Here is a 144179-nt window from a genome sequence, read left to right as displayed (position 1 = left end):
TCTGTATTATATATATTTTTAGAAATGTTTGCTTTGGCAATATGGGGAATTGTGTGTAGATTGATGAGGAAAAAATAGTTGTGGGGTCTGGATACCTTCCGAAGGCACTGTGTATAAAAATGATAAAAGACACAAATTGTGGACTGCATGTCAGCTGTAGGGCACAGATCGTGTTCAGTCAGTGTGCAATACGTACATGGTGTAAGCAGTGAGGGTTTAAACGTAGATCCCAGCTGCTCCCCAATCAGGCCTCAGTGTGAAATAGAGCTTCAGGTCCTCATGACTATTCATTTACAGCTTTTGAATGGAGCTAATTCAAATGAGCCCAAATAGGAGAGAGAGTAGCAACTGTTGACATATACAGTAGGTGGTCAAATTAAAGAAGGTTGGAAATGTAAATATTGGATGGTGATAATAAGTTTGAGCTTGGGTCCGAGACTTACAAAACATATATTTTAAGTCACGTGTACTAATTCACTGTTTAATCATGCATAAAATATCCAGTATTATATAAGTATTAGGTTATTTAAGGTAAAATGTGCCATTAGAATACATTTTGTACATTCTGGTTTTGTTGCTCAGATGAGCAATATTCGAATGAGTCTACAATATGTCACAACTTCCGCCAACATCTCTCATGCGCTTAATGTGTTGATTTCCTCTTATTGTAAATGCACTGTTTTTCTTGGGGGGTTTGGAGGGCAGAAAGCACTGATTGGGAAGTCGCCAATCCGGTCAGGTCTGCAGACTCAACACAATGACATGATGCGATGTCACAGAGTGCCAGGGGGTAGCTGGGTAGTTGGCAGTCATACTCCGGTTTCTAATCTGCAGATTGGCATTTTGCTCCACACTGGACCGCTTTCTTGCTGCCTGGTAACCAGGCTCGACATGGTAACCAGGCCTCAGTAAATGAAAACGTTAGTGAAAATTCAGGCTCAAGCGCTATCAGATGGAAGTAAATGTGGTGTCACTTTATTTTGTTCCTTTTGTGATAAGCACCGCCACGCTACTGAGCGAAGTCCTTCGTGTATGTGCTATGTTTTGTGAATTGGTTGCGGCACTGCATGTCCTTCCCCAGTGGGTAAAAAAACATAATGTTATGATTATAACTACTGTTCCCTGAAGAGGGGAAACAAGGTACACCATACTATGGGGAGACGAACTCTCGCGAATTCGGTTGAAGGATTTACAATCACGCCTGACAAGGCCAATAAAATCCGTGCCTTGCTGGAAGCCCCACCTTCCACAGCTAATAAGCATGAGGCTCGGATTCATTCCTTCAATTTAACATTGCTCTCCACGGAGCCCAGGAATGGGCGTCGTGGTGCAAAACAGGTGTTGTACCTCATTTCCCTCCTTCAGGGAACAGTAGTTATAGTCTTAACTTTATGTTCCCTTTCAGTCAGACAACTTCAGTACAACATACTATGGGGAAATATAACATGCCCTATGTCGACCCCAACGGATACTAAATTAAACGGCCCTTGGCAGACCACCCAGATCTAACTCCCGCCAGATGCATCAGTCTGGGTATTGCGTACACGGCATGCTGCCTAGTTACTTTCCCCTGTCCCAGCTGTAAGCACACTTAAAAGGTAAGGACTTGAGAATGCCAGCCCCTGATTAGAAAGCGCCTGTAGGAACATAAGGATGTCCCTCACTCCTTTATCTTGGCACCAGAGCTATAACACTTGCCACTTATATGCATGCAGCCCTCTCGTGGAGGGTGCCCTTGCAGACTGAATGTGTAACGGCTGTCTATGGAAGAAGTGGACCAAAATGCGGCGGAGTTAGGGTTCGTCATATTTAATACACGAACACTATGCATTTCACAAAAACAACAAAAACTGACAGCCAACACAGTCCTGTCAGGTGCAACCACAATGACAAGAACAATTACCCACGAAACACAAAGGAAACGTAGGCAACTTATGTGTGACTCCCAATCAACCACAACCCTCTACAGCTGTGCCTGATTGGAAGTCACACGGCCAAAATCAATGAAACAATAAAACACACACTCCCTTCTGCCACGTCCTGACCCAACTACACCCTCTACTGGTCAGGACGTGACAGTACCCCCCCCCCCCCCCCCCTCAAGGTGCAGACCCCGGGATGCATCTAAAAAAGGAAAACACAAGAAAATCCCCAACAAAAAAGAACACCTAAACAATAAGGGAGGGAAGGGAGGGTGGCTGCCGTCACCGACGGCACTGTGCTACACCCTCCCTCCCCAACCCACCTATCCTGGAGGTGGCTCAGGTGCAGGCCGTTCCGGGCAGTCGCGCCACTCTGGCCGCTCGGGGCAGTCGGGCCACTCTGGCAGCTCGGGGCAGTCTGGCAGCTCTGGCCACTCCGGCAGCTCGGGGCAGTCTGGCCACTCCGGCAGTTCGGGGCAGTCTGGCCACTCCGGCAGTTCAGGGCAGTCTGGCCACTCCGGCAGTTCGGGGCAGTCTGGCCACTCCGGCAGTTCAGGGCAGTCTGGCCACTCCGGCAGTTCAGGGCAGTCTGGCCACTCCGGCAGTTCAGGGCAGTCTGGCCACTCCGGCAGTTCAGGGCAGTCTGGCCACTCCGGCAGTTCCGGCTCAGGATTCACCAGGCTGGGGAGACAAAACGGAGACCTGGCTCTGGGCGTAGGCCCTGGACTCACCAGTCTGGGAAGACCCGCTGGATGCCTGGTTTGAGGAGGTGGCACAGGAGAGACCAGGGTAGAGAGACCCACTGGAGGACTGGTCCGTGGAGGAGACACGGGCTTGACCAGGATAGGGAGACCCACTGGAGTACTGGTCCGTGGAGGAGGCACGGGCTTGACCAGGATAGGGAGACCCACTGGATGACTGGTCCGTGGAGGAGGCACGGGCTTGACCAGGATAGGGAGACCCACTGGAGGACTGGTCCGTGGAGGAGACACGGGCTTGACCAGGATAGGGAGACCCACTGGAGTACTGGTCCGTGGAGGAGGCACGGGCTTGACCAGGATGGGAAGACATGCAGGAGGCTTGGTTCTGGGCGTAGGCACAGGACGTGCAGGGCTGGGAAGACATGCAGGAGGCCTGTTTCTGGGCGCAGGCACAGTCTTTACCAGACAACCAGCACGCACCTCAGGACGAGTATGGAGAGCTGCCTCAGGTGACATCATTCCCACGACACGCTCATTAGGGCGAATGCCGTACTTTATGCACCACACTAGCAGCTCTCTCATCTCTCTCTCTCCTAATTTCCCCATTAACCCCGTCACAGTCTCTGCCTCATATCCCTCGCTCACCTCCAATGTCATCCCGACTGGCTCTGGTTCCGACCTCAGCTCCACCGACTGTCCCATGTGCCCCCCCCAAAAAAATTCTTGGGGCTGCCTCTCGCGCTCGTTGCGCTCTCTCTCCTCATAATAGTGCCTCTCCGCTCTCGCCACTTCAATCTCCCACTGCGGGAGGCGATAATCCCCAGCCTGAGTCCATGGTCCCTCTCCGTCCAGGATTTGTTCCCAAGTCCATTCGTCCATAACGCTGTACTCCTGCTGCTCCTTCCTCTTCCGCCGCTTGGTCCTGGTTTGGTGGGTAATTCTGTAACGGCTGTCTATGGAAGAAGTGGACCAAAATGCGGCGGAGTTAGGGTTCGTCATATTTAATACACGAACACTATGCATTTCACAAAAACAACAAAAACTGACAGCCAACACAGTCCTGTCAGGTGCAACCACAATGACAAGAACAATTACCCACGAAACACAAAGGAAACGTAGGCAACTTATGTGTGACTCCCAATCAACCACAACCCTCTACAGCTGTGCCTGGTTGGAAGTCACACGGCCAAAATCAATGAAACAATAAAACACACACTCCCTTCTGCCACGTCCTGACCCAACTACACCCTCTACTGGTCAGGACGTGACAGAATGGTACCAATAGCATTCTCTAGCCATCAGATTGGCCCTCACAGGGGCCAGGCCCATAGGAACCAAATCTCAGGCCTTGCTTGCCAAACCTGCCCATGTGCCTGGGACAAAAGGGCACTGCGCAACGGGAGTTGCCACAGGTCCCTGCATAAAATGTGAATGAACTCTGTGAACCAAGGCTACCAAAATAATAAATGGTAAGCCCTCCCGGGAGACCCGCTCCAACGTGGGCTAAATCAGAACCACTGGCGGAAGTGCTTAAAGGAGGGTTACGAGGCCACTGGTGCACCAGAGCATCCGTTCCCAATTTAAAATCTGGGCCACATCCTGACTGATGGCAGCCCATTCTTGCATAATCAATGCTTGAAGTTTGTCAGAATTTGTGGGTTTTTGTTTGTCCACCCGCCTCTTGAGGATTGACCAAAAGTTCTCAATGGGATTAAGGTCTGGGGAGTTTCCTGGCCATGGACCCAAAATATCAATGTTTTGTTCCCCGAGCCACTTAGTTATCACTTTTGCCTTATGGCAAGTTGCTCCATCATGCTGGAAAAGGCATTGTTCGTCACCAAACTGTTTCTGGATGGTTGGGAGAAGTTGCTCTCGGAGGATGTGTTGGTACCATTCTTTATTCATGGCTGTGTTCTTAGGCAAAATTGTGAGTGAGTCCACTCCCTTGGCTGAGAAGCAACCCCACACATGAATGGTCTCAGGATGCTTTACTGTTGGAATGACACAGGACTGATGGTAGCGCTCACCTTGTCTTCTCCGGACAAGCTTTTTTCCGGATCCCCCAAACAATCAACAGAGAAAATGACTTTACCCCAGTCCTCAGCTGTCCAATCCCTGTACCTTTTGCAGAATATCAGTCTGTTCCTGATGTTTTTACTGGAGAGAAGTGGCTTCTTTGCTGCCCTTCTTGACAACAGGCCATCCTACAAAAGTCTTTGCCTCACGCCTCACACCTGCCTGCTGCCATTCCTGAGCAAGCTCTGTACTGGTGGTGCCCCAATCCCGCAGCTGAATCAAGTTTAGGAGACGGTCCTGGCACTTGCTGGACTTTCTTGGGCGCCCTGAAGCATTCTTCACAACAACTGAAGCGCTCTCCTTGAAGTTCTTGATGATCCGATAAATGGTTGATTTTGGTGCAATCTTACTGGCAGCAATATCCTTGCCTGTGAAGCCCTTTTGTGCAAAGCAATGATGACGGCACGTGTTTCCTTGCAGGTAATCATGATTGACAGAGGATGAACAATGATTCCAAGCACCACCCTCTTGTTGAAGCTTCCAGTCCGTTATTCAAACTCAATCAGCATGACAGAGTGATCTCCAGCCTTGTCCTCGTCAACACTCACACCTGTGTTAACGAGAGAATCACTGACATGATGTCAGCTAGTCCTTTTGTGGCAGGGCTGAAATGCAGTGGAAATGTTTTTTGGGGGATTCAGTTCATTTGCATGGCAAAGAGGGGCTTTGCAATTAATTGCAATTCATCTGCTCACTCTTCATAACATTCTGGAGTATATGCAAATTGCCATCACACAAACTGAGGCAGCAGACTTTGTGAAAATTAATATTTGTCATTATCAAAACTTTTGGCCACGACTGTACAATGCTGTCTTTTTTTCTCAATGAGGGACCCGAGTGCCCCATTGGGAACCGGTGCTCTGGCGCACCAGAACCCTCCTTTAACATTTTTAGAGATTTTAGTCATTTAGCAGACGCTCTTATCCAGAGCGACTTACAGTAGTGAATGCATACATTTCATTATTTTTTTTTGTCTGTGCTGTTGTCTGTGCTGTGTCTGTTGAGGACAGACGTTCCGCTAGCGGAACCCCTAGCCAACAGCCAATGGCATCGCACGGCACGAAATACAAAACCAACTAAATTACCACAATTCAATTTTCTCAAACAATCAACTATTTTACACCATTTTAAAGATAAGACTCTCGTTAATCTAACCACATTGTCCGATTTCAAAAAGGCTTTACAGCGAAAGCAAAACTTTAGATTATGTTAGTAGAGTACATAGACAAAAATAATCACACAGCCATTTTCCAAGCAAGCATATATGTCACATAAACCCAAACCACAGCTAAATGCAGCACTAACCTTTGATGATCTTCATCAGATGACACTCCTAGGACATTATGTTATACAATACATGCATGTTTTGTTCAATCAAGTTCATATTTATATCAAAAACCAGCTTTTTACATTAGCATGTGATGTTCAGAACTAGCATACCCACCGAAAACTTCCGGTGAATTTACAAAATTACTCATGATAAACGTTCACTAAATACATAACAATTATTTTAAGAATTATAAATACAGAACTCCTTTATGCAATCCCGGTGTCAGATTTTAAAATAGTTTTTTGGCGAAAGCACATTTTGCAATATTCTGAGTACATAGCTCAGCCATCACGGCTAGCTATTTTGACACCCACCAAGTTTGGGGCTCACTAAACTCAGAATTACTATTATAAAAATTGGATTACCTTTGCTGTTCTTCGTCAGAATGCACTCCCAGGACTTCTACTTCAACAACAACTGTTGTTTTGGTTCCAAATAATCCATAGTTATATTCAAATAGCTCCGTTTTGTTTGTGCGTTCAGGTCACTATCCGAAGGGTGACGCGCGAGCGCATTTCGTGACCAAAAAAATATATATATTCCATTACCGTAATTAGAAGCATGTCAAACGCTGTTTAAAATAAATGTTTATGCTATTTTTCTCGTAAAATAGCGATAATATTCCAACCGGGCAACATTGTATTCATTCAATGGCTGAAAGAAAAAAATGGAGTAGTCTCGTGACCGCGCATCTCCAGTCTCACTGTCCCCAGGCTGACCACTTACAAACTCTCCTGCTGTTCTTCGCCCAGAGACAGCAGACACCCCATTCCACTTTCTAGCGGCTTTAGAGAGCCAATGGAAGCCTTAGAAAATGTCACCTTACAGCACAGATGCTGTATTTTCGATAGAGATGCAACAGAAGGACAACAAATTGTCAGACAGGGCACTTCCTGTATGGAATCTTCTCAGGTTTTGGCCTGCCATATGAGTTCTGTTATACTCACAGACACCATTCCAACAGTTTTAGAAACTTTAGAGTGTTTTCTATCCAAATCTACCAATTACATGCATATTCTCGTTTCTGGGCAGGAGTAGTAACCAGATTAATTCGGGTACGTTTTTTATCCGGCTGTGAAAATACTGCCACCTATCCCAAAGAAGTTAACCCTGCCGAAATGTTTCCATACCTGGTAAACCACCCATGGGTGTAGCCTCCACTCCTGAGAGAGAGGGTCCCACCTGGATAAAATATCTGCACTGGAGGCAACCGGGGACGTGTCACCCAAAGCAAGCGTCTCCCCAGCAATAGAAAGTGAGCCAAGGTTAGGAGGGAGAGGTACAGAGTCTCTCCCCAAATTTCTGATGCACGCCACCACTGACATACTGTCAGTTCAGACCAGCAAAAGCCTGCCCGACAAAAGCCAGTCGGCTGTAATGGGCGGCGGCTCTTGAGCACTTTGAAGGTCATTCTAGGCATGTAGGTCTAGAGTGGGATGCAAAGTACTGTTGCTTTTCTAAACCAGGAATTACTGGCTGTACCATCTGTCCTAGATCGTTGACAGAGGAACCACTCGGATTGCCTGCTTCTGGAGACGGGAGGATATTTCCTCCTTCAAAATGGGCGCTGAGGCCTTGGGAACAGTCAACGTAATGATACTGCAGGCGCATGGAGGACACACAACAATTTGTAGCCTGTACCCTCACGTCACCGTTTGCATGATCCATGATCCGACACTGTGCATGCACGCCATTGGTCGGAGCAGACAGCGGGACGACACTTTGTGGACTGGGAGAGATTGGTTCTTTTCCATTTCCACCACTCTTGACAACCGTGTGTCTGAACGTGGAGAAGGGACACTTTTCATCGAACTCACACGTGGGAAACACAACACTTTTGACACCCATGAACACTGTGGGGTTGATAAAACTGTGTTTATGTGCCAAGGTTTGCCTAAAGCCTGACCCACTCTGGCGATCAATGACGTACCCCGATTGGCAGTGCCACCTTGGGGTACTGTTGTCACAACGAGCTCAGCTCAGAAAAATTGACCCCTTCTGTAGTAAAAGACAGGATCGATTTGAAATCAAATCTAATTTCCAGGAATGAAAAGTGCAGAGCTGGAGAAAGACAGCTAATTTCAGGGTTCCTATGATCCCAGAGACTTTGTGGGGGATAATAGCATGGTCGTGTCCAACCCTGCTTGTTCCCTTGACTCATAGGGACTAGTGAGCTACAGGCAGGAATCAGCAATGAATCCCAGTAATGTGCCACCTATGCGGGAAGGGTGCCCTTTTGTGGACAGAGAGTGAATTACCAACTTATTACTCCCAGCTTGGAGAGATTAATATAGCCGTTGAATCCCGTGAACACCATGAAATGTGGGGTACCAGAGGGGCAGTAAACATGGACAAACTTCCAACAACCGTGCTTCCGTGAGATTATACAGCATACACGAAGCCCGGGCCTCTTATGGGTACAGAGGGCTGATGTATTACCCTGTTTGCCATACCAAACGTGGGGGACTGTTCATACAGTAATCTTGTTGTGGAGCCGTGCAGATCATTGGCTACTTCCTCATTGGAGGAGCACACAAGCCCTGCTTTCTCTACTCCCTCAAACTAGGAATTGAAAATAGGAATGGGGTTGCCAAAGCACCGGGGGAACACTAGTAAGCTTCATTCAACAGAAGTTATGCATGCTAGCCAAAGTTAGCCAGGAGGCTCTTTATTATAAGCTAGGCTAGTTAGTATCTTTGACCACAGCACGGTCCGTTTAGAATAACCAAGTGACCTAAAGCTACGTATACTAAACAAGAGAGCTACCCAAGCAACAACACCGTAGGGAAGCAGGAATAACTAGTAGTAGCTAGCTCACCTCTGTGAGTTAGCTAACTTGCTAGCACGCTATGCAGTGCTTGTTAGTTAGTCTGGTCTCAAGTCTACGTAGGACCGGATCACGAGGTGGGACCCGGAACCTTCTGGGAAGACAGGCAAGCGGTGCTTAACCAAGGCAGACTCAGGCAGCGGGGGGGATACTCACAGAACTTGGTCTCACTCTCTCTTCGAGTAGTCTCCCGTAACCGGCCTCAGAGCGCACCGGAGCTAGGATACATTCCACCCAACCAACGACCAAAACCATCTCCACATCTCACAACTCAGACTCAGCCGAGGTACTGGTACCCGGAAGGAAGTCACTATCGGAAACGCCAAGCCCCCTAAAGAATGCTACACGATTTTCAGGATAATCTGTGCCACAGACTAGCAGGGGAACAGTACCAGCCATCCCCTAGTCTTGCACACAAACTGATTAGAGCGAGGGCAGCCTGAGCATGTGCCGAGCCAAAACATACAAGACAACAAATGTGAGTATATTTTCATTCATTTGGGCATGGTCCCAAACCCAAACCTACCTTGTTAGCCTTCATCGTTTTGTTTGCATTAGTCATCTTACTTATTTCTCTATCCAAGCCAAGCAATTCAAAGAATAACTAATTGTTTGTGATTAGGAAACGCATGAGAACCATTTAAACATCATTACACAATGTCCAGGGGGTGAGCAGGCTTTACCACTAAGAGATAATTTAGTTGGCGCAACGTACGATGGTCTCGTATTCCAATTGTTTGTTGTAGTGTGACTCGTTTCTGTTCACACTGAGGTGAAAGGCAGAATAATTCATAATTAAGGAAATTAATCCAAGACTCAGGCTTATTACGTGTGGAAGACAGAGCTTCCAGCAAGGCGCGAATTTCATTGGTCTTCAACTGAAGTCATGAGAGTGCAACTCCCCATTGTATGTTGTACCGGAGTTGACTGACTGAAAGGGAACCCAGGAAGGGGAAAAAAACATGATGCGCCTTTTCGATGTTGTCTTTGATTTCAAATTAGTTTTCCACTGAAGCATTTTCTGAAAATATCTTGGTAGGTTTGGAGAATGTCTTGAACTCCATCATGTCTGACCAGCAGCAGCAGTCACATCATAACAGAACATGTCTTTGAAGATATAATTCCATGCTGTGGTGTCACTTTTAGAACTTGGGGACAGTAAGAGTGAAATTAGACAATTGCATTGCATTAATCTCGGGCACCCAAAACAAAAATCGAATAACGTATTTGCTTTAGATGCTTAAGTTCTGAGGGAGACATGTTAGAAAAGATATTAACATGATTAGCGAAGACTGTACTCCTTTAAACAGAAACTCTCAGCCAGTTTCAGGCAAGCCTGTGGGCAAAATGTCCACCGCCCTTCAGAAATTAGAAAAATCAGAGTACCGGAAACAAAGTTCTTCATTAGTCATCACATCCCACAGTCTGTCGACAGACGCTACTACCATTTATGTTGCGTGTATCTGTCCACGAGATTACCATTGCACTGATTTGATGCGTTATGGATAGTCAGTGGTTTATGCAGTGTTCTCTATCCAACCAACTTTTGTTGAACTTTCTGCCATAGCATGTGAGCCAATCCCATGAACCCTTTTAACTACCTGCCACTGTTTGACAGCCAATCGTAGGAAAGTACTGCCTGTGGGTTGCGGGAACTGAGGGCAGGGCAGAGGCCCTCCCTGCAGAAAGGGGAGTCTGCTCTGCGACTGAATCGAACCCATGGAATCGGGGTCAGGGTTTTGATTGGCAGGCTTCCAGCTTCATGAACTAAAGGGGGGGAACTGGGGAAGGGAATGGAATGAGGAGATAAAAGAGAACAGGAACACGGCAGTGTTTTTAACTCCAGCTGTGCGTCATAGATATGTATGGAGCCCTGCACTAGGACTGAAGGGGGGCCGGAGTGAGGCCTGTCCTGGGGTAGGAACCTCCCTGCTGTCCATCTCACCACCATCAAAATTACAGTGGGTTATGGGTCATAAAGTCTTTAATAACATGCATGGGGAGATGTAAATATTTGTTTCCCCTTCCTTTCTCTTTTCCTGACTTTCTACAGTACTGTGCATCCACACTTTTATTATTCCATTTTACTTCCTGTGACCCTCATTCCAGCATTTGTGCATTTGTGTGTGCTTGCATACATGCACATGTGTGTGTGGACCGCTCTCTGAGCCTACTGTTGATTCAGCTAGAGCCTCCCTGAATGCCTGACTGCCAACTGACAGAATATGTCACTGGGTGCCAGGCTTGTAATCATGACTTAATAAGGGAAATAAGGAGAGAAAGAGAAAACACACTTTTGGTCAGAGTGGAGGGAGTGTTGCAGAGCAGAGGTGCTCAAGGGCTGGGGAATGAAGAAGGGTAATATGGGTTCTGGGCTAAGGGTTTGGTTTCATCCAGCTCTCCGTCCAAGGCCCCTTCAGAGACAGAGTGTGAACATGATAAATAATTTGGCCTGTGTTAACTTTAACCAGAGGAAGCATGATCTGAAAATAGAGGGACAGGGATGATGGACTTACAAAGTCATGTGGGTGCCCTTGCTGCCCTATTCCTATTACAAAGAGAAGCTGTATTTTCCACTGACCTTACCTCCTACTGAACCCATCCTTTTGTTTCTCAGTCCTGGTCTAATATTTCCGTGTTCTCAAAGAACAGGGCTGTCTGAAGTAAGAGCTTCAATGAGGTTTAATTTCCCTGTACGTATCTCACACCATTCTCAAACCACACAGTCATCCATAGGCACTTCCTGTGCACATCTCTAGGGCACTTTCTGATCTCTTCAGTGGTAACAAACTTTAAAGGCTAACAAACTCTCTGAACCTTAACCCAACCCACCCCCTCGGTGAGAAACATGTTTATTTCAAACCTCATCCATTAAAAATGTTGTTTAATGAGGGCAAAGAAAGTGTGCAAAGCCTGGTAATTACAGCAAAAATACAGTCATTAAAAACGCTCTGTTGTATGGCTGAGACGCAACTTCAAGATTCACAATCCAAAAGCAGAGGGACTGAAATATATTCTGCCTTGTCAATTGTGTAACAATGTTAATAAATTCCCCATTTACTCATGTGTTATAGCTATAAAGCAATTTTCCATAAAAGTTGCATATAAAAATAAAGCAGTTGAGTAGGAACATTTACATATAGCATATTTCCAGTTGACCACTTCAGTAGAATATTTTCCCAAGGGACTAAAGTGAGAGTAATAACGAATGGAAAAACATAACGGGTCCTGGTGTGTTGGCCATCATACTGGTGGGTGGAAGTCCTGATATCAAGAGTTTCATTCCAAAACACTATATGTCAATTTTCAGAAATGTTGTTATATAAGCTTATGAAAAGATTGGTGTCGTTTTTTCACTATCTAATCATGGCATGGGGTTGTTCAACAACAGACATGTACAACAGTGCAATAATCAACATCTAAAACAGTATAACTAATACCAAAAATATATACCATATATATATATATATATATACTGCTCAAAAAAATAAAGGGAACACTTAAACAACACAATGTAACTCGAAGTCAATCACACTTCTGTGAAATCAAACTGTCAACTTAGGAAGCAACACTGATTGACAATACATTTCACATGCTGTTGTGCAAATGGAATAGACAACAGGTGGAAATTATAGGCAATTAGCAAGACACCCCCAATAAAGGAGTGGTTCTGCAGGTGGGGACCACAGACCACTTCTCAGTTCCTATGCTTCCTGGCTGATGTTTTGGTCACTTTTGAATGCTGGTGGTGCTTTCACTCTAGTGGTAGCATGAGACGGAGTCTACAACCCACACAAGTGGCTCAGGTAGTGCAGCTCATCCAGGATGGCACATCAATGCGAGCTGTGGCAAGAAGGTTTGCTGTGTCTGTCAGCGTAGTGTCCAGAGCATGGAGGCGCTACCAGGAGACAGGCCAGTACATCAGGAGGCGTGGAGGAAGCTGTAGGAGGGCAACAACCCAGCAGCAGGACCGCTACCTCCGCCATTGTGCAAGGAGGAGCAGGAGAAGCACTGCCAGAGCCCTGCAAAATGACCTCCAGCAGGCCACAAATGTGCATGTGTCTGCTCAAACGGTCAGAAACAGACTCCATGAGGGTGGTATGAGGGCCCGACGTCCACAGGTGGGGGTTGTGCTTACAGCCCAACAGCGTGCAGGACGTTTGGCATTTGCCAGAGAACACCAAGATTGGCAAATTCGCCACTGGCGCCCTGTGCTCTTCACAGATGCAAGCAGGTTCACACTGAGCACGTGACAGACGTGACAGAGTCTGGAGACGCCGTGGAGAACGTTCTGCTGCCTGCAACATCCTCCAGCATGACCGGTTTGGCAGTGGGTCAGTCATGGTGTGGGGTGGCATTTCTTTGGGGGGCCGCACAGCCCTCCATGTGCTCGCCAGAGGTAGCCTGACTGCCATTAGGTACCGAGATGAGATCCTCAGACCCCTTGTGAGACCATATGCTGGTGCGGTTGGCCCTGGGTTCCTCCTAATGCAAGACAATGCTAGACCTCATGTGGCTGGAGTGTGTCAGCAGTTGCTGCAAGAGGAAGGCATTGATGCTATGGACTGGCCCGTCCGTTCCCCAGACCTGAATCCAATTGAGCACATCTGGGACATCATGTCTCGCTCCATCCACCAACGCCACGTTGCACCACAGACTGTCCAGGAGTTGGCGGATGCTTTAGTCCAGGTCTGGGAGGAGATCCCTCAGGAGACCATCCGCCACCTCATCAGGAGCATGCTCAGGCATTGTTGGGAGGTCATACAGGCACGTGGAGGCCACACACACTACTGAGCCTCATTTTGACTTGTTTTAAGGACATTACATCAAAGTTGGATCAGCCTGTAGTGTGGTTTTCCACTTTAATTTTGAGTGTGACTCCAAATCCAGACCTCAATGGGTTGATAAATTGGATTTCCATTGATTATTTTTGTGTGATTTTGTTGTCAGCACATTCAACTATGTAAAGAAAAAAGTATTTCATAAGATTATTTATTTCATTCAGATCTAGGATGTGTTGTTTAAGTGTTCCCTTTATTTTTTTGAGCAGTATATATATAGTACCAGTCAAAAGGTTGGACACACCTACTCATTGAAGGGTTTTTCTTTATTTTGACTATTTTCTAAATTGTAGAATAATAGTGAAGACATCAAAACTATGAAATAACACATATGGAATCATAAAGTAACGAGAAAAGTGTTATACAAATCAAAATATATTTTATATTTTTCAAAGAAGCCACCCTTTGCCTTGATGACAGCTTTGCATACTTTTGGCATTCTCTCAACCAGCTTCATGAGGAATGCTTTTCCAACAGTCTTGAAGGAGTTCCTACATATGCTGAGCACTTGTTGGCTGCTTTTCCTTCACTCTGCAGTCCAACTCATCCCAAACCATCTCAATTTGGTTGAGGTCGAGTGATTGTGGAGGCCAGGTCATCTGATGCAACACTCCATCACTCTCCTTATTGGTCAAATAGACCTTACTCAGCCTGGAGGTGTGTTGGGTCATTGTCCTGTTGAAAAACAAATTATAGTCCCACTAAGCACAAACCAGATGGGATGGCGTATCACTGGAGAATTCTGCGGTAGCCATGTTGGTTAAGTGTGCCTTGAATTCTAAATAAATCACAGACAGTGTCACCAACAAAGCACCCCCACACCAAAGAAGAGACTTGCTTGGGCCAAGTGGAAATCTGTCCTTGGGTCTGATGAGTCCAAATTTTAGATTTTTGGTTCCAACCGCCATGTCTTTGTGAAATGCAGAGTAGGTGAACGGATTATCTCCGCAAGTGTGGTTCCCACCGTGAAGCATGGAGGAGGAGGTGTGGTGATGTGGGGGTGCTGTGCTGTCAATGATTTATTTAGAATTCAAGGCACACTTAACCAACATGAGGGGAAAAGTGCCTGAGATACAATTTATAACATCAGCTGCCATTATATACCAAGCAACTACATTGAATAAAAATATTAATGCAACATGCAACAATTTCAAAGATTTTACTGAGTTACAGTTCATATAAGGAAATCAGTCAATTTAAATCAATTCATTAGGCCCTAATCTATGGATTTCACATGACTGGGAATATAGATCAGAAAACCAGTCAGTATCTGGTGTGACAGCCATTTGCCACATGCAGCGCGACACATCTCTTTCGCATAGAGTTGATTAGGCTGTTGATTATGGCCTGTGGAATGTTGTTCCAGTTCTCTTCAATGGCTGTGCGAAGTTGCTGGATATTGGGGGAACTGGAACACGCTGTCGTACACGTCGATCTAGATTATCCCAAGCATACTCAATGGGTGACATATCTAGTGAGAATGCAGGCCATAGAAGAACTGGAACATTTTCCTTCCAGGAATTGTGTACAGATCCTTGCGACATGGGGCTGTGCGTTATCATTCTGAAACATGAGGTGATGGCGGTGGATGAATGGTACACTACGACAATGGGCCTCAGGATCTCGTCACAGTATCTCTGTGCATTTAAATTGCTATAGATAAAATGCAATTGTATTCGTTGTCCGTAGCTTATGCCTGTCCATACCATAACCCCACCACTACCATGGGGAACTCTGTTAGCAACGTTGACATCAGAAAACCGCTCACCCACACGATGCCATACATGCTGTTATCCATCTGGCCGGTACAGTTGAAACTGGGATTCATCCGTGAAGCGCACACTTCTCCAGCGTGCCAGAAGCCATCAAAGGTGAGCATTTCCCCACTGAAGTCTGTTACAATGCCGAACTGCTGTCAAGTGAAGACCCTGGTGAAGACGATGAGCACACAGATGAGCTTCCCTGAGACGGTTTCTGACAGTTTGTACAGAAATGATTCCGTTGTGCAAACCCAAAGTTTCATCAGCTGTCCGGGTGGCTGGTCTCAGACTATCCCGCAGGTGAAGAAGCCGGATGTCCTGGTCAGGTTACACACGGTCTGCAATTCTTTAAAATGATGTTGGTAGAGAAATTAACATTAAATTCTCTGGCAAAAGCTCTGATGGACATTTCTGCAGTCAGCATGCCAATTGCACGCTTCCTCTAAACTTGAGACATCTGTGGCATTGTGTTGTGTGACAAAACTGCACATTTTAGAGTGCCATTTTATTTTCCCTAGCACTTGGTGAACCTGTGTAATGATCATGCTGTTTAATTAGCTTTTTTATATGCCACACTTGTCAGGTGGATGGATTATCTTGGCAAAGGTGAAATGCTCACTAACAGGGATGTCTATTGCTAGTATCTTTAAAAAAAAAAATGTATCCGTGGTAGACTGTTGCATGGCAGACCAATCAGGACTCATCTCTCGGCATGACCAGCACCTTCATTATCTCAGCCAATTAAGGCTAACCAGGAATAATCCTTTGTTTCTCCATGAGAAATAAACTAGGCTTGTAATTAAAAAAATGTATTCATAATTACAGATACCCTACAAGTTTGTTATTAAAGGCACATGAAAGTTTAAAAGTAAAACCTTTTGATAAAAAAATAAACGTCTCTCCTGTGAATTAGGAACATCCTTCTTACACCTCACTTGAGAGCTCCAGACACAAATGTGAAACATTGGTGGATATAGCGTTTTGGAACAAAACTCTTCAATTACTCTGTACTGGTGGTCCTCCCACTCTATATTATGAAGCACTCTAACCTGCACTCACCTGCTTAGAGCAGGTGTTCCAAACTTTTTCACTCAGGCCCCCCTTTCAGCATTGGGGAACATCCCTGAAAAAGTTGCAGGTTTAAAGCTTACTTCATGCAATTCTACACATTATGTCATAGGGTGCAGAGAACATGTTGCAGTTCTAAAGCTCATTTTCTTGCAAGTCAATACATTTTGCCATGTCTAATGTTAATTCATGTGATATTTGAGTGACTCAAACATTACAACAACATCTATGGGGAAGAAAACTAGCTAAAAAAAACATTAGCTGACATGGGCTAGTTGATCTGGACATTTTTTAAAAGTTATAAATAGCTCTAAGGAATTCAATGACTGACATGACAAGAGGAAAACTGCTGATGCAATTTCGAATTTGGGTAGGTAGTGCACCTTGTGCATTCTACTATTACAACTTTCAAGAGTAAGTTGAAAGCCGCGCCCACCCTGCTGACCCCGGGTGCGCCCCACAATTGGGAAGCGCTGGCTTAGAGCACTGCCCCCGGGCAATGCAGTGGGGTGACCTAGACCAACTAGCGAGCATGCCTCTCTCAGCTGGAGGTGGCCCTGCTCTGTTATACCAGCTGGGGCCCCTGCTCTCCCCCTCACCACCACCGCACACACAGGGAGCCCCAACAACCACAGCCGCAGGCTAACTAGGGGTGAAGGTAGAGTCTATTTTTTTCCCATTTAGCCAGAGCATGTCTGAGGAGTGGTAGCATAACACCAAGGCCTACCGCTGTTCATAAACGTTAGTTCTGAAATTAGCATTTGAGTTTACAAGCACAGCTACTCAGATTCTCAAGGCTGTCTGCCTCTTAGATCTGGTATTTGTGACCCTCAGGTTTTGAGGTCATGGTTTCTGATGGCGTTGACCCCCTTTCCATGCCCACAGCCTGCTACCCGCTGCATCCTCCCAGGCTTTACTGTGGCAGCAGGGTGGAAGATTCTGTGGGAAATCTGGGGATGCCGCCACACGAGCCAAATCGGTGGTTTGGAACAATTAGAGAGCTCTGAGCTCAGAACCCTGGTTTGGATTGGACGGGAGATTATGGGCGTGTGGAAACATAAGCAGGATAACACAAGAGGGAGGTGGGGAACAGGGAACAGGCAACCGGCTCATCATTCCATTAGATGACAGAGAGCATGTCACCACCAGAGCCCAACACGGTTTTAGTCCTCTTGATCCATGCTAGACCAAGCCTTCTGTAGAGTTCTCTATAGAGATTCATGTGGTGAGCTGTAAGTCATACGATTTCTTGATTTCCTCACATGCATCCTTTATAAAGGTCAACTGACCCTTAGAACCAACTTCTCTGGTTTTAAATGGCCTATGTGGCATCGATATGAGTCCAAAGCATTAATTTTAGTGTCCAAATTTACAACATTGTAAAAAGGATCATTTTGGTTATAAAGTCTAAAACAGAGTTTTGTAAGTGAGTTATTCATGATTTACTGGAGGGTTGGGTATGGATTATCAGCCTGGTCTCAGAGAAAAATGTATTATATTTTACTAAAATCCTTGCCACTCCATTTAGTATGTATGATATGTTACTTTATGTTAGGTTACATTAAACTGGCCTATGTAAATCTGGGACACCCAAATTAGTATGATATGTTACTTTTGGTATGACACATGTTGGTCTGTGTAGATGAGTGGCCGCATGACGCTAATGTCTAGCAACCCAAAGATTGCGTGTTGGAAATCTTATCATGGACAACTTTAGCATTTTAGCTCCTTAGCAACTTTGCATGTACTTACTACTTTTTAGCTACTTACTTAGCATGTTAGCTAACCCTCCACCTAACATTAAGCCTTTAACCTAACTCCTAATGCTAACCTTAACCCCGGCCTGGATCCAAAAGGGGGCATAGCCCCCCTCAGTTCAAACTTTAGCCACTCTGTTTTTGTTCTGTCACTATATAAAAATAGCAAACAAGTTGAAATGATTGAGTGACAGGTTGGCACAAAAAAATATGTATCTCCACTGCACAATGGACAGGGTGCATTGCAGTGTGTAGGGGGGCAACCTGGTCTCATATACTAGACGTAACATAGGAAAAGTAAATCTGGGAAGCTCAGAATTAGTATGATATGTTAAGTTTGATATGGTTACATAAGACGGGTTACTTTAGGCAAAAACGAAAGAAGGGTGGATGGGTGGGCGTATAACATTGTACATTTTGCAAATTCTAACTTATTATAGGTTTTGCAAATTAGTAACTGACGGAGAAGTCCGTCACTGGCCGGGGGTACACAGCGGGTGCATTTGGTACACTAACACACCCACACATTCATCGCGCCTCCCTGCTCCATTATCAGCTACGTTAACAATGTGGGTCGACACACAAGTTAATGTCCCTGTCTTAGTACATACCTTTCACACTTACCTCCCGTCAGTAACAGGTTATGGTATAAGGAATATACAGACAAGTGTTCATGTTTAATTTAAGCAACGTTTATTATACCTATCAATGTTATGGATGAGCGCATTGTTTGTTTGGTTCGTTTCTTCACTCCATCTCTGTAGCTTCCGGGTATGCTGGGATAAGGACCCGAGCTAAGGCAATCGGGCTGACTTTGTAGTGCCTGTCCCGAATGGCTCGTTAATGTAAATGGGCATATTGAAAGACACCATGTCAGTAGTGATGTGATTTTGTAAATGTTATATTGGTATATTGTGTCATGAAAAACATGTTGCAATGTATATACTTTAGTATGTTAAGCTGAATGGAAAATGTAGGCTTTGAATAGGTAATTGCTTAATTAATTAGAACTGATTATGTTCTGATGGAAGGGGCTTCCCTTACAAAAGGAGCTTCTCTTTCAGTTCAAAGGGGAGACATTTTGGGATTGAGCTGTTGATGGGGCAGCATTGTTTTTAAGCTGTCCCCATAATGGATACTTTGGATGGCAAGACTGTTGTTTTTCTTCCGAATTCACTCTGTAAATCAACACCCTTGCACAGAAGTACTTTTGCGGCTCCACCATCTTTTTATTTGATAGAGGTTAGGTTTTTCAGTTTAGCCTTCTGGCCTACTCTATGTGACAGTAACATATCATACGAATTGTAATTCGTAACACATCATACATGTGAATTCGTATGATGTTACTGTGATGGACATCCACAAATTAATACATACCATACGAAACGTAACATATAATACTAAATGGAGTGTCTCGGATTTACGTAGAGAATAATATGAAATGCTCTGAGACCAGGTTGTGTCCTCAAGTCTCGAGTGTGGGTGATGAAGTCCCTTCCATCTATCTAATGTATTACAGGTTATGGACAGGTGGAGTCAGGTGGCAGGAGGGGTGGAGTGCATGACACTCCATCTGGATATGACAGTTTGCCTCAACCCATGGGTCCAGCAGGCAGAGTTCAATAACTACAGGCAGATGTGAGATTCAGGAGGATGGCACTCTTCTCATACCACTCTGTATACTACTGACCAATTCAAAGATTCCTCCAGGAGGAAGCTTTGCATCAGTCAGTAGCCTACAGAATAATATGATATTCTAAACAAAGTGTTTTGATAAGTTGTAAGTGTAACAATACACCATTCTTCACAAAATACTATAGAAGCAGCGTTCTGCTAACATAACAATGTGCAAATAGTATACCTTCCTGTATGGTGTCCCGTATAAGACAGGAGTTCCCTGACATGTTTGAAGAATACACAGCCCCATGTATCAGTCAGAGAACTCAATTTTAAAAGCTGATAGGCATGGCAGCATAGATCAGCTCCAGGCACCTCTCGTCACAGATACTGGTCATGAAGGAGCCCGACTTTGGCACCTATATCAGACCCAGCTCCTATATCACAGAGGGAGGTAGAGAGAGAAAGTCATGGAAGCCAACAGTAAATACATGGTTGAACATAGCGAATCAGAGATCTGGATTCATAGCTAATTCACAAAGGACATGCCAGCATGGCACTGACTGTTTGGCATTACTCACTCGGGCCCAGGTGTAGTCCATTGGCACAGTGGAATGTTGCACCTCCTTACAACATACAAGACAAACATATACACACAGCACTGATTACATTATCATTCGTGGTTAGGTTAACTCCAGGACAAATAGTATTCCCAGCAAGTACATTTGGTTCCTTGCAAGGTGTGGGAACATATAGTACCAGTCAAAAGTTTGGACACACCCATTCATTTGAGGTCTTTTCTTTATTTTTACAATTTTCTACATTGTAGAATAATAGTGAAGACATCAACACAATGAAATAACACATATGGAATCATGTAGTAACCAAAAAAGTGTTTAAACACATCAAAATATTTTATATTTGAGTTTCTTCAAAGTAGTCACCCTTTGCCTTGATGACAGCTTTGCACACAGTTGTGTCTAGTTCGCTAGATGTACTTTGGGTGGTGGACCATTCTTGATACACACGGGAAACTGTTGAGCATGAAATTCTGTAGCGTTGCAGTTCTTGACACAAACCGGTGTGTGCCTAGCACCTACCACCATACCCTGACAGGAGGCTGCTGAGGGGAGAGCGGCTCATAATAATGCCCGGAACGAAGCTAATGGATTGGCATCAAACACCTGGAAACCATGTGTTTGATTCCATTCCAGTAATTCCGCTCCAGTCATTAACACAAGCCCGTTCGCCCCAATGAAGGTGCCACCAACCTCCTGTGCCTACCCTGTTCAACAAAGGCACTTACATCTTTTGTCTTGCCCATTCACCCTCTGAATGGCACAGATACACAATCCATGTCTCAATTGTCTCACGGCTTAAAAATCCTTCCTTAACATGTTTCCTCTCCTTCATCTACACTGATTGAAGTGGAGTTTAACAAGTGACATCAATAAGGGATCATAGCTTTCACCTGGATTCACCTGGTCAGTCTATGTCATGGAAAGAGCTGTTTTGTATGCTCAGTTTATATAGTAATAGGAGGACTGTAACTACAGAATAGTTTCAGGCTGGTGACACTTACCCTGTTGCTATGCAGCCAGCTGTGTACGTTACTGAATGTTTGCAGATACGTTTTGCTATTTGCTGCCAATAGCCCTTGCATTATTTGTAGTAGACAAGTACCCTAAAAAATACACAAACTATTTTGAGAACACACGTTGTTTTGGCTTAGCAAACGAAGACCCCAAATGCTAGCTAGCTAATTATCATCAATTATCATTGATTCACATTCATTAATCATTCATTTGCGAAAAGGGTTAAGGTTTGGGTTAGGGGAAGGAATAGCTAACATGTAGTTGCAAAATAGCCAAAAAGTGGTAAGTAGTTGAACATTTGCTAATTAGGTAAAATGCTTAAGTTGTCCGTGATGAGATTTGAACCTACAACATTTGAGTTGCTAGACAGCTGAAGTTGTACTCTACACACAATGTATTTTTATTTGCTAGGTAAGTGTAGGCATACAGTCTTTGTAGTGGCGATTCCCTACAAAAGGCCACTGGCACAGGAGAGAGCTGTCCATAACACGTCCACAAAAATCAGCATTCCAAACGTTACTCTTTTTGGGTGAAATTCCCATTTATTGTGCATATAAGATATACATAGCTCCAAAACACATATTCCTATAGAAAAGGTACAGAGAGAGTCATTCTATAAGCTATATCTGTGATTCAGTAAGAACTGTATGTGCTCTCCTCTCACCTGTGCTAACCCTTCCTGGTCACCTGTGATACCTACAGCATGTACACAAGTGACTAGCGACCCATGACCCCTCTAGTGTACAAAACAAGTTAAAATAACCATTGACAGACAACATATACACAACACACTAAGCAGGCCAAAATGGCTCCAACAGTCTTTATATGCACATCACTATGATATTTACAGCATAAAATATTTGGTCTTTGTTAACGAACCACATCGATTTGTTGTTGTTCAATGTATTTACACTCAAGCTGGACATTGCACAAACATGTAGCCTACACCTGTTGTAGGGATATTAGTAGTTCTGGGATCGGTCCCGCGGGAATGATCTAACAGCAGACATAAGGAGAGACGAGATGAGACAAAACTAGCCAGTTATAGAATATTGTTTTAGGACAGCTGAGGTGACTCAAGACTGGGCATTCAACTTGCAGTTGATACCGTTTCCGCTGTAATATGTAACATGTATTCACATGACCTTATGAAACGTTGAAACTAATTTGCAAGCTACTTTTGTAGCAATGTGTTGTAAAACAAGTGTCTTATGAAACACAGTCCAGACACTGGCTCTTGCTATCTTGCCATAACTGATTTGACAGAGAAATATCAGCTAGATAGGATAGCCAGATGCAGCTATTACCAAGCAATGCGTACTAGCTGCTGTCATCGCAGACTTTAGCCTACACATAGAACTGAATTAGCTGACCATCCTGAGGTGGCGAGTCAGTCAGAAAGGGAGAAGTCCTCAACTTCAAAACTTTGTTCTTTCCATTGCAAAGCTAGCTTAGCTTACCTTGCTGTACTCACTACTGGCCTTTGTTGTGATTGAATGGCAAAGACACATCCAAGAAACACCCAAGTCAAACCACACCTCCAAGACAACACTCGTTTGTCTTCAGCCACTAGCATTTCTAATGAGCATTGATGAAAAACAAGGCCAAATCAGGAAGTGCAGTCACCCTCTAGTACAAATGATAAAATGTATATTGATGTTGCCACCCTTGAAAGCTAGGAGGAAGAGAAGCATGTAAAGGACTAGTGGAGCCCCGTTGAATTAAAGATTGAACAAAAATACTCTCTTTACAGGGCATGAGAGCAGAGCGGCAGTATGAACGGCCTGTTTGCACACATCCCCAGGAGGCTAGACTCAAGCTCCTCTCCTGTTATGAGGAAGACATCTCTTCTCTTCTAAAAGAGCTAAAGCGGGTTCTTTTAATAGAGAAAGTACATGTAAGGGTAGTGAGCTTTACCGACAGTCGGATAGCATGGCGGGAAATCTCTGCAGTGGAGAGTGGGTGAGCTCTAGGCGGACTTCATGATGACCCATCTCACTACAGAGAACAGGCACCAATTATTCGGCAGAGATGGGTGGAGAAGATACACTGTACAAAGCTGAAGCCTTCGCATGGCATCTGTGCAATTCTAGCTTTGTGGCCATCAGGGTCAAAGTTCACACAGCAAACAACCTCAGGGGATTTATTTTTTAATCACCTCGTTAGACAATATGTCTTTGTTTAAAATGGTTTTAAAATAGACCATTCAATAGTTAGCTTGTTTTAATATGTTACCCATCCATTAGCCTTTTTAGTACAGTATATAAACAGGGACTAGTAGTTTAAATGAATCACCATTACTGCCGACTGTGAATGAAGAATGTGTTTGAGTTGCCGTTGCGATTATGAATACTTTTGGCATTTCCCCCCCCCCCCCCCCCCCACAGTATTGTGGATTCATTCCCATCTTGCTGTCATAGGCCACACGGATGGTGACTGCTGTGCGTGTGAGTGTGTCTGACTTTCTGTCTGTCTGGGACTGGCGCCTCATGTTTGGAGGCATACTGTATATGTGTTGCCCTTTCCCAGCCCTATGGAGCCCTGCTTAGACTGGGAGACAGGGCGACTGGGGAAGACTGACCTCTGTGATAACTCAGACAGAGGACATGTAAAGGACAGCAGAGAAACACTCTCTATCCACCCCCCCTCCAAGGAAATGTTCCCTGTTCTCATGGGACTTCATCTCCTCATTGGGTCCCTGCTCACGCAAGCTGGATTACTGCGAGGGATCGGAATACTTATGAGGTTGACTGCTGCTCCACTCACAGCGCTGGGATATGGATTCCCTTTCTCCTGTGAGTCCTGTCACTGCTACACTATATCAAACAACACACAACAAAGACAACATCAGCCAAGAGGAATTTTGAGTAAAAATAGTTTTTTATTATAATCAGAATTATTGCTGATGTTGGAGTATCACAGAAAATGCTATTTACATTCAACTGAGTGCTAATGATGATAACTGCTAACAATGATCTTTGTAAACATTTATTATGACACTTTTTAGTCACCAGAGAGGAGTTGATATTGAAGACAAAATAATTTTATGAAGTTCAAAATGACAAGCAAATTCAGCATAAATAGAGTCAATGCAGTCAATTGAAGCTCTATCATGTCTTCAGGCTAATAAGTAGTAACTACTGTATATTAGTCAATAGATTGAAAGCCAGAAAAGCCTTCATTATAGGCCATGCTGTTCTATTGGTGCTATTGTATAGAGTACCACAGTCATAATACCAATAAAACCTAGCGGTCAAACAGGGAAATGGTCCCGATAGTTTTTCCACATAGGAGAATTTAAAAACACTTAAAATAATGGTTGGTGTTTCATGTAGGCTTACCCTGGTGTGACGTTTGGATAACCGTGTAAATCTCTCGAGGACAAGGTGACTTTTACCAATATATTTGCCTGTATTTACCCCCCAAAAATGAAAGCTAACTAGCTGCTAATGTGGCTATAATAAAGAACTACAAATGCCATGATGATCTGGATGAGGTAAGAATCTTTGGATTAACAATCTAATATTAGGTAAATGTAGTAATTAATACATTGGCAACATTTCTGTAAATGGACAATTCTGTGAACGGTCATGTGCAAGTTTTAAATTGACACAATACGTGTTAGCAAAGGTGTCAGCTAGAGATGATGTGCAGTAGCTTGCAGGGATTTGTAGTTTTGCATGATGTCTACTTTGACGCTAAGTAGCATTTTCGAATCTGAGAGTAAATAGAGCCGAATATAATGATAAAAGTCACCTTGTCCCAGAGAGATTTACATGGTTATCCAAACGTCACGCTAGGGTAAGCATACACAAAACAAATCCCTTATTTTAAGTGTTTCTAAAATCCCCTATGGGAAAATGAAGGGTGAAAGAACCATTGGAACCATTTCCCTGTTTGACTGCTACGTTTTATGGGTATTATGACACCTCCACTGTGGGGCTCTATAGTAGTATGGTGTGTGATTCTGTATCAAACACCTTTACAGATCATACAACATAGGACACCTAATGAACAAACTGATCGTTTCCTCATACAATTTGTGTGATGCGACGATCATTTAACCTTGTGAAATTGATTTGTCAAACAAATGCCTAGCTTACCCCTTTATTGAGCAAACAACTTCATAAAATGACCTAAAAATAAGTAATTTAGGTACCTTATGGTCTCTGTTTTTAACATTATGCCCGGGCCAAACCTTCCGTGAGGGTTAAGCAGTAATCAGGTGGCTGGTGGTCAGTGGTGGTTAGTGGATCGGCCGGTTCCGCCCTGCCACTGGAACACTGGGTATTTTTGGGATCACCATTCTGTAATATGCATGATTTGACCCTGGGTGAGGTTATAGATTAATGTCTTCTAGTTCTAAATATGCAGATTAGTAGCATACAATATGCAGATTAGACAGATTAATTGTGCTGAACATGTGAAAGATAGAAATCCTCACATCATCAGTTCTTCACTTCGTGTTACTCTCCATATAGCCTTATTATATCTGTGATCTTTTCTAATGTGTCTGTGACTTTGAGCCTTCAGTGCTTTACAGCTAAGGCCTGCCCACTCACATTTGTGTGCCAGTCACATTTGTGTTGCAAACATATTTGTCACAGGTGCCTTGTGCCCTTTCTTATTTGATCATTGCATTCCCTTAGATACTGTCCATGTGCATTGCCTACATGAGATGCCAGAAATCCTTCAAAATCTGTATACTGTACAGCACCCTAGTACAGTACGCTGGCAGGTTTAGGGTCATGAAATATTGTGTAAATGAGGTGCGGGTGGGTTGCGGGTAGGTTGAATAAAGAGAAAACAATGCATTAAAAATCCATAAATGTATAATTCTTGTGCAATTCATATCTATAGGCTACATTTAGTTTTTTCTTTAATTATTTGTATTTGGCATTAGCCTAACCTAAGCTCGCCGAATACACGCTAATTGCCAAACACTTTTGGGAACTTGGGCAGAATAAGTTTGTCAATCCACTGAGGCAAAAAGAACAATGTCAGAGTTTAATTCAATAAGAGAATAGCTGTGAAATATACTGTATTAGCCTTAACTGATGTACAGTGGCAAGAAAAATTATGTGAACCCTTTGGAAATACCTAGATTTCTGCATAAATTGGTCATAAAATTTTATCTGATCTTCATCTAGGTCACAACAATAGACAATCACAGTCTGCTTAAACTATCACACACAAACAATTATACGTTTTAATGTCTTTATTGAACACACCATGTAAACATTCACAGTGCAGGGTGGAAAAAGTATGTGAACCCTTGGATTTAATAATTGGTTGACCCTCCTTTGGCAGCAATAACCTCAACCAAACATTTTCTGTAGTGTGGATCAGGCCTGCACAACGGTCAAGATGAATTTTGGACCATTCCTCTTTACAAAACTGTTTCAGTTCAGCAATATTCTTGGGATGTTTGGTGTAAACTGCTCTCTTGATGTCATGCCACAGCATCTCAATTCGGGTTGAGGTTAGGACTCTGACTGGGCCACTCCAGAAGGCACATTTTCTTCTGTTGAAGCCATTCTGTTGTTGATTTACTTATGTGTTTTAGGTCGTTGTCCTGTTGCATTACCCAGCTTCTGTTGAGCTTCAATTGGCATACAGATAGCCTAACATTCTCCTGTAAAAAGTCTCGATAAACTTGGGAATTCATTTTTCTGTCGATAATAGCAAGCTGTCCAGGCCCTGAGGCAGCAAAGCAGCCCCAAACCATGATGCTCCCTGCACCATACTTTGCAGTTGGGATGAGGTTTTGATGTTGGTGTGCTGTGCCTTTTTTTCTCCACACATAGTGTCGTGTTCCTTCCAAACAACTCAACAGTAGTTTCATCTGTCCACAGAATATTTTGCCAGTAGCACTGTGGAACATCCAGGTGCACTTTTGCAAACGTCAGATGTGCAGCAATGGTTTTTTTGGACAGCAGTGGCTTCTTCCGTGGTGTCCTCCCATGAACACCATTCTTGTTTAGTGTTTTACGTATCGTATACTCATCAACAGAGATGTTAGCATGTTCCAGAGATGTCTGTAAGTCTTTAGCTGACACTCTAGGATTCTTAACCTCACTGAGCATTCTGCGCTGTGCTCTTGCAGTCATCTTTGCAGGACGGCCACTCCTAGAGAGTAGCAACAGTGCTGAACTTTCTCAATTTATAGACAATTTGTCTTATCGTGGACTGATGAACCTCAAGGCTTTTAGAGATACTTTTGTAACACTTTCCAGCTTTATGCAAGTCAACAATTCTTAATCTTAGGTCTTCTGGGATCTCTTTTGTTCAAGGCATGGTTCACCTCAGGCAATGCTTCTTGTGAATAGCAAACTCAAATTTTGTGAGTGTTTTTTATAGGGTAAGGCAGCTCTAACCAACATCTCCAATCTCGTCTCATTGATTGGACTCCAGGTTAGCTGACTCCTGGCTCCAGTTAGCTTTTGGAGAAGTCATTAGCCTAGGGGTTCACATACTTTTTCCAATCTACACTGTGAATGTTTAAATACAGACAAGAAATATACTATAATTTGTGTGTTATTGGTTTAAGCATACTATGTTTGTCTATTGTTGTGACTTAGATGAAGATCCGATCAAATTTGATGACCAATTTATACAGAAATCCAGGTAATTCCAAAGCGTTCACATACCTTTTCTTGCCACTGTATGTCTGGACCATTCAGACCACATCGACTTCCTATGTGAATTAGATTGGATCAACCATGCATGACCCCATTTGCAACGGATGCACAGTGAGCATTCTATTGACATTGCTTGAAATGTATTAGCCTGGACGTACCCTTGCACACATTTGTATTGTTGCCCTGGACAAACTCAACTCATTGAGGGCTTGATGATTAGTTTACATTTACATTACATTTTTTACATTTTAGTCATTTAGCAGACGCTCTTATCCAGAGCGACTTACAGTGGTGAATGCATACATTTCATACATTTTTTTCCCGTACTGGTCCCCCGTTTATAAAGCCATTTTTATATCAGCAGATAGCACAAAGTGGTATACAGAAACCCAGCCTAAAACCCCAAACAGCCAAACAATGCAGATGTTGAAGCACTTCATTGTAGAAGCGCTACAAATGGAAAAACATGTGGTGTTTTTTATTATAGGAATAAGGAATCTAAAAAATTGTTGTGGCAAAAGGCTTTAATGATCTCTGTTCCTATGTGACACCTTTAACCGGAGGTCTTTCCTTGATGGGCTACTACACTGTATCATTTTGTCAAAACGGTGTGGCTTTCCTATGACATCATGTGACCTTTTCATCATATTTTCCTCAGGTCTTTTTGGTTATTGTTGTTCATATTGGTCTTCATTTTGAGGAAATGCACAGTTTATTTATATTCACATAACAAAATGTATTCCCTTTTTTTTTGGACTACTGGTAAATAGGCTACATGCGATGTAAAAAAAAATTGTTACTTTGTAAAGTTATTCAAGCAATATCTGTGTTTGAATATAACACTTGTCTTGCTTCATTGAAGGTTTTACACACGTATCATTATAATTATTTAATGTGCAAGGTAGCTATCATTTTGTCATTATTTCAACAAGTGTGATTTCATTTCAGGTAGTTGAATGGAAGGACACCTCATATTTCATATTTGACTCATCCTACCAGTCAACGATGTGACAGTCAACAGAGGTTGTAATTAACACTTGCTGCCCCTTAAATTACCATTATTTCCCATTAAAACGCCACTGTGGACATGTATCAAAAAGAGGACGTATGAAATGTGGGGCTTTTTTAGTCATGTTTGCAAATGTCAAGTAATTTGTAGTTCTTCTCACAACGTACATGGGATCCTGTAATATGACTCCCCTGTAGCCTGCTCCACGAGATTAGAGGGCGCTGCTATGTAATGTGAAAATACAGTATATTTGACTCTTACAATAACACAAATGCTACATTCAACCTCTAAAGTGTGTTGAAATGAATATCCCTAAGTTCACTCAACACTGCCATCTAGTGTTCATGCTAGACAGATACAAAGTGTCCGTACAGCCTTCTAGAACCAGTGATGCCAATTTAGTAATTTTGTTGCTAGATTTAGCAACTTTTCAGAGTACCCTAGCAACTTTTTTTTCAAACAGCACCTAGCAACAAATGTAGCTACTTTTAAAAATGTACTTGGAACTTTTAGCAACTTTTGAAAAGTGACAAACGCTAAAACGCATTTTCCCTCTAATTGACACAAAAACGATTTTCTTTGTCACACACTCAGTCACAACACACGCGCCTGGCTGCAAAAGTGCATTGTGAGTGACGTCAGCAGCAGGCGCTCAGCTCGTCCACAGGCAGCAGCAATTTCAGCAAATTGCAAATCATTGTTGGCTGACTGCAGCAGCAGTAGTATGCGTTCGACGAGACAAACCCAATGAATATAGTTGGTCACAAATGTTTGATCTTGAACAGAACTTACAACATCAATCAACATGTCTCAATCAAAATTGCACAGCCAGAAGTACAGAAAAGAGTGGGAGTCTGTACCTGAATTTAAAGGGTGGCTGAAGCCAGTAATTGGGGATGATTGACGGGCATACTGTGTGTACTGCAAATCAGATATGCATGCAAAAATGTATGACATCAAAAAACATTGTGCTACAGCAAAACATATAAATAAATCAAAACCCTACAACCCCACAACGCAGTCTACATTACGGAGGTGGGTTAAAGTGGATAACTGCAGAAGCTACTATGGCAATGGCCATTGCGGAGCATTGTTCGCTGCTAGCATGCCACCATTTAGGTATGGCTTGCCAAGCTGCCTTTTCAGATTCTGTGGCAGCAACAAACTTCCAAATGCATCGCACCAAGTGCACAGAGGGAGTACTGGCTCCTTATTTTCTCAAAAGGGTAACATCAGATGTGGGGGATGAAAAGTTCACTCTCCTTTTGGATGAGTCCACTGATGTCAGTGTCTCGAAATACCTGGGTGTGGTGATTCGGTATTTCAGTGCTAAAGAACCGTTGTGTCCACATTTCTCGGGCTGGTTGAATTGGAGGGGGGCGACGCCAGATCAATAGTAAAGGCGGTAGTTGAGTTTCTTGAGAAGTGTAACCTTACAAAAGAGAATCTTCAGGGTATTGGCACTGATAATGTGTCCGTGATGACTGGGGTGCACAAGATTTTAAAGGAAGAATGTGCATTGCCCAATTTGGTACTCATCCGCTGTGTGCCATTCTTTACAATTGGCAGTCAGTGTAGCATCCAAAGAAACCATTTACAAGATGACAAGTCTGTATACAATTCCTGGAAGCTGAACATGTCTCAGTTCTTCTATGGCCTGCATACTCACCAGACATGTCACCCATTGAGTATGTTTGGGATGCTCTGGATTGACGTGTACGACAGTGTATTCCAGTTACCGACAATATCCAGCAACTTCATACAGCCATTGAAGAGGAGTGGGAAAACATTCCACAGGCCACAATCAACAGCCTGATCAACTCTATCTGAAGATGTTGTGTCGCACTACAATTGGAAAATGGTGGTCACACCAGATACTGACCGGTTTTCTGATCCACGCCCCTATGTTTGTTTTTTACGATATCTGTAACCAACAGGTGCATATCTGTATTCCCAGTCATGTGAAATCCATAGATAAGGGCCTAATGAATTTATTTCAATTGACCGATTTCCTTTTATGAACTGTAACTCAGTAAAATCTTTGAAATAATGGCCCGGAACGGAGCGAATAGAATGGCATCAAATACATGGAAACCATGGGTTTGTTGTATTTAATACCAGTCCACTCATTACACTCCAGCCATTACCACAAGTCAATCCTCCCCAATTAAGGTGCCACCAACATCCTGTGAAAGTCAACCGCTTCAGCAGTGTGTGCCACCGGGAAGCGATGGTGACAATGATCGGCTACATGACTGCTATTTGACAATCCATAAGACTTTTCTTATTTATTTTATTTTTATATATGATAAACTTACATGTTGTACGGACCTCATTTTTATTTTTCCCATAAAAGCAGATGATTTAGTTCCCTTTATGTGTGTGAAACTAATAAACAAAAATGTGGGATTTTGTCATATACAGTATGCGAAAACGTGAAAAATGTTGTCTAACGTTAGTAGTAGCTAGTAGCCTAGTCAAGGATGTGTCCGTGCAATTTTGGCACTTGACATTTTGTTACAGACCAACAGAACAAATAAACCTTGAATTTGTAGGTTTAAAATATCCCTCTAGTGGCCAGGATTGACCTATTTTAACATGAAGAAGTACCAGAATATAATCAGTACCACCTGTTGAGGTTAGCATAGGACTAACGTGTGCAATGTTATCTGATGGGACCAGCTACAATTTAGTGGTCTTGTATTTGTTCCTTTGAAACATCAGTTCTTCAATGTTCAGAAATAAAAACTATAGGCTGGACAGCACCTCCTACTGGAGACTTGATCTATCTATAGCTATCCATTTAGTCTTACATCCAAGGTTTTAACCAAATCCAACCCTGCATAGCTTTGATATTTGTCACTGACTAGTACCAATGTGCTATCGTGAGAATAACAATTGGGGAATCTCTTAATAACTAAATATAGTCACTGCTGCATTCAAAGTCACTCCCAAAGATAGGTTTACCAGAGCAAATGAAATGTAACCATACTTTATATATCATATATCATCAATGAGACTATTTAGGCCTAATAGCATTTGCAAAGTCATCAACATCTTTTGTTTCAATTCAACCCAGGGTTAAACTGAAAATAAACAATACATATAGGCCTAGGGTTTCAAGCTTTGGTTGATTTCTAATGTAATCGTCAAGTTAACCATTAATATGTTGGATTAACATCTCCATCTCAACCAAAATCTAAATTGAAGAATATGACTAAATCAAATCAAATTGTATTTAAAGTGCAATTAACGTTTCATTTTACTTAGTCCTATTCTTTAACTTAGAGATGGAGACGTGAATCCAACATATAAATTATTAATTTGAAGACAAACTTGATATTGAATTGTGTTTAGTTGTCAACGCAACCCAATATCAACATTTGAAGGAGATGTATCTTCTGCTTGAACAGTTCCATCTGTGCCACTGACTTAGTCTGGCTTTACTTCCAGTTTGTCTACAAAGTAATAATTGATATGCTGAATTAACGTCTCCATTGCGTTGACAGCCAAACACAATTGAATATCACTTTTGCAATACAGTAAATAGCTTATTAACCAAGTATTTATTCAACCTGACAATGATTAACACAGCCATGGCCACAGTTTGAGGTTATGTAATCATAGAAAGTGTGCATGTTCAAGATAGCATGCAAAGGTCGCAGGTCTGTGGAGATCTTCACAATTTCCATAATAACCTGTGCAGAATCTAGAAGAGCTTTGATCACTTGTGATTTTAATGTCATCTCAACTGCAACCTAGGTCATTTGGTTGTGCTATTAGATGAAGCATAGTGATAACACATTTAGTTGTTGTATAAATACAAAATATCTGACATTGTATTCCTCTTTTGAACTTTGTTGTGCTTTTAGATGGTTGAAATAACACATTGGGAATTGAACAAACTTCAGGCTGACTTTTTGAGTGGGTGAATAGAGGTTGAAATCTCACTTATTAAGTCTCTTACAAATATTACCCATATTTCCACATTATAATGACATGGTGTGTCCAGTGGGTGGTTATGTACAGAAGGCTTTAAGTAGCAGCTGGAATATAATCATTATAAGGCATGTAAACAATTTCCAATATGCTGTAAAGGTTATGCTTGGCTGATCAAAATGATACTTTAATAACATAAGCTATAACAACATAGCGCTATACGAATACAAAGAACAGCGAGCCTGTGAGGGCTCTGTTTTCCAATAAGGCCATGCAAGTAGCCCAGTGAACACCGATTAAGGATTTATCATGCCAAATGATGATGTCAGCTCAACTTATTTTCCTACACATATCCCAAGGGTCAGCTGGCGGTGAGATTTGCCTCCTTACTTTCTTGAGCAAGGTAAATATTCATCTGTGCAAACAAGTGTGAGTGGCAGTCAAAGGGCCGGCACCACAATATGGGAGAAAATATGGCTTTAGTTTCCCTCTGTAAAAACAGGGAGGAACAGGGAATCTGTTCTTCCCTGTGACTGTGTACTCCTATAGGAGACACTCCATGTTTGCCTGTCAGGGAGACGAACGAGAAACATGGGCTGCTCAGAAGGGTCAGGGAGCGGTTTGAAATCCTCCTTTGTGCTCCTAGTCTAGCTGTGTTGGAGACAATACGGATAATGAGAGAGGAATTTGGCGTGGAGCAGAGTGCACACACAGGGGAAGCAACTCGCCCAAGCTCAGGAGCCCAACCAGCTGTCTGGGCTTTTGTCTCTAAGGGCTCTGACTACAGGCATGCATGGGAAATGATTGATATCACTGCTACACTCTGTCTGTAGACTACAGTACCGAACAACTTACACTCCCTAAAAATGTGGTCCTGCTGTGAGAGCCATCATATCGTATATCTACTGTTTTAGTGTAACGTTGTACCATGAATTTATATATTTCCTTTATGTTCTGTTCTTTTTGGTGAAGAGGTCTATTGTAGCCTGTAGGTCTATGTTCCCACATTACTGATCTCTAATAAGTGTATACAAAACATGGCCTCTGCATTGTCGATTCGGGTGTTTTTCAGTTTCCATTGTTAGCTTATTGTTGCCTATCAACTCGACGGGAGGTATTCGATAATGAGCATGCTACTGCTTTATCTTTCTCTGAAGCACAGTGTTATGTTCAGTCATAGATTGCTACTCTCCCAGAGACTTCAATGTAGTGTTTTTTTCTGGGGTATTTTTATTTGGTTGCCAAGAGATAAAATGTATTATCGATGTACAAGATGCATTTTCTTAGTTGCTAAGGTGTGACCGTGCTGATGCTTTATGTCCTCAATAAGTGAGCAATTATCAGACATCTCTCTCAGCATGGCATTGAGTTTGTATCCAGGAGCCAGGAACAAATGGATATCATACTGTAGGCTATACATGGGAGTCCAGGTGTCCTTCAATGATCCTTATCTAGTGGTCATCTGATCTTAGATGTGTCTGAGGCTGAACTCCTTCACCATTCTGTTTCAGAACCACTTGATAAAGGGTTGATGTAGATTGATGTAGGTTGGCATAGAAGTAGAATTACTAGTAATTATATTTTTAGAAATGTATTTCTAGGGTTGGCCTAATGTTATGTTCACGGTGGTCCTTAAAATCATGAATAAATACAATGAAATGTTTTGTTGTTCAGAACAGGTGAAAGTCAACTTGTGTATTGTCACATTTATATGGATGCATAGTGAGGGAAAAAAGTATTTGATCCCCTGCTGATTTTGTACGTTTGCCCACTGACAAAGAAATGATCAATCTATAATTTTAATGGTAGGTTTATTTGAACAGTGAGAGACAGAATAACAACAAAAAATCCAGAAAAACGCATGTCATAAATGTTATAAATTGATTTGCATTTTAATGAGGGAAATAAGTATTTGACCCCCTCTCAATCAGAAAGATTTCTGGCTCCCAGGTGTCTTTTATACAGGTAACGAGCTGAGATTAGGAGCACACTCTTAAAGGGAGTGCTCCTAATCTCAGTTTGTTACCTGTATAAAAGACACCTGTCCACAGAAGCAATCAATCAATCAGATTCCAAACTCTCCACCATGGCCAAGACCAAAGAGCTCCCTAAGGATGTCAGGGACAAGATTGTAGACCTACACAAGGCTGGAATGGGCTACAAGACCATCGCCAAGCAGCTTGGTGAGAAGGTGACAACAGTTGGTGCGATTATTCGCAAATGGAAGAAACACAAAAGAACTGTCAATCTCCCTCAGCCTGGGGCTCCATGCAAGATCTCACCTCGTGGAGTTGCAATGATCATGAGAACGGTGAGGAATCAGCCCAGAACTACACGGGAGGATCTTGTCAATGATTTCGAGGCAGCTGGGACCATAGTCACCAAGAAAACAATTGGTAACACTACGCCGTGAAGGACTGAAATCCTGCAGCGCCCGCAAGGTCCCCCTGCTCAAGAAAGCACATATACATGCCCGTCTGAAGATTGCCATTGAACATCTGAATGATTCAGAGGACAACTGGGTGAAAGTGTTGTGGTCAGATGAGACCAAAATGGAGCTCTTTGGCATCAACTCAACTCGCCGTGTTTGGAGGAGGAGGAATGCTGCCTATGACCCCAAGAACACCATCTCCACCGTCAAACATGGAGGTGGAAACATTATGCTTTGGGGGTGTTTTTCTGCTAAGGGGACAGGACAACTTCACCGCATCAAAGGGACGATGGACAGGGCCATGTACCGTCAAATCTTGGGTGAGAACCTCCTTCCCTCAGCCAGGGCATCAAAAATGGGTTGTGGATGGGTATTCCAGCATGACAATGACCCAAAACACATGGCCAAGGCAACAAAGGAGTGGCTCAAGAAGAAGCACATTAAGGTCCTGGAGTGGCCTAGCCAGTCTCCAGACCTTAATCCCATAGAAAATCTGTGGAGGGAGCTGAAGGTTCGAGTTGCCAAACGTCAGCCTCGAAACCTTAATGACTTGGAGAAGCTCTGCAAAGAGGAGTGGGACAAAATCCCTCCTGAGATGTGTGCAAACCTGGTGGCCAACTACAAGAAACGTCTGACCTCTGTGATTGCCAACAAGGGGTTTTCCACCAAGTAGTAAGTCATGTTTTGCAGAGGGGTCAAATACTTATTTCCCTCATTAAAATGCAAATCATTTTATAACATTTTTGACATGTGTTTTTCTGGATTTTTTTGTTGTTATTTCTGTCTCTCACTGTTCAAATAAACCTACCATTAAAATTATAGACTGATAATTTCTTTGTCAGTGGGCAAAAGTACAAAATCAGCATGGGATCAAATACTTTTTTCCCTCACTGTATGGTTCATCAATGTAATAACAATACCAACTCACGCCCCTTGCCTTGTAGGAGGAGGGACTTCTCAACTTCCATGCGCTGAATAATTGCAACAAGTCCCATGGTTGAAGGAGCAGACGTGGATGGAGAAGCCCCTTGCGCGGCACACGTGGATGGGAATATATGTGGCAACCTGTTGATAACGGATTTATGACAATGGATAACTTTGTAGGAGTACAATGACAAAAGTGACAATAGACACATTGAAAGAAGATCTTGCCGACGGCGAAGACAGAGTAATAGGCTACTGCATTCCCATGGAATTCAAACTTTTAGGATAGTGGTAACAAATTTGCTAACTTTTATCTAGTAACGCTTCGGTGGCCTACCGAGTCACACGTTTCTGTAAATGTGAAACAATATCAGAAATAATACAAATGGCACTGCGCAGTGAAACAATAGTCCTACAAAGCAAATACTTTCGTTATTATCCATGATAAAACAATATGAACACATAACAGGTGTTTTCAGAGTAGTCAAGAGCAGACTTATTGGAATACATAATAACTGTCAAACGTGCAAATAACTGGTCGGTAGGTAACCATTCACCAAGAAGAAGCCTATTTGAAATGGTCTACACTTGCTTTATTTACTGGGAAGAGATCACTTGGAAGATAATTCAATTAAAGTCTCAGTTCAGAATGAAACTGCTGAACTTACTTTGCGTTGTTGTCGGGTTGTGGAGGACATGCCTGACGACCGGAAACTGCCGGAACCTCTCCATTGACAGCTGTCATTGCTCCTCCGAGAGGTCCAAGAAGTTGGGCAGACAAACGTTCCGGGTGAAAGTGGTGTGTGATGGTGTGGAATTACTGGACACTCTACAACCCAGTTTCTTACCCAACAAAACAGTTTCCCTGTGAGTATGGGTGGGTGGGTGGGGGGGTTAGATCAGCTTCAGTATTGCAGATAGATTGTGGCTTCCATCATTGTAATTGTCTGCATCATTTCCAATCTCTCATATATTTTTTTGTAAATATATATTTTTAAATATATTTTTCTTTATTGTTTTCCCCTAACCCTACCATCCCTCCCTTGTTTGGAGTAAATTAATGGACAACAGCACTTAGGCATCTACTTCCAGCTTATACATACAATATACATTTCACGCACACAGTATATTTTACAATAGTTCTCTTTTGTTTGTTTTAGTCCAATCCTTCAGCTCCACTCAACCACTCCCATCTGTCTCTATTTCTCAAAAGTTCTGAACCTTTCTATTCTCATAGATTCTACATATTGTACATAAAAAAATTTTTTTTTGCTAAGAGTATTATTGATAGATTGACTATGACTTTTTAAATCACCCATCAGTGCTATTTGCAGAGCGGGACATAACTTGGCAGGGGGTCTGGGGGTTCTCCCATTTTTGGGGGGCATCTAAAGCACATTTCCTGCATCTAATATGACTCATGTCCCTTCTAGTTGTCTCTATTTAGATCAACAAAAAGTAAGCATAAATGCCCACAGTCATCAAGCTAGGTAAGAGATGATTAAATTTGTTTAAGTGATTGATAAGACTGAACTAGATCCATGATAATTCAATCATCAATATGGTGTTGCACCTTTAACTAATAGCTTAACAAATGAACAACTCTTACAAATAAAGTACAAAGACTTAACATTTGATTGTCTTTAAGACATCCTCTATATCAAATTTCAGCCAGATCGCCCAGCCAACCCGAGCCGCCTACACGCCCAACCCCCAACAGTCTAGTCAATAACTCAACTCTTTCTCCAACACATCATCCTTCCCATCTTTTTTTATGTCTCAAGGGAAAGGTTTGGAAAACAAAAGTTGAATGAAAACACACATACACATTAACACACGGAAACAGTACACCCTCCATATAATTCATATCGTAGGCCTAATACTACTGTAGAGCTCTTTTTACTTGCACACAATGTAGCTGGGACATCCCGTCGTGCCTCTCGGGGTCCACGGCCCTGTAGCGCCCCAACCCAACACAAATCACTCAGCTTTAGGATCTTACTGAAACATTCATTATTGGTTTCAGGTGTGTTAGGCCAAGGCCAGAGTGACAACAGTACAGCAGACTCCCAGGGCCAGGACTGAGCAGCCCAGCAGCTAGGAATTGCCTAAATGTGACCGACCGGCTCAATTCGGTCTTATTTAACAACATTTGAAACACTGTTTTTTTACATTGGATAAAAGTAGAGACTCTGAGCTAGAAAATTGTATATCATACACTACAGTTGAGCAACAATGGGGAAGTAATTCTGCTTTGAAAGTTGATAAACTTGTAACCTCACTTTTGAGAAAATGGCCCTTGATTGATTTGGTACACCTACTGGATGGCTCTTCTTTGTCTACACCCATTCCGCATCGTTCACACCCCCTAAAGCTTTAGCCCCACCCATCTCTTTAACCTCTTACATCTAGACGTTCCGCTAGCGGAACACCTGCTCCAATATCCAATGATAGGCGTGGCGCGAATTACAAATTCCTCAAAAATACTAAAACTTCAATTTTTCAAACATATGACTATTTCACAGCATTTTAAAGACAAGACTCTCCTTTATCTAACCACACTGTCCGATTTCAAAAAGGCTTTACAGCGAAAGCAAAACATTAGATTATGTCAGCAGAGTACCCAGCCAGAAATAATCAGACACCCATTTTTCAAGCTAGCATATAATGTCACAAAAACCCAGATGACAGCTAAATGCAGCACTAACCTTTGATGATCTTCATCAGATGACACACCTAGGACATTATGTTATACAATACATGCATGTTTTGTTCAATCAAGTTCATATTTATATCAAAAAACAGCTTTTTACATTAGCATGTGACGTTCAGAACTAGCATACCCCCCGCAAACTTCCGGAGGAATTTGCTAACAATTTACTAAATTACTCACGATAAACGTTCACAAAAAGCATAACAATTATTTTAAGAATTATAGATACAGAACTCCTCTATGCACTCGATATGTCCGATTTTAAAATAGCTTTTTGGTGAAAGCACATTTTGCAATATTCTAAGTACATAGCCCGGCATCACAGGGCTAGCTATTTAGACACCCGGCAAGTTTAGCACTCACCAATATCAGATTTACTATTATAAAAGTTTGATTACCTTTTGTTGTCTTCGTCAGAATGCACTCCCAGGACTGCTACTTCAATAACAAATGTTGGTTTGGTCCAAAATAATCCATCGTTATATCCAAATTGCGGTGTTTTGTTCGTGCGTTCCAGACACTATCTGAAAGGGTAAATAAGGGTCGCGCGCATGGCGCAATTCGTGACAAAAAAAATCGAAATATTCCATTACCGTACTTCGAAGCATGTCAACCGCTGTTTAAAATCCATTTTTATGCAATTTTTCTCGTAAAAAAGCGATAATATTCTGACCGGGAATGTCCATTTAGCTAAACAGAGGAAAGTAAACAAAGCTTTCGGTCGATGCGGGCACGAGCCTGAGTCTCACAGTACTGTAACCAGCCACTACCCAAACGCGCTACTTTTTTTCAGCCAGAGCCTGCAAAGCCACGATTCAGCTTTTTACCGCCTTCTGAGACCCTATGGCAGCCGTAGGAAGTGTCACGGGACAGCTAAGTTCCTCACTCTTCAATAAACAGAGACAAGAAGAACGACACCTTGTCAGACAGGCCACTTCCTGCATGAAATCTTCTCAGGTTTTTGCCTGCCATATGAGTTCTGTTATACTCACAGACACCATTCAAACAGTTTTAGAAACGTTGGAGTGTTTTCTATCCAAAGCCAATAATTATATGCATATTCTAGTTACTGGACAGGAGTAGTAACCAGATTAAATCGGGTATGTTTTTTATCCAGCCGTGAAAATACTGCCCCCTAGCCATAACAGGTTAAGGATTCATATGTGAGGCCATGTACTAAACAACCAAAGATTTCAAGACTAAAGGCTGGTTTATACTATGGGTTCGTAAATTTAATCTGGAGTGCCAAATTACATTTTTTGTATTCAACCATATTCCCAGTCACCCTGCCATGGTTAAATGCGGTGGTTTGCATTTTCAGTTTTGCGCGAATGCTGTAATCTATCCACGGTTTCTGATTTGGGTAGGTTTTAATAGTCGCAGTGGGAACAACCGCCGCTATACACTTCCTGATGAACTCAGTCACTGTATCAGTGTATACGTCGATGTTATTCACAGGGGCTACCGGGAACATATCCCTGTCTGCGTGATCAAAACAATCTTGAAGCATGGATTCCGATTGGTCAGACCAGCGTCGAATAGACCTTAGCACGGGCAATTCCTGTTTGAGTTCCTGCCTTTAGAAAGGGATGAGCAAAATGGAGTCATTATTTGATTAGCTGAAGGGAGGCATCCCGTAAATTAGAGTAGCAGTGGTCGATTGTTTTAGCAGTGCGAGTATTATAGTCATTGTGTTGATAGAACTTCGGTACCGCTCTGATATCCAAAAGTACTTTCCGGCTGTATGTAATAACACAAAAAACTTTCTGGGCTAATAATGTAAGAAATAAAAAATAAAAAAATAAATACTGCAAAGTTGCTTAGGAGCTAGAAGCAGCTGCCATATCTGTTGGCGCAATCTTTCCAGTAGGGTTGATCCGAGTGTTCTGACCTAACAACAGCAGTCAAGCACCCAAGCTACCTGGCTAATGTTGGCTAGCTTTCTAGCTACTTACAGACACAAATGAGAGAACAGCTCACTCTGACCACTTTACTCGCCCAAGCAGAGCTGGTTAGGCTGTTTTTATGTTATCCAGAGTGTTGGTGACTGCAACTGTGCTGCTTGCAACAATTTAATTACGTGTTTTTGTCAACGTTTACTGACACCGGCCATATTCAGCGGGTGTTGAGCGTTTGTAAATTTGTCAGTTATTCTGCTCTGGCACACTCAGATGAGAGTGCGCTTAAATCTGAGTAGATAACCAGAACAAATTTACCAGCTACGTCTATCGACAGTTGTCGCAGTGACATCATGATCATTCTATTGAAATGGTTACTCGCATAGTCTTTTGTTTAGACATGTAGCTAGCTAGCTAAACAATGAACCATAATCCCAATTTATAATGTTACTACCCTGCATGAATCTGCAGGTTACTAACCAACCAGGTTCAATGTTAGCTAGCTAACATTAGGCTATAACTAGCAATGCAAATGGAAAATAATATACTTACACAGATCATACACGTAATGTTAGCTAGCAAGGAGCCAGCTAAAGTTAGCTAGCTAGCTAAAAGTACACATTAACTTGAAATGAAAACAACGTTGTGACAAAATTAGAAATGTGTAGTATCTGAAAATGTAGCTAGCTAGACTATCTTAGCTCTATACATGGCTGGATGCTTCCCCCTCTCCTTTATTGGTGCCTTGGTTGGTCTTAGTTTGAAGATGTAATCCGGAGACAGGTGTTTTATACAACAGCCTTCTGTGTCTTCTCTTTTTTGACTCCCTCTGCATATTTGCAATCAAACGCCAGAATTTTCTCCATCTCCTTAGCTATCATACTCTAATTCCACTGATTTTCAAAACTCAGTCCTCCAGAAAGTGGAGAGTTTGGAAGTAGTTTGGAACCACCAAGACTCTTCCTAGAGCTGGCCGCCCGGCCAAACTGAGCAATCAGGGGAGAAGGGCCTTGGTCAGGGAGGTGACCAAGAACCCGATGGTCACTCTGACATAGTTCCTCTGTGGAGATGGGAGAACCTTCCAGAAGGACAACCATCTCTGCAGCACTCCATCAATCAGGGCTTTATAGTAGAGTGGCCAGACGGAAGCAACACATCAGTTAAAGGCACATGACAGCCCGCTTGGAGTTTGCCAAAAGGCACCTAAAGGACTCTCAGACCATGAGAAACAAGATTCTCTGGTCTGATGAAACCAAGATAGAACTCGTTGGCCTGAATGACAAGCATCACTTTTGTAGGAAATCTGGCACAATCCCTAAGGTGAAGCATGGTTGTGGCAGAATCCTGGTGTGGGGATGTTTTCCAGCAGCAGGGACTGGGAGACTAGTCAGGATCAAGGGAAATATGAACAGAGAAAAGTACAAAGAGATCCTTCATGAAAACCTGCTCCAGAGTGCTCAGGACCTGAGACTGGGGCGAAGGTTCACCTTCCAACAGGACAACGACACTAAACACACAGCCAAGACAATGCAGGAGTGGCTTCCGGTCAAGTCTCTAATTGTCCTTGAGTGGCCCAGCCAGAACCCATGCTTGATCCCGATCGAATATCTTTGGAGAGACTTGAAAAAGCTCTAGTTATCTGATAGATAACTAGAGGCTAGAGCTGACCTGGCTGTGGCAGCTACTCACTAGCGTAGCTTATTCATTCACCTCAGTCGAGAGGGGATGAAACATTAGCTAACGTTACATGTCAGTAACAATACTACCTCAGTACTGCAAATAAACACTAGTTGAGTTTTTTTTCTGCTACATCAGTTTCCTTGCCAGCTACATTAGTGAACTAAAGAGTAGGCAGTTTCTGTTTTGCTAATTTTTACAACTCGGTGAGAGAGCGCAACACGTACACACTGAACCATGCTCAACTCTCCTGTGCTGGTACAGCCAGCCTTCCAGAAGCTTTGCCTTCTCACAGCCTGTCAGAATCCAGTCAAATAGACGCTCCAAACAGCCTACCTAACTGCTCGGAGGCGGCCGGATGGTCGTAAAGCACACCGCAGCCGCATTTCGTATCACATTCCAATTTCAGAAAGTTGGGGGGACAATAGAGCTATCATAGAGCTATCCTCGAACTAGGCCCATCTCCCGGCTAGCTGAAGAGATTCCATCAAGAAATCCCTGGGCATCAATACCTCTTCTGCCGATTGGCCTGGACCCTTTGCTGCCGACACGGAGCCCCACCGATCCATCACGACTGGTCTACCAACGTAACCCTCCGAGGGGTTTCTGTCCCGAAGCAAGCACCAGTTAGCCTGGAGCTAGCCTCGAGCTAGGCCCTTCTCCCAGCTAGACAAAGAATTCCATCAGATAATTCCTGGGCTTCAATACCTCTTCTACCAATTGGCCTGGACCCTTTGCTGCCAACACGGAGCCCCACCGATCCATCACAACTGGTCTGCCAACGTAACCGTCCGAGGGGGGTTTCAACAAACTCTTGTTGCGAAGTCCCCCTGAGGCCCATTTGCTAGCCTGCTGCTAGCCCCGGCCTGCTAGCTGTCTGAATCGCCGTGCCTCCTGCTCGCCTAGCTATTCACTGGACCCTATGATCACTCGGCTACACATCCCTCTCCCTAATGTCAATATGCATTGTCTATTGCTGTTTTGGTTAGTAATATTTGCCTTATTTCACTGTAGAGCCTCCAGCCCTGCTCAATATGCCTTAGCTAGCCCTTATGTTCCATCCCCCACACATGCGGTGACCGCACCTGGCTTAAATGGTGCCTCTAGAGAAAAAAACCTCTCTCATCGTCACTCTATGCCTAGGCTTACCTCCACCGTACTCACATCCTACCATACCCTTGTCAGTTCATTATGCCTTGAATCTATTCCTCCGCGCCCAGAAACCTGCTCCAAACTCACTGGACGACCAGTTCTTTTAGCCTTTAGCCGTACTCTTATCGTACTCCTCCTTTGTTCCTCTGGTGATGTAGAGGTTAACCCAGGCCCTGCAGCCCCCAGCATCACTCCCATTCCCCAGGCGCTCTCATTTGTTGACTTCTGTAACCGTAAAAGCATTGGTTTCATGCATGTTAACATTAGAAGCCTCCTCCCTAAGTTTGTTTTATTCACTGCTTTAGCACACTCTGCCAACCCGGATGTCCTAGCCGTGTCTGAATCCAGGTTTAGGAAGCCACCAAAAATCCTGACATTTTCAGACAAGATAGAACTGCCAAAGGGGGCGGAGTTGCAATCTACTGTAGAGATAGCCTGCAGAGTTCTGTCATATCAAATCAAATTGTATTTGTCACATGCAGATGTTAATGCGAGTGTAGCAAAATGCTTGTGCTTATAGTTCCGACCATGCAGTAATATTTTACAAATAATCTAACAATTTCACAACATCTACCTTATACACACAAGTGTAAAGGAATGAATAAGAATATCTACTTAAAAATATATATGGCCGAACGGCATAGGCAAGATGCAGTAGATGGTATAGAGTACAGTATATACATATGAGATGAGTAGTGTAGGGTATGTAAACATTATATAAAGTAGCATAGTTTAAAGTTACTAGAGATTGAGTCAGTATGATGGCAGCAGCCACTCAATGTTAGTGATGGCTGTTTAACAGTCTGATGGCCTTGAGATAGAAGATGTTTTTCAGTCTCTCGGTCCCAGCTTTGATGCACCTGTACTGACCTCTCCTTCTGGATGATAGCGGGGTGAACAGGCAGTGGCTTGGGTGGTTGTTGTCCTTGATGATCTTTTTGGCCTTCTTGTGACATTGGGTGGTGTAGGTGTCCTGGAGAGCAGGTAGTTTGCCCCCGGTGATGCGTTGTGCAGACCTCACTACCCTCTGTAGAGCCTTATGGTTGTGGGCGGAGCAGTTGCCCTACCAGGCGGTGATACAGCCCGACAGGATGCTCTCGATTGTGCATCTGTAAAAGTTTGTGTTTTTGGTCACAAGCCAAATTTCTTCAGCCTCCTGAGGTTGAAGAGGTGCTGTTGCGCCTTCTTCACCACGCTGTCTGTGTGGGTGGACCATTTCAGTTTGTCTGTGATGTGTATGCCGAGGAACTTAAATCTTTCCACCTTCTCTACTACTGTCCAATCGATGTAGATATGGGGGTGCTCCCTCTGCTGTTTCCTGAAGTCCACGATCATCTCCTTTGTTTTGTTGACGTTGAGTGTGAGGGCCCTCACTCTGAGTGCATGGCCACGCAGTCATGGGTGAAACAGGGAGTACAGGAGAGGGCTGAGAACGCACCCTTGTGGGGCCCCAGTGTTGAGGATCAGCAGGGTAGAGATGTTGTTTCCTACCCTCACCACCTGGGGGCGGCCCGTCAGGAAGTCAAGGACCCAGTTGCACAGGGCGGGGTCGAGACCCAGGGTCTCGAGCTTAACCTCTATGGGCTAGGTGGGACGCAAGCGTCCCACCCATGGTGCACTCCATCAACAGCAGGTGCATTTCAAGAGCGGCAAATTTGAATCCAAATAAATGTCAAAATTCAAATTTTTCAAACATACAACTATTTTACACCCTTTGAAAGATAAACATCTCCTTAATCTAACCACGTTTTACGATTTCAAAAAGGTTTTACGGCGAAAGCATAAATTTAGAGTATGTTAAGACAGTACATTTACAAGAGTTGTGTGTAATGTTGTGCCAATTCAAAGACAGGCGTCACCAAAACCATAAAATCAGCTAAAATTATGCACTAACCTTTTACAATCTCCAACAGATGACACTCCTAGGACATTGTGTTAGACAATGCATGCATTTTTAGTTCTATCAAGTTCATATTTATATCCAAAAACAGCGTTTTACTGTGGCGTTGATGTTCAGGAAATCGTTTCCCTCCAATAACCGGCATTCAAGTCAGCACCACAAATTAAATAATTAAAATTAGAAAACATTGGTAAAATATTATATTGTCATTTGAATCCTACAGACGAAGAACCATATATGTGACAATTTTTCCATTTTAAGATAATCAGTTATTTTTATATTATTCATTGTGTGTACCACATTGGGTGTTTTATGATTGACAAATAATTCACCATACTCATATCTTCCAACAACAATTGATATTTTTTTGTTATTTCAAAAAATACTTTTTTTATTGCCGTTTTAATTTTTAGAATGTGGAAGAACAGTATATCTCCAGTGATGATTTCAGTTTGTGGAAGAACAGTATATGTGACATTTTGCATGACACTTGTAAGATGTCCTTTTTTAATACCTGATATGATGTTTTAAGTACTTTCAAGTACAGATGCCCTTCATGTAAATAACTTAAATGCAATATGTAGTTAATTCATTTAATGGAGGTTTATTTAAAGGTGGTCTATCAACTTTAGCACCGATGACTTTTCTTAAAAGTTGAGTCATGAAATCTTAGTCTCATTTAAAATGAAGCCCTCAATGTGAACATACCATAGAATAACTACAAAATAGAATACAATTAAATTAATTCAATCAAAAGAAGTACAACTTGTACATATCAAATATGGATCAATGTGATGTGCCAATATGCATGTCCATTATGCAGGTCCCTAAGGTCAATATTACAAAACGTTCAGAAAACCATTCTCTTTGCGTTTAACACTATGATCTGCAATTAAGTTTTGAATTGCGTTAAACCCATGCTAAAGGCAAGAAACGTCCTGTACTGAGGTGACAGCAGTAAATAAGTATTAACTGCTTAGAGTTGATGCTAAATGTGGTGACAGAGATGTATATTGTAATGAATAAAAAAAGGGAATCATTAGGATATTTTATTGTTAGAACAACATGTTGCATGTTGATGGGATGTTAGTAAACTATTCTCTGTGCAATACATGTGACTTTTAACCACCTCACTGAAGTGGTCTGTAGTCCAGCTGGTCGCTTGAGAACAGAATCTGGGAGGTGACTGAAGTCTTCACATTGCATCCTCATCACCTTGAATGGTTTTGCTGGTTGTGCTTGTTGTTTCTCGTATGGGACAGTGTAGAAACTGTTGAACAGATGCAGCTTGCGCTCATCAATCAACTTTCCACAATCCTTTCTGCACGTCGTGGAACACGCTCTTCCCTGCAGGATACAGTGTAACGTTACATATAACTAGCTAGCTACTGTAGCCATGTCGAATCATCCGGTGGATGGACAAAAAGTAGCTAGCTATGTTTCTTCTATAATCTAGCAATAACATTTGTAACGATAATGTATAAGTTAGTAGCCAACGAACTTTAGCTAATATGTTTTCTCTATAGTTACAAATTAGACAACCCAGAACATACATGTTAGTTACTGTACTCTATAGCTAGCTAGCTTGATTGTTTGATATACGGTTCTTCCACATACCTCTTTTGGACAGCTTTTCCCAGTTTTTTCTTGACCCTTACGATTTGTATGGGTTTTCCCGCATCCCGTAAGATCTTCCTTTGCCTGTCTTTCCATTCTTTCCATTCTTTTAGTTTTGTTTTACGTTTCTTTCCCACATTTCGGTGATTTTCATCAGCAACAGAAAAGTTGTGCGCTTGTCCGTCCATTCTGAGTGGTGCACATAAACGGTTATTCCACGAGAGCCTATCTTTAAATTTAAACATATTGTTAATTAGCGCGTGGAAAGCTTGTGAAACCGGTTCACTATAGAAAAAGGGTGTCCAATAATGATTTTTCATGTATATCTCGTTTTTTTGAAAAATGTCACATATACGGTTCTTCGTCTGTAGGATTCATTTAAAGAATTATAGATTTACATCTCTTGAACGCAATCAACTTGCCAGATTTAAAAATAACCTTACTGGGAAATCACACTTTGCAATAATCTGAGCACTGCGCCCAGAAAAATACGCGTTGCGATACAGACTAGCCGCCATGTTGGGGAGATCTAAAATCGAAAATACTATGTAAATAATCCATTACCTTTGATTCTCTTCATCAGATGTCACTTCCAGGTATCACAGGTCCATAACGAATGTAGTTTTGTTCAAAAAAGCTCATCATTTATGTCCAAAAATCTCCGTCTTGTTAGCACATGATCTAAGCCCGCCGGACTTCACTTCATGAACGAGGGGGAAAAAAATATTTACGTTTGTTCAAACATGTCAAACGTTGTATAGCATAAATCATTAGGGCCTTTTTTAACCAGAACATGAATAATATTCAAGGTGGACGAATGCATTCTCTTTTATAACGTATTGGAACGAGGGTACCCAACATGAACTCGCGCGCCAGATGTCTAATGGGCCATCATCGTTCCATGGCTCTTGTTCGGTCAGATCTCCCTCCAGAAGACTCAAAACACTTTGTAAAGGCTGGTGACATCTAGTGGAAGCAATAGGAAGTGCCAAAATATTCCTCAGCCCCTGTGTTTTTCAATGGCATAGGTTTAAAGGTAATACAACACATCAGGTATCCACTTCCTGTCAGAATCTGTCTCAGGGTTTTGCCTGCCAAATGAGTTCTGTTATACTCACAGACACCATTCAAACAGTTTTAGAAACTTTAGGGTGTTTTCTATCCATATATAATAAGTATATGCATATTCTAGTTACTGGGTAGGATTAGTAACCAGATTAAATCGGGTACATTTTTTTATCCAGCCGTGCAAATACTGCCCCCTAGCCCTAACAGGTTAATGACGAGTTTGGAGGGTACTATGGTATTAAATGCTGAGCTGTAGTCAATGAACAGCATTCTTACATAGGTATTCCTCTTGTTCAGATGGGTTAGGGCAGTGTGCAGTGTGATTGCGATTGCATCGTGTGTGGACCTATTGGGGCGGTAAGCAAATTGGAGTGGGTCTAGGGTGTCAGGGTTGATTGAATATGTCCGTAAACACACCAGCCAGCTTGGCTGCGCATGCTCTGAGTACGCGGCTAGGGATGCCGTCTGGGCCGGCAGCCTTGCGAGGGTTAACACGTTTAAATGCTTTACTCACGTTGGCTGCGGGCCATTTCTTTGGCACAGTATTGTCCTCAAAGCGAGCAAAGAAGTTGTTTAGTTTGTCTGGGGAAACAAAATACTGCATAGTTTCCTGAGAACGCGAAGCGAGGCGGCCATCTCTGTCGACGCCGTATGTCGCCGGAAAAATTCGAGCTTCTACTTTTAAAAATCCACCTTTCCAGAAACAAGTCTCTCACCGTTGCCGCTTGTTATAGACCCCCCTTGGCCCCCAGTTGTGCCCTGGACACCATATGTGAATTTATTGCCCCCATCTATCTTCAGAGTTTGTACTGTTAGGTGACCTAAACTGGGGCATGCTTAACACCCCGGCAGACCTAGAATCTAAGCTCGATGCCCTCAATCTCACACAAATCATCAAGGAACCTACCAGGTACAACCCGAAGTTCATAACCGTGGGCACCCTATTAGATGTCATCCTGACCAACCTGCTCTCTAAATACACCTCTGCTGTCTTCAACCAGGATCTCAACGATCACTGCCTCATTGCCTGCGTACTGGGTCCGCGGTCAAACAACCACCCCTCATCACTATCAAACGCTGTTCTGAAAAAACTGCAAAATCTGGATCCCTACCAATCTGCTGGGCTAGACAATCTGGACCCTCTCTTTCTAAAATTACCCGCCTAAATTGTTGCAACCCCTATTACTAGCCTATTCAATCTCTTTCGTGTCGTCTGAGATCCCCAAAGATTGGAAAGCTGCCGCGGTAAACCCCCTCTTCAAAGGGGGAGACACTCTAGACCCAAACTGTTATAGACCTGTATCCATCCTGCCCTGCCTTTCTAAAATCTTCGAAAGCCAAGGTAATAAACAGATCACCGACCATTTCGAATCCCACCGTACCTTCTCCACTATGCAATCTGGTTTCCGAGCTGGTCATAGGTGCACCTCAGCCACGCTCAAAGTCCTAAACGATATCATAACCGCTATCGATAAAAGACAGTACAGTGCAGCCGTCTTCATCGACCTGGCCAAGGCTTTCGACTCTGTCAATCACCGCATTCTTATCGGCAGACTCAATAGCCTTGGTTTCTCAAATGACTGCCTTGCCTGGTTCACCAACTACTTCTCAGATATAGTTCAGTGTGTCAAATTGGAGGGCCTGTTGTCCGGACCCCTGGCAGTCTCTATGGAGGTGCCACAGGGTTCAATTCTCAGGCTGACTCTTTTATCTGTATATATCAATGATGTCGCTCTTGTTGCTGGTGATTCTCTGATCCACCTCTACGCAGACGACACCATTCTGTATACATCTGGCTCTTCTTTGGACACTGTGCTAACAAACATCCAGACGAGCTTCAACGCCATACAACACTCCTTCCGTGGCCTCCAACTGCGTTTAAATGCTAGTAAAACTAAGTGCATGCTCTTCAACCGATTTCTGCCTGCACCCTCCCGCCCGACTAGCATCACTACTCTGGACGGTTCTGACCTAGAATACGTTGGCAACTACAAATACCTAGGTGTTTGGTTAGACTATAAACTCCCCTTCCAGACTCACATTAAGCATCTCCAATCCAAAATTAAATCTAGAATCGGCTTCCTGTTTTGTAACAAAGCCTCCTTCACTCATGCCGCCAAACAAACCCTCGTAAAACTGACTATCCTACGGATCCTTGACTTCAGCGATGTAATTTACAAAATAGTCCCCACCACTCTACTCAGCAAACTGGATGTAGTCTATCACAGTGCCATCCGTTTTGTCACCAAAGCCCCATATACTACCCACCACTGCGACCTGTATGCTCTCGTTGGCTGGCCCTCACTACATATCCGTCGCCAAACCCACAGGCTCCAGGTCATCGATAAGTCGATAAGTCTTTGCTAGGTAAGCCCCGAAATATCTCAGCTCACTGGTCACCATAGCAACACCCACCCATAGCACACGCTCCAGCAAGTGCATTGCACTGGTCAGCCCCAAAGCCAACACCTCCTTTGGCCGCCTTTCCTTCCAGTTCTCTGCTACCAATGACTGGAACGAATTGCAAAAATCTCTGAAGCTGGAGTCTTATATCTCCCTCTCTAACTTTAAGCATCAGCTGTCTGAGTAGCTTACGGATCACTGTACCTGTACACAGCCAATCTGTAAATAGCACACCCGACTACCTCATCCCCATATTATTACTTAACCTCTTGCTCTTTTGCACCCCAGTATCTCTACTTGCACATCATCATCTGCACATCTATCACTCCAGTATTAATGCTAAATTGTAATTATTTTCGCCTCTGGGCCTATTTGTTGCCTACCTCCCTACTCTTCTACATTTGCGCACTGTACATATATATTTTTTTAATGATATTTTATTTTGTGTTATTGACTGTACGTTTGTTTATGTGTAACTCTGTGTTGCTGTTTTTGTTGCACTGCTTTGCTTTATCTTGGACAGGTCGCAGTTGTAAATGAGAACTTGTTCTCAACTGGCCTACCTGGTTAAATAAAGGTGAAAAAATGAAATATATATATTTAATGTAAATAAAGTAATTCCGCTGCTCTAAGATACATGACTGATTATGCACCAAGGCTAATCTTGTCTTCACTTCCTTAAACTGTTGTTGCAGTTGTGACTGGAGGCATTACCAAGTTTTGATTGGAGGAAGTGTTCTTCACTGACAATCTTGGGTTACGGTCATATTTAAAAAGTCAGTGTTTATATTGTAAAGCTCATAAATGGTAAATGAGCCAGACTAAATTAATTATCCCCCTGAAATAGCATAAACATTGTCTCTTTGTCCAATCAATGCCTCTTGGCAGGAAATGAGGAGTATCCTTCATTGCAACAACAGTTTACAATTCAAATAGTCTACTCTTTTTAAGAATACAAATTACAAATCCTTTTTAACGTTACATTTAAGGTGATACATATAATGCTCACTGTCTTTCCCCTTGGTCACAAGTCTCCAGCAGGCCTCTGGGTTGGCCAGGAAGCAGTTTTCCTGCATTAGGAAATGTGACCTTTGTCGGGCCGAAGTGGCCTCCCACGTCTCCCTTTTGTTTAGATGTGCTGTGAAAATAAACAGATATGAGAGGAAAATAGGCTATGCACATCATGTTGCTTACACTGAGTGAATTCCCTTACTAGTAGATTTCTCCTAATGCATCCCCTTAGCCTCCTTCATTGTTCCTTTTATTCACTTCACCTCTCCAGACAACAAGTTCTGTATTAGTGACCTTCTTTATTATGGCACTTACAGTAAGTTTTCCTAAAGTAGATGCATTCTATTCACAAATTGTGTATAGTGGTTGTAATTAAGTGGCAGCACCGCCCCTATGTCTTTTACTTTTATTTTTACTCAATTGTTATTTTTATGTGCATCTGTAGTCTATTTATTACAAATTCCCATGCAGTAAAAAACAACTTCAAACATAACTGAAAAGAAAATGGATTGTTTGTGAAATGTCCATAATTCTTAGCAGCTTTAGAGCTGCAGAAGCCCTCTATTAACACCTCTGCATGTTTCCCTCTCCGACACGTGAAAGAAGTTGCTCCGGAGTTGGAGTGGAGTCTGACAGCTCTGTTGACCTTGACCTATCTGGTGTAATCGTTTCAGCGGCAAGTATGAGAAAGAGAGAGAGGCACTGTGTCTCTGTGGAGAACAGGAGCAGAGATTGTAGCTGACACCTGTCTCAGGCAATGTTACTGGCTAGGGAACATAGCACTGGCCTAAGAGAGAAGAGAGACAGAGAGAGGAAGAGAGAAAGTCAGAGAGAGAAGCTGGGGGCATATGGACAGAGGGAGGGAGAGGGAGAAAATGAGAGAGAAACATTTAGAGGGATAGAGGGAGTGACAGGGATAGAGACTTGGAAAGAGTGACACAGAAGAAATGCATAGGGAGACAGGAAGTGCTGTGAAAAGAGATGTTTGGGATGGTGAGATGGAAGGAGCAATAGGGAGAACATGACAGGGAAACGCAAACATTGTCTTTGCAGGCGGTTGTTGTTGCTCAGTCACAGATGAAATGCAAACCTATCCGGCAAACAAGATTTGATTTACTTTTAGATATTGTATGTGACAAGGTGTGTGTTCTGCACTTGCAAAGCTGACAGCAAAGAGAAGTTTGGACTTCTTTGTCCGTCTCCTTCTCAGAGATTTGCAGTGCAACTGTCCTGTCAGATTTTTTACCTTGTCAGAATCTGCAAAAAAGGAAATTGCAGTATAAGCATGCATGTAATGTAGCATAAGCATGCATTACATTTTTTTTCAGATGCCAACGATAGTATGGATTTGGACATCCTCTACGAAAGAACCACAAATAGCTCCTCAAAACAACGAAAGACTCTATTCTCTCCAAATTGATGCTTGTGGAAAGGAAAATGAGTGCATTGGATTTGGGTAGGGACATATCTGGAGTTGCCTGGCATAGGCCTACGGTCTTTTATTTATTTGTTTATTTGTCAGAGGCCATGTACAACATACGATTGCACCTGATTTAGCTAGATACAGTGCATTCGGAAAGTATTCAGACCCCTTCACTTTTTCCACATTTTGTTACGTTACAGCCTTATTCTAGAATTGATTAAATTAATGTTTTTCCTCATCAAACTACACACAATATCCCGTAATGACGAAGCGAAAACATTTTTTTATTTTAGCAAATTTATTACAAAATAAAACCAGAAATACATTATTTACATAAGTATTCAGACCCTTTGCTATGAGACTCATGTAGCTCAGGTGCATCCTGTTTCCATTGATCGTCCTTGAGATGTTTCTACAACTTGATTGGAGTCCATCTGTCGTAAATTCAAATGATTGGACATGATTTGGAAAGGCACACACCTGTCTATATAAGGTCCCACAGTTGACAGTGCATGTCAGACCAAAAACCAAGCCATGAGGTCGAAGGAATTGTCCGTAGAGCTCTGAGACAGGATTGTGTCGAGGCACAGATCTGGGGAAGGGTACCAAAACAATTCTGCAGCATTGACGGTCCCCAAGAACACAGTGGCCTCCATCATTCTTAAATGGAAAAAGTTGGAACCACCAAGATGGGAGAACTTTCCAGAAGGACAACCATCTATGCAGCACTCCACCAATCAGGCCTTTATTGTTGACTGGCCAGACGGAAGCCACTCCTCAGTAAAAGGCACATGACAGCACGCTTGGAGTGAAAGGCACCTAAAGGACTCTCAGACCATAAGAAACAAGATTCTCTAGTCTGATGAAATCAAGATTGAACTCTTTGGCCTGAATGCCAAGCGTCACGTCTGGAGGAAACCTGGCACCATCCCTACTGTGAAACATGGTGGTGGCAGCATCATGCTGTGGGGATGTTTTTTCAGTGGCAGGGACTGGTAGACTAGTCAGGATTGTGGGAAAGATGAATGGAGCAAAGTACAGAGAGATCCTTGATGAAGACCTGCTCCAGAGGACTCAGGACCTCAGACTGGGGCGAAGGTTCACCTTCCAACAAAACAACGACCAAGCACACAGCCAAGACAACGTAGGAGTGGCTTGTCTCTGAATGTCCTTGAGTGGCCCAGCCAGAGCCCGGACTTGAACTCAATCAAATATCTCTGGAGAGACCTGAAAATAGCTGTGCAAATCAAATCAAATCAAATGTTATTAGTCACATGCGCTGAAGACAACAGGTGTAGACCTTACAGTGAAATGCTTACTTGCGAGCCCCTAACCAACAATGCAGTTAAAAAAAAATATGGATAAGAATAAGAAATAAAGTAAGAAGTAATTATAGAACAGCAGTAAAATAACAATAGCGAGACTATATACAGGGGGGTACCGGTACAGAGTCAATGTGGGGGGGCACCGGTTAGTTAACCTGTCTGGGCCAGTGGGACGCTTGCGTCCCACCCTAATCAACAGCCAGTGGAATCGCGTCGCGCTAAATGCAAAACCTCATAAATGCTATAACTTCAATTTCTCAAACATATGACTATTTTACACCGTTTTATAGATACACCTCTCCTGAATCGAACCACGTTGTCCAATTTCAAAAAGGCTTTACAGCAAAAGCAAAACATAAGATTATGTCAGCAGAGTACCCAGCCAGAAATAATCACACAGCCATTTTCAAAGCAACTAGCATGCATCACAAATACCCAAAACACAGCTAAATGCAGCACTAACCTTTGACAACCTTCATCAGATGACACTCCTAGGACATCATGTTACACAACACATGCATTTTTTGTTCGATAAAGTTCATATTTATATATAAAAACAGCATTTTACATCGGCGCATGACGTTCAGAAAAAACTTTTCCCTCAAATGCTTCCGATGATCAGCGCTACAATTTACAAAATTACTATTCGAAAACATTGTTAAAATGTAGTATTGTCATTCAAAGACTTATAGATTAACATGTCTTGAATGCCATCTCTTTGCCAGATTTAAAAATAACTTTACTGGGAAATCACACTTTGCAATAAACGACGTGGTATGCCCAGAAAAATAGTCTAGGCTATACATGTTTTGAGCCATCTTGGAACGATCAACCATCAAAAATACTATTGTAAATAATCCCTTACCTTTGATTATCTTTATCAGAAGGCACTTCTAGGAATCCCAGGTCCATAACAAATGTAGTTTTGTTCAAAAAAGTTAATAATTTATGTCCCAATAGTGTTAGCGCGCTCCGAAGTCTAGTGAAAATGTACCGTGTGCGTCTGACTTGTCGTCAGGAATGAGCAAAAAATATATATTTAAGTTCGTTCAAACATGTCAAACGTTGTATAACATAAATCTTTAGGGGCTTTTTCAACCAGGGCTTCAATAATATTCCATTGGGACGGTTGCATTGTCTTTCAAAACGTTTCGAAAAGGGAGAGTACCCATGGGCGCCGACGTCACAATGGTAATGGCCCATCCCCTGTGACAAAGGTAAACATCCTCTCTTTCAGTCAATTTTGATGGTAGGAGGCTCAAACCACTTTGTAAAGACTGGGGACATCTAGTGGAAGCTTTAGGAAGTGCTAAATGAATCCAAAGCCCCTGTGTGTTTCAATGGCAAATATTTGAAGTGATATCCACACATCAGATTTCAGTTTCCTGTCAGGATTTGTCTCAGGGTTTTGACTGCCATATGAGTTCTGTTATACTCACAGACACCATTCAAACAGTTTTAGAAACTTTAGGGTGTTTTCTATCCAAATCAAACAATTATATGCATATTCTAGTTACTGGGCAGGAGTAGTAACCAGATTAAATCGGGTACGTTTTTTTATCCGGCCGTGCAAATACTGCCCCCTAGCCCCAATTTCAACACCTAATCAAATGGCTACCCAGACTATTTGCATTGCCCCCCCCCCCCTTTTACACCGCTGCTACTCTCTGTTGTTATCATCTATGCATAGTCACTTTAATAACTCTACCTTCATGTACATGAGTTTTATGGCTTGGTGGTAGAAGCTGTTTAGAAGCCTCTTGGACCTAGACTTGGCGCTCCGGTATCGCTTGGCATACGGTAGCAGAGAGAACAGTCTATGACTAGAGTGGTAGGAGTCTTTGACAATTTTTAGGGCCTTCCTCTGACACCGCCTGGTATAGAGGTCCTGGATGGCAGGAAGCTTGGCCCCCGTGATGTACTGGGCCGTTCACACTACCCTCTGTAGTGCCTTGCGGTCAGAGTCCAAGCAGTTGCCATACCAAGTAGTGACGCAACCAGTCAGGATGCTCTCGATGGTGCAGCTGTAGAACATTTTGAGCATATGAGGACCCATGCCAAATCTTTTCAGTCTCCTGCGGGGGAATAGGTTTTGTCGTGCCCTCTTCACAGCTGTCTTGGTGTGCTTGGACCATGTTAGTTTGTTGGTGATGTGGACACCAAGGAACTTGAAGCTCTCAACCTGCTCCACTGCAGCCCTGTCAATGAGAATGGGGTGTGCTCGGTCCTCTTTTTCCTGTAGTCCACAATCATCACCTTTGTCTTGATCATGTTGAGGGAGAGGTTGTTGTCCTGGTACCACACAGCCAGGTCTCTGACCTTCTCCCTATAGGCTGTCTCATCATTGTCGGTGATCAGGCCTACCACAGTTGTGTCATCGGCAAACTTAATGATGGTGTTGGAGTCATGCCTGGCCGTGCAGTCATGAGTGAACAGGGAGTACAGGAGGGGACTGAGCACGCACCCTTGAGGGGCCCCTGTGTTGAGGATCAGCGTGGCGGCTGTGTTGTTACCTAACCTTACCACCTGGGGGCGGTCCGTCAGGAAGTCCAGGATTCAGTTGCAGAGGGAGGTGTGTAGTCCCAGGGTCTTTAGCTTATTGATGAGGGCATCTTTGGTGTTAAACGCTGAGCTGTAGTAAATGAATAGCATTCTCACATAGGTGTTCCTTTTGTCCAGGTGGGAAAGGGCAGTGTGGAGTGCAATAGAGATTGCATCATCTGTGGATCTGTTGGGGCGGTATGCAAATTGAAGTGGGTCTAGGGTTTCTGGGATAATGGTGTTGATGTGAGCCATGACCAGCCTTTCAAAGCACTTCATGGCTCCAGACGTGAGTGCTACGGGTCTGTTGTCATTTAGGCAGGTTATCTTAGTGTTCTTGGGCACAGGCACTATGGTGGTCTGCTTAAAACATGTTGGTATTACCGACTCAGACAGGGAGAGGTTGAAAATATCAGTGAAGACATTTGCCAGTTGGTAATCCGTACACGTCCTGGTAATCCGTATGGCCCTGTGGCGTTGTGGATGTTGACATGTTTAAAGGTCTTACTCACATCGGCTGCGGAGAGCGTGATCACACAGTCTTCCGGAACAGCTGGTGCTCTCATGCATGTTTCAGTGTTATTTGCCTCGAAGCGAGCATAGAAGTAGTTTAGCTCGTCTGGTAGGCTCGTGTCACTTGGCAGCTCTCGGCTTTGCTTCCCTTTGTAGTCTGTAATGGTTTGCAAGCCCTGCCACATCCAACGAGTGTCAGAGCTGGTGTAGTAAATTCGATCTTTGTCCTGTATTGACGCTTTGCCTGTTTGATGGTTCGTCGGAGGGCATAGCGGGATTTCTTATAAGCTTCCGGGTTAGAGTCCCGCTTCTTGAAAGCGGCAGCTGTAGCCTTTAACTCAGGGCAGATGTTGCCTGTAATCCATGGCTTCTGGTTGGGGTATGTGCATACAGTCACTTTGGGGGCGAAGTCATCGATTTACTTATTGATGAAGCCAATGACTGATGTGGTGTACTTCTCAATGCCATCAGAGGAATCCCGGAACATATTCCAGTCTGTGCTAGCAAAACAATCCTGTAGCTTAGCATCTGCTTCATCTGACCACTTTGTTATTGATCTAGTCACTGGTGCTTCCTGCTTTACTTTTTGCTTGTAAGCAGGAATCAGGAGGATAGAATTATGGTCAGATTTGACAATGGAGGGTGAGGGAGAGCTTTGTTTCCATCTCTGTGGGTGAAGTAAAGGTGGTCCAAAGTGTTTTTCCTCTGTTTGCACATTTAACATGCTGATAGAAATTTGGTAAAACGGATTTAAGTTTCCCTGCATTAAAGTCCCTGGCTAAAAGGAGCTCCACTTCTAGGTGAGCGTTTTCTTGTTTGCTTATGGCGGAATACAACTCATTCAATGCTGTCTTAGTGCCAGCCTCTGACTGTGGTGGTATGTAAACAGCTATGAAAAATACAGTTGAAAACACTCTAGGTAGATAGTGTGGTCTACAGCTTATCATGAGATACTCGGCTCCCGAGTGGAACAGCGGTCTAAGACACTGCATCTCAGTGCAAGAGGCATCACTGCAGTACCTGGTACCCGGTTCAAATCCAGGCTGCATCACATCTGGCTGTGATTGGGAGTCCCATAGGGCGGCGCACAATTGGCCCAGCGTCGTCCGGGTTTGGCCGGGGTAGTCCGTCATTGTAAATAACAATTTGTTCTTAACCAACTGACTTGCCTCGTTAAATAAAGGTTAAAATAAAATTTTAAAAATACTCTATCTCAGGCAAGCAATAGCTCGAGACTTTCTTAGATATCGTGCACCAGCTGTTATTTACAAAAATACATAGTCTGCTGCCCCTTGTCTTACCAGACGCCGCTGTTCTATCCTTCCGGTGCAGCGTATAACCAGCCAGTTGTATGTTGATAGTGTCGTCGTTCAGCCACGACTCCGTGAAGCATAAGATATTACAGTTTTGAATGTAGTTTAATCTTCCGCGTAGGTCATCTATTTTATTGTCCACAGATTGCACGTTTGCTTGCAGAATGGAAGGAAAATACCAGCAACGCTCCCCATCCAAACTGACAGAGCCTGAGAGGATATGCAGAGAAGAATGGGAGAAACTCCCCAAATACATGTGTGCCAAGCTTGTAGTGTCATACCCCCAAAAAATTGAGGCTGTAATCGCTGCCAAAGGTTTTTCAACAAAGTACTGAATAAAGTGTCTGAATACAGCAAAAAATTCAAAAACACTGTTTTTGCTTTGTCATTATGTGGTATTTTGTGTAGATTGATGAAGGGGAAAAAAACGATTTAATAAATTTTATAATAAGGCTGTAACGTAATAAAATGTGGAAAAAGTCAAGGGGTCTGAATTAGAGGTCGACCGATTATGATTTTTCAACGCCGATACCGATACTGATTATTGGAGGGCCAAAATAAGACGATACCGATTAATTGGCCGATTTTTGTATTATTTTATATATATTATATATATATATATATATATATATATATATATATATATATATATATATATATATATATATATATATATATATATATATATATATATTTGTAATAATGACAATTACAACAATACTGAATGAACACTTATTTGAACTTAATACATAAAAAAAATCAATTTAGTCTCAAATAAATAATGAAACTTGTTCAATTTGGTTTAAATAATGCAAAAACCAAGTGTTGGGGAAGAAAGTAAAAGTGCAATATGTGCCATGTAAAAAAGCTAATGTTTAAGTTCCTTGCTCAGAACATGAGAACATATGAAGCTGGTGGTTCCTTTTAACATGAGTCTTCAATATTCCCAGGTAAGAAGTTTTAGGTTGTAGTTATTATAGGACTATTTCTCTCTATACCATTTGTATTTCATATACCTTTGACTATTGGATGTTCTAATAGGTACTTTAGTATTGCCAGCCTAATCTCGGGAGTTGATAGGCTTGAAGTCATAAACAGCGCAATGCTTGAAGCACAGCGAAGAGCTGCTGGCAAATGCACGAAAGTGCTGTTTGAATGAATGCTTACGAGCCTGCTGCTGCCTACCACCGCTCAGTCAGACTGCTCTATCAAATCATAGACTCTATTATAATATAATAACACACAGAAATACGAGCCTTAGGTCATTAATATGGTCAAATCCGGAAACGATCATTTCGAAAACAAAACATTTATTCTTTCAGTGAAATACGGAACCGTTCCGTATTTTATCTAACGGGTGGCATCCATAAGTGTAAATATTGCTGTTACATTGCACAACCTTCAATGTTATGTCATAAATATGTAAAATTCAGGCAAATTAATTACTGTCTTTGTTAGGAACGAAATGGTCTTCACACAGTTCGCAACAAGCCAGGCGGCCCAAACTGCTGCATATACCCTGACTCTGCTTGCACAGAACGCAAGAAAAGTGACACAATTTCCCTAGTTAAAAGAAATTCATGTTAGCAGGCAATATTAACTAAATAGGCAGGTTTAAAAATATATACTTGTGTATTGATTTTAAGAAATGCATTGATGTTTATGGTTAGGTACACATTGGTGCAACGACAGTGCTTTTTTCGCGAATGTGTATGTTAGATCACCCATTTGGCAAAGTAGGTTGTGATTCAATGACAAATTAACAGGCACCGCATTGATTATATGCATCGCAGGACAAGCTAGATAAACGAGTAATATCATCAACCATGTGTAGTTAACGAGTGAATATGTTAAGATTTATTGTTTTTTATAAGATAAGTTTAATGCTAGCTAGCACCTTACCTTGGCTCCTTGCTGCACTCGCATAACAGGTAGTCAGCATGCCACGCAGTCTCCTCGTGGAGTGCAATGTAATCGGCCATAATCGGTGTCCAAAAATACCGATTGTTATGAAAACCTGAAATCGGCCCTAATTAATCGGCCATTCCGATTAATCGGTTGACCTCTAGTCTGAATACTTTCTGAATGCCCTGTAGCACATTTTCATCTGTAGTCCCTGGGCGGTGTGGTCCATGGCATTGTGGGCCACGGTCACACTGTGGAGAAAAGCCAATTTAAGTCAAAACTGTAACTAGGCCACTCAGGAACAATATATATATGTCATCCTGGTAAGCAACTCCAGTGTATTTTTGGCCTTGTGTTTTAGATTATTGTCCTGCTGGATTCATCTCCCAGTGTCTGGTGGAAATCAGACTGAACAAGGTTTTACTCTAGGATTTGGCCTGTGCTTAGTTTCATTACATTTATTTTGATCCTAAAAAACTCCATAGTCCTTGCCAATGACAAGCATACCCATAACATTATGTAGCCAACACCATGCTTGAAAATATGAAGAGTGGTATTCAGTGATGTGTTGTGTTGAATCTGCCCCAAATGAAACGCTTTGTATTCAGGGCATGAAGTTAATTTATTTGCCACATTTATTGCAGTTTAACTTTAGTGCCTTATTGCAAGCAAGATGCATGTTTTGGAATATTTTTATTCTGTTCAGGGTTCATTCTTTTTTTTCTCTGTCATTTAGGTTAGTTAGTATTGTGGAGTAGCTACAATGTTGTTGATCCATCCTCAGTTTTTTCCTATCACAGCCATTAAACGCTGTAACTGTTTTAAAGTCACTATTGGCCTCATGGTGAAATCCCTGAGAGGTTTCCTTCCTCTCTGGCAACTGAGTTAGGAAGGACGCCTGCATCTTTGTAGTGACTGGGTGTATTGATACACCATTCAACGTGTAATTAATAACTTCACCATGCTCAAAGGGATATTCAATGTCTGCTTTTTTTATTGTATTTTTACCCATCTACCAATAAGTGCCCTTCTTTATGAACCATAGGAAAACCTCCCTCATCTTTGTGGTTGAATCTGTGTTTGATTTTTACTGCTCGACTGAGGGACCTTACAGATAATTGTATGTGTGGGGTGTAGAGATGAGGTAGTCCTTCAAAAATCATATTAAACACTATTATTGCACACAGAGTGAGTCCATGCAACTTATTATGAGACTTGTTAAGCAAATGTTTACTCCTGAACTTATTTAGGCTTGCCATAACAAAGGGGTTAAATACTTATTGACTCAGGACATTTTAGCTTTTCATATTTCATTAATTTGTAAACATTTCTAAAAACATAATTCCACATAATTCCGCTTTATGAAGCCTTTACTGTATAAACTGAACATCATTTAAAGCGGGGCCGATTTTTGTATTGGATTCTAATTGGATCCTTGTATTGGAGTCATACACTGTAGGATTTCAATGTTTTTTCTCCTATAGGATTTCCAATAATTTTGTTGATGGGAATTGTATAGGTATTCACATTACATTCTAAAGGATTTAATCTCAAAACTTGGCTATTCACTATAGTTAACTTGGCTGCCTAACATATGGAGCCCTCACCCCCAAAACCTCTTAAACAATTACCTGTTGTTATTGTGCATACATGGTTTATTTTTGTATGCATAGCTGACTATTATATTTTAAATGAAAGAAATGCTCATATCTTTGTCTTTCTGTACCTAAACATTTAGGTACAGTAAGACAAAACATTTAGGTACAGTAAGACAAAGATATGAGCATTTCTCACAACACCAAATCTGGTGTTATTGTTTGTGTGTCATATTGTAATGTCTAATTTAAAGACAAGAAGTTGCATGAATAAGAATCAAAAAACGAATTAATGTTGTATTGTACTGGAACAAATAACAACAAACTACAATTTAATGGGTTCAAATAAGAAAAAAAGTTACAATAGGATTCTAATCGGGGTGACAAAAATCTATAGGATCCAATTGGATTCCTTTTGATTTCAAATAGGAAAGAAGTAGAATAGGATTCTGATAGAGGTGAAACAAAACTGTATAGGATTGCGAGAATCCTATATGATCCATTAGGATTCCTTTTGATCTCCAATAGGAAAAAAGTAGTCTAATAGGATTCTGATAGAGGTGACACAAAATCCTATAGGATTTTTTGTGAGAATCCTATAGGATCCAATAGGATTACATTTAAATTCCAATAGAAAAAAAGTAGTCCAATAGGATTCTGATAGAGGCGACACAAAATCCTATAGGACTGTGAGAATCCTATAGGATTCTATGGAAAAATTCACCAATTTTAATAATTCACAAAATGTTTGGACTATGGCAAAGCACCCTGTGCCTGTCTGTATCGGTTATACTTAGTACTCACATTGGTGGTGGCGACAGGCATATTCTCTCTTCTGCACACAGTTGTTGTCATTCCAGTGTCTGTCATGGAACATATCCACACAGTTCTCTCCTCCCACGTAACCAGGGTTGAAGGCTCCGTTGGGCTCATTGGGTGCCCAGTTTAGGAAAGCCAAGGACTGCATGTCTGTCCAACTCCAACCAACTGGAAACAGTGGAAATCACTAATACAATAATTAACACTTTTATTAGTTGTATGTATGGGATACACATGGTATACACCATCCAAAGAAATACTTACTTGGGGTATTGTGTGTAGGCAAGTGACACAAAATCTACATGTAATCAATTTTAAATCAGGCTGTAACATAACAAAATGTTATATGAATACTTTCTGGGTGTATGAATACTTTCTGAAGCCTCCTCCTATTTGTACTGGACTCGTCAAATCAACCAATCCCTCTTATCTTAATTCTACCCCTCAGATGTCAACAGACTAACCCATCTTTCCCAGTATATTACCATGTTACTATTTCCTTTTGCTATACATCCTTCTATTTTACTGTGATGTCTTACAAGGGTCTTGAACCTCTCTATTTGTACCATTTCAACAACGATTGCCCTAAAAATAAATACTTTATGTAAGAGAACAATCATATTTCCCATGGATTGATCGTGTATTTCAGGTCTCCTAACAGTACTGTTTGTAGGTCCATTTCAACAGACATTATGACTCAACAACCACTCCTGGACCTGAAAAAATGGGTCTTTCCTCTATCAGTACATTGAAGTTTATCAGTGCCCTTGCTTATGAAAGATGGCATTTTTGTCCTCGTGGACTGTTTTTGATGTGCTATCTATAAATCTATTTCCTTGCGTTCCTAGCTCTCTCGTTCCTCAGGTGGTGTTTCCGTCCGCTCTGCTCTGTTCTAAGTGGTTTATCATGAATATTTAATAGACATGCACGCGAAGCCCCTCTATATTCTCTGTGTATTTTCACACAGACGCCTCTGTTAGCAAGGATGGAGCAGAGAGTGAATGCCTCTCGGTCCGCAAAAGGCTGCTAGTTAGGGGGACCGTCAATAAATGACAATGTAAATGGCACAATATTGTCATGTTGCACATCTTTTAGTTTTCTCATTAAATTAAAGTCATTGAAATTTGGAGCTATTGACATTTTAACATATTGTCCCATGTACATTGTGTAAATTACCAATGGATATCCTATGGTACAATGTTGAGAATCATTGTACCATAAACCACTGTGAAATATATTTTCTATAACCAAAAATATAGTATTTTCAGATCTACCCCTTCTTAGACTTGCTTTCAATGAGAATGACAGCTATAATTCAGATTTCTATGTGAATTTGGTCGGGTTGCCAAAAAGTTACATATTGCAGCTTTACGGCAATTATATTATATGACTGTTGCCTCCCATTTAAGTTAATTGTGATGGTAATGACGTGGGTCTTATAAAAGTATTAAATAAAGTGTTGACAGTGCTGAGTAAGAATGAAACATAAAAACAGCAGCTCTTTGCTGTAGTCGTTGAGGCTCTCTCTAGTCATGGTTTTAAAAGTTTTGAAATCTCACAGTATCAACTTTACTGTAGCTTTCTGTTATGCCTGCTACGTTACTGCAGACAAGGTAATCGGAGCCATCCAATTGGCCAGCGGAGGCCCATAGTGCACTTGATTTGCTCTCTGGGCCCGCCGGGAAGGCAGAGTTTGTACCTTCAGTGACCCACTGAAATCTTGTTTTTTGTCAAATACTATATCTGTTTGGGCTTCTTAACAACTGCACCCTGGGCGCTGATGACGTAGATGTCGATTAAGGCCCCCCCCCCCCCCCCCCCCCCCCACCTCTCTAATTCAGAGGGGTTGGGTTAAATGTTGAAGACACATTTTGGTTGAATGCATTCAGTTGTGCAACTGATTAGCTATCCCCTTTCCCTTCCCTTTCTTGTGTCAATTTGCAGAGTACAAATGATTTATAATTATGTTCCGGCCCCCTGACCATCCTCTTAAAGAAAAGTCTAGTTAATGACCCCTGCTATATACAGTCGCAGGAGATTGTGACTGCAGCTACTATGGTCTGTTTCTCTCTCCCTCGCCATCTCCCAATGCTTTTATCCAGTGCCCTTAGTGAAGGTTTGAAAAGTGGCAGGTTCATCTTTAGACTAGTGCCCTTTCCAGTAATAATCTCCCAAGCCCATGGGAAATGGTTCTTGGAAATCATCCCTTGTTTCTGCAAAAGCTATCATGTCCCAAAAATGCTACTTTAGGGTCCATAAAATCCAGGGACTCAGAAGTCGGCTTATCCATTACCCTGTATGATAACCCTTCCAAAGCCTTAGGCCTTATACCTTTATCACACTTGACATTGACCCACAGTAGCAAGACCACAACTTGAGGGATCTCTACTACCTGTTGCTATGATGGAATGTTGTGAGAGATGGATCTAGACTGTGTGTTATTGTTATGCCGCTTGAAGTGGGTTGTTGTTGTTGGTCTATAGTGTAATTGTTCGGCTCTCCAAGAAGCCACACTTCTCAGTGCCCAGTACTGAATCATGTCAAGCCGCTAGCTTTCTCTGGAAAATACTTGTTAGCACACTTGTTATCATTGGGTGTCAAAAGCTGTGTTATAATTTGTTGTGGTTTCAAAGGACACCCTGATCAGTTTTGCTTTATGAGATAATAATGACTCGCAGTGCCAGAGTTCGTGACCATTGGGGGAACAAATCACACAATGCCCTCGAAAATCAAAAAATGTGGCCAAAGTGTGAGTGTGGACCGTATAAAAATATTAAGCAAGGGAAATACAATGAAGGATACTCTCTGGTCTGTGATCTCTACCTCCTCGCTTCACCATTGAGCAAATACCAAGGTTATTTACGCTGTCATAAGTCTGCTAAAGTGCAGGCAGCCCAACCTTTGGAAGCATGTTTTGTTTTCCCGACATTGGTTTGAGACGTTGTAAAACACCGCGATTAAAAGCCTGCAGTGTGCTGCTTCTGTTGCAGGGTGTGATCACAGTAGGAAACAAATTAACTCCCTCCCAGGCTCAGCACTGTCGGGGCCTCTGCACACATGCAGCACCATTTACTCAGTGTGCAGTCTGCTCTGTATGTCACCCTCTCAAATTTGAAACAATTCCAAACCACATCACATGTTGCTCAACCATCGATACTTTGTGATTTTGTCTTAGTAAATGGAATTGACTATTCGAAATGTTCCATGCCCCTCAGTGTTACAATGATAGGAAAATAAAGTCGGTTTTGCAAGGATACTGATTTGCAATAATAAAGCCAGCTTCTTTTGAGGAAACTGTTTTATGGTCACGGAGTGTACTACCTCCCAGGTCCTGTGGGGCGGTGACATGTGCAGATGTGCTCAGCTGTCAGCCAGGGCCTATTTGAAGCTCTGTTAATACCCACAAGAACTCCAGAGAAATTTCTGTTTTGCTTCCAAAGTCAATGTTAGTCGATATGAAATCTGTTATTTTGGTTAGCTGTGCATAGTAACTCGATATTATAGGATAACAGAGGGTTTGCGATGGTTGAAGAGAAGTGGCTGGAAACCGTGGGGCTGTGCCTATCTGAATGTTTGTAATAGTTCACATTCTGATCTTTACCCTACTTGGTCCCCATGATTGGAGAACATCAAATTAAGTTATTTTGGTTTCTGCACTTTTATAATAATACAGTCAAATGTCTCTCGTGTACGGCTGGTTCTGTTCTATAATGGTGCTTTTTGAATTGGACCTCAGAGAAATACCCCAACTGTCTATGGTCAGAGAGCAAAATGAAAGCCAGGGTTGTTCACCAAGTTCAACCAATCAGAACAACACACAAATTCAATGAGAAATGGATCTAACCCCTTGTTCAAACAAGAAAGAGAAATTACAACATTTAAGCCACTTCAGGAAAACATGACTTTTAAAATTGTCATGTCAGCCTATGTTTGTGTGTGTGTGTGTGTGCGTGTGTGTGCGTATGCATGCGTGTACATAATGTGCATGCTCCTCTCGCGCTTAGTGCTAATCAGAGAAACACAGAGAGCTATGACATAGATCAAGCCCAGCGAGACAATATTCAATTTGTACGTTCCCCTGAAAGCACCTCATCCTAGGAGAACATAATTGATCATGGAAATATAAAGTTGGAAGGACACTAGAATTTGGTTATGCACTGTTTACGTAATGTACAATTATGTTTTGCCTCTGATTTCCTGGACGTTGTGCAGAGGCCTGAGAGAGGCATGTGGGGCTGCTTTCCTACACAGCGCAGGACACGCTCGAGTTTGCACAAACAGAGTCTGCCTGTACCTCAGAGGGGGGCTCTGCCCATACAGGGAGGATGGGGAACACGGAGGAGAGATTTGACAGTACACAGTGCTCTTAACCACAAGAGTACAGAGTGCATACTAGGTTTCTGTTCAAAGCAAGGTGAGCAACCTTTGTTTGGTTGTTTAGAGTCAAGGCATTTGGAGGTTTGCAAAAAATACTTTTGGAACGAGCTTCTGCTTTTGAAAGTCACATCTGTGTTTTCAGGTTTAGATTATTTGATCAAATAGTCTCTCACCCAGCCCCAATTGACTCTGTAACCTTGTGACTGTTTAGATTTTCCTCCCTACATCACTTTATATCAGATGGAATCTAAACTGACAGAACCCCAATAAGATATTGATGTCTAAAACAACAACAATAAAAGTTCTTATGAACTGTTGCTTACTCAGTTTTAGGCTCCCCTCGGCATTGTATTAGTGTTGCAGTATTTTCTCACTGAGTTTAGATATAGGCAATTCCACAGTAGAGACTGACCAGATCAAATCGGTCTTGTGTAGCAAACTTTGAAATTGGGTTTTTTACATTGGATAAAAGTAGAGACTCAGAGCTACAAAATGGTATATCATACACTGCAAATGAGGAACAATGAGAAAGTAATTCTGCTTTGGAAGTTGATCAACTTGTAAACTCACTTTTGAGAAAAGGGCCTTGAAAGTTGTGGGACCAACTTGAGTGCTCTCCTTTGTCTACACCTATTCAGCATTGTTCACACCCTCTTAAGCCAGCCCCACCCATCTCTTTCAGGATTCACATGAAAAAAAGTGGTAGTAGCCTATAATAAGGAACAATTCCATGTAAACATAGTGTCCAGATAATTTGTTTTTTTTATAAATATTAGACACTTACCCAGACACACTTGTCTAAATTGATGGGTCATGTGAAATAAATGCTATAACCCCAGCCACATCCACTGGTGGAAAAAGTACTACATTATCATAGAGTAAAAGTATATATCATTTCAAATTCCTTATATTAAAACAGACGACACAATTATTTTATTTTTAATGTGTTATTTATGATAGCATAGGGCACACTCCAACACTTTACAAACTAAGCATTTGGGTTTAGTGAGTCAACCAGATCAGAGGCAGTAGGGATGACCAGGGATGTTCTCTTGATAAGTGTGTACATTGGACAATTATCCTGTCAAAATGTAACAAGTACTTTTGGGTGTCAAGGAAAATGTATTGAGTAAAAAGTACATTATTTTCTTTACGAATGTAGTGAAGTAAAAGTAGCCAAAAATATAAATAGTAATGTACAGACACCACAAAAAATGACTTAAGTAGTACTTTCAAGTATTTTTTATTAAGTACTTTACACCACTGCCCAAATGCCTTCACACCAGTACATTAACATACTTTATAATGTATACTTTTACACATGCACTTATCACATAGTATTCCATACATTAGTTAAGGCCATACAACCTGAGTTGAAACCTGAGTGAGGCACACATGTACAGTACATAAACAGATACATGCACCATATATTTATGTGGTGGACACTTGATACGGTCACATGATAGTGTTGTGGTATGTCACAAAATCATGTTACGACCACACATATCAATATTCATTATATATATCAATATTTTTCTAAGTGGATGGTCTCTACAGAAGGTGTAAACAGTACAGCCAAAGGGTTACTTGCATAGTAGCAATGTCAGAAATAGATTGTGTCAATATACATAACATATACAGTATGGACAAGAACAATAACGATGTCAGTGATAAACGAGGTGGTTATATACATACAATCAGGGGTAAAGTGGCTGAGCAGCAGGTTAAAAAAAATGGAGCAGCAACGTATGGCGTGTGTGTTAGGAGAGAGTCATTTGAATAAAGGCACTGCAGATAGTGCTGATGACTGGTCTGTCCAAACCACGCATGAACAAGAATCTATATTCGGAGAGCCCGTTTCTGTCCTGCCCTTGACTTTGGTGCAGGCCATGTGATGTCCATAGCCTCTTCGTCGCAAAACTCCCTGATCTTGTCAAAAACATAGTTTGTCTAGCTGTGTCCAGTCCAGGTGGTGCTTTTACAGGCAGCCCATCTATGAGAGGAAGGATGCGCAGTAGCTGAAACCTGTTCCCGACAGTCTGAACGACAACACCAGGCTCCAGAGCATAGAAGCAATAAAACAGGGAATAACAAAAAAATCTGAAGACATTACAACCCTGCACAACATCAATTCACCTCCCAAGTTTAGATAAGAATAACCTCATACAATGAAAATTATTTTTTACCTGAAGTGCTGGTACTGCTTGATCTGTGGCAGTGGCCTGAAGTACGGAGTCAGGTGTTGTTGCCAGCCATAGCTTTCCACCAGCACCGTACCATCCTCCAGTCCAACCAGCTTTGGGATGTTGACCCCTGTCATAGTGCTGTCCTTCACAACACCAGCAATCTCAGACAAAGTGTTCTCTGGTCTTTCTGAAGCACTGCTTGATGAGGCCGAAGCAGCAGTCAGGGGGAAACTTGGCGTGGTCTGTGATCAGGAAGTGAAGACCCAGATTGTGGTGGAGCTTGTGCATGGTTCACCAGGCACAATACCAGAGCACAAACTTGTTCTTGTTTTGGCCACTGCAGTTATCACAATTCACAGGAAATGGTGCATGTAATTGATCACTGTGCTGCTGCCTTTACTTGCTTGGGCCAGCTCTCTTTTTGATGACTGGTGGATAAGAGTCAGGCGTGTTCTACTGATACAAATATTTTAGCATTATTATACAATAGATGCGAAATGTCATTCTGAGATACCACTACACAGTTCATTCAGGGAATGTTAGCTACTGTAACTAGCTAGCCAACTAACGTCAGCTGGCTAGCTAACAGCAAGCTCTAACTAGCAATACAAACCGATTGTCATAGCTAGCTAAAGTTAACCAATTGGTTCAATGTTAGCTAGTAAGCTAGCTAACATTAGGCTACAACTAGCAATGCGAAATGGCATTCTGACAAAACTACACTAACGTTACTGTTAACGATATGCACTGAGAGTCGGGAAGCAAGTTCAGGGAATGAGTGTTTTAATAAAATAAACATAATCCAAAACAAGAAACACTAACAGCACATAGACATGAAACAGAAACAATGACGCCTGGGGAAGGAACCAAAGGGAGTGACATATTTAGGGAAGGTAATCAGGGAAGTGATGGAGTCCAGGTGAGTCTGATGACACGCAGGTGCCATCTCAGCATAATTCTGTTACTGTGACCTGACTTGTGACATACGCCTAGTTTTCTGAATCGGGTCACAGTAACAGAATTATGCTGAGATGCAGATTTTTCACTTTAACATGTATGCCAAACAACAAAAAACACCGATTTAGAAGTTTAACAAACTACACAACTCTATGCATAATACAGTGGGGGGAAAAAGTATTTGATCCCCTGCTGATTTTGTACGTTTGCCCACTTACAAAGAAATAATCAGTCTATAATTTTAATGGTAGGTTTATTTGAACAGTGAGAGACAGAATAACAACAAAAATATCCTGAAAAACACATGTCCTGTCCCCTTAGCAGAAAAACACCCCCAAAGCATAATGTTACCACCTCCATGTTTGACGGTGGTGTTCTTGGGGTCATAGGCAGCATTCCTCCTCCTCCAAACACGGCGAGTTGAGTTGATGCAAAAGAGCTCCATTTTGGTCTCAGCTGACCACAAAACTTTCACCAGTTGTCCTCTGAATCATTCGGATGTTCATTGGCAAACTTCAGACGGCATGTATAAGTATTCTTGAGCAGGGGGACCTTGCGGGCGCTGCAGGATTTCATTCCTTCAAGGCATAGTGTGTTACCAATTGTTTTCTTGGTGACTATGGTCCCAGCTGCCTTGAGATCATTGACAAAATCCTCCCGTGTAGTTCTGGGCTGATTCCTCACCGTTCTCATGATCATTGCAACTCCACGAGGTGAGATCTTGCGTGGAGCCCCAGGCCGAGGGATATTGACAGTTCTTTTGTGTTTCTTCCATTTGCGAATAATCGCACCAAATGTTGTCACCTTCTCACCAAGCTGCTTGGCGATGGTCTTGTAGCCCATTCCAGCCTTGTGTAGGTCTACAATCTTGTCCCTGACATCCTTGGGGAGCTCTTTGGTCTTGGCCATGGTGGAGAGTTTGGAATCTGATTGATTGATTGCTTCTGTGGACATGTGTCTTTTTTACAGGTAACAAGCTGCAGTTAGGAGCACTCCCTTTAAGAGTGTGCTCCTAATCTCAGCTCGCTACCTGTATAAAAGACACCTGGGAGCCAGAAATCTTTCTGATTGAGAGGGCGTCAAATACTTATTTCCCTCATTAAAATGCAAATCAATTTATAACATTTTTGACATGCGTTTTTCTGGATATTTTTGTTGTTATTCTGTCTCTCACTGTTGAAATAAACCTACCATTAAAATATTAGACTGATCCTTTCTTTATCAGTGGGAAAACGTACAAAATCAGCAGGGGATCAAATACTTTTTCCCCCCACTGTACCTACTTTGAACATTTTACAAAGAATATTTCACAAAAACACATGTATTGTAGGAACTGTGCAGATGCAAAGTTTGGTAACAGAATTATGGTAAACTCTCCCTCAGCTCTATATGCAACCACATTTTCCCCAAAATATCTGCTCTGAATTAAGATTCAAAGATGTCTGAAGAAAGAATGGGGTTTCAGCTATTACATAACACTGAGTAAAATCTGTCTTCTCCAGCATGTGTCGTTTTTCTTTGTTGATTTTTTTCCCTGTCCCTCCGATGATTAAATTTTTTTGACAACCAATCAAAAACGTGTTCTATTGAATCGTTCTTGGTTCTAGGTGCGCAAGGCACAGTAAGCCAGTATGCAGGCATTTGTGAGCATATTGGTGGCCACATTAATTATAGGACGACTTGGGATAATGATGATCCAAGACAAACAGTTCATGAGAAGGCCATATTTTCCGTTGATAGGCCTATCTGTTAATGCCAATACATCCTGACAAGATACGCACTGGCCTGCTAATGTGCCTTTCTGGACCTTGTAAACCACATGTCAAACTCATTCCATAGAGTGCCGAGGGTCTGCGCGTTGTACTTGATTGATTAAGGTCACTAATTAGTAAGGATCTCCCATCACCTGGTTGTCTAGGTCTTAATTGAAAGGATAAACCAGGGGCCTCCTGAGTGGCACAGCAGTGTAAGGCACTGTATCGCTACAGACCCGGGTTCAAGGCCCCGGGCTGTATCAAAACCGGCAGTGATCAGGAGTCCCATAGGGCGGCACACAATTAGCCCAGCGTCGTCCGGGTTAGGGAAGGGTTTGGCCGTGGGGGCTTTGCTTGGCTCATCAAGCTTTTGTGGCGGGCTGGGCGCCTGCAGACTGACCTCGGTTGTCAGGTGAACAGTCTTTCCTCCCACACAGCTGGCTTCCGGGTTAAGCGGGCGGGTGTGAACCTTCGCCTCCCAAGCCCGTTGGCGAGTTGCAGCGATGACAAGATTGAAATTGGGGAGAAGGGGACAAAATAAAAATAAAAGGATAAACCAAAAACCCGCAGACACTCAGCCCTCTGTGGAATGAGTTTGACACCCATGTTGTAAACTGTGGAGAAAAGATTGATTATTGATCCAAATGGTTGCCTAATCAAGCCTAGGCTTCATTATTAATATTATTTCAGAATTAAACATGCATTCAAAACACAGGGCTTTTTAGCAGGTATTTCAATGACATATTCACTGCAGTTTACCTCCTAGACTAGAATGATTTACTCCAATCATTATTTTTTTTGTGTGTATGTGTGTGTGTGTGTGTGTGTGTGTGTGTGTGTGTGTGTGTGTGTGTGTGTGTGTGTGTGTGTGTGTGTGTCTGTGTGTGTGTCTGTGTGTGTGTGTCTGTGCATGAGTGCGTGCATGTGCGGAAAATCCGAGCAGGTGGTCAGTCCAGTTCAAGTGTTCAGCAGTCTAATGGCTTGTAGATTGAAACTGTCTCTGAGCCTTGGTTTAACTGATCTCATGCTCCAATACCATATGCCCGACAGGAAGGGAGAGAACAGCTCGTGGCTGGGGAATGGGGTCCTTGATGATGCTGCGTGCCTTCCTTGTGTACCGTTTTGAGTAGATGTCCTGGATTGGTGGGCTCATGGTCACAGTGATGTACTGAGCCATATTTACCACCTGCTGGAGGGCCGTACCAGTCCGTGATACAACTGGTCAGAACACTCTCAATGGTATAGCGTTAGTATTTGGAGAGGACCTGGGGCGGCATGCCAAATTTCTTCAGCCGTCTTATGAAGTAGAAACGCTATTGTGCCCTTTGACAAGAGTGGTGGTGTTGCTTCGGGGGGCATCGCACAGCTGGATTTTCCTGTGTAGTCCTTGCCACATGTGACTCTAGTCTGAGTTGTTGAACATAAATTAAAGTTTGAGCCTGTATTGTCTTTTTGCGTCCCTAATAAATTTGCGGAGCTCGCATCTGCTTTCCTTGTACGTGTTGCGCATCACTGAGTCATCTGGGTTTGTACTGCTGACATAGATTGCTGCACTATGGGCTCTCAGCATTGTACGGATATCTTTCATCCAGGGTTTTGGATTGTGGTATGTCCGGATACTTATTGTGGGTACAACATCATCAACACATTTCCTAATGAAGCCTGTGACTGATGATGTATTTTCCTCAATGTTGATGGATGAGTCCTGGGTGGATGAATCTTTGAACATATTCCAATCAGCAAAGATTCCAGCTTACTCTTGCTTGCTGAATGTCACGTCCTGACCAGTATAAGGGGTTGTTTGTTATTGTAGTTTGGTCAGGGCGTGGCAGGGGGTGTTTGTTTAGTGTGTTTCGGGGTTTTTGGTTGATGTTCTATGTTTTCTATTTCTATGTGGGTTTTCTAGTTTTTCTATGTCTATGTTAGTTTTGTCAATGACCTCCAATCAGAGGCAGCTGTTTGTTGTTTTCTCTGATTGGAGGCCATATTTAAGTGTGTTTGTTTTCACTTGTGTTTGTGGGTGGTTGTTTCCGTGTATAGTCTGAGCACCTTACAGGACAGTTTTCGTCGTTTGTTTTGTATGAGTATTTTTCCTTTCTTTAATAAATAAGAAGATGAGCAATTTAACAGCTGCATATTAGCCGATGATTTCTCCTCCTCAGACGACGAAGTTTATGACACTGAATGTAAAATCGGTGAGTTTGAAAGGAGAGGGAGCGTGTGATGGTGTGATCACTTTGGATGATAACATTTTTGCACTGATGCAATGCAAATGGTTGCACAGGACAGACAGAGATGAGTGCAGGACAGACAGAGAGATGAGCGCAGAGAAGATCCAAACAAATTGATAATCATTCCTATTATTTTCCCCTAACCCTACCACCCCTCTCCTAATTGGAGTAAACTAATGGACAACCATACTTAGGCTTCTACTTCCAGCTTATACATAATATGTACATTTTACAGAAACAATGTATTTTACAGTAGTTATTATTTGTTTGTTTTTATTACCATCCTTCAGCTACCCTCAACCCCTCCAATCTATCTCTGAAGACCATCCAGTTTGATTTCTATTTGCCATATATTTTTAACTGTCACGTCCTGAGCCTAGTTAGATGTCATTTTCTATAGTAGAGTAGGTCAGGGCGTGACAGGGGGTGTTTTGGGTTTATCTATGTTTTCTATGTTTTAGTTCTAGTTTTCCTATTTCTATGTTGGGGTTGTTCGGGTTAATCTCCAATTGGAGGCAGCTGATCCTCATTGCCTCTGATTGGAGATCATATTTTCCATTTTGTCTGTAGTACCTGACAGAACTGTTTGGTCGTTTTGTTGTTTTCTGTATTAAGTGTATTCATTAAAGGAAATATGAGCACTTCACACGCCCCGCCTTGGTCCGCTTTATATGACCCGCGATACAGAAAACAACAAAACGACCAAACAGTTCCATCAGGTACTACAGACAAAACGGAAAACAACTACCCACAAACACCCAGGAAGAAAAACCCCAACTTAAATACAATCTCCAATCAGAGGCAACAAGGATCAGCTGCCTCCATTTACATTTTACATTTTAGTCATTTAGCAGATGCTCTTATCCAGAGCGACTTACAGTAGTGAATGCATACATTTCAGATTTTTTTCCCCCGTACTGGTCCCCCGTGGGAATCGAATCGAACCCACAACCCTGGCGTTGCAAACACCATGCTCTACCAACTGAGCCACACGAGACCTCCAATTGGAGATTAACCCAAACAACCCCAGCATAGAAATAAAAGAACTAAAACATAGAAATAGAAAACATAGATCAACCCAAAACACCCCCTGTCACGCCCTGACCTACTCTACTATAGAAAATGACATCTTACTAGGGTCAGGACGTGACATTAACTGAGCTGTTTCAAAAGTTCTGAACCTACAGTGCCTTCAAAGTATTCAGACCCCTTGACTTTTTCCACATTTTGTTAGATTACAGCCTTATTCTGAAATTGATTTAAAAAATGTATCCTCATCAATCTACACACAATACCCCATAATGAAAGAGCAAAAACAGGTTAAAAATGAAAGAAAAACGGAAATATTACATTTACATAAGTATTTAGACCCAACTGTATTTGGGGAGTTTATCCCATTCTTCTCTACAGATCCTCTCAAGCTCTGTCAGGTTGGATGGGGAGCGTTGCTGCACAGCTATTTTCAGGTCTCTCCAAAGATGTTAGATCGGGTTCAAGTCTGGGGTTTGGCTTAGGGTCATTGTCCTGTTGGAAGGTGAACCTTCACCCCAGTCTGAGTGCGCTGGAGCAGGTTTGCATCAATGATCTCTCTGTACTTTGCTCCATTCGTCTTTGCCGCGATCCTGACTAGTTTCCCAGTACCTGCCGCTGAACAACATCTCCATAGCATAATTCTGACACCACATGCTTCACCGTAGGGATGGTGCCAGGTTTCCTGCAGACGTGACGCTTGGCATTCAGTTCAATCTTGGTTTCATCAGACCAGAGAATTTTGTTTCTCATGGTCTGAGACTATTCAGGTGCCCTTTGGCGGGCTGTCATGTGCCTTCTACTGAGGAGTGACTTCCGTTTGGCCACTTTACTATAAAGGCCTGATTAGTGGAGTGCTGCAGAGATGGTTGTTCTTCTGGAAGGTTCTCCACAGAGGAACTCGATTGGGTTCTTGGTAACCTCCTTGACCAAGACCCTTCTTCCCAGATTGCTCAGTTTGGCCAGGCAGCCAGCTCAAGGACGAGTCTTGGGTGTTCCAAACTTATGTAAATAAGATATGTTTTTTATATTTAATACTTTTGCAAAAATATCTAAAAACCTGTTTTCACTTTGTCATTATGGGGTATTGTGTGTGTGTGGTGGATTAATGATGACAATAAGAATAAGGCTGTAACGTAACAAATTCTGGAGAAAGGGAAGGGGTCTGAATACTTTCTGAATGCACTGTATATTTTCATCATGATTTGGACCGTATATATTAATGAGCCAAATCTGTTTATGGTCCAATAACATATTTAAAATAATCCATCTACCTGTTTGGCTCTGTTTGGACAATTTGCACATTCGGATCAAAATGATTGTTCATTAAAATCATCACTCCTTTTGAATTTGTTTGCTCATGGGAGAAGTATATTTTGCCCCCCAGTCCTTTTCCCACACAACTTAATCTAAAAGTGTTGAATGAGTTTCCTGTAAATAACCGATAACATTTGTTCTCTTTTAGCCAGGTAAATACTGATTGTTTTTTCTTATTATCTGCTAAGCCATGACAATTAAAACTGGCTATACTTATTTCATCATTTACCATAATGAGATACAAGTTTCAATTCTATTTATCCTAATGATTGAGTGTCCGTATAGCTGTACCATGATATTTGCATTGCTACTAAGTAAACATCCAACTGTTCTCCACTATTCCACCCGCTGAAACATCCCCCGATCCCAAGTTGGGTTGTCAACCCAGTGACCGGCAGACCACCCCATCCCTCCAGATCCCAGGGCCCCCAACAGACCGGGACCCATCCCTCAAAAAGAGCACACAGTGCCACCCACAGAACAGAAGCAGATCAATCGGCAAAAGTATTTCCAATGCCCCACCTCGATTGTATTTATATATATATATATATATATATATATATATATATATATATATATATATATTAAATTGCTACATTTAAATACTAGTTTTATATTTTTTCTCATTACATATACATTGAAGTATTATTTACAGTTTTCACTATGACAATGAACACACCTTGACGCACTGAATGGTCTGTGTTACCACCTTATTAATAGGCCAACAGTGTGCTGATCAGTTGATTGACAGGTGTAACCTACTGCCGAATGATAAACCGTCTGCTGGTGTGGAGGCTCGCCAACATTTATAGTTGTATGTATAATTGATCGTTATACTGATCGTTATACTGTAGTTATCATCCTTGGTGGGGATGGCCCTTTGGAGTGGCCAATTTGAGTGTCTGAGCAATGTAATGGATAATCTGTGGTCACACACGATATCTCAATTGGCCCTAGGGTGGGCGATGCATCATTATTGGGAGAAAACATGTTTACTGTTGCCTTGTTGGTAATGGTGAGAGGATAGCATGTCTTAGGGGTATGATCTTTGACCCTCTGTAACTTCATCACTCATCATTATTCACGATTCCAGCTACAATAGTCATTTACAACATTAATAATGTCTACACTGTATTTCGGATCAATTTGATGTTATTTTAAATGGACAAAAAAATAGCTTTTCTTTCAAAAACAAGGACATTTCTAAGTGACCCCAAACTTTTGAACGGTAGTCTCATTCATAAACAAAAATGTACTGTATATCAGTAAAAACTAGCATTTTAGTTATAAAATAAAATAACAAAGCGACCATTGAATTTTTAGCTTAAACAATAAATATGCCTAAACAGATCCATTTTGGAAATTGCATTCATGAATGAATGTGACTGTTTTTAGTCTTTGATGTAATCAAGGCTTAACAAAAAAAACTACAAAAATGTTACAGCAGACTCTCAGGTACGCTTATAATGTATTTAGTGTTGTTACATTGTTCCAAACTGTCCAAAAAATTACAGTGTACATAACGTGTTTGGCTCACATAATATGCATGCAGTTCTTGCTGTCACGACTTCCACCGAAATAAGCTCCTCTCCTTGTTCGGGCGGCATTCGGCGATCGACGTCACCGACTTTCTAGCCATCGCCGCTCCATTTCTCATATTCCATTGGTTTTCTCTTGTTCCATTACACACCTGGTTTTCATTCCATAATTACTGCATGTATTTAGTCCTCTGTTCCCCTCCATGTCTTTGTGTGTAATTGTTTGTTATGTGGATTATTGTCAGGCGCTTTACTTTTTCTATGTTCCGTGTTTTTGGCACGCTATTGTTTTTATGTGCTGTCATTTTTGGAACGGAATTAAAGTGCGCCTGTTCACTACAATCTGCTCTCCTGCACCTGACTTCGCCTAACGTACAAACCCTTGACACTTGCTCCTTACCTTCTTCTTCTTGATCTCCAGTATTTTCCACATCTAGTCAAATTTATTCCACACATCTGACTTTCCCTTTACCTCCTGAGCAACCAGTAAACATTCCCCCGTTTCGAGTTTATTTGTCACATCCTCTGCATCCATTTTGCTGTTACATGTGTTACGGTGTTCTGAGTTTGTTATAACCAATTTATTGATGTGATTATGATATGCTATAGGTCAGGCCCTACATGTGTCACGTAAAGAGGGCAAGGTTGAGGGAATAGGGAGTGCTATTCCTAAACAAATTAGGGATTTCAATAGCATTACTTTTCAGTCCGAAATGGCTGTAATTATGTTGTGGCTTCAGCAACACAGACAGTGCGACATACACTGTTGATGTGCTGTGGTGGTTGCTGCAGCTGGGAGGAGAGAGTGAATGAGTGCTAGTCACACAGTCACTCGCTTAACACAGCGCAGCAAGTCTGAGCCAGGCCCGGCACAATCAAATCAATTGCGGTCGTACTCCCTCTAGTCATTTGTGTGTGTGAAATTATTTCATCAAACAGTTCGCTTAAAGCATCAGACAAGCTCAGAGCATATAGTTGATTTGATTAAAACACATAGGATGTGTCTATATATATTAAAATACACATTGAAAAATGTAGACTAATCGATTGGTCGAAAGTACAGACGACACTAAGTAATTGGTATGTCTACCTTTACTTGTTACTTCTGTAAACTTTCATTATCCTCCCTCATGAGGGACAGAAATTAGAAAATATCATAAAGATACAGTATATGAGTTTTTGGTAAAGGAATTACAAGGCAATGTTTCTTAAACTTACAGAAGGCAAATAATTTCACCAAAACAAAATGTAAGTCTTTTTTTATTATTTATATATGGTTTAAAAATATATATATTTTCCTTTTTTATTTTCCCCTAACCCTACCACCCCTCTCCTAATTGGACTAAACTAATGGACAACAACACTTAGGCTTCTGCTTCCATGTCACGCATGTGTGTAGAAACGGACCAAGGCGCAGCGTGAGTATCGTTCCACATCTTTATTATATTGTGAAACTTAGCCAAACAAACAAAACACAAACCGTGACGACAGAGGTGCAACATGCACTAACTCAAAGTAATCTCACACCAACACAGGTGGGAAAAACAACTACTTAAATATGATCCCCAATTAGAGACAACGATGACCAGCTGCCTCTGGGAATCATACAAAAACCCCAACATAGAAAAAATAAACTAGAGCACAACATAGAAAAAATAAACTAGATAAACCCCCCAGTCACGCCCTGACCTACTCTACCATAGAAAATAAGAGCACTCTATGGTCAGGACGTGACATTCCAGCTTTTATACAATGTATTTTACAGTAGTTCACTTTTGTGTATTTTTTATCCCTACATATACGTGTTGATATTAGTTGGCAGGGGGTCTTTTCTGCAATTTTGAGCAATTGTATTGGTGTAAAACAATATTTCCGCAATTTCTGGGGAGTAGACAATATAGCTCAGTATTTTAATTATTTATTTTAAACCATCATTATTGCTCAACCTTATCAAGGGTGTCAATAATTTTGATCTCCACTGTATACAGTTATTACACTGGCTATCACTGTAATTAGCTCCGCCCCAAACAAGACAAAATTAGGTTGGGCAGGACCAGATCAATTCTGAACTAATTCACAAGTTTAGACATCACAGTACAGCACATTAGAGCCCAGTAGAGTACAGCACATCACAGTAGAGTGCAGTACAGTATAGTAAAGTATAGTTCAATACAGTACAGTCGAATACAGTAGAGTACAATACAGTGCATTATACTGTACTCTATTCTAGTGTGCTCTACTGTACTGTACTGTACTGAACTCTACTTTTCTTTACTGTGCTGTGCTGTCCAAACTTGTGAAACAACCTTATTGTGTTTTGATATATTTGTCATACATTTAAAAAATAAAATAAAATTGGTAGATGTTTTCTAAGACCACTTTTACATCTGTTTGTCCATAAATCAAATCCATTATGTATGCCTAATTTTAAAGATGGAAAATGGTAGAAAAATACCTACATTTCCCAGAAATATAGTATTAGCTTTCATTTGGCACCCAATTTGATATGCTGCTATAAACTTCACGTTGGTGCTTCTGGGTCCTTTTTACATGGAAATGGAAATATCTTAACTGACAAGGCTCAGATTGTTTTGTCTCTATGGACAATTAGCACTGATACCGCTCCATGGGAGACACCAAAAGATAACATCTCTTGAACATTTGATGTGAATGAATTTGACACCACTTTCTCTGTACTGTCTGCCCTCTCAGAGCTGTAGGGGACTTCCTCTTCTCTGTCAGTTCATTGTACTTCCTGCCTTGATCAGTCATAGATCAGACACACACATAGGATTGTCTACCGTTCCCCAGCCGTGAGTATTTAGCACCTCTGAACAGAGTGCGGGCTGAAGTTTGTACTTGTTCACATATAGCCGATCTCGGCAAAATACTTGAGTTTCGAGTTTTAATATCAAATGCACAACTAGTACAGTGAAATGCCTTTCTTGCTAGCTCTAACCCAATGCAGTAATCAATAACAATGTAATACTAAAAATAACAAGGTTGAACAAAAACACACAAGATATAAAAATAAGAAATAAAAAGCAATTTACAGCTGGTACTTGTTTTATCAGGTTTAGGCCTTTGGCTGATTGAGGAGGAAAATAAGAGATGAAGACAAAAGATTAGTATAAAGCGCAGAAAATGGGTTAAGTCATGGATACTGCAGCGATAGGATCAATTTGCATATCCACATTTTTGCCGTGAGCTGGAATCACATGAAATATCTGATTTCAAGAATTTTGCCCGACTCTTTCCTGAGCAGTTTCACATGTTGAAAGAGTAGGTCACTCCACTCATCCAGAGGCAGAATAAAAACTACAGGGATTGCATCTCGGTGGGAGAACGTCTCATGATTGCGCTGTGCTTCTTGGCAATGGGTAAGCTAATAACGTTTTCGGAAGACACAACAAACTGGTTTTCATGAGCTATAATAATAGCTAGCTAGTAACGTAAGCTGGTTAACTAACATTTTCAGCCAGAAAATATAAATAGCTAGCTTAAGCTAGCTAATGTTCTAGCTATACCATAGATGGCATATACTTGAACAAAACACTTGGATAGATGGCTATCGTCAAACAATGTTGGTTGATTATAACATATTTGCCTAGTTAAATAAAAATGACAATGTTGAATCTTGATACTTGGCTTTGTATAGTTCTGAGTATAGTATAGTTATAGCTTTGAGGTTGGCCAGATAACAGTTGTTTACAATTTCTGTTTTGATCTGCCATCACCTAATGGGTCTACCAGTTGTACTGTGAGCAGTTTGATGAGTTAATTTGTGTTTGACATGATCTCTGGAGTTGGTGTGATAAATATTGGCTTTCCACCCTCTAAAATGCATTGTGTTTTCTATTCTGTTTTTCAGTGCCCAGACGCAGTAGACGAGTGGTAGGAAGTAGCCCTTGGATTCCAACAGCAATGAGATTCTCCTCTTTGTTATGGAGCATTGGATGGAAAACATGTAACCACGGTCTAGATCCATGTTCTACAATTACACAACTCTATTATGTTGATGCACTGGTGGACAGCAATTACAACCTGTACGTTGATGTTGGATGCAATGGACAGGTTTCGAATGGCGGGCTGTTTGGCAGATGTTCTTTACAGGATGCCTTGATGAAGAGGACCGCCAACATCCCTGCTGCTGCGCCACCTTCCTGACACCGACCATCTGGCTCCATACTAGGTATTTCCCCTGAGGCCGACCTCATGAAGCCATATCCACAATGGCAAGTTGAAGACCCCTAAAAGGTCTTCAACTACAGGTTGTCATGTGCTCAGAGGGTCATGGAAAATGCCTTTGGCAGCCTAACTAATCGTTTCAGAGTCTTCCTGACCACCATCAACCTTCATCTTGAGAGAGTGGTGGAAGTTTTGTTGCCTTGCTTCGCTTTACACAACTTCCTGCAGAGTGAGTGCATGGACCGATACGCACATGACATTGTTGACATGGATGGAGCCAATCATGAAACTTTCCCAGGAAGATGGAGACAAGACCCTCTCCTACCGCACTGCTCTCTGCCATACACCACTAATACTGAAGTGAGAGCTAAGCAGCACAGAGACACACTCTGCAGTTACTTCATGTCAGTGCATGCAGTGCATTTTCAGTGGGACAAACTAACTACAGCCTAGCCCATTTGATTAGAAATGAAGCCCAGCAGTCACCGCCACAGTCATTCATGTGGCATGTTTAAAAGCAGAGCATGCATGTTGTTTTGCTCAGAAAACTGAGTGTACACCTTTTTACTTATTCTGTGCTGGTGTTTAAATTGGTTGTAACCCCATGCGAGACAAAAACAACATTAAAATGCTACTTTGACTGCCTCTCTGTTTCTGGCTTGTTTAGATTTTTATTGTTCCATCACATACAATATGTCATAACTTTGTACACAACACTGAGTAAGAATCATAAACAAATGATTCTTTAGCGAGCCAGAATGTAATACTAGCCACCCAAGCCTTGATTAAAGGAAAGGAAGATACCTAGTCAGTTGCACAACTGAATACCTTCAACTGAAATGTGTCTTCCACATTTAACCCAACCCCTCTGAATTAGAGAGATGCAGGGGGCTGCAGATTTTGACCTTGTCAGGTCAGGGGTTTGATCCAGCAACCTTTCAGTTACTGGCCCAACACTCTAACCACTAGGCTACCTGCTGCCATAAGCATGTGAGTATGATCTACGCATCTTCAGGCCCATTAAACTGGAATGTTTTGTTTTAAATCTGCAAATCAAGAACACACAGACTACTTTTGTTTAGCATGTGTAATATGAAGATAGAATTAGGCATGTACCTCCTTCATCTGATAGAACTGACTAGCCAGGCAGATCTTAAGAATAGTTACAGATTTAAACCATGCAAAAGTCTGAGCTTCTTTATTTTGTGATAAGTGCAGTGCATTCGGAAGTATTCAGACACCTTCCCTTTTTTCCAACAGAAATACCTTATTTACATAAGTATTCAGACTCTTTGCTATGAGACTCGAAATTGAGCTCAGGTGCATCCTGTTTTCATTGATCATCCTTGAGATGTTTCTACAACTGGATTGGAGTCCACCTGTGGTGAATTCAATTGATTGGACATGATTTGGAAAGGCACACACCCGTCTATATAAGCTCCCACAGTTGACAGTGCATGTCAGAGCCATGAGGTCAAATTAATTGTCCGTAGAGCTCAGAGACAGGATTGTCTCAATGTACAGATCTGGGGAAGGGTATCAAAAAATGTCTGCAGCATTGAAGGTCCCCAAGAACACAGTGGCCTCCATCATTCTTAAATGGAAGAAGTTTGGAACCACCAAGACTCTTCCTAGAGCTGGCCGCCCGACCAAACTGAGCAATCGGGGGGGAATGGCTTTGGTCAGGGAGGTGACCAAGAACCCGATGGTCACTCTAACAGAGCTCCGGTTCCTCTGTGGAGACGGGAGAACCTTCCAGAAGGACAACCATCTCTGCAGCACTCCACCAATCAGGCCTTTACGGTATAGTGGCCAGATGGAAAACCACTCCTCAGTAAAAGGCACATGACAACCCACTTGGAGTTTGTCAAAAGGCACCTAAAGGACTCTCAGACCATGAGAAACAAGATTATCTAGTCTGATGAAACCAAGATAGAACTTTTTGGCCTGAATGCCAAGCGTCACGTCTGGAATAAACCTGGCACCATCCCTACGGTGAAGAATGGTGGTGGTAGCATCATGCTGTGAGGATGTTTTTCAGTGGTAGGGACTGGGAGACTAGTTGGGATAGAGGGAAAGATGAATGGAGCAAAGTACAGAGACATCCTTGATGAAAACCTGCTCCAGAGCACTCAGGACCTCAGACTGGGGCGAAGGTTCACCTTCCAACAGGACAACACCCCTGAGCACACAGCCAAGACAATGCAGGAGTGGCTTCGGGACAAGTCTCTGAATGTCCTTGAGTGGCCCAGCCAGACCCCGGACTTGAACCCTATCTAACATCTCTGGAGAGACCTGAAAATAGCTGTGCAGCGACACTCTCCATCCAACCTGACTGAGCTTGTCAGGATCGGCTGAGAAGAATGGGAGAAACTCCTCAAATACAGGTGTGCCAAGCTTGTAGCTTCATACCTAAGAAGACTTGAGGCTGTAATTGCTGCCAAAGGTGCTTCAACAAAGTACTGAGTAAAGGGTCTGAATACTTATGTAAATGTGATATTTCAGTTTAAAAACTTTTATGAACTTGCAAAAAAAAATATTGGTTGGCTCGTCAGGCTCCCATGCCTCAGCCGGCTCGACATGTTCCCGCTCCCCAGCCGGCTCTACAGGTTCCCGCGCCTCAGCAGAAGCAACCGGCCCGCTCCTCTGGTCGGCATCCTGTGGCTGGAACCGCGCATCAGGGAGGGGGTACTGTCATGTCTACTCCCGCTCCCCCTCTCAAGGTGCTCGATGTTGCCAGTTTACTCATTATTACGCACACCTGCCACACCTGCCTCATGAGACTCACCTGGACTTCATCACCTTCCTGATTACCTCCCCTATATCTATCACTCCCTTTGGGGAGTGCGTTATTGCGTTATTAACTCTGTTTCTGTGTTTAATGTCTGTATGCTACTAGTGTTTCTTGTTTTGTTCCGTTATTTATTAAATTCACTCCCTGTACTTGCTTCCCGATTCTTAGCGTATACGTTACACCCCAATCTCAGAGTTGTTGTGGTTGTGCTGACTGGTGCTGGTCTGGTCCTCATCTGTGGGCACTGGGGTAAAAATGCAGGCTGTGCTGAGCTGGTGCTGGTCTCGCCCTCCTCCATGAGCGAGGGGTTCCAATGGACGCTGTTGTTCTGGTAGCTGGCCATCATACGTGGGCGAGGGGGTCCCACTAGGTAGGCTGTATCTGTCCTCCTCAGGACTATCCTAAGGAACACATTTTTTGGGGGGAATGTACACTGAACAAAAATATAAACACATGTAAAGTGTTGCTCCTATGTTTCATGAGCTGAAATAAAAAATCCCAGAAATGTTACATATGCACAATAAGCTTATTTCTCTATTTTTTGCCACAAATTTGTTTTCATCCCTGTTAGTGAGCATTTCTCATTTGCCAAGATAATCCATCCACCTGACAAGTGTGGCATATCAAGAAGCTGATTAAACAGCATGATCATTACACAAGTGCCCCTTGTGCTGGGGACAGTAAAAGACCATAAGCTGCCTCCAACTTTGTTTTAAATAATTTGGCAGTACATCCAACTGACCTCACAACCGCACAACCCCTCACGTGTAACCATGCCAGCCCAGGACCTCCACATCTGGCTTCTTCAACTGCAGGATCGTCTGGGGGGTGGGGGGGTGCTGAGGAGTATTTCTGTCTGTAATAAAGCCGTTTAGTGGGGAAAAACTCATTCTGATTGGCTGGGCCTGGCTACCTAGTGGGTGGGCCTGGCTGCCAAGTGGGTGGGCCCATGGCTGTACCCCTGCCCAGTCATGTGAAATCCATAGGTTAGGGCCTAATGAATTTATTTTAATTGATTGATTTCTTTCTATGAACTGTAACTCAGTAAAATCTTTGTAATTGTTTTATGTTGCGTTTATATTTTTGTTCAGTATAGCTACATACCCACACTTTCATATCAAAGCAGTAGGATCTGATCTTATGGGAACAAGTTGCTTCAATTGATGTTTATTTACCTGGGAGTTCAAGTTGGATACAGAGGCTCTCTGCTTATATGGGGCGCCAGAAAGTGCAGTATCTGAAGGATGAAGATTTGTCTTCCCGTGCCCCTTCCATCAGCACTACCCGAGGGCGCCACCTTCCTGGCCTTGGTGTAATGTGTCGTCAGTCTTCCATCGTGTTTCGACTTCTTCCACTGAAAGTCAAAGCAAAGGGGAAATTTTGAACAGTGTTTTCAGGAGGAAAGAGCAAGAACTTCTGCAAATCATTCAAGCTTTATGGACTTTGAGCCAATCTCTTCAAAGTCAAGTTGTCGGCCGCTGTAGAGCATTGTGATTCTACAAGTAGAAATGTCAGGGTCGTCTCTATCAAGTAGGTACACCTTTTGTTCTAGCAAGAGAAGGAAAGGCCTCCTACTGTGATATGTACCTATCGGCAGTCAGATTCTCGGTGTGTTTCACACTTTAGGAGCAGGACAATTTCTCTTTAAACTTCTGGCAAAACTCTTATGGTGATCAGTTTTTAACTCACAACTTGTGCTCATACCACTACAAAATATGTAGTAGCTTGTCTCTCCGTTGACCAATTTCATATGCATTTGCTCAGCACGGTATCTATTAATGGTCTTTAATGCAATTTTACACTGTATTTATGCACTCAAAATGTGCTTTGAATTTTATTTTTTTATGAAAGCGTGTCCATTTTCACTGTATGGATCCTACGCCATGACATGACACTTCACACAGCCCCTCCGCATTGGTCGGTTAGCAATTTGCCTTTTAAGCACAATGCATTGTGGGATCCGACTGCTTAATCCTGGGGCATTAGAATGGAGGATACATTCCTGCTGGCAAAATAATTGCCCTCTCATCACGGAGGTGACTCGGGAACATCCCAATTACCACTCTTACCAAACCTCTGCCATCACTCTTGAGAGTGGAAGGAAGACTATCTTGTTAAAGAAGGGGTGGAGGAAGAGGAGCGAGTGATTTGACCTTGGCCATCTGTCTGTAGGAGAGTGCCGATAGGACAAATGCGACGTGCATGTAAAGCAGCAGGTCCCGTCTGAATGCAGACTCACTGCCATGCTCCACCACGCACTGCACGGTCATACTGCCAGGCCAGCCCTGCAGCAGACAGGATGATATAAGGTCTGACAAGAGCGATCAATATTTTAACAGATATGAAATCCAAAAAAATGACATTTGAGGTGTATTTGAAATTATGTGGATCTGGGCTGAGCAACAAGCGTGACATCAATCATTAAACACTCGTCCTCTTTTAGCCCACAGCTCTGAGGGGAAGGAGGGCCAGTAGAGAGGGGTTGGACTGGTTATCTCAGTATTCAAAGTCAAAATAATGTACTTCTGTATTCCTCCCCAGGAGTGGAAAATCAATGGGAAAACTTTGCAGAGCTCCTGGACTGTCCATGCTGTGATGGCAGGCAGGGTGTGCGTGCTGTTGGACAAAGACTGGTGTTTTTTTTTTTACTGCCGTGTGTTTGTGGAGTTTATATTGTCTGATATGTTTGTTTGTTTCACTAGAGCAGTAGGTAACACAGACCCCCGTCTTTGTCGTAACGAGTCCCTATCGACTCTCCAAACGCAACATTGACTGAATAGCTACTGTTTTTCTATGAGTGTTTGTGTGTGTGTGTGTGTATATCTGTGTCTGTGCACTGCATTCGTCTTTGCTTTTGTGTCAGTGTGTCTGTGTTAGTGGATTACCTGGACCCATGCCGGAGGCTCAGTGTGTTATGACTAGCGGTGTAACGGTACACGTATTACCGAAACATTCGTATGGGGTCCTCGGTTTGGTCCGAACTGTGAACCCGAATGAATACATGAACAAATACACACATATCATACATATATTTATATATACAGTACCAGTCAAAAGTTTGGACACACCTACTCATTCAAGGATCTTTCTTTATTTTTATTAAATTACACATTGAAGAATCATAGTGAGTACATCAAAACTATGAAACAACACATATGGAATCATGCAGCAAGCAAAAAAGTGTTAAACAAATCAAAATATATTTTATATTAGAGATTCTTCAAAGTAACCACCCTTTACCTTGATGACTGCTTTGCAAAGTCTTGGCATTCTCTCGACCAGCTTCACCTGGAATGCTTTTCCAACAGTCTTGAAGGAGTTGCCACATATGCTGAGCACTTGTTGGCTGCTTTTCCTTCACTCTGCGGTCCAACTCATCCCAAACCATCTCAATTGGGTTGGGGTTGGGTGATTATGGAGGCTAGGTCATCTGATGCAGCACTCCATCATTCTCCTTCTTGGTTGGGTCATTGTTCTGTTGAAAAACAAATGATAGTCCCACGAAGCGCAAACCAGATGGGATTCTAAATCAATCACAGACAGTGTCACCAGCAAAGCACCCCCACACCATCACCTCTCCTCCTCCATGCTTCACGGTGGGAACCACACATGCGGAGATCATCTGTTCACCTACTCTGCGTCTCAAAAAGACATGGCGGTTCGAACCCAAAATCTCAAATTTGGTCTCATCAGATCAAAGGACATATTTCCACCTGTCTAATGTCCATTGCTCGTGTTTCTTGGCCCAAGCAAGTCTCTTCTTCTCATTGGTATCCTTTAGTAGTGGTTTCTTTGCAGCAATTCGACCATGAATGCCTGATTCACGCAGTCTCCTCTTAACAGTTGATGTTGAGGTTTGTCTGTTACTTGAACTCTGTGAAGCATTTGTTTGGGCTGCAATTTCTGAGGCTGGTAACGCTAATGAACTTATCCTCGGCAGCAGAGGTAACTCTGGGTCTTCCTTTCCTGTGGCGGTCCTCATGAGAGCCAGTTTCATCATAGCGCTTGATGGTTTTTGCGACTGCACTTGAAGAAACTTACGTAAGTTCTTGAAATTTTTCGTATTGACTGACCTTCATGTCTTATAGTAAGGGTGGACTGTCGTTTCTCTTTGCTTATTTGAGCTGTTCTTGCTATAATATGGACTTGGTCTTTTACCAAATAGGGCTATCTTCTGTATACCACCCCTACCTTGTCACAACACAACTGATTAGCTCAAACGCATTAAATAGGAAAGGAATTCCACAACTTAACTTTTAACAAGGCACACCTGTTAATTGAAATGCATTCCAGGTGACTACCTCATGAATCTGGTTGAGAGAATGCCAGGAATGTGCAAAGCTGTCATCAACGCAAAGGGTGGCTATCTCAAATATATTTTTATTTGTTTAAAACTTTTTTGGTTACTACATGATTCTATATGTGTTATTTCATGGTGTTGATGTCTTCACTATTATTGTACAATGTATAAAATACTAAAAATAAAGACAAACCTTTGAATGAGTAGGTGTGTCCAAACTTTTGACTGGTACTGTATATGCTATGCTTATGCTGCGTTGTATACCCCTTGAGTAAATCTGAGCTGAAAAAAGATTGAAGGCAAATCCTGGGGCAAATCATCATTCATTGTATATATCCCTGTGGAGCACATCATTGATTTGTTTGCGGTTCATAGTAGTATTTGTAGAAGATTGAATTGTGCTGAATTGACGATGCATTAGGTGTGTTCTCCAAGGGTGATATTCTGACACCAGAAGTGTTCATTACCTATTTTAACCACAAACAGCCATAAATAAGACCGTAATGAGTCCGGACTGGATATTTACGGCCGGATCTAATCAGAGATAAATAGAAATCTCTCACCAAGTTATTGACAGGATGCATAATTTATTGGACATTTGTGTTAAATCACCCCACAGGGTTGTATTTCTGTGGTATTTACTCGTATGTCCCTAAGGTCACCATCTCACAGTTCACCTTTCCACTCTTCTGTCCACAGGATTCTCAGTAACAACAAGATCTCACTACTGAGAAACGCCTCCTTCTTTGGCCTGACAATCCTGGAGAAACTGTAAGTAAGCCATCTGCTGCAGGGAATTTTTCTGTTTGTCTTCCCCTGAGCCATAATAGCTGTCATCATGAAAATGACCCTGCCTGCGCTGTGAAAGGGACAGTGCAAAGGGATAGCCATGGGAGCTAGGGTAACGCTCAAGGGGCGGTTGTTGTTAATGCTAGCCCAAATCAAGTCATTGACTGCATCCACCTTCAAGCCACCACACTTAACCTCAATTGCCTGAGTCAATGTCTTAAAATGCATAATACATAAATTGTAAGTTGGTACAATTTGGCTTTGTAATGTGATGGGGCACTGATTGTGATGATAACTCTGCTGTCAGTTGAGATGTCACCGTGGTCTGCATACAAATTAATTTCTAAGTCAAATTTCTCCTTGTGGACAATAAAGTATATCATATCATATATATATATATATATACAGTGGGGGGGAAAAGTATTTGATCCCCTGCTGATTTTGTACGTTTTACCACTGATAAAGAAAGGATCAGTCTATCATTTTAATGGCAGGTTTATTTGAACAGTGAGAGACAGAATAACAACAACAATATCCAGAAAAACGCATGTCAAAAATGTTATAAATTGATTAGCATTTTAATGAGGGAAATAAGTATTTGACCCCCTCTCAATCAGAAAGATTTCTGGCTCCCAGGTGACTTTTATACAGGTAACGAGCTGAGATTCGGAGCACACTCTTTAAGGGAGTGCTCCTAAACGCAGCTTGTTACCTGTAAAAAAGACACCTGTCCACAGAAGCAATCAATCAATCAGATTCCAAACTCTCCACCATGGCCAAGACCAAAGAGCTCTCCAAGGATGTCAGGGACAAGATTGTAGACCTACACAGGTCATGTTGTTCTTCACATTACCATCTCTGGTAAACACACACTATGTCAAATAAAATCTACGTTTATTTGTCACATGCACAGGATACAGAAGGTGTAAACGATACAGTGAAATTGTTACTTGCATAGAAGCAAAAACAGAAAGTGTCCATATAAAAATATTGTATAAATATTTTAGAATTATTAGATGTTGCATACCCAGACACTTGTCTAAATTGATGGGTCATGTGAAAGAAATGATATAACCACCCCCCTATTGTCTAGACATGTACACGTGTTCATGAAATACAATAGAGGGCCCTAATCACCCCCAGACACACCTGGCTACCTTGATGGGTCATGTAATCATCTGGCGAAGTGGAGTCTTTTGTTTAGACAAATAGTTAGCTAGCTATATGTTTGTAATGTTTGTATTGGTATTAGTAGTAGTATGAGTTGGGATTTTGCTAGCTAGCTAGCTAGCTAAACAAAAAAACGGGATAATCCCAACTCATACTACTACCAATACAAACATTGTCATAGCTGGAGTATGAATCTGCAGGAAGCTAAAGCTAACCAACTAGGTTCAGTGTTGGTTAGCTAACATTAGGCTATAACTAGCAATGCACCTGAAACCCCACTTCTTTAAGGAATACCTGGGATAGGATTAAGTAATCCTTCTAACCCTCCCCCCCTACCCTCCCCCCCAAAAAGATATAGATGTACTATTGTAAAGTGGTTGTTCCACTGGATATCATATGGTGAATGCACCAATTTGTAAGTCGCTCTGGATAAGAGCGTCTGCTAAATGATGTAAATGTAAATGTAAATGAATAATATTACTACATAGATCATACATGTAATGTTAGCTAGTGTCACGTCCTGACCATAGAAAGCTGTTATTTTCTATGGTAGAGTAGGTCAAGGCGTGACAGGGGGGTTTTCTAGTTTAGTTTTTCTATGTTGTTATGTTCTAGTTTTGTATTTCTATGTTGGGTTTTGTTTGGGATGATCTCCAATTAGAGGCAGCTGGTCATTGTTGTCTCTAATTGGAGATCATACTTAAGTAGGTGTTTTTCCCACCTGGGTTTGTGGGAGATTGTTTTTGAGTACGTGTATGTTAACTCTTCGTCACGGTTTGTTGATTTTGTTTATTCAGTTTATTTTGTATGTATTGCATAGTTTCACAGTTCAATAAATATGTGGAACGATAATCACGCTGCACTTTGGTCCGCTTCATCCTACGACAACCGTGACAGAATCTCCCACCACCAAAGGACCAAGCAGCGTGGTCAGCAGGACAAATGGACATGAGAGGAAATCCTGGATGGGAGAGGACCCTAGAGGCAGGCCGGGGAATATCGCCGGTCAAGAGAGCAGATGGAGGCTGCGAGAGATGAACGGCAAATATATGAGGCACTAGCACGGCAACAATGGAAGCTCGAGAGGCAGCCCCAATAATTTTCTTTGGGGTTGCACACCGGGAGACTGGCAGAGTCAGGGTGGAGACCTGAGCCAACTCCCCATGCTTACCGTGGGGAGCGCGTGACGAAGCAAGCACCGTGTTATGCAGTGATTCACAGCCCGGTGCGATCTGTGCCCGCGCCCCGCATTTGTTGAGCTAGGTTGAGCATTCAGCCAGGAAGGGTGGTGCCAGCCCAGCGCTCCTGGTCTCCAGTTCGCCTTCTCGGTCCAGGATATCCTGCACTGGCCCTGCGCACTGTGTCGCCAGTGCGTATTCACAGCCCAGTGCGTCCTGTGCCAGCGCCCTGCATTTGCCGGGCAAAAGTAAGCATCCAGCCAGGACGGGTTGTGCCAGCTCTACGATCGAGACCTCCAGTGCGCCTCCACGGCCCAGTATATCCTGTGCCTGCCCCACGTACCCGGCCTCCAGTGAGCGTATCCAACCCGGTACGCCCTATGCCTGCTCCTCGCACTTGCCCTGAGGTGCGTGTCACCAGTCTGGCGCCACCTGTGCCAGCCCCACGCATCAGGCCTCCAGTGCACCTGCCCAGTCCGGGGTGTCATGTTCCTGCTCCCCGCACTCGCCCTGAGGTGCGTATTACTAGTCTGGCGCCACCTGTGCCAGCCCCACGCATCAGGCCTCCAGTGCGCATTCCCAGTCCAGAGCTTCCAGCGACAGTTCCCAGTACAGAGCTTCTGGCGACAGTTCCCAGTCCAGAGATTCCGGCGACAGTTTCCAGTCCAGAGCTTCTGGCGACAGTTCCCAGTCCAGAGCTTCCGACGACAGTTCCCAGTCCAGAGCTTCCGGCGACAGTTCTCAGTCCAGAGCTTCCGGCGACAGTTCCCATTCCAGAGCTTCCGGCGACGTTTTGCATTCCGGAACCTCCTGAGACGGCCTCCAGTCCGGAACCTCCTGAGACGGCCTCCAGTCCGGAACCTCCTGAGACGGTCCGCAGTCCGGAACCTCCTGAGACGGTCCGCAGTCCGGAACCTCCTGAGACGGTCCGCAGTCCAGAACCTCCTGAGACGGTCCGCAGTCCGGAACCTCCAGCGACGGTCCGCAGTCCGGAACCTCCAGCGACTGTCTGCAGTCCGGAACCTCCAGCGACGGTCCGCAGTCCAGAGTCTTCAGCGGCGGTCCGCAGTCCAGAACCTCCAGCGGCGGTCCGCAGTCCAGAACTTCCAGCGGCGGTCTGCAGTCCAGAACCTCCAGCGGCAGTCTGCAGTCCAGAACCTCCGGTGATGATCCGCAGTCCAGGTCCTTCGGCGACGATCCAGAGTCCGGTGACACAAAAGCGGAGGGATCAGCGGGCGGAGCGGGGTTTACGCCCCGAACCGGAGCCGCCTCCTCTGCTGGAGGATCCGCGGGATGAGAAGGTTCTGCGTACTGCACCAGAGCCGCCATAGACATTTGTCACCCCCCTTACCCCCCCTTTTTTTTTTGGTGCATTCGGAGTCCGCACCTTTCGGGGAGGTACTGTCACGTCCTGACCATAGAAAGCTGTTATTTTCTATGGTAGAGTAGGTCAGGGCGTGACAGGGGGTTTTTCTAGTTTAGTTTTCTATGTTGTTATGTTCTAGTTTTGTATTTCTATGTTGGGTTTTGTTTGGGATGATCTCCAATTAGAGGCAGCTGGTCATCGTTGTCTCTAATTGGAGATCATACTTAAGTAGGTGTTTTTCCCACCTGGGTTTGTGTTTGATTGTTTTTGAGTACGTGTATGTTAACTCTTCGTCATGGTTTGTTGTTTTTGTTTATTCAGTTTATTTTGTATGTATTGCATAGTTTCACAGTTCAATAAATATGTGGAACGATAATCACGCTGCACTTTGGTCCGCTTCATCCTACAACAACCGTGACAGCTAGTGAGCCAGCAAGCTAATGTTAGCTAGTTAGCTAACAGTACGCTTTATCTTGCAATGAAAACAACTTTCTGACAAAATTAGAAACTACATCTGAAAATGTAGCTAGAATCTTACCCATATACATGGATGAATGCTTCACGGCAGACTGGAACCATTTAACTTTTTTTGTTTGTCGCTACATCTTTTTTGGCCAGTGTGTCAAGTCCCTCCAGTTCACACTCACTGTTGCGTGTGCAGAAAGTAGCCCATCACAACTTTTTCGAACTGATCTGTCGATAGCGCCTGCTAAATTCAGGGCATCAATGTTGTTGACAAAAGAAACAAAACCTTTGTAGTTCTCGATGGCTCACGTTATATCTTTCAAAAACGCTGTGGTAGAAAGGACTATTAACACATACTGAGCAGATCACATTATAGACAGAAGCATTCTATATGGCAGACCAATCCAAACTTATCTCCCGGCATGTCCAGCCCATTAATTATCTAAGCCAATCATAGCTAGCGGGAAGGTACCTATCTTTTCCCGTGGTTAAACCAATTAGGCTTGTAATTAAAAAAGTGTCTTTGTATTTACAGATGGAATACAAGTTTGCTATTAAGGCACATGAAAGTTCACATATTCCAGAAGGCATTTCTGCCAAAATATCAAAAAATAATTTTTAAAAAGACGTTCAAATGCCTCTCCTGTGATGTATTGACGTGTGAGATACGCCTAACTTCCTGAAACGGATCACGTGTGTATATATATATATACAGTATACATATACAGTGACTTCCGATAGTATTCAGACCCCTTGACATTTTTTGTTGTTGTTACGTTACAGTCTTAATCTAAAATGGATTAAATAATTACAAATCCTCAGCAATCTACACACAATACATCAGCTGTCAGAGCAGCTTACCGATCACTGTACCCGTACACAGCCCATCTGTAAATTGCACACCCATCTACCTCATCCCCATATTGTTATTTCTTTTTTTTGCTCTTTTGCACCCCTGTATCTCTGCATGCACATCATCATCATCTGCTCATCTATCACTCCAGTGTTATTGCTAAATTGTAATTATTTCACCTCTATGGCCTATTTATTCCATTTTACATTTTAGTAATTTAGCAGACGCTCTTATCCAGAGCGACTTACAGTAGTGAATGCATACATTTCATTTCATGCATTTAAAAAAAAAAAAATTGTACTGGCCCCCCGTAGGAATCGAACCCACAACCCTGGCATTGCACACACCATGCTCTACCAACTGAGCCACAGGGAAGACCATTCCCTTACCTTCCCTAATCTTACTACATTTGCACAAACCGTACAAAGATTTTTCTATTGTGTTATTGACTATACGTTTGTTTATCCCATGTGTAACTCTGTGTTGTTGTTTTTGTCGCACTGCTTTGCTTTAGCTTGGCCAGTTCGCAACTGTAAATGAGAACTTGTTCTCAGCTGGCCTACCTGGTTAAATAAAGGTCAAATAAATGTAAAAAAATAAAAATAAATAAACACCATAATGACAAAGTGAAAACAGGTTTTTTGAAAGTTTGGGAACCACTGCTCTACAACATTACGAATAATCTTCCAGCGATCACACACTGGTTAATATTCAGTGTTGCATACAGTGTCTCTACTGGATGTCGTAGAATATTGTTTAGTGCTTAATCCTTGACATTCCATTTCAATTTGATGAGTAATCCATTTCTTTATCCCTCATGTCTTTTAATGATGACCCTCCCTGTACTGTTTAGAGAATGATGTCATCGATCTCAGTGTGATTGAGTTGTGCCATTAAGGACTGACCCTCTGATGATATACCCCACTGATTTGATGGATAGACAATAGCTACTGGTCCAGATCCAGGTCAAGGTTCTTCATCTATTCTGTGACTTTTGACCTCATGGCTGCCAGCTGTAGCTATTGGCAGCGCCTGCCGACTGTGCTCTTACGAGCGGTGGGTGCCAAAGCACTGCTTGCAGGTGCCCTCAGTGAGTGGGCTGTGACGGCCAGCTGTTGCAAAGTCTGCCGTTTGGCACCCAGAGGGCCGTGGTGCTGACTAACAAGCTTACCCAGCACAGTCTGTGATGGTGTGGAGTGTACTCTACCACACTGTGACCAGAGTCCTCATTACTGTACCCTAGATCTGGAAGGAAGAGGATGTATCTAGACACATTAGGATGAGGCTGAGCTGATGATTATACAGCATATTGCTTCGTTACTCAAGCATTTGAGGGTTTGGCATGCATGCACCATCTGTGCTGCTGTGTTGTGTGTACTCTACCACTGTGAGTGTAACAGAGTGTCCCATTACTGTACCCTGGAACTGGAAGAGGAGCAGAGGTAGTTGGACATATTAGAATGACACTGGGCTGATGATTATACAGCATATTTCCTGGTGATTACTTAATAATTTGAGGGCATGGAATATGGTTCTGATAGTTTTAAAGATGGTATGATTATTGAGCTGCTGCCTATGTACCATTGATTGGCATATATTTGCAACCACTTGCTCAAAATTGAGATTTATGTTCGTTGCAATCCTTTTGCCTTTTATGTCACCCATGCTGAAATATGTAGATATCATTCACCACATCAGAGAAGAGATGTGCTGGGTGGTGGCCTGGGCTCAGTGTATGTCAAAGTGGGTCAGATTTATAGCATGCATATGAACAAAGCACACCATAAATATGTCATGATTTGACGATTTACCAGTTCAATGCTTTCCCACAATGTAAACTATCCCCATTCCATATAATTTAATTTCCTTGAATCCTATGTCATCACATTGAGAATTCAATAATAGTATGACCAAAGTAGCATGTGATATGTATGTACAGTGCATTTAGAATGTATTCAGACCCCTTGACTTTTTCCACATTTTGTTACATTACAGCCTTATTCTAAAATGTATTTAAAAAAAGCAAAAACAGCTTTTTTTGGTGCAAATGTATTAAAAATAAAAAATAAATACTACATTTCCATAAGTATTCAGACCCTTTACTCAGTACTTTGTTGAAGCACCTTTGGGCAGCAATTACAGCCTTGAGTCTTCTCGGGTATGACGGTACAAGCTTGGCACACCTGTATTTAGGGAGTTTCTCCCATTCTTCTTTGCAGATCCTCTCAAGCTCTGTCAGGTTGGATGGGGAGCATCGCTGCACAGCGTCCTCCAGACGTGAGTCTTGGCATTCAGGCCAAAGAATCTCGTTTCTCATGGTCTGAGAGTCTTTAGGTGCCTTTTGGAAAACTCCAAGTGGGCTGTCCTGTATCTTTTACTGAGTAGTGTCTTCCGTCGGCAACTCTACCATAAAGGCAGAGTTGGAGTGCAGCAGAGATGGTTGTCCTTCTGGAAGGTTCACCCATCTTCACAGAGGAACTCTGGAGCTCTGTTAGACTGACCATCGGATACTTGGTCACCTCCCTGACCACGCTCTTCTCCCCCGATTGCTCAGTTTGGCCGGGCTGCCAGCTCTAGGAAGAGTCTTGGTGGTTACACATTTATTCCATTTAAGAATAATGGAGGCCACTGTGCTCTTGGGGGATCTTCAATGCTGCATTCATTTTTTGGTACCCTTCCCCAGATCTGTTTCTCAACAAAATCCTCTCTCGGAGCTCTATGGACAATTCCTTCAACCTCATAACTTAGGTTTTTCCTCTGACATGCACTGTCAACTGTGGGCCTAATATAGACAGGTGTGTGCCATTCCAAATCATGTCCAATCATCAATTGAATTTACCACAGGTATCATGACTCAGGATATGACCCAGATGCAGATACGGGAGGCATATAGTAAGAGTTCTCAGATAATGTATTACAAACATAGGGCAGGCAAAGGGCAGGTCGAGGACAGGCAGAGGTTCATGATCAGGTCAGAGTCAGGCAGGTACAGGACGGCAGGCAGGCTCGGGGTCAGAGCAGGCAGAGGTTCGTAATTAGGTCATAGTCAGGCAGGTACAGGACGGCAGGATTGGAAACAGGAGACAAAGGCCTGTGAGACATTTTTTATCCTAGACACATGACAAGTGGGATCTATACAGAGGGTACGGGGCAACAGAAGACGAACAGCAGAGGGGCGAAGAATCTTGGAGATGGGGAAAGGGCCAATAAAACCGGGGGAAAGTTTGCGGGACTATACCTGGAGGGGCCGATCCCGAGTGGACAGCCATACCCTCTGCCCGAGGCGATAACGTCGATACCTGGAGGTGGTCTTGAGGAGAGCGTCCCACCTACTCAACAGCCAGTGTAATCCCGTGGCGCGATATTCAAATACCTCAAAAATGCAAAAACTTCAATTTTTCAAACATATGACTATTTTACACCATTTTAAAGACAAGACTCTCGTTAATCTAACCACACTGTCCGATTTCAAAAAGGCTTTACAACGAAAGCAAAACATTAGATTATGTCAGCAGAGTACCCAGCCAGAAATAATCAGACACCCATTTTTCAAGCTAGCATATAATGTCACATAAACCCAAACCACAGCTAAATGCAGCACTAACCTTTGATGATCTTCATCAGATGACAACCCTAGGACATTATGTTATACAATACATGCATGTTTTGTTCAATCGAGTTCATATTTATATCAAAAACCAGCTTTTTACATTAGCATGTGACTAGCATGTGACTAGCATTCCCACCGAACACTGCCGGTGAATTTACTAAATTACTCACGATAAACGTTCACAAAAAGCATAACAATTATTTTAAGAATTATAGATACAGAACTCCTCTATGCACTCGATATGTCCGATTTTAAAATAGCTTTTCGGTGAAAGCACATTTTGCAATATTCTAAGTAGATAGCCCGGCATCACAGGGCTAGCTATTTAGACACCCAGCAAGTTTAGCACTCACCAAAGTCAGATTTACTATAAGAAAAATGTTATTACCTTTGCTGTTCTTTGTCAGAATGCACTCCCAGGACTTCTACTTCAATAACAAATGTTGGTTTGGTCCCAAATAATCCATTGTTATATCCAAATAGCGGCGTTTTGTTCGTGCGTTCAAGACACTATCCGAAAGGGTAAATAAGGGTGACGAGCATGGCGCATTTCGTGACAAAAAAATTCTAAATATTCCATTACCGTACTTCGAAGCATGTCAACCGCTGTTTAAAATCAATTTTTATGGCATTTTTCTCGTAAAAAAGCGATAATATTCCGACCGGGAAGGTAGGTAAAAAGAGGAAAGAAAATAAAGCACGGGGTCGACTCGTGCACGCGCCTAAGCCCATAGTACTCTGATCGGCCACTTGCCAAACGCGATAATGTGTTTCAGCCAGAGGCTGCCTCGATATCATTCAGCTTTTTCCCGGGCTCTGAGAGCCTATGGGAGCCGTAGGAAGTGTCACGTTATAGCAAAGATCCTCAGTCTTCAATAAAAAGAGCCAAGATGAACAACAACTTGTCAGACAGGCCACTTCCTGCATGGAATCTTCTTAGGTTTTGGCCTGCCATATGAGTTCTGTTATACTCACAGACACCATTCAAACAGTTTTAGAAACTTTAGGGTGTTTGCTATCCAAAGCCAATAATTATATGCATATTCTAGTTACTGGGCAGGAGTAGTAACCAGATTAAATCCGGCCGTGTCAATACTGCCCCCTAGCCCTAACAGGTTAAGTCTGCGTAAGCGCTCAATCTGGCCCTGCCCAGTTGCATGGGCTCCGGAGGAGACGACTCGAAAGCCCTCGGTGACCTCCGAGAGAACTCGGGCAACATAGGATCCACTCGGAAATATGGGCTTCGGGGATTTCCGGGATTCCTCAGAGGCGAGGTGGAAATTGAGGATGAGCGTCGGCGACAGGGAACAGAGTCCGTCTCCCTCCTACATTCCCGTAGCTGCCCATCGATCCGGATGGTCAAGGCTATGAGGGTGTCGAGGTCCAGGGGCAGCTCCCAGGCTGCGAGTTCATCTGTAATCACCTTCGATAATCCGTGAAGGAACGCATCGAACAGGGCTTCCAGGTTCCAGGCACTCTCAGCTGCCAACGTGCAAAAATCCATTGTGTAGTCTGCTACACTACGGGAATCCTGACATAGTTGGGACAGCTTACGAGCTGCCTCTCTCCAGGACAACATAGAATTGAACACTTTACGTACCTCCAGCACAAACTCCTCCAGTGTGAGGCAAACGGTGGATTGTTGCTCCCACACCGCTGTAGCCCAGGCAAGAGCCTTCCCGGTCATCAGCGTTATCACGTACAGTATCCTCGAGCGTCCGAGGGAAATGAAAAGTGCTGTAGCTCAAAGATGAGAGAACACTGGGAGAGAAACGCCCGGCAGGATCCGGCATCTCCAGCGTAGCACTCCGGAGGAGGTAAGCAGGGTTCTTGGGGAGAAACGCTGCTGGTAGCGGGGTAACTGACAGTCTGGGGGATTACTGTAGTGGCAGGCTGCCTCACAGACAATCCATGGAATTTCTCCAGCAATGTGCTGACAGTACTGTCCTGGCGTTACGCCAAGGTCTGGAATCCTTCCATAAGACCTTGAAGTAACTCCTGTCTTCCAATGGTGGCTCCCTGGACGGAGACGGCGTTGCGGAGCTGGTCAGAGCCTGCTGAGTCAGTCATGGCCAGTTCGTACTATCATGACTCAGAATATGACCCAGATGCAGACACAGGAGGCGGATAGTACAGTTTATTACAAACACGAGGCAGGCAAAGGGCAGGTCAAGGACAGGCAGAGATTCGTGATCAGGTCAGAGTCAGGCAGGTAAAGGACGGCAGGCAGGCTCGGGGTCAGGGCAGGCAGAATGGTCAGAACCGGGAAAAACTAGGAAACAGAACATGAGAAACAGGAAGATGGGAAAGCACACTGGTAAGACCTGACAAGACAAGACAAACTGGCAACAGACAAACAGAGAACACAGTTATAAATACACAGGGGATAATGGTACAGATGGGCGACACCTGGAAGGGGGTGGAGACAAGCACAAAGACAGGTGAAACAGATCATGGTGTGACAGGTAGACTCCAATCAAGTTCAATCTCAAGGATGATCAATGGAAACATGATGCCCCTGAACTCAATTTCGAGTAATTAATTTAAAAAAAAAATGTAAGTGCAAAATGTTAAAAAAAGTTGGTTGAAATTGATGAAGATTTTTTTTTTAAATAAATTATAGAATAAGGCTGTAACGTAACAAAATGTGGAAGAAGTCAAGGGGTCTGAGTACATTCCAAACGCACGGTGCCTTCGGAAAGTATTCAGACCCCTTGACTTCTTCCACATTTTGTTACGTTACAGCCATATTCTAAAATAGATTTTAAAAAAATTAAATCCTCAGCAATCTATACACAATAACCCATAATGACAAAGCGTTAACAGTAACATAAATATCTTATTTACAAAAGTATTCAGACCCTTTGCTATGAGACACGAAATTGAGCTGAGGTGGATCCTGTTTCCATTGATCATCCTTGAGATGTTTCTACAACTTGATTAGAGTCCATCTGTGGTAAATTATATTGATTGGACATGATTTGGAAAGGCGCACAGCTGTCTATATAAGGTCCCACAGGTAATAGTCCATGTCAAAGCAAAAACCAAGCTATGCGGTCGAAGGAATTGTCCATAGAGTTCAGACACAGGATTGTGTCAAGGCACAGATCTGGGGAAGGGTACCAAAACATTTCTGCAGCATTGTAGGTCCCCAAGAACACAGTGGCCTCCATCATTCTTAAATGGAAGAAGTTTGGAACCACCAAGACTCTTCCTAGAGCTGGCCGCCCAGCCAAACTGAGCAATCGGGGAGAAGGGCCTTGGTCAGTGAGGTGACCAAGAACTCGATGGTCACTCTGACAGAGCTCTGGGGTTTCTCTGTGGATATGGCCGGACGGAAGCCACTCCTCAGTAAAAGGCACAAGACAGCCCGCTTGGAGTTTGCCAAAAGGCACCCAGACCATAAGAAAGAAGATTCTCTGGTCTGATGAAACCAAGATTAAACTATTTGACCTGAATTCCAAGCGTCACGTCTGGAGGAATCCTGGCACCATCCCTACTGTGAAGCATGGTGGTGGCAGCATCATGCTGTGGGGATGTTTTTCAGTGGCAGGGACCGGGAGATTTGTCAGATGAGCGGAGAAAAGTACAGAGATCCTTGATGAAAACCAGCTCCAGAGCGCTCAGGACCTCAGACTGGGGAGAAGGTTTACCTTCCAATAGGACAACAACCCTGAGCACACAGCAAAGACAACGCAGGAGTGTCGTACCCAAGAAGACGTGAGGCTGTAATCGCTGCCAAAGGTGCTTCAACAAAGTACTGAGTAAAGGGTCTGAATACTTATGTAAATGTAATATTTCATTTTTTTATTTTTTATAAATTAGCAAAAAAAGTCAAGGAATCTGAATACTTTCCGAAGGTACAGTGCCTTCAGAAATTATTCACACCCCTTTGTAACATAGACGCCTGGAGTCGAAAAGCAGGTGCAGATAGTAAGTTTAATAAACTAAAGAACGATACAAAATAGGAGTAGCGTCTTGACATGGAACACAGAAGCAATACTGCCTGGGAAATTAACCTAAGGGAGTCCCAGATAAAGGGGAGGTAATGAGTGAGTTAATGGAGTCCAGGTGTGCCTTATGATGAAGCGCAGGTGTGAATAAGGTTTGATGCCAGGTGCACGTGATGATTGTTGCCAGGACTGGTGGTTAGTAAACCAGCGACGCCGAACGCCGGAGGGGAGGAGCGGGAGGAGACATAACACCCTTGACCTTTTCACACATTAGATTTTTTGTCAGTGGCCTACACACAATGCCCCATAATGTCAAAGTGGAATTATATATATATATTTTTTTTTTACAAATTAATCAAAAATGAAAAACTAAAATGTCTTGAGTCAATAAGTATTCAACCCCTTTGTTATTGCAAGCATAAATACAGTTGATGTCGGAAGTTTACATACACTTAGGTTGGAGTCATTAAAACTCGTTTTTCAACCACTCCACAAATGTCTTGTTAACAAACTATAGTTTTGGCAAGTCGGTTAGGACATCTACTTTGTGCATGACACAAGTAATTTTTCCAACAATTGTTTACAGATAGATTATTTCACTTATAATTCATTTTATCACAATTCCAGTGGGTCAGTTACATACATACACTAAGTTGACTATGCCTTTAAACAGATTGGAAAATTCCCAAAAATGATGTCATGGCTTTAGAAGCTTCTGATAGGCTAATTGACATCATTTGAGTCAATTGGAGGTGTACCTGTGGACGTATTTCAAGGCCTACCTTCAAACTCAGTGCCTCTTTGATTGACATCATGGGAAAATCAAAAGAAATCCACCAAGACCACAGAAAAATAAATTGTAGCCCTCCACAAGTCTGGTTCCTCCTTGGGAGCAATTTCCAAACGCCTGAAGGTACCATGTTCATCTGTACAAACAATAGTATGCAAGTATAAACACCATGGGACCACGCAGCCAACATACTGCTCAGGAAGGAGACGCATTCTGTCTCCTAGAGATGAACGTACTTTGGTGCGAAAAGTGTAAATCAATCCCAGAACAACCGCAAAAGACCTTGTGAAGATGCTGGAGGAAACAGGTACAAAAGTATCTATACCCACAGTTAAACGAGCGCTATATCGACATAACCTGAAAGGCCACTCAGCAAAGAAGAAGCCACTGCTCCAAAACCGCCATAAAAAAAGATAGACTACGGTTTGCAACTGCACATGCGGACAAATATCGTACTTTTTGGAGAAATGTCCTCTGGTCTGATGAAACAAAAATAGAACTATTTGGCCTTAATGACCATCGTTATGTTTGGAGGAAAAAGGGGGGGCTTGCAAGCCGAAGAACACCATCCCGACCGTGAAGCACGGGGGTGGCAGCATCATGTTGTGGGGGTGCTTTGCTGCAGGAGGGACTGGTGCACTTCACAAAATAGATGGCATCATGAGGCAGGAAAATTATGTGGATATATTGAAGCAACATCTCAAGACATCAGACAGGAAGTTAAAGCTTGGTTGCAAATGGGTCTTCCAAATGAACAATGACCCCAAGCATACTTCCAAAGTTGTGGCAAAATGGCTTAAGGACAACAAAGTCAAGGTATTTGAGTGGCCATCTCAACGCCCTGACCTCTATCCCAATAGAATATTTGTGGGCAGAACAGAAAAAGCGTGGGAGAGCAAGGAGGCCTACAAACCTGACTCAGTTACACCAGCTCTGTCAGGAGGAATGGGCCAAAATTCACCCAACTTATTGTGGGAAGCTTGTGGAAGGCTACCTGAAACGTTTGACCCAAGTTAAACAATATAAAGGCAATGCTACCAAATACTAATTGAGTGTACGTAAACTTCTGACCCACTGGGAATGTGATGAATGAAATAAAAGCTGAAATAATTAATTCTCTATACTATTATTCTGACATTTCACATTCTTAAAATGAAGTGGTGATCCTAACTGACCTAAGACAGGGAATTTTTTACTAGGATTAAATGTCAGGAATTGTGAAAAACTGAGTTTAAATGTATTTGGCTAAGGTGTATGTAAACTTCCGACTTCAACTGTAAGTTCAGGAGTTGGCTTAACAAGTCACATAATAATTTGCATGTGCAATAATAGTGTTTAATATGATTTTTAAATGACTACCTATTTTCTTTACCCCACACATACAATTATCTGTAAGGTCCCTCAGTCCAGCAGTGAATTTCAAACACAGATTCAAACACGAAGACCAGGGAAGTTTTCCAATGGATCGCAAAGAAGGGCCCCTATTGGTAAATGGGTTTAATAAAATGCAGACATTGAATATCACTTTGAGCATGGTGAAGTAATAAATTACTATTTTGATGGTATATCAACACACCAAGTCATTACAAAGATATATCCGTCCTTCCTAACTCAGATGCCATAGATGAAGGAAACCACTCAGGGATTTCACCATGAGGCCAATGGTGACTTTAAAACAGTTACGGAGTTAATGGCTTAGATAGGAGAAAACTGAGGATGGATCAACAACATTGTAGTTACTCCACAATACTAACGTAATTGACTGAGTGAAAAGAAAGAAGCCTTAACAGAATAACAATATTCAAGGCACTAAAGTAATACTGCAAAGAAATAGGCAAAGAAATTCACATTTTGTACTGAATACAAAGTATTATGTTTCGGCCAAATCTAATACAACACATTACTGAGTACCACTCTCCATATTTTCAAGGATAGTAGTGGCTGCATCATGTTATGGGTATGTTTGTAATCGTTAAGGACGGTGGAGTTTTTCAGGATAAAAAATAAAGAGAATGGAGCTAAGCACAGGCAAAATCATAGAGGAAAACCTGGTTCAGTCTGCTTTCCACAAAACACTGGGAGATTAATTAATCTTTCAGCAGGACAATAATGTAAAACACAAGGTCAGATTTTCACTGGAGTTGCTTACGAAGATGACAGTGAATGTTCCTGAGTGGCCGAGTTACAATTTTGACTTAAATCTACTTGAAAATCTATGGCAAGACCTGAAAATGATTTTTTAGCAATGATCAACAACCAACTTGACAGAGCTTTAAGAATTTTAATGTGCAAATATTGTACAATCCAGGTATGCAAAGCTCTTAGAGACTTACCCAGAAAGATTCACAGCTGTAGTTGCTGCACATGTGCAAATGGAACACAATGTGATTCTAACATGTATTGATGGTTAAATACTCATCTAATCAAGAGATATTAGTGTTTTTTTTTCATATACATATACAGTACCAGGCAAAAGTTTGGACACACCTACTCATTCAAGGGTTTTTCTTAACATTGTAAAATACTAGTGAAGACATCAAAACTATGAAATAACACGTACGGAATCATGTACTGTAGTAACCAAAAAAGTGTTAAACAAATCAAAATATATTTTATATTTTAGCCACCCTTTGCCTTGATGACAGCTTTGCACACTCTTGGCATTTTCTCAACCAGCTTCACTTGGAATGCTTTTCCAACAGTCTTGAAGGAGTTCCCACATATGCTGAGCACTTGTTGGCTGCTTTTCCTTCACTCTGCGGTCCAACTCATCCCAAAACATCTCAATTGGTTTGAGGTCAGGTGATTGTGGAGGCCAGGTCATCTAATGCAGCAATCCATTACTCTCCTTCTTGGTCAAATAGCCCTTACATAACCTGGAGGTGTGTTGGGTCATTGTCCTGTTGAAAAACAAATGATAGTCCCACTAAGCACAAACCAGATGGGATGGCGTATCACTGCAGAATGCTGTGGTAGCCATGCTGGTTAAGTGTGCCTTAAATGCTAAATAAATCACTGACAGTGTCACCAGCAAAGCACCCCCACACCATCAAACCTCCTCCTCCATGCTTTACGGTGGGAACCACTCATGCAGAGATCATCTGTTCACCAACTCGGCGTCTCACAAAGACACGGCGGTTGTAACCAAAAATCGTACATTTGGACTCATCAGACCAAAGAACAGATTTCCACCTGTCTAATGTCCATTGCTCATGTGTTTTGGCCCAAGCAAGTCTCTTCATCTTATTGGTGACCTTTAGTAGTAGTTTCTTTGCAGCAATTCGTAAAAAATAAAGAAAAACCATGGATTGAGTAGGTGTGTTCAAACTTTTGACTGGTACTGTATATACATTTTTTTAAATATTAGATTTTTTCTTCCATTTTGATATTACAGAGTATTTTGTGTAGATCTTTGACAAAAAAAATGACCAAAAAAATCATTTTTAATCCCACTTTTTAACGCCCAAAAAATTGTAAATAGTCAAGGGGTCTAAATACTTCCTGAAGGCACTGTATGTGATAGTATGTGCCATAAATGAATCTGCATTGACTGCCCAACAGCCATTTACTGAAGAGAGGACATTGTTTTGGCCACTCAGTTAAAACCTTGACCAACATTTCCTTTGTGACATGATGAGTAAAGTGAAGAGAGGCAGAGAGATGGAGTAGAGCGAGATGACCTCACCTCTGGGACATCAGAATGCAGGGTGGCGACTGCCATTTCTCACTCTGTAAGTGTATGTCAGGAGGGTGACTTGTCCTCTAAAGTTTGCTCTTATTGTTTTCTGTTGGAGACTTACTGACATTTTTAAACACCTCTTTAGGGTAGTGTCTCCTTGGATATTGATTGATGAATGTATTCCAGATCCTTGAAGGACAAATCACTCTGCCTGGTTGTGCATATATATGTATGTATGAGCAATATAGCAACAGATTCTGAACTAGGGATGGGCATGAGTAATCAAATATGCAAATGAGCGTCAAAGCTTTAACCAGAGATCCCATTTTTCAAATACTTCTAAACTATTTGGTGGAATGTGCTTTGTGGCTGCCTGAACCGGCAAGTGAAATGTTCGCCCAATGTTTCAAAAATGGTGTCTAGTGTTCCATTTCTACATGTGCATTTGCGGGGCACAACAAAAAAGAAACCAAGCCAAGCACCACACAATTATTCACCCTAAATTTACATTCCCCTCCATGTGTCATTCACTCAATTGCTTTCCCGACCGCTCCCTACACACACATTATGCTGAGTGCGCACACCAACTCCCGTCTAACTGATGGGATACACAAGCCAATGTCATTTCCAAATGATGATAGTTTTATCACAAATTCAAAATGGACTGGTTGAGTGATTGAGCTGCAGTTGCCATTTAGAATTGGTTAGCCTTGGCTATAACCCCCCCCCCAAACCATAGACCGATTCCACACTGAAAACACGCAAAACATTAGGTTAATAAAGACAAAGAGCAAACTTTTTTTTATCAGAATCATTAAGCCTAGGCCTGCTCGCCAAACGAATGTCGTAGCCATAATTCATCACCATTCGGTGTTCAATGTGGAATTTTGAATCCATTTTTAAACTTCCAAAGAAGTTTAAAAATGGCAGAATAAACTAAATCGTATACCTGTATATCGAAAAGAAGACAGCTTTCATCTTGTAACCCTGAAAAAATGGGTTCAACGCACCAAATTGAGCCCTTTTCAAATGAACACTCATTGAGAATAACTGTCCCAGACTCGAGATGTGCATCACATCGCAGAGGCAACTTTTTTAATTTGGAAAAACATTCTGTTGTATTTTATTCTGTTATAAAATTGGTATCTTGACTGTGATAAGGGCTCGGGAAATAAGAGCATCTTGTATGCTAAATTAACAAAGCACAGCCATAGGCTTCTACAAGCAAGCGCCACTCCTGAGGTTACTGCTTTTTGAAGATTGTGTTCCACGATATACTATAACCAGTTGATATTACGGTTTCATAAATTAAATTAATCTTCAACGGTACGTTTTTATTGGCTGAATATATATATATATAGGGCGGTTTAGCAATAAGAATTTGTTAACTGTAATGGTTATGATAAATTAAGCATTGTCTGCGCTGTTGGCATAGACCTTGATAAATGCGCACATTTTTTTCCAGTGCGGGCCAAGTGCAATTTTGTTCACGATTGATTAAAATATATATATATATACATATTCAAGGGATCATGTGACTGTAGGATTTATAAACCTGCTTCCTGGGTTAAAGTTCTATAGTAATTAAGAGGGCAGGGAAGCGATATAATTGACTCTGAATTTATTAATGCTTTGATGTCAAAGATGTACTTGATTGAGTATGGCAAATTGAAGCAAATCCATGCAATTACATGCAGCAATCTTTTCAGAGAGCCCAGATGTATTTACATTTTTTTTGCTGAACATATTTCATGTGATGATATATAACGCAGTTCTGTCAGGTATCTTAAATTCAAGCCAGAGAATACAATGCATGTATTTTAAAGGTTCCAAGTGCTGTTTTGATATGGCAGGGTTTTCAGAGCTGTTTTCTGTGAGTCAGTTGCAGGGTCACAGATGAGGTTAAAAGTGATAGCGATCTGGGCCTGCTGATTTACCGAGCAGCGTTTGAAAACACAAGAGGCCGATTTCTCTTTCTCTTCATTGTTGGCTCTGTGATGCCTGGTCTCAGTGGTTTTCTCTGCAAGGCTATCTATCAACTCTGTTTTTCAGCCTAAAAAGAGAAGAGCGTTCCTTCCCCCTTGCATACGATCTTTCAAAATGGATTTGATTGAGAATTAGAACAGCATGATTCATTTAAAATATTTATAACAGTTTCCAGACAGGAAGTGTTGGAAATCACAATTGGTTTGCAGTTATTCTATATAACAGGGTTAAATTAGATGTTAATTAAGCAATACATATCATAGAAGAAATTGTCAGTGTCCGTGTATAGGAAATGAGAAATAGAGTCAGTCGCAGGACACCGAACTGAGTGAAACGTACGTATTTTACTTTAAGAAAAGTTCATCATACAAAATCCACGCAGGGATAAAACAATAACTATACATACGACGAACACGACCAACAGTAAAACAATAACGCACAAAACATCATGAATATCAGAGGGTTTAAATAGGGAAGTAATCACAACGAAATGGGAACCAGGTGTGAACAGTCAAGACATAACAAATGGGCAAAGAAACATGGATCGGTGGCAGCTAGAAAGCCGGTGACGATGACCGCCGAACGCCAACCGAACAAGAAGAGGCACCAACTTCTGCGGAAGTCGTGACAGAAATACAGTATGTTCTTACACTAAACAAAAATATAAATCAACATGCAATAATTTAAACGATTTTACTGAGTTTCTGTTCATATAAGGAAATCAGTCAATTGAACTAAATTCATTAGGCTCTAATCTATGCATTTCACATGGCTGGGAATACAGATATGCACCTGTTGGTCACAGACACCTTAAAAAAAGGTAAGCGCTTGGATCAGAAAACCAGTCAGTATCTTGTGTGACCACCAATTTGCCTCATGCAGCGTGACACATCTCCTTTGCATGAAGTTAATCAGGCTGTTGATTGTGGCCTGTGGAATGTTGTCCCACTCCTCTTCAATGGCTGTGCGAAGTTGCTGGATATCGGCGGGAACTGGAACACACTGTTGTACACGTCGATGGCGGCAGATTAATGGCACGGCAATGGGCCTCATGATCTCGTCACAGTATCTCTGTCCATTGAAATTGCTATCGATAAAATGCAGTTGTGTTCTTGTCCATAACTTATCCCTGCCCATACCATAACCCCACCACCACCATGGGGCACTCTATTCACAATGTTGACATCAGCAAACCGCTCGCCCATACATCGCCATAGACGCTGTCTGCCATCTGCCCGATGCAGTTGAAACCAGGATTAATCCGTGAAGAGCATTCTTCTCCAGCATTCCAGTGGCCATCAAAGTTAATCATTTGCCCACTGAAGCCGGTTATGATGCTAAACTGCAGTCAGGTCAAGACCCTGGTAAGGATGACGAGCATGCAGATGAGCTTCCCTGAGATGGAATTTTCTGATAGTTTGTACAGAAATTCTTTGGTTGTGCAAACCCCCACTTTCATCAGCTGTCCAGGTGTATGGTCTCAGATGATACCACAGGTGAAGAAGCTGGATGTGGAGGTCCTGGGCTTGCATGGTTAAACGTGTCTGCGGTTGTGAGGTCGGTTGGCTGTACAGCCACATTTTCTAAAACGATGTTGGAGGCGGCTTATGGTAGAGAAATGAACATTACGTTCTCTGGCAACAGCTCTGGTGGACATTCCTGCAGTCAGCATGCCAATTGCACGCTCTCTCAAAACATGAGACATCTGTGGCATTGTGTTGTGTGACATAACTGCACATTTTAGAGTGGCCTTTTATTGTCCCCAGCACAAGGTACACCTGTGTAATGATCATGCTGTTTAATCAGCTTGTTAATATGCCACACCTGTCAGGTGGATGGATTATCTTGGCAAAAGAGAAATGCTCACTAACAGGGATGTAAACAAATTTGTACACAAAACTTGAAAGAAATAAGCATTTTGTGCATATGGAAAAATGTTGGGATCTTTTATTTCAGCTCACTTTACATGTTGCATTTATATTTTTGTTAAGCATAGCTCAGGTTTTGTAGCACAGTGGTGTGTCATTTGACAAATGTCACACCACTCCAAAGATCTACATACTTTTCTCAGGAGGGGAGGAAGATGGGGAGACAAAAAATGTGTCATTAAAAATGGCCACTATTAGTTAAGGTTGAATGTTTGGGTCCTTAGTGAGCCGCCAATAAAGTAATCCAAAGGAAACACTGCATGAACACACCTAAAGCATTCCAAGTCCTGTTAGCTAAGCTTCCAGGAATAAATTGCTCTGGAGTTGCAGCTGAGAAGAATTTAGTCATCGTTTGGGTTGGAAATAGAGTGGCGAAGTACTGAAAGAGCAAAGAATTTCTCACACTTACCCTCTAAAGGAGGAATAACTTCTTAAAGGCCAGGTGCAGTCAAACATGAATTCACTGTGTTTTATACATATTTCCACTCTGAGGTTGGAATAATACTTAGAAATTGTGAAAATTATAATAATGCCCTTTTCGTGTAATATGTGTTTGGAAAGAACAACTGAAATTTCAGCCTGTTTTGGTGGGATGGAGTTTTGGCCTGCCTAGTGACATCACCAGGTGGTAAATTAGTTAAGATAGCAATAAATAAGAGAGTTCCAAACCTCTCTGCCAATAACAGCTAGTTTTCAGTTTTCCCTTCCACACTCAGAACACTCCCAGACAGTCCTAGCTAAATTGTTGCTTGAAGAATTGCTCTTTGCGAAGAAGCTATTTTGGTTTCTTTTTGACCAAAAAAAAACAAACAAAAAAACAATAACAGTAAGATTCTTAGTTGTTACCCAGAAATGATGTGATGTCGAGATAAAAACACCTGCATTGGACAAATAACATAACATATGAAAATATAAACTTCTATACCCACAAAAGTGTGGGCCATTGACATAGGTTCCATCAACAGGTAGTATTTATTTGTCATGCATTTATTATTAATGCATGATGGTTGGTCCCGCCAGAGTGCTCTTATGTCATTTTCTTGTATGTTATTAATGGAAGCCCAGTGCCTTTTGAAGCTCTGGCAGTGGTTGCTACTACTGTCACATCGCATACACTCAGTCGCTCTAATTGGACTGAACTGTCTTACTTAACCCTCTTTTACTCTCCTCGAGAGATCTCAAAGCATATTTATTTACATTAGGTGGTTATTCATCCTAATTAGATGTGTATGATCTAATTTGAAGTGTCTGATGAGATGTTTCTTCCTGCCAGCTTGTTTCCTCAGTGGGAGAGCAAATTGACCCAGGATATGTAATATGAACAAACTAGTTATAACGGTACCATGGAGAATGAGAAAGGATGTAATCTCAGTTTCAATATGTTCTTATCAAATCCCAGGCAAATTAGCATGTTTGTGTTGTTGTATTATTCTGCACTGTGCATTCATGGTTGGATTGGAATACAGTATGAGATGTTTTAAACTGAGAGGGACCTGCGGTGTCCAATGCAGTCCCACCTTGAGAGGAAGAGAGGAAGCAGTTTTTCCATTGTTAGGCTACTTAGTGGCCTTTTTCTCTCTGTCAGGGACTGCTCTCTACTCTCATTAGGGTAAATCCATTTTAATTCAAAACATTTTTGACAGAACATCTTTTGATTTGAACAAAACCTGTAAAAGTGCCCATTGTAAAAGTGCTCAGAAAGTGACTTTTTGGACCCGAATGCCAAAACATTCAAAAGATAAAGGTGCTCAAAGTAGACCCATTTTGCATACCCCACCAAACCATGAGACATCCATGACTTGATCACAGGAAAAGATGAACGGTTGACATTGATATCATTTATAGCTGCTTTATGTAACCTTCCTGCGGCGAACCGACCAAATTCACATAGAAATGTAAGTTATAGATATGTCATTCTCATTAAAAGCAGGTCTACGAAGCAGTAGATATGTACTACGTTATGTGCACTATTTCTATGTTTCCTGGTCTTAAGTTTTTTTTTTCTTCATATTCAAATATGTTGTAACTTAGACCCTATTTTACATTATCTAAGGCTTTTGTGTTGTGCCCGACCATGCTCTTACAGGGTGGGTTTCAGATTTTGGCTGATAAATGTACTAAAATGGGAATAACATTTACATTTCTACTTTCAAATGGTACCACAAAGATAGTTGGAGGTCCACACATCTGAGAATGTTGACTTGAAGTGGAATATCTGTTGTTTTAAATTATACTAGGAAACCTATTGAAATCATAGAAATATAGATAGTAGAATAGACATGACCATTTAAGTTGACATTCAACAGTGGGTCGACCAGTGGTCATCTTTGTGGTAGTAATGATAAGTAAATATTTCCTTCCAATTCCAATCATGTACCAGCTAAATTGCAGTGGTCTGAAGGGATAGGTCCATTCTATTAATTATATTTCTATGATTTAAATGACACCCACCCTGTATTCAAGAGCATGTTGTGTCTCGACCGAAGATGGGCACAACACAAAAAAAAGATTTCTTCGATCATTTAAAAAAAAAATAATAATAATAATAATAATAAAATTGGTTGACAATACTGTTTGTAAGCTCTTCAATGATATCCAACTGAACCGTTTAAATATTCCAGTGATGAGGACATCGATGTCTAATGGTATGGTTGGGGTATGCAAATTGGGTCAATTTAAGCACCTTTATCTGCTGAATGTTTTGGCAAACAGGTCCAAAAAGTCACTTTCTGACCACTTCTTTCTTCCATGGGAAAACATGTATGGAAAGTTTTGTTTTAAATCAAAAGGGATGCTCTCAAAAAGTGATTGAATTCAAATGGATTTACCCATTAATCTCGCTCTCTCCATTTATCTCTCTCATTCTCTCTCCCCCTTTTATCCAGTGGAGCAATGGTTAGCAGGGCACTCTGTACTGTCCTCTGTGTGTGAATGTGTGTGTATATGTGTCTGTGTGTATGTGTGTGTAAGTGTGAGTGAATTTCCACTACTCTGACCTGAATACTGCTTCTCTGACAGTGGAGTAGGCACCCCCCACAACTACAGGATTACCTCTGTTTACTGGACACTCAAAACATTACCATCATGCATAACACAAATTAGATCGGGCATACCATGCCTAACATGGTAGAGAGCTTACACAATACTATTTTTCATCTCTTGGTTTTATTAGATATCAGTGCATATTCTATAATATTCCACATGATAAAGCATTGTTGTCTATTTAACGCCATAAATTAAGTGGAAATTAATTAGTCATGGTATGTAATCATGTAACCCAGGGATGGGCAACTGTAGGGCCGCAGATTCATTTTTTCTGGGTTGGGAACTCAGTCGGTGTCTCAACTTATTTTTGAGAATATGTAGAGTTGCAGCAAGCTTTCTTTAAAACTGAAACATTTTCTCTACAGTGTGAAACAAAGAAATAAGACAAAAAAACTGAAAACTTGAGCATGCATAACTATTCACCCCCCCCCCAAAGTCAATACTTTGTAGAGCCACCTTTTGCAGCAATTACAGCTGCAAGTCTCTTGGGGTATGTCTTTATAAGCTTGGCACATCTAGCCACTGGGATTTTTGCCCATTCTTCAAGGCAAAACTGCTCCAACTCCTTCAAGTTGGATTGGTTCCACTGGTGTACAGCAATCTTTAAGTCATACCACAGATTCTCAATTGGATTGAGGTCTGGGCTTTGACTAGGCCATTCCAAGACATTTAAATGTTTCTCCTTAAACCACTTGAGTGTTGCTTTAGCAGGATGATTAGCGTCATTGTCCTGCTGGAAGGTGAACCTCTGAAACAGGTTTCCTTCAAGAATTTCCCTGGATTTAGCACCATCCATTATTCCTTCAAGTCTGACCAGTTTCCCAGTCCCTGCTGATGAAAAACATCCCTACAGCATGATACTGCCATCACCATGCTTCATTGTGTGGATGGTGCTCTCGGGGTGATGAGAAGTGTTGGGTTTGCACCAGACGTATCGTTTTCCTTGATGGGCAAAATGCGAAATTTTAGTGTCATCTAACCAGAGTACCTTCTTTCATATGTTTGGGGAGTCTCCCACATGCGTTTTGGCGAACAGCAAATGTGTTTGCTTATTTTTTTCTTTAAGCAATGGCTTTTTTTCTGGCCACTCTTCCATAAAGCCCAGCTCTATGGACAGATACTCCAATCTCTGCTGTGGAGCTTTGCAGCTCCTTCAGGGTTATCTTTGGCCTCTTTGTTGCCTCTCTGATTAATGCCCTCCTTTCCTGGTCCGTGAGTTTTGGTGGGCGGCCCTCTTTTGGCATGGTTTCTTGTTGTTCTTATTTTTTCAATAAAAAAAAAAAATCGGATTTAATGGTGCTCCGTGGGATGTTCAAAGTTTCTGATCTTTTTTTATAACCCAACCCTGATCTGTACTTCTCCACAACTTTATATGTGTGTACACAGACCCGCGAGCCACTGCGGCCCCTCATGATGAGTTTGGATTTTTTGTGGCCCCCACCCTATTCAAAGTTACCCATCCATGATGTAACCTGTATGCCCTTGGCTCAGTGCCTGCTCACTCACTCATTTTTTTGTGTTTGCTAATGCCAGAATGTAAACTGATTTGAATCTAAGCCATGGTGATTGTAACAACAACGCAGTGTCTATGAATTAGAGACATGGGTGATCATGTCCTGCACTATGTCAAGTCCGAGTCTGCCCAGTCAGAGTACAGTCTATTGTTGGAGGTCTATGTCCCCTTTCGTATGTGTTTGTGTGGTGTGAGTGTGGTGTGTGTGTGTGTGTGTGTGTGTGTTCGTGTGCGAGCATGTTTGTGCGTGTGTGTGTGTATGTGTGTGCGTTTGTGTGTGTGTGCTGAACGGCCAGAGTAGGAGATGCATCTTCCCATTAGTGTCATATGGTGAACAGCCTCAGCAGTCTAAGATCTACAGTACAGCCAGAATTAATTGGGAACCACTTCAGTAGCTTTTCAAACATCTTCCACAAATATTGGAGTTTATGTCATGGTTTCGCTAGAGCCAGGTCCATGCAGAGTGTAGGTCCCGGTCATACTTCAAATACTCAAGGTTCGGGGGAGAAACCGCTTAATGTTTAAACATCCATATCTTGCTGAGTTTAGCCAGCTGTACATGTTTCAGAGTGAATTCAGATATAGGTAACAGTCAGTAGTGTGTGTGTGTGTGCGTGTGTGCGTGCATGTGTGTGTGCTCCTCCTGACCGGAGCTACAAACAGACCTCTCTCAGGAAATAGGAAGACTTATTTATTCAACTGGACTTCCATCCTGCCTTTCACTCTCTCTGCTGCCAATCACTTAACAATGCAATACAGCAATCTAACAACACACACCAACCTCCACTTTAGAACAAGACGTGTTTAACTGGGATAGTTCATTGACATGATAACAGTATAAGATCAAAGCAACAACAGCTGTCATTATTGTTGTCTGCTCACAGTACAAAATAACCCACACCCACAGTACATCTCATAACCAAAGAAAAGTTACAGCTGTTATTATTGTTTTCTGCTCAGTGCTCATAGTACCTTGACTATGAGACAGGAGCACTGAGAAGACCTCTGGCTGTGGTTGGCTGCTGTGTGTGCTGTGAACAGGAAGAGCAAAGTAAGAGGCACAGTGAATGACCTTTGACCTTACCCTTCGCCGGTCCACCCGCTCCCTCATAACATGATTTATATAATCAAAGGCTCCCATTGACAAGAGGAGAGATCTGAGAAGCCCTGGCCTGTAGAGTGCTCCACGCTCCACTCAGTATCTACTCTCCATTCCACTGTATCCACTCGTTTAGTTTTCCCATCTCAGGATAGATAGGTTTTCATACAGTGAGGCAGTGCTTGAAAACCAACATATGGGGAGCTCCAGAACTTGGAGAGAGGGTTGGAGAGAAACTGACCCTAATGTACTTAGAGGGTTTATGTGCTGTCGGGTCCATTGAAAGCCAATGGAGATTGCCAAAACCAATTTCGCCATGCCAATCATTGTGGACCACCAAAAATCCACAGGCACAAGAATAAATGAAAGTGAATGAGCATGCGGTGTGGTGAAGCTTTGAGAATAACTTTAGCCTATGAACTGGTAGAGTAGGGAGTGTGGGTTGGGGTAATGGTGTAGTGGGTTTTAACTCTGGACCAAACAATTTAACAGCAAGCACACATCATTAAGGACAGACAGGAGTCATTTATCTAACGATAATGATGGTTTCTGTATGAGTACGCGTTGTTCTCTCTTTTGTGTGTGTAACTCTTTTTACATTGATTGAATTAGTATCAGTTCCATCAGAGGAATCCTTCACTGCTGGTGGTCTACAGGCTTACTGTATCTCTAATGGTGCAGAAAATATGCCCTTTAATTGTTAGATTTTTGGTTGATTCTGTGAGGCACTCAGCTGACGTGTTGGATATACAGTAAAACATTGACTTATTCTGCTCTGGCTTTGTACAGCTGAAAATGATCGTTTGGTTTCAATGCAGTGCCTTGTTTTACAAATAAAAACTATCATCGTTCAATTTTTATGGTTACATTGGGAAAGGGGCACATTATACTTATTAGTGCTAGTGGTAATGTTTTAATGCCTTTGGCTGGCCTTGCATGTTTTTATGACTGCTGATGTGACCAGCAGTTGGGGTTGGGCTGAGACTACAGGCTAGACTACCCATACTGCACTGGTGTATTGTGTTCTACTGTACACACATCTGGACGGAGAGAGAGCCAGACTCCTTCTGATTCTCATCACTCCCGACAGGCCCAGTCAAAAGGAAACCAGGGGACACAATTTCAGGAAGTTTTCTTTGGCCCGAGAGAAAACCAAAAAGTAGGGTTAGGAAAGGATGCCGGTCCATTTTTAGCAATGTTGGGTTGGGAAATCGAGGGACTGGGAGTGGGGATTGGGAACAGAGTGATCCTGGCTAAAACCACTGTGATGTTTATAATGTTTGTGTCAGACCGACATGGTATTTCTTAGAAAAAACCTCCGTACACTATCATTCTCTGTCACTGATGATGCATATGATGGCCATTGTAAAATGTATGTAATATCCGACCACATCAAAGCGATAAAGAGTATTATTTCCTTTCTGAATAGAGATACCCATTCAGGGTTAACTGTGTATTCACAACTCAGTTTCATCATGTTAGTAAAGCATTAGTAAAAGTTGCCATCTTTGCATTTCACCGAATCTTCTTGGCCTTGTGATCTATGGGAACTGCACTGTCACGTCTTGAATGAATCACAAATGGCGTTTTCGTTGTTAGGAGGCTAGAGTTTACATCTTAATGTCACAATGAGCTTGCATGCTCGGCCCTGACAAGAGCTCAGCTCAATGTATCTCATCGCTAACTGCCAACCACTTACTGTACTGCCAGATGAGAGGGTTTTAAGGGGCAATCCCCCTCCCTGTCTCCAGCAATGTGACTCTCAAAACCCACAGTGGCATGATAAGTGACCTCCCTTATCTCTCCTCTCTCTCATTCTCTTTCGCTCTCTCTTGCTTACTCTCTCTCGCTCTTTCTCTTTCAACCCCCACCCGCCCTCTCTCTCTTTCTCTCTCCCTCTATCCCTCCCTCTCTCTTAGGGACCTGAGGAATAATTTGATTAGCACGGTGGAGCACGGGGCCTTCCGCGGACTGGTGGCTCTGAGGAGACTGTAAGTATGAAGCGGGTTGTCATAGTGTAGTGGGTGGGCTACACAGAGTGAAGAGGCCAGGGTCTTATAGGAGTTAAGGGGCATTGGTGAGGGGAGGGCGGGGAGAGGGGTGGGTTATTACACTGTGACAATTATGACGTCATGATTAAAGAAGAAGCAGCAAATGCATTATTTCCTGAAGTGGTAGATAAAACTCTGTCTGTCTGTCTGTCTGTCTGTCTGTCTGTCTGTCTGTCTGTCTGTCTGTCTGTCTGTCTGTCTGTCTGTCTGTCTGTCTGTCTGTCTGTCTGTCTGTCTGTCTGTCTGTCTGTCTGTCTGTCTGTCTGTCTGTCTGTCTGTCTGTCTGTCTGTCTGTCTGTTACGCACACTCGCACAAAGATGGTCATAGATAAACCCTGCAGCGTAAATGACTTAATTCCATCATGATTGTTAGGAGGTTTTAGGCTGCTGGGGTGTTGCAGCAGGCAAGTGAGCCAGGCTCTGGGAGCAGCAGAGTGCTAATTTAAGTGCTCCCCAACTGGTGATTACTTGAGTGCCTTGCTTATTTTCCCACAGCTGCTCCAGCAAAGCAGCTCTTTAATTACAGAGGGGAAGGGCACAGAGCCACGACAGCCTTCTGTGTGTGTGAGTGTGTGTTTGTGCGCGCGTGTGTGCGTGTGTGTGGTGCATAAGTGTGTGAGGATGGATGGTAATGTGAGGGGTGAAGGGGTAACAGAAGGTCAGGGTTGATATCCCGCGATTTGGAATAAATAAACATTGGACTGGTGGTTTAACATCATAGTTCCTTGAGCTGCTTAAGCTCTCGTTATTACGTTATTATGAGAGGAGACGGCACAAAAAACACACACAACACACTTGTTGTCACAGCCAAGCTCATTCTGTGTTATCTCATGCCAGCTCTCCTGCGATGATCAGTGCTCTTAATGCTTTAAGTCAGATGGGCTTGGCTTATCTCTAAGCCATCATTTAAAGTGAGCTTTTTGTCCTTATAGGGATCTGTCCAACAATCGGATTGGCTGCCTCTCTCCTGAAATGTTTGTAGACCTTGGCAATCTCTCTAAATTGTGAGTAATCTCTAAATTGAAAACATACACCACTGTACGCACAATTTGAGATGTTTTGAGATGTAGGAGCTATGTTGTTTCTCTTAGATAAGGCTGTTTCAAAGTAATGCAACAGCAGATACTGTGGCTTTTGTACTTGTTCAAAGTTAACTGGTTTGATGTGTATTTGCCCTGTTTTCCCCACAGGAATCTATCTGGAAATATTTTCTCTTCCTTGCCGGTGGGACTATTCACACACCTCCTGTCTCTCGAAGTCCTGTAAGAAAACAAAAATGATACAACACACACACAAACACACACACCCTACGAATAGATAGTCAGTCACACCCTTTACCAAAATGACACCAACACAGTGCGATGGTGGTTTTAACGCCGTTGCCGTATCCCCTCAGGCACTTCTCTACAGAGTCTCTGTTCTGTGACTGTCAGCTGGAGTGGCTGCTGCTGTGGGCCAGGGCAAACGGCGTGCTTCTGGGCAACGACACCCTGTGTGTTCATCCCACACACCTCCGCGGCCTGGAGGTCCACAACCTGAGGGAGACACAGCTTAGATGTGGTATGTTATCTCACATCGTCCCTATCTCTCTTTAAATAAGGCATACACAACACCTACACAAGCATTACATTACCCTTTTTTCTGTGTATATTTATTTGAATTTGCATTGTCCCACAAAATAAATGAGTATTATGAATATGGCCTATGATGATGACGATGTCTGAAAGTCTGTGGCTGAATATTCCCTGCTGTCTGTCTGATCACCCCTCTGTGTACGTAAGGTGAGTGAATGGCCCGTGAGGAAGACATGGAGGAAAGCTCTGGGGACTGGTGAGGTAGCTAGCTGTTCTGGTGTTTCCATCGCTGCTCTGTGCTGTGCTGTGTGCTGTTCTGTGTGCTCTGAGCCATGGGGGGAATCACATCTCGTTTCTGATAGCAGCTCTCCCCCTGCCCTGCCCCTACACTCCCCGTATCCTGCACACGCTTAGAGGATATTGCACCGGGACGAGAAAACAAGAGTCACTGCTCGAAATGGAAATTGGGGTGGGGTGGTGGGGGTTGTGTGTGTGTGTGTGTGTGTGTGTGTGTGTGTGTGTGTGTGTGTGTGTGTGTGTGTGTGTGTGTGTGTGTGTGTGTGTGTGTGTGTGTGTGTGTGTGTGTGTGTGTGTGTGTGTGTGTGTGTGTGTGTGTGTGTGTTAGGAAAACAAATATTGGGTGCTTTTATCAATGTCAATCAAACAAGATATAGCAGGCACATGATTTGTACAGTGACAAAACATGAGCATGAAGGGGGGATTGATACAGCAGTTCAAGATACAACAATTGAGAGATTGGGGGTACCTAACGAAAGGTCTTTGATGTTGGAGATGGCATTTGACCAGCCCACTAAAGTTTTTGTAGCCGCATCATGCATCTTAGTGGTGGATTTCTTTAGAATAAGAATGTCTAAAAAATACATTTTCCAGGAAGATTTTAAAGAAGTATTTGGATCCAGAATTGCCTTTTTTGACATACATTAACTATTTCATCGAACCGAATAGAATGTCACAAGTATTTCCTAGTAGTAACAGAACAAGTGACAGATACATTTCCATCTATCAAGGTGCGATGAAGGTATTTAACGTATTTCAAGAGGTCAGAGACCACTAGGCATTAGGTCCTGACCCATTTGTCACTCTTTCTAAGTCTTTTATGTGTTTGTTTGTGCAGATTGTTGTATTCACACACTTCTTATCCACGTACCCTACCAAATACATTCTGAAGTTCTTCTATGTAATCCTGAGTGTGTGTTTTTCATTATGTGGAACAATCCAAGCAATTACTGGGTAATTCCACACAGTCGTATGACATAAAGCCAAGAGTGGAATTAGGATGGTTGGAATAGTGAATTGTCCTTTCAGCTTAACACATCCATTATGGGATTACCGTGCATGCCTCCGTGGGATTTTACTCCCTATACAACAGCCTCCTACAATACCTTATTTATTTGCTTGGCAAGAACCATTTTCGATTGGACACAGTGGAGTGCTCTAACAACCTCTTCTTGTAATGTTATTTTCAGCCTATTATCTCCGTATGGGTTCACTTAATGTCATGGAATGCAGCAAGGCTATACTGTGGCCATCAGCACTTCATCACGTATCAGCTGTGTTTGTTCAGCACCTGATGCTATAGGTCAAGGTATTACTGAGAATGACGGTCGATAAGATGACAATTGACAAAGCTACCCCTCCAACTCATACCAAACAAGAGATTTGTCTCTCTTTTCATTATGTTGAACTATTAGGTTGAACTATTAGGTTGCTCTGGAATTCCATCCATGCCGTCCTTTTTTTATTTTCTTCTATCGTAGTTCTCCAAAGTGATGTAACGAGTAGCAGATGTCAGGGTGAACACATTTTAAAGTGTTTCTCCTCCTTTCGTCTGTCTGACATGGCGTTCGGGTCGAGTGTCATTCTCAAGCGAAGGGAACGGATGGAGGGAGGAGGGAGGAGAGGTTTCCTGCCAGGATCAGGTGCTTCCTCAGATGGGGGTCAGGGCAACGTCTGTTCAGCTCATATAACCCTGAGAAATAAGGAACACATGCACACACGCACACAAACACGGAGGAATAAAGGAGGACGGCCCTATACTTCTGTTTCCTCAAGGCTCATCAGTGAAAACCAGGCAGGGCCTCTTTGTGGAATTCATTGAAATGAAATACATTGCAGAGATTGGTTGATTCATACACAACCTGGGTCTCTGGATGTCTGGTGTTATTATTTATTCTAATAAGCTACGGCAGTGACATGTTCCTCTTATGGTCACTACAGGCCTTATGCATATAGACCAATATACCCATCAGACCCTGTGGCCAGCCAGTAGAACTTGGTTTGAAGTTTAATCAACTCCATATTCTGAAAAAGACAGGGTATTATCCGAGCAACATCTGAATACAATAAGAAGTGTGGAAAGTGTGTGTGAAAGGGCCTAATCGTATTGAGGAAATGGAAGGGTTGGACTTGTTTTGATTAATTAGGAGATTCTCATTTAATGGCTTCCCTTCCTGAATGATGTGGCTCACTCACAGACCAACTTAGCAGTTGTGGGTGGATGGCTGGGACTAGCCTGGTCGCAGATCTGTTTGTGCTGTCTTGCCAACTTCTATGGTCATAGTTGCGTTTGGCGAGACAGCACAAACAGATCAGGTACCAGGCTTTGGTGGAGCTGTTCTGTAGTGATTTGAATGGTTTCCTCTGTGGACTACTGCCAGACGTTTGGCCATGTGTCCACTCACTGCAGGACCAGCCATAGCAGCTGTTCGGCACGCCCCTCCTGCCAGGGAACACAGGTCAATCTGGTTAGGGGCCTGGGGCTGGGAATTGTTTTAAGATGGTCTTAACAAGGATCATTTAGCTATTGGATTTTGAATTTTAGGATTCCTGTCGGTAGCTATAATTTTGTGTATTTTTTAAATAAATATTTGATTAAACATTGAATTTGGCCTGCTATTAGTCCATAGAAACACATTTGATAACAGATTCATACATGGAAAAACAGATTGAAGTGCCTGTGTCCTATATCTGAGAGATATAAGAATTATAATAATTTACCATGGAATGACTCTTTGATGTGGAAATGCCCTATTCACTTCCATTACATTTTCATCCCGGTACCGGGTTTCCTTCAGACGAGTCCGTGACACTTGGGGGTCGTAGAGAAAAATGGAGAACAACAACATGTTCGTGAGAGTCTTATTAAAACCTCTCTGGGCCAGTGGGACGTTAGCGTCCCACTCTATTCAACAGCCAGTGGAATCGCGTGGCGCGAAATATAAATACCTCAAAAATGCTATAACTTCAATTTCTCAAACATATGACTATTTTACACCATTTTAAAGACAAGACTCTAGTTAATCTAACCACATTGTCCGATTTCAAAAAGGCTTTACAGCGAAAGCAAAACATTAGATTATGTCAGGAGAGTACCCTGCCAAAAATAATCACACAGCCATTTTCAAAAACCAAAATCACAGCTAAATGCAGTACTAACCTTTGATGATCTTCATCAGGTGACACTCCTAGGACATTATGTTATACAATACATGCATGTTTTGTTCAATCAAGTTCATATTTATATCAAAAACCAGCTTTTTACATTAGCATGTGATGTTCAGAACTAGCATACCCACCGAAAACTTCCGGTGAATTTACTATATTACTCATGATAAACGTTCACAAAAAAACATAACAATTATTTTAAGAATTATAGATACAGAACTCCTTTATGCAAACGCTATGTCAGATTTTAAAATAGCTTTTCGGAAAAAGCACATTTTGCAATATTCTGAGTACATAGCTCGGCCATCACAGGCTAGCTAATTTGACACCCACCAATTTTGGGGCTCACTAAACTCAGAATTACTATTAGAAAAATTGGATTACCTTTGCTGTTCTTCATCAGAATGCACTCCCAGGACTTCTACTTCAACAACAAATGTTGTTTTGGTTCCAAATAATCCATAGTTATATCCAACTACCTCCGTTTTGTTCGTGCGTTCAGGTCACTATCCGAAGGGTAACACGCGAGCGCATTTCATGACAAAAAAATTCAAAATATTCCATTACCGTACTTAGAAGCATGTCAAACGCTGTTTAAAATCAATTTTAATGCTATTTTTCTCGTAAAAGAGCGATAATATTCCAACCCGGACAACGTTGTATTCATTCAAAGACTGAAAGAAAGAAATTGAGAAGTCTCGTGAACGCGCATCTCAGTCTCACTGTCCCCAGGCAGGCCACTTACAAACTCTGCTGCTGTACTTTGCCCAGAGACAGGAGACACGTCATTCCGCTTTCTGAACGCTTTAGAGAGCCAATGGAAGCCTTAGAAAGTGTCACGTAACAGCACAGATGCTGTAATATCGATAGAGATGCAACAGAAGGACAACAAATTGTCAGACAGGGCACCTCCTGCATGGAATCTTCTCAGGTTTTGGCCTGCCATATGAGTTCTGTTATACTCACAGACACCATTCAAACAGTTTTAGAAACTTTAGAGTGTTTTCTAACCAAATCTACTAATTATATGCATATTCTCGTTTCTGGGCAAGAGTAGGAACCAGTTTAAATCGGGTACATTTTTTATCCGGCCGTGAAAATACTGCCCCCTAGCCCCAACAGGTTAAGCCTTAATATGAAATGGATTAAATAAATACAAATTCCTCATCAATCTACACACAATACCCCAAAATGACAAAGCAAAAACAGGCTTTTGGACATTTTTGCTAATTTTGTAAAGATAGAAAAAAAAAGTATTCAGACCCTTTACTAAATTGACGTCAGATGCATCCTGTTTCCATTGATCATCCTTGAGATGTTTCTACAACTTGATTGGAGTCCACCTGTGGTAAATTCAATTAATTGGATATGATTTCGACAGGCACACCTGTCGATATGAAGTCCCACAGTTGACAGTGCATATCAGAGCAGAAACCAAGCCATGAGGTCGAAGGAATTGTCCATAGAGCTCCGAGACTGAATGTGTTGAGGCACAGGTTTAGGGAAGGATACCAAAAAATTGCTGCAATGTTGAAGGTCCCCAAGAACACAGTGGCCTCCATCATTCTTAAATGGAAGAAATTTGGAACCACCAAGACTCTCTCTAGAGCTGGCTGCCCAGTCAAACTGAGCAATCGGGGGTGAAGGGCCTTGGTCAGGGAGGTGACCAAGAACCCGATGGTCACTCTGATAGAGCTCTAGAGTTCCTCTGTGGAGATGGGAGAACCTTCCAGAAGGACTACCATCTCTGCAGCACTCCACCAATCAGGCCTTTATGGTAGAGTGGCCAGACGGAAGCGACTCCTCGGTAAAAGGCATGTGACAGCCCTCTTGGAGTTTGCCAAAAAGCACCTAAAGACTCCTAAAAACCATGAGATACAAGATTCTCTGGTCTGATGAAACCAAGATTGAACTCTTTGGCCTGAAAGCCAAGCGTCACGTCTGGAGGAAACCTGGCACCATCCCTACAGTGATGCATCATGCTGTGGGGATGTTTTTCAGTGTCAGGGACTGGGAGACTAGTCAGGATTGAGGGAAAGATGAACGGAGCAAAGTACAGAGAGATCCTTGATGAAAACCTGCTCCAGAGCGCTCAGGACCTCAGACTGGTGGGAAGGTTCACCTTACAACAGGACAACAACCCTAAGCACACAGCCAAAACAATGCAGGAGTGGCTTCGGGACAAGTCCCTGAATGTCCTTGAGTGGCCGAGCCAGAACCCGGACTTGAACCCGATCGAACATCTCTGGAGAGACCTGAAAATAGATGTGCAGCGACACTCCCCATCCAACCTGACAGAGCTTGACAGGATCTGCAGAGAAGAATGGGAGAAACTCCGCAAATACTGGTGTGCCAAGCTTATAGTGTCATTCCCAAGAAGGGTGTCTGAATACTTATGTAAATGTGATAGTTCAGTTTTATTTATTTATAAATTAGCAAACATTTCTAAAAAAAACTGTTTTTGCTTTGTCATTATGGGGTATTGAGTGTAGATTGATGAGGAAAAATTATAATTTAATACATTTTTGTTTAAGGCTGTAACGTAACAAAAAGTGGAAAAAGTCAAGGTGTCTGTCACGTCTTGACCATAGTAAGTTGTTATTTTCTATGGTAGAGTAGGTCAGGGCGTGACAGGGGGGTTTTCTAGTTTAGTTTTTCTATGTTATGTTCTAGTTTGTATTTCTATGTTGGGTTGTTCTAGTTTTAGTATTTCTATGTTGGGCTTTGTTTGAGATGATCTCCAATTAGAGGCAGCTGGTCATCGTTGTCTCTAATTGGAGATCATATTTAAGTTGGTGTTTGTCCCACCTGGGTTTGTGGGAGATTAATTTTGAGTAGTATATGTTTTCACCTCTGCGTCACGGTTTGTTGTTTTTGTCTTTCAGTTTATTTATGTATTACATAGTTTCACAGTATAAATAAAATGTGGAACGACACACACGCTGCACATTGGTCCGCTCATTCCTACGACAACCGTGACAGTGTCTGAATACTTTAGCGTGTAGCTTGCGTCCCACCTACTCAACCACCTACTCAACAGCCAGTTGAATCCTGTGGCGCGTTATTCAAATCCTTAGATATGCTATTACTTCAATTTTTCAAAAATATGACTATTTTACACCATTTTAAAGATAAGACTCTCGTTAATCTAACCACACTGTCCGATTTCAAAAAGGCTTTACAACGAAAGCAAAACATTAGATTATGTCAGCAGAGTACCCAGCCAGAAATAATCAGACACCCATTTTTCAAGCTAGCATATAATGTCACATAAACCCAAACCACAGCTAAATGTAGCACTAACCTTTGATGATCTTCATCAGATGACAACCCTAGGACATTATGTTATACAATACATGCATGTTTTGTTCAATCAAGTTCATATTTATATCAAAAACCAGCTTTTTACATTAGCATGTGACTAGCATGTGACTAGCATTCCCACCGAACACTGCCGGGGAATTTACTAAATTACTCACGATAAACGTTCACAAAAAGCATAACAATTATTTTAAGAATTATAGATACAGAACTCCTCTATGCACTCGATATGTCCGATTTTAAAATAGCTTTTCGGTGAAAGCACATTTTGCAATATTCTCAGTATATAGCCCGGCATCACAGGGCTAGCTATTTAGACACCCAGCAGGTTTAGCACTCATCAAAGTCAGATTTACTATAAGAAAATGTTCTTACCTTTGTTGTCTTCATCAGAATGCACTCCCAGGACTTCTACTTCAATAACAAATGTTGGTTTGGTACAAAATAATCCATCGTTATATCCAAACAGCGGCGTTTTGTTAGTGCGTTCTAGACACTATCCTAAAGGCTAAATAAGGGTGACGAGCATGGCGCAATTCGTGACAAAAAATTCTAAATATTCCATTACCGTACTTCGAAGCATGTCAACCGCTGTTTAAAATCAATTTTTATGCCATTTTTCTCATAAAAAAGCGATAATATTCCGACCGGGAATCTGCGTTTAGATAAACAGACATAGGAAAAGAAACCATTCGGTCGAAGCGGGCACGCACCTAAGCCCATAGTACTCTGAGTGGCCACTTGCCAAAAGCGATAAAGTGTTTCATCCAGAGCCTGCCTCGATATCGTTCAACGTTTTCCCTGGCTCTGAGACCCTATGGAAGACGTAGGAAGTGTCACGTTATTGCACAGATCCTGAGTCTTCAATAAAAAGAGCCAAGATGAAACACTACTTCTCAGACAGGCCACTTCCTGCTTGAAATCTTCTCCGGTTTTGGCCTGCCATAGGAGTTCTGTTATACTCACAGACACCATTCAAACAGTTTTAGAAACTTTAGGATGTTTTCTATCCAAAGCCAATAAGTATATGCATATTCTAGTTACTGGGCAGGAGTAGTAACCAGATTAAATCGGGTACGTTTTTTATCCAGCCGTGCAAATACTGCCCCCTATCCCCAACAGGTTAAATGTTTAAATGACATTTGAATCGTTATTGTTCATTAAAAATCTCTGGCGAACATTTTTTAACACTTTTTTGTTTCCAAAATTGTGCAGCAGAAAACGAACAGGTCCCGATCATTATAAAGGGAAACATACAAATTAAACAAATACCTTATGCAACAATGCTGTAAAGTTAGTAGTAGAAAATATGCATCTTTCAAATGATTTGCCACGGATATACTTTATAGCGCTCCGCACATCATCATCGTTAACGGTTGGAAAATGGCAGAGTGTGAGACAGGGAAGCGACAGCAGCAGTCCTGTTAGGCAATACTTGAGAAGGTGGTGAAATAAATGCAATCTTTGCAAGTTGGAATTGCGCTACAGTGGCAGTACAGGTGCAATGCTTAACCATCTGAAAGGAAGGCACCCCCAACTCGTTGCTGGCAGCAGTGCGATCAGGGACAGAGTGAAAAAAATCACAGCGCTGATTACAGTTGATATGCATCCATTGTCAATGGTAGAGGATGTCGGCTTCACTGCTCTGATGGCATATCTAGAACCACACTACAAGATGCCAAAAACTATGATGGCCTGGATGGAGAAAATGTACAATGATTGCTCTGCAAGTACTAAGTGCGAGCTCTCAAAAACCATACGTGGCATTAACAACAGATTGTTGGACATCTATGGACATGCTGTCATACATCACTGCAACGAGCAATCACATTGATAAGAAGCGGGACATGAAGTCCCATGTACTGACAATTGGGAACATGGAGGAGAGGGACACAGCAAAGAACATAAAATGGTGTTAACTACCACTGTTGCTGAGTGGGTGGGGGACAGTAGTAAGGTGAGTGCCTTCTGGTAAGTAGCCAGGACTGCTGTAGATCGAACTGCATTGCCCCTTAGCTGTCATACGCAGGATTATATCTGAATTGTGACTCCTCATTTTATGAACATTTTATTACTGTTTAAAAAAATTGCAGTTTAAACGTTAAGAACAATTACACATTTGTCACATCCCTAGTTGGTACATATTCAATACCGACTTCTGATGAGTCCCGTGACACTTGTGGGGGTCGTAGAGCCAAACTGTTCGGACGCTATAGATTTTCGGGATGTCTCCTGGTCTGACACACACAGTTGTAGCTTGCCACCTTCCACCACAGTGGATTGAGACGCAGCCCTTGCAACAACAAAAAAACATCTCTAGCTTCAACAGATTAATTTCTATGGGGATTTTTGTACTATGCTAATTTGATTTCATCATGGGTGAGGACATCGACTCTAGGGGGTTGTGTTAACTGCAGCCCAGTGATCGCAGAGCTTAGCTCTGGCATCTAGGGATCCTCGCACCATCACACACACTTACTCACACATGCGCGCACACACGCTCGCACACATACTAGCGTACAAACACACACACAAATAGGGCATTGCCCTGGCTTTTCCTCGTGCCATTACACACACACAATGGCTCAACACCCCTACTTCATCAACAATCACATACTGTACACACCGGGAAAACACACACACACACAATCTCACCCTGGCAGCGCCTGATAGGCACAGGCCATCTGCCACTCTGATCCTTTGGCACTTAGTGTTGATTCAACAGTATGAGCATAATAGCAGGTCAACGGTCCATCGCTTTTTTGCTGTGGTACCATTTAGCCAGCTGCAGTCAGCTACAGGGTACGCGGTAGCTCCAGTTCTGCACCTCTTCATGTGCAACTACCAATACATGGCTCTGTAAATGATCAACAAATGAAATGACGCTATAAAACACATGTAGATTGAGGGCCTCCCGAGTGGTGCAGCGGTCTAAGGCACTACATTACAGTGCTAGCAGCATTACTACGGATCCGGGTTTGATACTGGGCCGTGTTGCAGCCGGCCGCGACCGGGAGACCCATGAGGCGGCGCACAATTGGCCCAGCGTTGTCCGGGCTAGGGGAGGGTTTGGCAGGGATGTCCTTGACTCCGGTGGCGGGCCGGGTGTATGCACACTGACACAGTCGCCAGGTGTATGGGTTTTCCTCCGACACGCTGGTGCGGCTGGCTTCCGAGTTAAGCGAGCAGTGTGTCAAGAAGCTTTGTGTTTTGGAGGACGCATGACGCATGGACGCATGGCTCTCGACCGTCGCCTCTCCCGAGTCCATACGGGAGTTGCAGCGATAGGACAAGATTGTAACTACCAATTGGATATCATGAAATAGGGGGGTAAAAAAGTACAATATTCTTTTTTTTTATTTTTTATAAAAACATGTAGATTGCAATATCAACAGATGAGTGGTGTTAGCCCAAGAGATAAGCATGTTAACCTCTTGACGTTACCCTAGGATAGGGGGCGCCACAGCGCATTTTGGAAAAAATTCGTGCCCATTTTCAACGGCCTACTAATCAGACTCAGAAGCTAGGATATGCATATAATTAATACCTGTGGATAGAAAACACCCTAAAGTTTCTAAAACTGTTTGAATGGTGTCTGTGAGTATAACAGAACTCATATGGCAGTCAAAACCCCGAGACCGATTGAAACAGGAAGTGGAATTCTGAATTGTGGACTCAACTTCACGTCGTTGCCTATTATTCACACCGTGAACTATCGTTATTTGAGCACTTCCTATTGCTTCCACAAGATGTCGCCAGTCTTTACAAAGTGTTTTGAGCCTTCTACTGTCGAAACTCAGTCAATGAGACGCGTTGGAAATTGGTCACAGCGGGAGGGCCATCACCATTATGACGCCGGCGGCCCTGTCTACCCCCACCTTTGGAAACGTTTTGAAACACATTGAAATCGTCCCCCTCGAATCTTATTGGCTCTCTTGTTGAAACAGGCCCTGAAGATTTATGTTATACAACGTTTGACATGTTTGAACGAACCTAAATGGGAAAAAATAGCTTCTTTCCGACACGGCTGTCCCGCGGACGGCAGAGCTTTTGGATACTGCCTTGAGACGCGCTAACAACAGCATGCTAATGGAACATAAAGGATGGACTTTTTCGACCGAAAATACATCTGTTGTGGACCTGGGAATCCTGGAAGTGCTTTCTGATGAAGACAACTAAAGGTAAGGGATTATTGACAATATTATACAACATTAGATGTGATCTGCGATTGTTCCAAGATGGCGCCGAGCTGTATTTACTAGGTCATTTTCTGAGTATCGCATCCCTTTTATCGCTAAGTGTGATTACCCAGTAAAGTTATTTTTAAATCTGGTATGACAGGTGCTTTCAAGAGATATTCATCTATAAATCTTAGAATGACAATATTACATTTTAAACATGTTTTCGAATAGTAATTCAGTAAAATGTAGCACTGTTTCACCGGATGCTTTTGACGGGAAAATAGTTAGTCAACGTCAGACGCCGATGTAAAATGCTGTTTTCATATATAAATATGAACTTTATTGAACAAAAGAATGCATGCATTGTGTAACATGATGTCCTAGGTGTGTCATCTGATGAAGTTTGTAAAAGGTTAGTGCTGCATTTAGCTGTTTTTTGGTTATTTGTGATGCAAGTGGTTGGTCGGAAAATGGCTACGTTGCTGCTTTTTACGATGGACTCCTCTAACATAATCTAATGATTTGCTTTTCCTGTAAAACCTTTTTGAAATCGGACAACGTGGGTCGATTCAGGAGAGGTGTATCTATAAAACAAAAAAAAACAAAAATAATATTTTTTTTTCAAATTATTAAATTTTGTTATGCTAATGGCAATATGATTTTTCGCTGGATTTTGATCCCGCTGACGGGATGAGACGCTGAAGAGGTTTTGGTGTACTTTAGTACAGCAGCACATACAGTGGCTTGCGAAAGTATTCACCCCCTTGGCATTTTTCCTATTTTGTTGCATTACAACCTGGAATTAAAATGGATTTTGGGGGGTTTGTATCATTTGCTTTACACAACATGCCTACCACTTTGAAGATGCAAAATATTATTTATTGTGAAACGATCAAGAAATAAGACAAAAGAACAGAAAACTTGAACGTGCATAACTATTCACCCCCCAAAGTCAATACTTTGTAGAACCACCTTTTGCAGCAATTACAGCTGCAAGTCACTTGGGGTATGTCTCTATAAGCTTGGCACATCTAGCCACTGGGATTTTTGCCCATTATTCATGGAAAAACTGCACCAGCTCCTTCAAGTTGGATGGATTCCGCTGTTGTGCAGCAATTTTAGGTCATACCACAGATTCTCAATTGAATTGAGGTCTGGGCTTTGACTAGGCCATTCCAATTACATTTAAAAGTTTCCACTTAAACCACTCGAGTGTTGCTTTAGCAGTATGCTTTTGGCCATTGTCCTGCTGGAAGGTGAACCTCCGTCCCAGTCTCAAATCTCTGGAAGACTGAAACAGGTTTCCCTTAACCCCTGGTCGGACGGACATCCAGCGAAAAATCCTATCCCCATTAGCATAACAACATTTAAAAAAAAATATTAAAAAAAATGTCTCCAAATTATATCGTTTTATAGATACACCTCTCCTGAATCGAACCACGTCGTCCGATTTCAAAAAGGCTTTACAGCAAAAGCAAAACATTAGATTATGTTAGAGGAGTATATCGTAAAAGTAGCCACATAGCCATTTTCCGACCAACCACATGCATCACAAATAACCACAAAAGAGCTAAATGCAGCACTAACCTTTGACAATCTTCATCAGATGACACACCTAGGACATCATGTTACACAACAATTTATATACAAAAACAGAATTTTACATCGGCGCGTAACGTTGACTAACTATTTTCCCTCAAATGCATCCGGTGAAACAGCGCTACAATTTACTAAATTACTATTCGAAAACATTTTTCAAATGTAATAATGTCATTCTAAGATTTATAGATGAATATCTCTTGAAAGCACCTGTAATGCCAGATTTAAAAATAACTTTACTGGGTAATCACACTTTGCGATAAAAGGGGATGCGATACTCAGAAAATAGACTAGCAATACAGGTCAGCGCCATCTTGGAACAATCGCATATCAAATCTAGTCTTTAGGGCCTTTTTCAACCAGAGCTCCAATAAGATTCAAGGGGGATGATTGCATTGTCTTTCAAAACGTTTCAAAAGGGGAGGGTAGCCAGGGGCGCCGGCGTCATAATGGTGATGGCCCTCCTCATGTGACCACGTTCCACTGCGTCTCATTCATTCAGTTTTCACAGTAGAAGGCTCAAATCACTTTGTAAAGACTGGGGACATCTAGTGGAAGCAATAGGAAGTGCTCAATGAACCATTTCTCACTGTGTGAATTACAGGCAAAGTGGTGAAGTTGAGTCCGCAATTCAGAATTCCACATCCTGTTACGATCGGTCTCAGGGTTTTGACTGCCATATGAGTTCTGTTATACTCACAGACACCATTCAAACAGTTTTAGAAACTTTAGGGTGTTTTCTATCCACAAGTATTAATTATATGCATATCCTAGCTTCTGAGTTTGAGTAGGAGGCCATTTAAAATGGGCACGAATTGTTTTCAAAAATCGCTGTAGCGCCCCCTATCCTAGGCGACCGTCAAGAGGTTAAGCAATGGCTTTTTTCTAGCCACTCTTCCATAAAGCCCAGCTCTGTGGAGTGTACGGCTTAAAGTGGTCCTATGGACAGATACTCCAATCTTCGTTGTGGAGGTTTGCAGCTCCTTCAGGGTTATCTTTGGTCTCTTTGTTGCCTCTCTGATTAATGCCCTCCTTGCCTGGTCTGTGAGTTTTGGTGTGTGGCCCTCTCTTGGCAGGTTTGTTGTGGTACCATATTCTTTCAGTTTTTTAATTGTGGATTTAATGGTGCTCTGTGGGACGTTCAAAGTTTCAGATATTTTTTTTATAACCCAATCCTGATAGGTACTTCTCCACAACTAGGTCCCTGACCTGTTTGGAGAACTCCTTGGTCTTCATGGTGCCGCTTGCTTGGTGGTGCCCCTTGCTAAGTGGTGTTGCAGACACTGGGGCCTTTCAGAACAGGTGTATAAGGCCCGGGAAAACAACGTGACAGATCATGTGACACTTAGATTGCACACAGGTGGACTTTATTTAACTAATTATGTGACTTCTGAAGGTAATTGGTTGCACCAGATCTTATTTAGAGTCTTCATAGCAAAGGGGGTGAATACATATGCAGGCACCACTTTTCAGTTTTTTACACTTCATCAATTTTGACTATTTTGTGTATGTCCATTACATGAGATCCAAATAAAAATCTGTTTAAATTACAGGTTGTAATGCAACAAAATAGAAAAAACGCCAAGGGGGATGAATACTTTTGCAAGGCACTGTATGTCTTATATCTGCTATTTGTATGCATTATTACCATGTATGTATGCATTAGAGTATGCATACATAAAATCAAGGTCAGGCCTCGCTAAATCTACCTTGATCTTTTCTCAGATCATACATTAAAATATACATTTATTGGCTCTGTTATTGGCTTAGTTTAACCATGGATTGGAGAGATGGATTGGAGCCGTGCCTTCGCATTCTCACTATCTCTCAGTAAGGGTTGAGTAGGTTATTTTGTAAATGTAGTCTGTTACAGTTGCTAGTTACCTGTCCAAAATTGTAATCAGCAACGTAACTTTTGGATTTCATAAACTCAGTATCGTAATCTGATTACTTTCCCCTTAAGAGGCATTGGAAGACAAAACGGATCCATAAAATGCATTTAGTGTGTCATCATAGTGGTCTCTGACTTGTGGTCAAACTTGCTCAGGTAGAACGAACTTACTCAATTGAATGTCACTGAGAAAACAGAAAGGTGTCATAATGTATTTTTTCGCCAACTTGAATTTAAAAGTAAACATCCAGTTTTTCTAAAATAACTGTAACCTTATTACAATATGTTTCCTTGTAACATAACTGATTACAGTTTTAAAAAATGTAATCAGATTGCATGTAACTGATTTACTTGTAATCACTTACTCCCCAACCCTGATCTCTGTCAGATTTGTTGCATAGCATTTAGAATGTAGATGTAATGTAGCCGGAGATGTAGGCGTATGAACTGAATGTATCAGCAGCCATAAATGGGAGAGCTTTACGATCCATGTACTGATTGGCCTATCACACTGTACTGCTAGAACTCTCCATTGATCTGAATGGAACTGAAGGTAGAGCGTTGCTTAGCTGGCTCCTTGGAGCATGTCCAAGGAAATGTCTTTATGTGTCCAATCAAACATGTTCCCTGTTTTCAGTGGAATTCCCAAGATACCACAGCGAGCCAGTACACTGCAATGATCTCAGATCAGTATGTAGAAGTGCGTCCGTGCATGCAGCGCCAGGCACAGTGCTAGCATTTTCTAAGCGTTTCCTAAAACTTTTAAACCCTTTACCTGAGTTTTTGTATAGCCAACTTCCACAATTATCATAACTAATATGGTAGTGACTGATATGAATGACTATAAATCCTCTATTTTTTCCACAGATTTTGTTAATTCCTACAAGCAGAATGCGTATGTGTATTTGTGCATATTGTATATTTATATTTGTGCGTTCACATTTGCAATACCTTATTACTGACATGATTTCAGTCATGGAGAATCATTCATTTTGATTCCCCTCCTCCCCTCCCATTCCAATACAGCACCAGTCTCTCCTTCTCTCTGGATGAATGAGTTCTACCCTTCCCGTCCTCTACTCCTCTCCCTGACCCTCTCCCTGGTGTCTTCCTCTCCTCTCCAGATGAGCCTTTGGAGCTGCCCCTGTTTCAGCTGATCCCGTCCCAGAGACAGGTGGTGTTCCGTGGGGACCGGCTGCCGCTGCAGTGCACTGTGTCCTACCTGGACCCCTCGGTCACGCTGCTCTGGTACCACAATGGCCACATCGTCCACAGCAACGAGGACAGGGGCGTCTACGTAGAGGATACCCTGGTCCATGACTGCTGCCTGCTCACCGGGTAGGGGGGATCGGGGACGTGAGTGGAGAGCTAATCTCTCTCGCTCGCTGTAGCACAGACACACTCATGCGTTACATTTGTGCAGTGCAGCACTCACTCACACACACATGCATGTATGAGCTCATGCGGTACAGTTTTGCAGTACACAAACACACACTCACAACACTGCATCTCGCTAACCATGCTCACATGCACTAACAGACAATCGCACGCATCTGTGCAGAAACACACTCTTCCCCTTCTCTCCCTTATTGTAGCCGAGATTTACCTTGTGTTATCGTCCGCCCTTGATAGGATCTGAAAGGACAGAGACAGAATTGGGTTGGCCGCGTGCCACTGCCTCTGAAAGCTAATCTGTGCCCCTCTCAGGACGTTTGCGGAGCGCTCCAGGAACGTTGCCGGAGTGCTTGGCGATCACAAGCTAACAGGAACAGTTGCTGAATCTTAATTACAGTGATAATGGGAGCAGCAATGCTGGTATTCTCACATTTCGGGGCCTGTTGTTGCATTTCCTCTTCCTGTCTTTGTTTTCTCTCCATGCTTCTGTTACTGTTAGCTTGGCAGCAGACCTGGTTTCAATACTATTTAAAATCATTTAAAATACTTTATCTGTGCTCAATTAAGCTTGCCTGGCTTATTGGACCAATCAAATCTTCCCAAACCTGTAAAACCCCCCCATCTGGTCCTCTAAGCAGGCTAAAGCAAACACTCAAAATATTGGAAAGATTTAAAATAGTATTTGAACCCAGGTCTGCTTGGCTTGGCGGTAAGCAGGCTCATATGGAGGAGCACATTGCCGTTGATTAGTTTAACTGCTGCTACGCTCTGAGCCGGGGGCTCTAACATAAATATTGATGGTGCTGACAGAAATATGTTTCCCTGTGTCAACAGGGCCGGAATGCTTGTTGTCACGGTTTACATAGCACAAGGAAAGATACCAACCCAGAATGTCGTAGCTCCCACTGCTCCCGATTTGACCAACATTGCCACTTGTAATTTATGACGTTGAAGTTTACTATTATGTTCTATTCTCTATAGCTTTGTGGCTGAGTTGATTATCTCAAAGTATGAGGATGAGTGAAAAGATATGTTGCATGAACATTTATATATTGCGCTAGGCTAACAGTATTCAGTGTTTCTCTTCCTAATTTTTATTTGTATTGATAGATTGTTCTGTAGCGGTCTGACAAAATGGAATTACTTAGCATTGCCTCTCCAATGAGGTCTGTAGTTCACACCTGGCTGCTCATTACAAACTGGCTGATGGCTGTGGAACACTCATAGCTAATGGCAACTAACAGCTGTAGTGTTAAGTTGTGAATTGTGTCCATCAAGCTGCTCTGGTGAATGTATCACTTGTATATGTGAAGGGATTGGAGAGTGATTAACACTTGCCTGTGTTCTCTACAGCATACACAGCAGAGCGGAGTGGCCTGATAAAGAGCCCAGTGTCCATTGTTAGGTGGTGTTCTATTCTAATGGGCCTGTCATGCCAAATAGTGTGCACTTGACAAAAAGTGTCCCCCCACTTGCTCTCAATGGGACTCGATAATCTATGGATTTCACATGACTGGGCGAGGTCGTAGCCAATCAGAATTCGTTTTTCCCCACAAAAGGGCTTTATTACAGACATAAATACTCCTCTGCACTCGTGAGAGTCTCGCCTTTCTATCGAGGGAAAGGTGTAGCCCAAACTGTTCTGACGCTACAGGCAGAAGTTGGCAGATCGGCGGTACTAACCTCAGATGAGTCCTGTGACGCTTCTGGGGGGTCGTAGAGCAAAATGGAGAACATATAGTGATCATACTAGTTTGTAGGCCATTTTCGGGATGGCTCGTAGTCTGGCAAACACCGCTGTAGCTAGGCCACCTTCCACCACAGATTTATTTTGCTTAAGCAGTTATATGGGGCATGGTCATCGACTCTAGGGATTTTGTTAAGATAATAAGATGAAAACATGACTTTGAAATACTTTCGGGTACCTTGTTAACATTTCAACAACATGAAAAGTCATGTCTTAAATGGATCTACATTTTTCGGGAAAATAGCGAAGAAAATGTGTAAACTGCACATTAACTTACCTTTCAGATTGCAACGTGAGCTGCTATGCAGCTATTGTCACTTCATTCATGTTCAAATCAGTTCAATTCATACACTGGCTCGTCTGCCTGGCATGTTTTTATTTTGAGCTTACTTCCCCTTGTCATGTCTTACTAAAATATGCTTTCATTAGTCCTATTATACTACTTTGTTCCTATCTCCCTTCCTCCACCACATGGCATATAGGCATAGCTCAGTAATTCAGCAGGACACTTGTGGTTGAATATAATGCAGGACACAACAGACAGTTTTGTGGAACAGTTGTGTCATGAAGTGGTTTATTTAATTTAATATACCCACATGGGTATAGGCTAAAATCAACACATAAATAATAAAGTGCAATTTAGTTGAGAAAACAGAAGTATGAATGACAGGTAAAGTACATCATATGAGAGGAGGATCCTCAAAAAGATTTGGCAGAAGTAGGGTATGGCTGTTTTTTTTTCATCTCTCAGTTCTGGTGTGTGGGATAGAGAGGAGGTGGGTGCTACGGGTGGTTCTGCACGTCACTTTACCTCCACAGGCAGCCAGTCTCGGAAGGGGGACTTGAAGATGGTGACTGCAAATTCCAGGCACAGCTGCTCTCTTCGCTGTTGGAGTGTTTGCAGTGCTAGTGTATGTAGCGCATCTGTGTATCTCACTGTGCCTAGGATGATATGGCAAGTACCGTTTCATAACAGATTAGATTAAGCAACATGACAATAACAGTAGCTCTAGATAATGTCACGAAAAGTGGGATCTTGGAGGGTGGTTGGTCATGGAAGACATCAGGTGGATCCAGTTCTAGGGAAGGGATATGGTAGGCAGAATTGCAGAACCCCTAGATCCTGGCGAAAGGGGAGGGGAGCAGGGGAGAGGGGAGCAGACAGATGAGTAGGACACAGAAAGAAAAACACGCACGTTACATATAGATCAGGGGAGCAGTTAGCAGGACACACCGTTTTGGAATGTTTAGATATCAATATGTTGTGTAGAACAAACATGCCTCTCCGACATGCACAGTGTCTTCAGAAAGTATTCCGACCCCTTGACTTTTTCCACATTTTGTTACAGCCTTATTCTAAAATTGAATAAATATACTTTTTTCTAAGCAATACACACAATACCCCATAATGACAAAGCAAAAAAAAAGACTTTTACATTTAAAACAGAAATACCTTATTTACATAAGTATTCAGACCCTTTGCTATGAAACTCGAAATAGAGCTCAGGTGCATCCTGTTTCCATTGATCATCCTTGAGATGTTTCTACAAGTTGATTTGAGTCCACCAGTGGTAAATTTAATTGATTGGACAAAATTTGGAAAGGCACACGTCTGTCTATATAAGGTCCCACAGTTGACAGTCCATGTCAGAGCAAAAACCAAGCCATGAGGTCCAAGCCATGAGGTCCGTAGAGCTCGGAGACAGGATTGTGTCGAGGCAGGGATCTGGGGAAGGGTACCAAAACATTTCTGCAGCGTTGAAGGTCCCCAAGAACACAGTGGCCTCCATCATTCTTGAATGGATGACGTTTGGAACCACCAAGTTTGGAACCACCAAAAGCTGGCCGTCCGGCCAAGCTGAGCAATCGGGGGAGAAGGGCCTTGGTCAAGGAGGTGACCAAGAACCTGATGGTCACTCTGACAGAGCTCTAGAGTTCCTCTATGGAGATGGGAGAACCTTCCAGACGGACTACCATCTCTGCAGCACTCCACCTTCAGGCCTTTATGGTAGAGTACCCAGATGGAAGCCACACCTCAGTAAAAGGCACATGATAGCCCGCTTGGAGTTTGCCAAAAGACTCCTAAAGACTCTCAGACCATGGTCTGATGTAACCAAGATTGGCTTGAATGCCAAGCGTCACATCTGGAGGAAACCTGGCACCATCCCTACGGTGAAGCATGGTGGTGGCAGCATCATGCTGTGGGGATGTTTTTCAGCGGCAGGGACTGAGACTTGTCCAGATCGATACACTCACATATGCTGGGCTACAGCAGCTCCATCTTGCCCTCTAATGGGCCAGGTAGAATTGTCACCATATTGCTTATACCTTTCAAACCCCATCAGGTCTACACAAGTGCATAGGGTGTAAGGGCTAGGCTTTGATTTGGGATTCAGGGATAGGTTCTTTCTCGATTTGTCTTTCTTCGATTCCTCACGTCTTTTCTCTTCACGTCCTTTTAAAAAAGGATTGGAGGAGAATATCTGACGATGCGAGGAAGAAAAATCACATAATTACTGACTGCTGTCACACAACTGTCATGCTGCAGGAGAAGGAAGAAAAAGTCCTGTGCACATGCACAGATGCTTACCATTATCTGTATGGGTGATGACAAGTGCAGCCATTTTCTTTGCCCTCACTTTGCATTATCTCACACTACTGCTTGTGTTCACATCATATCACTGAGTCTGCGTTTAAGTATATGCATTACGTAGATAAACACATGAATTTACTCACTCATTTATCAGGAGGTGACTGCATTACTCTTGATATTGCATGTTAAATTAAATTGAATCAACATAAGCTCATTAGTAAATGTGTGGAAAAAAGAGAGCAGGGAAGCACTGCAGAGCAGAATACAAAGTGCCATTAATATTAGGATAACATACTGTACATAGAAATACAATTACATTATATTGACACCACTTAAAATATGAACTAAAGGCATCACTATAACATGTTACTACGTACAGTGCCTTCAGAAAGTATTCATACCACTTGACTTATTCCACATTTTGTTGTGTTACAGCCTAAATAAAAAAATGATTTAATAGATTTTGTCTCCACCCATCTCCACACAATACCCCATAATGACAAAGTAAAAACATGTTTTTACAAATTGATTGAAAATGAAATACACAAATATCTCATTTACACAAGTATTCACACCCCTGGTTGAATACTTTGCAGAAGCACATTTGGCAATGATTACAGCTGTGAATTTATTAGGGTAAGTCTATAAGAGCTTTGCACACCTGAATTGTACAGTATTTGCCCATTATTCATTAGAAACAAGCTCTGTCAAGTTGATTGTTGATCATTGCTGGACAGCCATTTTCAAGTCTTGCCATAGATTTTTAAGTCACAACTTTAACTAGGGCACTCAGGAACATTCATTGTTGGTTAGCAACTCTAGTGTACATTTGGGATTGTGTTTTAAGTTATAGTTCTGCTGAAAGGTGAATTTGTCTCCCAGTGTCTGTTGGAAAGCAGACTGAACCATGTTTCCCTTTTAACTCTCGGATTTTGCCTGTGCTTATAGCTATATTCCGTTTCTTTTTATACAAAAAAACTCCCTAGTCCTTGCCGATGACAAGCATACCCATAACAGGATGCAGCCACCACCATGCTTGAAAATATAAAGAGTGGTAGTTAGTGATGTGTTTTGTTGGATTTGCCCCAAACATAACGCTTTGTATTCAGCACATAAAGTTAATTTCTTTGCCACATTTTCTGCAGCATTACTTAAGTGCCGTGTTGCAAACAGGAGGCATGTTTTGTAATATTTGTATTCTGTACAGGCTTCCTTCTTTTCACCCTCCTCAGTTTTCTCATATTTTAAAATCACCATTGGCCTCATGGTGAAATCCCTGGGCAGTTTCATCCCTCGCCGGCAACTGAGTTAGGAAGTACGCCTGTGTCTTTGTAGTGACTGAGTGTATTGATACAGCATCCAAAGCCTAATTAATAACATCACTGTGCTCTAGGGATATTCAGCATCTGCTTTCTTATATTTACACATCTACCAATCGTTGACCTTCTTTCCAAGACATTGAAAAACGTTCCTGGTCTTTGTGGTTGAATCTGTGCTTAAAATTTACTACTCGAATGAGGGACAATACAGATAATTGTATACAGTTGAAGTCGAAGTTTATATGCACCTTAGCCAAATACATTTAAACTCCGTTTTTAACAATTCCTGACATTTAATCCTAGTAAAAATTCCCTGTCTTAGGTCAGTTAGGATCACCACTTTATTTTAAGAATGTGAAATGTCAGAATAATAGTAGAGAGAATGATTTATTTCAGCTTTTATTTCTTTCATCACATTCCCAGTGGGTCAGAAGTTTACATACACTCAATTAGTATTTGGTAGCATTGCCTTTAAATTGTTTAACTTGGGTCAAATGTTTCGGGTAGCCTTCCACAAGCTTCCCACAATAAGTTGGGTGAATTTTGTCCCATTCCTCCTGACAGAGCTGGTCAGGTTTGTAGGCCTCCTTGCTTGCTGTCACGTCCTGACCAGCAGATGGAGCTAGTGTTTTAGTTTTGGGGTCAGGACGTGGCATGTTTGTATTGGTTAAATGTTGGGTGGATGATTGGGACTTCCAATTGAAGGCAGGTGTGTATAGTTGCCTTTGATTGGAAGTCCTATATAGGTGTGTGTGTTTTTCTTTGGGGTTGTGGGTGGTTGTTTTTTGCACTGCGTTTCTAGCCTGCAGAACTGTAGCTGTTGTTACTTTGTTTGAATTGTTAAGTGGATGCTTTACTCCTTTATTTTAATTAAAGATGAGTATTCACGTACCTGCTGCGCCTTGGTCCATTTCTACAGAAGACAACCGTTACAACCTTTACTAGATGCTGTTCTTCCACTAATCTCATTGCAACTCCCCTCCAAATCTCCGACCACTACCTTGTATCCTTTTCCCTCTTGCTCTCATCCAACACTTCTCACTCTGCCCCTACTCGGATGGTATTGCGCCGTCCCAACCTTCGCTCTCTCTCTCCCGCTACTCTCTCCTCTTCCATCCTATCATCTCTTCCCTCTGCTCAAACCTTCTCCAACCTATCTCCTGATTCTGCCTCCTCAACCCTCCTCTCCTCCCTTTCTGCATCCTTTGATTTTCTCTGTCCCCTATCCTCCAGGCCGGCTCGGTCCTCCCCTCCTGCTCCGTGGCTCGACGACTCACTACGAGCTCACAGAACAAGGCTCCGGGCAGCCGAGCGGAAATGGAGGAAAACTCGCCTCCCTGCGGACCTGGCATCCTTTCACTCACTCCTCTCTACATTCTCCTCTTCTGTCTCTGCTGCTAAAGCCACTTTCTACCACTCTAAATTCCAAGCATCTGCCTCTAACCCTAGGAAGCTCTTTGCTACCTTCTCCTCCCTCCTGAATCCTCCTCCCCCTCCCCCCCCCCTCCTCCCTCTCTGCGGATGACTTCGTCAACCATTTTGAAAAGAAGGTTGACGATATCCGATCCTCGTTTGCTAAGTCAAACGACACCGCTGGTCCTGCTCACACTGCCCTACCCTGTGCTTTGACCTCTTTC

The 144179-nt window shown here is 42.3% G+C and overlaps 1 protein-coding gene across 1 annotated transcript; it reads left to right on the top strand.

The window, feature by feature from the left end:
- Nucleotides 1-36447: 36447 nt before the first annotated feature.
- On the top strand, nt 36448-136830 carry LOC106576780 (adhesion G protein-coupled receptor A2-like). Its single transcript, XM_014154178.3, has 7 exons — nt 36448-37305; nt 90682-90753; nt 119326-119397; nt 120390-120461; nt 120648-120719; nt 120854-121017; nt 136613-136830. Exons 1-7 carry the CDS (start codon nt 37016-37018, stop codon nt 136828-136830), a joined length of 960 nt encoding a protein of 319 aa, XP_014009653.3. The 5' UTR covers nt 36448-37015.
- Nucleotides 136831-144179: the final 7349 nt, after the last annotated feature.

The sequence above is a fragment of the Salmo salar genome, chromosome 18 (genome assembly GCF_965601325.2).
Source record: "Salmo salar chromosome 18, fSalSal1, whole genome shotgun sequence".
In the NCBI taxonomy this organism is placed as follows: Eukaryota; Metazoa; Chordata; class Actinopteri; order Salmoniformes; family Salmonidae; genus Salmo; species Salmo salar.
The sequence above is the reverse complement of the archived record's forward strand: the minus strand, read 5'-3'. Positions and strand labels throughout refer to the sequence as shown.

Excerpts from the sequence above, each read along its gene's own strand:
- LOC106576780 (XM_014154178.3), top strand. The coding sequence starts at position 37,016 with ATGGTCTACACTTGCTTTATTTACTGGGAAGAGATCACTTGGAAGATA. Across the intron at positions 37,306-90,681 it reads CCCAACAAAACAGTTTCCCT|GATTCTCAGTAACAACAAGA; the intron begins GTGAGTATGGGT and ends TTCTGTCCACAG. Across the intron at positions 120,720-120,853 it reads CTCCTGTCTCTCGAAGTCCT|GCACTTCTCTACAGAGTCTC; the intron begins GTAAGAAAACAA and ends GTATCCCCTCAG.